Source organism: Azolla caroliniana, unplaced genomic scaffold (assembly GCF_043228905.1).
Source record: "Azolla caroliniana isolate FFs.n. ecotype wild unplaced genomic scaffold, voAzoCaro1.0.p SCAF_14, whole genome shotgun sequence".
NCBI lineage: Eukaryota > Viridiplantae > Streptophyta > Polypodiopsida > Salviniales > Salviniaceae > Azolla > Azolla caroliniana.
Window position 1 is genome coordinate 16,984,070 of NW_028230449.1, and position 144,179 is coordinate 17,128,248.

At 45.5% G+C, this 144,179-nt stretch overlaps 5 protein-coding genes across 9 annotated transcripts in view; 4 read left to right on the plus strand and 1 right to left on the minus strand.

The window, feature by feature from the left end:
- LOC147855650 (uncharacterized) overlaps positions 1-3,214 on the plus strand; it is a 9,047-nt gene extending 5,833 nt beyond the window's left edge. Inside the window, exon 5 of the mRNA XM_087330368.1 lies at positions 58-3,214. Coding sequence (XP_087186494.1) covers positions 58-2,534 — 2,477 coding nt within the window. The 3' untranslated portion in view covers positions 2,535-3,214. The remainder of the gene's footprint in view (positions 1-57) is intronic.
- Positions 3,215-13,424: 10,210 nt separating this feature from the next.
- GMI1 (gamma-irradiation and mitomycin c induced 1) lies at positions 13,425-71,634 on the plus strand. Its single transcript, XM_087330693.1, has 38 exons — positions 13,425-13,529; positions 14,592-14,923; positions 23,590-23,622; positions 23,710-23,796; positions 24,367-24,422; positions 24,506-24,589; positions 24,766-24,838; positions 24,924-24,979; positions 25,303-25,408; positions 26,154-26,222; positions 27,141-27,227; positions 27,356-27,406; positions 27,664-27,787; positions 30,724-30,788; positions 30,875-31,003; positions 31,749-31,839; positions 31,924-31,958; positions 32,313-32,385; positions 32,550-32,729; positions 49,428-49,583; positions 49,667-49,688; positions 49,773-49,881; positions 50,677-50,793; positions 53,922-54,275; positions 55,159-55,295; positions 55,660-55,834; positions 55,919-56,021; positions 56,555-56,652; positions 56,723-56,821; positions 56,950-57,016; positions 57,097-57,185; positions 57,271-57,525; positions 69,109-69,270; positions 69,352-69,466; positions 69,846-70,089; positions 70,171-70,365; positions 70,469-70,789; positions 71,124-71,634. The coding sequence occupies exons 2-38, from the start codon at positions 14,594-14,596 to the stop codon at positions 71,407-71,409; spliced, it is 4,833 nt and encodes a 1,610-aa protein (XP_087186819.1). The 5' UTR covers positions 13,425-13,529; positions 14,592-14,593; the 3' UTR covers positions 71,410-71,634.
- LOC147855652 (uncharacterized) lies at positions 58,633-61,918 on the plus strand. Its single transcript, XM_087330571.1, has 4 exons — positions 58,633-58,748; positions 58,949-58,971; positions 60,939-60,978; positions 61,024-61,918. Exons 1-4 carry the CDS (start codon positions 58,633-58,635, stop codon positions 61,733-61,735), a joined length of 891 nt encoding a protein of 296 aa, XP_087186697.1. The 3' UTR covers positions 61,736-61,918.
- On the plus strand, positions 64,120-68,230 carry LOC147855653 (uncharacterized). The gene is made up of 3 exons (XM_087330572.1): positions 64,120-64,196; positions 64,238-65,318; positions 68,121-68,230. The coding sequence occupies exons 2-3, from the start codon at positions 64,301-64,303 to the stop codon at positions 68,228-68,230; spliced, it is 1,128 nt and encodes a 375-aa protein (XP_087186698.1). The 5' UTR covers positions 64,120-64,196; positions 64,238-64,300.
- A 1,162-nt stretch (positions 71,635-72,796) lies between the features above and the next one.
- On the minus strand, positions 72,797-75,990 carry LOC147855654 (uncharacterized). 5 transcript variants are annotated; one of them, XM_087330434.1, is made up of 2 exons: positions 73,570-75,990; positions 72,797-73,533 (listed from the first exon to the last, which is right to left on the minus strand). In XM_087330434.1, exons 1-2 carry the CDS (start codon positions 75,448-75,450, stop codon positions 73,183-73,185), a joined length of 2,232 nt encoding a protein of 743 aa, XP_087186560.1. In that variant the 5' UTR covers positions 75,451-75,990; the 3' UTR covers positions 72,797-73,182. The 5 variants fall into 5 exon arrangements, with proteins under 5 accessions (XP_087186560.1, XP_087186558.1, XP_087186559.1 ...); XM_087330432.1 differs by having other exon boundaries at positions 72,797-75,533; positions 75,631-75,989; XM_087330433.1 differs by having other exon boundaries at positions 72,797-74,429; positions 74,466-75,989.
- Positions 75,991-144,179: the final 68,189 nt, after the last annotated feature.

Consider the following 144,179-nt stretch of genomic DNA (forward strand, 5'->3'; position numbering starts at 1 on the left):
CAATCTCATTTTTACTTCTTGCATTTAAATTTTTACTCAAAAGTTTTTTGTTTACAGATTCTCTACAAGTGAGGATTTCTATGGAAACTGCAGAATCTTGTGATATATCAGAAGCTAAGTGGTTTGTTGAACAAGCTGCATGCATGATCAAATCTATCTCAACAAGGGGAGTATTTATTAAATGTCTTTGGTATGAAGGCCCAGTTCAAATACATTCTGGGGATGGAGCACCTTCTGTTCCTTCAATTGTAAAGAAGATAAAAGGAGATGATGGGAAAAATCTAGAGAAGATTCAAGATGTGACTGGTGTAATGATTGGAGTTGTATTAAGGAAGAATAGTATCTCTACTTCATCTGAGGTAGAACCTATGTCTTCTCAACCTCGTTTCATAGGCTTACGTCTCAAATGTGTGAGAAGAAAGGGGTTAGTGGAAGCATCGAAGGAAGTTGAAGCCCTTTTAGAAAGTGTTGCTGATCATTTCTCCAAAGAACTTGCAACTTATATTTCAACCCACATTGCTGATTTGCAAGAATCAGGTCTCCATCATGGTGAATCATTGTCAAATCATGATCCTTTTTCAACCCATGCTATATTAAACACAAAAGAACTCCCAAATTCACCATTAAAATCTGGTGAACAAATTGTTCAGGAATCTTCGGATTCTCCCAAATTAGATGGATTGACACTTGTTGGATTACATGAAGGTGATGTGGACAAAACAATCCAAGTCTTCAAGGAAGAATCCAATGGAAATTTTCCTATAGAGACAAAGGAGAGAGCTTCTAAGCAATTATGTGTGATAAATGTACCAGAACATATTACCCCAATCAAAATTCAAAATATATTTGAATCTGTCTTGCAAGAGAAGCTCAAAGCTACTGCTGATTTTGACAAGACACTTGAGATTGTTGCCAATGTAAGATACATACCCGACAAATTTTGTGCCTATGTTGATTTTGCAAATGATGAACTCCTTGATGCATCAATGAAGCTTTATGCTGAAGATAAGAATGTATTTCATGGTTTACGTGTTGAGGTAGACCAGCAGAGTTTCTTTTCCAGAGATGGAGTTAGGGATAGATCAAACAACAGTGTAGAGTATTCCCGAGAACCTTTGTTGTCAAGGAGTAAATCTGATAATTATGGGAGGAAGCAGGATTTAGATGATGATAGTGATTCCGATTATTTTCATAATTTATGGTATGGTGACAACTTAGCCTCCAAGACTGATCATTTTCTTGATAAGCCAAGGCCACTTTTCTTGAGTGAGTTGATGAGGAATGCCTCAGCACAAACCATTAAGCAACTTTTCGAGGATATTATTACAACTTATATAGGACCGTCTCTGGTGAGTTCAAGTGGAAAGCAATTAGTTTTGGATGTAAGATATGTTCCATCAAGAGGATGTGCATTCGTGGATTTAGCCACACCTGAATTAGTGGAATTTATGCTCGATTTACACTCTCGAAGACCAGAAGTCTTCTTAAACATGAAGATGGAACTTGGTAGGAGACCAGTTCCTTATTCAGTTGAGGATGAGGCAGATCGGAGGTTAATTATGCGAAATCAAGATGCAAATCATGGCAAATCTCAATATGGTTCCCAACCATATGTATATCGACTTACTTCTGCCACGGGGTCTCGAAAGAACATAGAGAAGAGACCTAGTGGGAGTTACAATGATTACCTAGAGGATTCTGATAATGCTGATGATTTCTTGAGACAAGGCGTTCGAGTGAAAAAGCTAAGATCAGATCCGGAGAAAACTATATACGCTGATCGGCTTCCAGAGAGTGCCACTGAAGGCAAAATCAAGAAAATCTTTGAACGTGTTCTTGTACACAATATGAGCCGAGAAGAATTGGGTGTTTTTGGTGATGAATTGATCACTGAAGTGAGGCATGTTCCCTCAAAGTATTGTGCTTTTGTTGTGTTTGCCACCGAAGAACTAACGAGAATGGTTCTTCATCTTTATAATCAAGATGAAGATGCATTTGAGAGCATGCGACTTAAACCACATTTCCATTCTCGGTTGGAGGATTTATATAAAGAAGATCTACAAGATGTGGACGAGATTGTTCATCATCCATCCTCCTCCCTCAAGGAGAGGATGTCGACAAGCATCGATGTTGATGATTTTTCTTCAAGACCTCGACAAAGCGATCTCTATGATTCTCGAAGTAATACTAATAGTAATAGCCGATCAGCTGTTCATCGTGCTATTACAGCCTCAGCATTCAAGGAAGTAGATCGGAGGAGGTCAGTATATGTTGATAGGATACCCGAGGACTTATCTGAATATACAATGACTGTAATGTTTGAGAAGGCATTCCGACATAGAAAACATGCTCATGATGGTCACATGGTATCACAAGTTGCTTATTTTAGAGACAAATTTGATTCCACCAAGCTTTGTGCTTTTGTGGAGGTAAAGACTGAAGATGGGACACAAGACCTCGTGGACTTTTATAATGCAAATCCCGATGCATTTGATGGGGTGCGTGTGAGACCTGGTTTCAAGTATAACACTTGAAACCAGGTCTCTATCTCTCCTTTATAATCTTGAGATTCTTGAAAATATGGAGATTCTCCTTATATGCTTAAGATTCTCCAACTGTGGACATTCTTCTTTTATATGCTTGAGATTCTTGAAATGTCAACGTTCTCCTTCTATATGCTTCAGATTCTCGAAATCTCTTATCTATGGTTGAGATCCTTAAAAATGTGGAGATACCGACAATTATGCTTGCTGTTCATGGAATGTGGAGTTTCTTCACATGTTTGAGATTTCATGAAAGTGGAGTCTTTGCTACCCATGCGCAATTCCTGAAACATGAAGGTTCTTGTATTCTTGCGATCGCAAAAAATGGAGAATCAAGTGCAAGACTTTTCTATATTCTTGAGAAATTTAAAATGGAGAAGATTAGTCAACCAAGAGAAGATTCTGACACGAGAAGATTCCTCTATCAAATGCAAAGTTTCTCATAATGGAAAGAAGGGAGGGGAGGAGAGAGAGAGAGATTCCATACATATAAATATCTGCTTGCCAAAAATCAGTATCTTAAAAGTTTTCATCTTTGTCGTATTAGCTATGAAGAGCTGCATCCCAAAGGCAATATAATGCCTAAAGCTCTGTTGTCTATTACTCCTTAAAGTGTACAAAAGTCTTACTCAAGTTCTGTTATGTATAGAGAATATTTCTTTTTTATGTGAGCACAGATTGTAAATCAAAGTATAAATGCATCATCACTCAAGGCAATGTATAAGATCTTCATCCGAAATATCATGAGGCAATGCATAAGAGCATCATCATAAATATGAGAATGCAATGTATTGGAATTATCAGAAATATCGTAAGGCTACATACAGAAACTGTTACAAATATCATGAAAAGTTGCTGTGAAGCTCTATGTACAAGAAGCTGCTATGTATGTTATTCTGCTGAACATTTGTGTGATTGGTAAAGAACATGGGACAATGTTCCCATTACTCGAAGAAATGTCATTGGTGTACTTGAGCAGTACGAGGAACCACCAGTAGTAGACTATATCGGATGTGAAGTGAAAACTTGGAGCGCTTGGATCGAGTCGGTTCAAATAAGAGTCAAGATTGTTGGAGTAGAGAAACCTTGGGAACCAAGAAGTTCGGAGCAATGGAACTTCCATATGTGAAAATTGTGATAGAAACAACTACAAAAAACACATCATGTCTCTTTGGTTGATCTTGCATCATCTTCCCACATCAAGGCAACATGTCTAAGTATGCTCAAGGATAATGTTATGAGGCAAGCTAGAAAATGAGGTTGAATTTAACCCCGTAGAGGCAAAATGAATATGAGGATATAAATAGTTTCTCTCACATTGGATAATGGAAGAACATGGCTCCGTCCCATTGGTAGTAACCTGGCTCACTCACTATAAGGGACTGTTTTTACATAGGAGGATGGGTTCATCATTATGTCCATTTGACCATTTTAAGTCGTAGTTTTGGAGAAATAATACATTTGAAGGGGACAATATATTTGTCCATGTACTTAATTAAAATATGCATAGGTAGGATACGTGGAACAAAGGACAATGATTGTAGAATGCATGGACATGTTTTATGTGTGGAGCAAACTCCCATGAATAAGACTAATCACATAGATGGATCACTCAAAAGTTGTATTCAATTATGTCAACATTATGCTCAAACGATAATAGTAGACTCAATGCAATCTTCCTACAATTATATGTTACAAATAAATAGGTGGTTGGAAATTTTGATTTGTCACTTACAACCAAATATTGACATTGAATGCGAAGGCTTGTCAAGTGCAGCTCATTATGTGGATTTATTAATATGTTGCGTTTCGAATTGTAAAGGTTAGTTCATGCATGAAGGTTCAACGCCTATGTGTTGGAAAAATCAAGGATTTACATAATAGTTTCCCTCGTTTGATGAGATTGTAGCTAGCTATTTTAGTTATACCGTTGTTGTAGTGTGAATCAGACACTATGTGAAACATACCAAAGCCTTGGTGGTTCCCACCCGATTCACACAACGATTCGGAGCCGAAAGGCATGACACCGGTGAGAACCATATAAAGAGACAAATTTGTAAATAGAAGAAAATATTGTTACATGCATAGGGCAGGATTCAAACCCTGTACCTCCATGTTAACGATTTTTAAGCCTTACCATTATACTAGCGTATTATGAATTTTAAAGTTATACTAAACTTTATCCCATGTAAATATTCTAGACATGCATGGTACAAAAAGTTATTCATGCATAGACACTCGAGTTAAAAAGAAAAGATGAGATAGAAAGCTAATCATGCACATGCAATGTGCATGAAAACTAAAGATAGGAAAAGCATGATGCTTGCATGTGATAAACTTAGACTCTTCCAACACTATATAAGGAAGAGAGAAAGATGTATAGAGGTTGTTGATTATTTTATAAGGGTTGATTAATATAATATAATCGTGAATCCACGAGTTTGCTAACTAATTTTCTCTCTTAATTTGAGTACTCACTAATACACTATACTCGTGGGATTCACGAGTTTTTCATATCTTTCTTTCTTACAATATATTTCATATTCTTAATTGCCTTAGAATTTTCTTTCCTCCTAGTCCAAAACCCCAACGATTCCCACCTGACTCACACAACGATCTGGAGCCGTAAGGCACGACACAAGTGGTGAACCCGACGTGAACACGGGTGGCAAGGAGATGGAAAATCAACCGGAGGCTAACAACATGATGATGATGTTCGAGCGGATTCTTCAAGAACAACGTGCGATGTTAGAGATAGCGGCAGCAGTAGAGCGGCTTGTGCAACGGATCGGGCAATTCAACGGGAAGGACGTATCGTGCTATCTTCGGGACTACAAGGCGGAAATGATACGATGCGGGATTTTGGAAGGACTGCAAGTGACATCCTTCAACCGGGTTGCTACCGATGGGCTTCAAGCAAGTATCCACGTGCTACGACAACAAAATCCGAAGTGGGAAGCATTTGAAGAGGCGTTAAAGACCACGTTCGCTATCAAGGACTCCTCCAAGGCAACACGGAGAGGATTCAAGGATTGGGTAGAAACATCGGACAAGGGGATGAAGGTCCTTGATGTGTTTTCGGCATTCGAAAGTCGGTTCGGGAGGTTGTCTGCGAGAGATCAAGCTATCCTCGCACCGGACAAAGTTATCATGTTCTTACGAGCCGTAGATGTCCGGGACCGGAAGGATCTTGGAGTGCTTCTAGAGGACACGACTACCGAGAGTGGCCTCACTGAAACATGGGAAAGCGTGTGGGATATCGTCACGCGATACACAAAGAGGGGGCAATGGCTTGCCAACGAAGAAAAGAGGGTTTCAGAACCGATTCCGAAACCGAGATCCGGATCGAAAGACCATCAACCGCGGGCTCGAGAAGCTACGACTAAGAAGGGAATCGATGCAACTACGGGGGAGCAGTTGTGGAAGGAGATGGAGAATCTAAAAATCGCGATGGTAAAGAAGTCGGATGACCGTCCCACAAGTTCCAAGTATATGGACCGTCGATGCATATGGTGCGATAGCACCGAACATGATCGGAGGGATTGTGACGAGCACAAGAAAGCGCTACGACAGGATCTTATCTACTACGAGGGAAATCGGATTCATTCGATGGACTCTCGGAAGCCGCTCTGCCCGAACTTCCGAAAAGGCGGCATGAAGAAGGTCCTAGAGGAAATAGCGGCGAAGAGCAATTACGCAACAACCGCGGGAATACGTGTCGGGGAGTCATCGGGAGCAAAGGTGTCTTTTTGGCCGGAAGTGCTAGAAAACACCGAGAAAACCGACTCTAACGAGGTCCGAAGCACTGCGGAAGGCATCCGGGAAGCTACGGGATGGGAGTGCCCCGTCAATAAGAATAGCGTATACGCCCTATGTCAATTACATGAGGTATATGTGGATGAGAAGCGGCGACGCACGGAGGATGCGGCTGGACCATCGAAGACACCGGAGAGCTGGAACTCCGATGGAAGAGGGAAAGGAAAAACGATTTCGGCATTCAAGCTCGCCTCGGACATCGAACAACAAACGAACTTGAAAAAGGTGTTCGAGGAGAGAATCCTTGACAACCGGGTAGATTTTTCGCTTCGGGAACTACTCGGAATAGCAAAAAAAGAGTTCCATGATCTTCTTGTGGATCTCGTAAAAAGAAAAAGACAAACTACGGAGGAAAATGCATTGATGGTGAATGCAAATACCGTTCTGATGAACGACACCGAAGTGGAGGACGAGATTCCGAATTCCCACTATACAAAGCCACACTGGCCGCGTGCAACTACGGAGACTCCGGTCCGAATCGGCAACATCAAAGAGCCCGTGCTAGCATTGATTGATCACGGATCGAAGATCAATTTTATGTCCAAAGAGTTCTACAGGAAGGGGAAGTGGTCTATTAACACCAATCATGGATGGAAGATCCGGGCGGCCACTAAAGCAACGGAAGATCTATTTGCGGCTTGTCCGGATGTGACGGTGAAGATCGGGGATGTCGAGATCGACCAAAATTTCTTCGTACAAGATGAGGTCTCACACTCCGTGATCCTCGGGCAACCCTTTATCACGGCATCACGGATGGAGACGAAGGTGCTCGATAGCGGTGCGGCTTTTGCACGAATTCGGAGCCAAAACGGAGGGAAATCCGTCCAATTCCTAACGGTGTCGGCAAATCATGAAAGGAACAAGAGAGAGCTCTTGTCCCAAATAAGAATGGATTTTTAGAGCAGACTGTTGCGGAGTGGGGAAGTGATAGTCCGAGAAGCCCTGATACCCCACACAGGAAGAAACCTCTCGGTGCAAAACAAGTACAAATCGGTCCGGATGGGGCATCCACGTACACGGCCGTAATCGGAGGAATGAAGAAAGAATACCGAAAAGTGGAGGATAAGTTACGGTCGGCATCAATAATAAAAGAAGACGAAGAAATCGTGGGAATAGTCGAAGAAGTGTTCTATGGGAGCACACTACAACGGCTTGAAGAGCTCGCGAAAGATACAAGCCAGGGAAACCGGGTAATTCCAGTGGAGTCGGTCGAGATGTACGAGATCATTGTGAAAATGGGGCCGGATGCGCTCCGCAAAGAAGAAGCAATGGTAAGTACGAAATACAAGACCGTGGAGAAGAAAGTGAAACCGATTGCGGGACTGTTAACCGCAGATAGCGAACAAAAGAGGAAAGAAGTCTCGGGGGATCCGACACTTCGGAAGTCCATGGATATTGGACATGCCTTCACGGATGAGACCCGGAAGAAACTTCAGATCGGTGGAGGTGGGTTCCTATTAAAGAATGAAGAAGAACAATCCCGTGGGATGCTAGAGCGACATGGGAGAGCATTTGCATTTACATCGAAAGAAATAGGATGCACTGACCCGAAGATAGTGGAGCCGATGGTGATCTTCACAATTGACCATGTGTCGTGGAACCTGAAGCCGATTCCGGTGCCATGGGCGCATATTCCGAAAATCATCGACTTGCTCAAGGAGAAGGTGGTGATGGGGATTCTAGAGCCATCAAATGCTCCGTACTCAAATCGATGGTTTACGGTTCCGAAGAGGAATGGGTCACTCCGATTTATTCAAGATTTGCAACCGGTGAACAAGGTCACGATCCGGAACTCCGGAGTCGGTCCGATAGTGGACGAATTTGCGGAAGCATTTGCCGGTCGCGCGATATACTCCATCGGAGACCTATACTCCGGATATGACCAATTCCAACTAGTTGTGAAGAGCCGAGACATCACTACCATGCGGACACCAATAGGATTAGTCCGGATGTGTACGCTACCACAAGGCGCGACGAACTCGGTCGCACATATGATGAATGCGATGAACAAGGTGCTTCGAGACTGCATTCCGGAGATAACGATGCCATTCCTAGATGACATTCCAATGAAAGGATGCGCGGTAGAAGAAAAAGATGAAACTATGGATGATCGGGGATGCCAAAAGTTCGTAGTCGACCATATTCGCGATTGCGAGAAAGTGCTTCGAAAGTTAGAAGATGTGCATCCAACACTTTTCGGTGAGAAATTAGCATTCGGGCAAGAAGAAATATTGGTAGTCGGACATCTATGTGGGCCATATGGCTGAAGACCGTCACCAACCAAGATCGACGCGATTCAAGCTATGAAAGAAGTATGCGAGTCACAATCCGAAGTTCGAAGGTTTCTTGGAGCATGTGCATTCTACCACATATGGATTCCGCACTATGCACATATAGCGGACCCACTCTATCACTTGTTGCGGAAGGGTAAGAAGTTTGAATGGAAATCGGAGCATACCAAAGTCATGAAGAAGCTCAAGAAATCACTACGGAGGGCAAAAGCACTAAAGAAGCTGAACTATGACCAACCGATCATAGTAACGGTTGACACAAGTCCAACGGGAATCGGATGGGTCCTCAATCAAGCCGATCCGGAAGGTTCGCGATATCCGATCCGATTCGGAGCAAACGTTCTAAACGAAAGGCAACGCGGATATGCACAAGTTAAAAGAGAATTATGGGGAGTCGTGTCGGCAATAAAATCGTATCGAGATTATTTGATCGGAGCCGAAGTAGTGATCGAAACGGATTGTCTTCCGATACTCGGGATGATGCGATGTTGCACGATACCAGATGTGGCTATGCTAAGATGGATTGCATATGTTAAGTCGCTTAATCCGGAGGTACAACACATCAAGGGCGGACGCGGTAGCGGATATGTTATCAAGGGCGCGGTTCGGAGATAACATAACCGAATCCAATAATGAAGAAGTTTCCGAAGACTACTTTGCTTCGGAGCACATATGCCGGGTGAACGTAATCCGAGAATTCCGGGAAGAAGAATACGAGGGAGAAAGCTTGCTGACCGGGAAAGTGCTACAAGAAATCGAGGAATCATCGGACAATAAAGAGAAGAGAGCCGAGATCCGAAGTAAGAAGCGGCAAGTCCGAAAGTTCTTCTTGAAAAGTGGATTACTATGGAGGGAGCCGAAAAGACCGGATGGCATACCACTTCGAGTAGTCGGGACGAAAAGGCAACGAAACCGGATAATGTCCAAATTTCACGAATCCGATTGGGCTGGACATCGAGGAACATGGGCAACTTTTGTGAAAATCAAACAAAAATATTGGTGGAAGAACATGTACAAAGATATAGCGAAGTTCACGGAAAGCTGCGAGAAGTGTCAAATCTACTCTGGAGTTCGACACTAAGATGAGTTACATCCGACATTCTCACCATCAACTTCAAATGGATCGTCGATATTGTAGCCATGCCAACCGGGATCGGACAAAAGAAGTACTTGGTGTTAGCTCGGGAAGATCTCACAAACCAAGTAGAAGGTCGGGCGCTACGGAGGAAAACGTGTTCTACGGTATGCCAAATCCTTTTGGAAGAAGTGTTTTGCAGGTACGGGTGCGTAGGACAAGTGATTGCGGATCGGGGAGAACTCGACTCTGATAAAGCTAAGGAATTCTTCACTAAACATGTAGTTCGGTTAACACTGACAACGACATACAATCTGGAAGCCAATGGGAAGATCAAACGAGGACATAGTTCGATTGTCAAAGCACTTGCGAAGGCATGCGATGGAAGGGTGAAGGATTGGCCGCAGATGCTTCCGTATGCACTATGGGCGGATCGGACGACGCATAGCTCCATAACCGGTTACATGCCGGCAGAACTCATGACCGGACAAGCACTAGTAATGCCAACGGAAACCGCAATCGCGACATGGACAGTGCTACCGTGGAAGGAAGAGATGAGCCAAGAAGAACTACTAGCGGTCCGAATACGACAACTAGAGGGAAGACCGGAAGACATAGCGGAAGCAATACACCGACGACAAGAAGCGTGATTCCGGAATAAAAGCTGGTTTGACAGAAAGCACCGACTACGATCGCGAAAGATTGAAGAAGGAGATTGGGTGATTGTCTACAACAGTAGTTTGGATCATCAACATACAACAATGCGGAAGTTCGCGAAAAGGTGGTTCGGGCCATACAAGGTTCGGAAAGTTTTCGACAATGGAACTTACCGACTATGCGAGTTGGATGGAACGTTGCTACGAGTGCCTATAGCCGGGAAATGGGTGAAGATTTTCAAGAAGCGGACTGATAAAGAACCCTATGTGATCCTAGACAAGACCAACAAGAAGGAGCAATCAGACGAAGATCGTGGTGATGCGGAAAGCGAAGAAAGTGGATTACAACTCATAGTCGACTTAAGGGGAGAATCGGAGGAAGCTTCAGATGAAGGTGAATAGCAAGCATCGGGGACTTCGGCACATACCGGAGGATGTGCGGGTTCGGAGGGGGCGAGTGGTAGTGTGAATCAGACACTACGTGAAACATACCAAAGCCTCGGTGGTTCCCACCCGATTCGCACAACGATCCGGAGCCGAAAGGCATGACACCGGTGAGAACCGGTAAGGAAGACCCTGTGAGAACCGGATGAAGGATGGAATCGGCAAGGAGGAACCAGTGAGAAACGGATGAAGGATGTAATCGGTAAGGAGGAACCGGTGTGAACCGGATGAAGAGACAAATTTGTAAATAGAAAAAAATATTGTTACATGCATAGGGCAGGATTCAAACCCTGTACCTCCATGTTAACGATTTTTAAGCCTTACCATTATACTAGCGTATTATGAATTTTAAAGTTATATTAAACTTTATCCCATGTAAATATTCTAGACATGCATGGTACAAAAAGTTATTCATGCATAGACACTCGAGTTAAAAAGAAAAGATGAGATAGAAAGCTAATCATGCACATGCAATGTGCATGAAAACTAAAGATAGGAAAAGCATGATGCTTGCATGTGATAAACTTAGACTCTTCCAACACTATATAAGGAAGAGAGAAAGATGTATAGAGGTTGTTGATTATTTTATAAGGGTTGATTAATATAATATAATCGTGGGATCCACGAGTTTGCTAACTAATTTTCTCTCTTAATTTGAGTACTCACTAATACACTATACTCGTGGGATTCACGAGTTTTTCATATCTTTCTTTCTTACAATATATTTCATATTCTTAATTGCCTTAGAATTTTCTTTCCTCCTAGTCCAAAACCCCAACGATTCCCACCCGACTCACGCAACGATTCGGAGCTGTAAGGCACGACACCGTATCGTATTGTTGCTTGTGAGAGATGCTTTTCTAGGCAAGATGCAGTAAGGAGTTTAAAAACGCATGTAATTGTTGCTTGTGAGAGCAATGAGTGTGTCTTATGAGATACTCAACAAGTAAACATTTTGGCAAACTATCAAATGGGGTGAAATGAAAGGACACGTTTTCAAAAATGATCTTGATAGCTTTGCTTTGGAAGCAATATAGACTCTAGTCTCTAACAAAACAACACATTGTGTAACCGCGCGTGCACACACACACACACACACACACACACACACACACACACACATTGTCTAACTAAATTTATAGGAGTTCCCTATAACGAGTTGAGTGGATACTTTATCAGAGTGATATCCTACTTTCTCTCATGATATTTAATACATTTTGGTCGAAATTACCATTTGTAAGTTGAGTTTCTAAACTAATTCCCTCGCTCTTATATGGTTGTTGATTTGCTATTGAGTTGTTTTCTTTATGAGTAGGTTTATCGCCACATAATCATCCCTATTTTGATGGTATACCTTGTCCTATTATAATCTCGGGCATTCTCTCTCCCTCCATCATGACATACATAATCTAATTAATTCCATAATGTAAAACTACGTTCTACATTTCATCAAGCTATGTGTGATAAATGTTCCACAATCATGAGCACATGCCAAGGCAAGGCAGTAGCAATCATCTTCATTTATTCAATGAGTTGTAAATTAGAAGCTAATGTTTACAAGCTTCTACCGATGAGAGGTTTCTACAATGATAATTGGTAATGCATTATGACAATTCGATATCTACATATTCTAGAATGATAGGTACTCAACCCTAAGCGTGGAAAAGCACTCGTCACTCCCTAAATTCCACCAAGGAAAACCAATATCCATTTTTCTACATGGCAAAGCCATAATCTAAGACATTACCTCTGCAATCTTTTCCTATAACATTCTTCACGTTCTCGGTGCTGGGTGGGAGCAATCGGTCCGAGTTTGGAAGAATGTACAAGCAAGGGCTGATCGTCATGTACATATGTCAAAGGAGCATCGAACTGTTTCGTGACCATGTCGGTTGGACGGGGTTACTTGTACTCCATACGAACAATCTGCCGTATTCAATAACGTTGTCTCCACGTGCATGCGTGCACACACACATACACACTTGCACTCACTCCCGGAGACCATTGGGGGGTGATTGGGCACACACGAATACACACACACACACACTCACACACACTCATGGAGACCATTGGGGGGTGATTGGGCACACACGAACACACACACACACACACACACTCGTACTCACTTCCCGGAGACCATTGGGGGATGATTGGGCACACACGAATACACACACACACACACACTCCGGAGACCATTGGGGGGGGGGGGTGACTTGGCACGCTTATCTAGCAAAGGACACAAGACACCACACCACGTCTGCTCGGATTCGGTAACGTTTGTCGTTTATCTCGGACACTCTCCGAGACCATTGGACAGGTGTCCGGAAGCTCTCTCCGGAATCTGATGAAAACTTTTGATTCCTCTTCTGCCCATCCCCATGGATCAATCAATCCAAATTCCAATCCAATCCAATCCAAATTCCAATCCATCATCATCTGTACATACATACTACATACACACATGGGATGGGGGTGGGAGGAGTGGTGGCTTTAGTAATTAAATGAGGAACAAAATAGCAATCAATTTTGCATGGTACCTTCCTTAACCCCACTGTCAGGGAATCTCCATGCTTTTCTGTTGTTCTCCCCTGCTCTTTCTTCCCCTTCTGTCCTTCCATTCCTGCTTTCCTTCTTTGTTTCATCAACCACCCAGTACCCTAAAGCAGAGTATATCATCTTTTTCTACCTGCTGGATCTTCTTCAGGTAATTACAATTCCTTTGCAAATTTCATTGCCCCTCTCCATCTGCTGCATTTCTCTTATTCAAGTGTTTTTAAAGTAAAATTCCTGCATTTTTTTTTTAATATTTATATTTGTCTGCCTTTATTTTCTTCTTTGATCCAGCTGCATGCTTCCCCTTTTGTGTAGTGGAAGGTCTATATATATTCGGTTTGTGAATGATTTTCTTGTGGGTTTAGGGTTCTCTATGATCTGCATGTTTATTCCGCCTCCTAATTATGTACCTTCATGTTTGCATTTGTTTTTCTATCATTCTTTGTACGCATCTTTTCAGTTCCTCGTATTAGTTTTAGGGTCTTTTAAATTCGCTACTGCACCACAGATGCCTCTTTTCAGTTTTAGAGTGTTTCTGCTTCATGTAGTTCTTGATATCGAATTTCAGTTTTTCTATTGTTGTATAAAGCTTTTCCTCTCATAGGTTTATTCTACATATTTTGGAGGTTAAAGGGCTAAACTTTGCTACTACGTAGCTCGTTCTTTTTCCAGGTTTAGCTTTTTATTTGCATCTTCTAGGTATTTTTTTTCAGATTTTAGTTTTTTTCTTTCCATTAAGCGGTTAATATTTTTCCAATTAGAGTTGTGATTTTTTTCTTGTTTCAAGCGTTTGTTTTCAGGTTCAGGGTTCTTTTCATCTTCTAACCCATGTGTTAGTTATGATGTTTTGGATTTTCTCGACTCATCTGAGTATTTTTATTAATCAGGCGCGAGGCTTCTTTTATGTATCATTCAGGCGGTTTTCCAGGGTTAGGTTTATCTTTTGCATTTTGCAAGTGTTTGTTTCAGTTGTAGGGTTTTCTTTCCTCAGTAAATAAGGTGTTATATTTCAGTTTTTGGGTTATATTTGACACTATTCAGATGTTGGTGTTCTAGTTAGGTTTTTGTTGTTATTATTGGTATATTCAGGTTTTTTTGTAGCAGCATAGGGTTTTCTTATTTTTCAGGTTCAGGGTTTTGTTTTTGTTCTGCTTTTATTCTCGAAAATTAATGTCTAATTCAGCTCTTCTTCTTTGTCTCATCATTCGTTCAGCTATGGCATCACCATTTCGTAAAAGGGCTTTCGAACCTTCGCTAGCTATTGGGTCGTCTTCGTCATCAGGGTTGAAAGCTCTGAAGTTAGCATTTGATCCCATAGACCTTGACATTCTGCTGCCCAATGGTGGGAGAGTTATTATCTCGGTGGCTGAGAGTGAAAAGCTTGTTGTTGCTTCTTTGATCAAACAAATACAAAAAAGAATACCAAAGGACATATTGGAATCGCTTAACTGGCAAAAAGTGTTCCTTGAAGATCCTGCTGGAAACAAACTCTTAGATGGAGAGTTTGTTTTCTCTCGTAATGATTTGCGGACGCTCTTCCTCCAGGCTTGTTTCATTGCTTTTGTGAAAAAACTAAGAAAGAAAAGAACCGTATTAATTTCTGTAAAGAGGTCATAATGGTGTATGAGATTGAACCAGAATGTTGTCTCATCTTGGAGAATAACGAGCCAAAAGAAATGAAATAAATGCTCTAAGAAAGGAAGAAAGGTTTAATGTCGTTTTAAGAGGCCAAGATGGCCCACAAGTCCAAACAAGAGATTACATCTTAAAATGTCATCTCCTCTTTGAGAACAAATAAAACAAACGTAACTTAGTAGAAAAGTAAATAAAGTAAAACGTGATTAAAGAATCTCATTCACGATACATGTAAGATTGTCTAGTCAGATAGCCTGTTTTTTTTTGTCTTCAAAAGATCTCTAGTATAGGTCCATCCAAAATGGAGAGGTCTCTCTGTAGTGAAAGAAGCACCTACAATGGTGAAGATAATGGCTTTTATCTGTTCATGACAAGGGTGATGAGATCATGGTCCATTAGGCCGGGCCTATTTTGTGACAAATTACTCTTACCTGATCAAGTGTAACCCCTTGCAATTTCTTGGTCTGGAGCACACTTATATTGTCCTTGATTGACCTGTAGAGTAGTAGTGATGGGGCTGCAACCCTCATACTAATATAAGGGTCAATTTCCTATACTTTTGAAGCTTTAGCAAGATTTGGCCAACATGTTGTGAATCGGCCGTCTCATCCTTTTATGAATGGTGGAGTCTACATCGAGGGTGGCATACTTCTCTTTGATGTGCTTGTGAAAATGCTCCTCACTTTCTATCTCTCCATCACATAACTTGTGAAATGTTCCAGCTTTAGGTATGCGACACACTCTTCTTGCTTCAATCTTTAGTTGGTGGGGGGCAACTTGGCCTATTGCTTTGTGAGCACTATGTGACATTTAGAGATTCTTTGTACCTCTATCTTTATTTGAATTCATCCTTTGATAAGTTCATAGAATGATTTTTGTAAGGCCATATTTGGAGGAAGAAGCTCCCTTGGTGTGATCTAAGTCCTGTATATAGATAGAACTTCCATAGATCTTGCTGCAATACCTTGTTTATTTTGTTACTTTGAAAATGTGTAGAATATCAAAACAGTGGCAAGTTCTCGACAATGAGGCTATTGTTGTTTAACCACTTCATCACTTGTATGTACCATGATCTTTATATGAATTGTGTTGTTGGCATTTGCTTTGATGCTTTAAACTCCTTGTGCATAATTCCATGAAGTGGCATGGTTTGAATCCATGAGGTTCATTGTCTAGAATAATGCTTCTATTGTCACGGGGCTGTGGCTACTTCAACATGGCTGGTTTCATGCGGTGACATGGTTTGCTTCCTGTTAACGAGGCTCATTGTTTGCAATAATGCATGTACCATCGTGGTGGTGTGTCCAATTCAATGGATGGTTTCATGTTTGGTAGATGCTTGCTACTTATCATCCATGACAACATGACTAGTGAATGTTGTATTTGTGTCCACATGTACATGTGGAGGCTTGGAGCATATATGGCTGCACTGTACATGAGAGTAGTGGTGAGTGTGGTTTTGGGTGACTATGATTTGCCATGAGGCTATAAAGTGTGCCCAGTGGCACTACAGTTCTAGCACAGCAATGGCTAGCGCTGCACATCCTTGAGTGAGTCAATCCTTGGTGGTCTGGGTCATAGAGAAGCTCCCCTTTGTGCTTGTCTATGCCTCCTTTATATACATAGGAATTCAGTACTTCAACTTGCTCTTGTAACAAAGTCAAGCCAGCTTGTCTGTGAGTTGGCCTAGATGTGTAGAAGAACATGTCTTTAGTCCTTCCTTGGTTTACTGTGAGCCCTTTTTGGTGGCAGAAACTATCTAGGCATGGAGATGATGTTGTAGAACTGCATGAGATTCAAACACCAAGATTATGTCATCAGCATAAAGAAGAATGTGGAACCTGATATATATAATATGTTTATTCCCTCACAGCTTGCACATGATGTACAATCCAATGAGGGTAGGGGAGAGTAGACATCCTTGCATCATACCAAGTGTGTTTGTGATTTCCTCTAATAGCCCCTATGGTCACCTAAGTTGTCCCAGCATTTGTTCATATATTACATATATGACCCACATCATGTCAAAACATCGCAAATCATGATGATCTGCTAGTAACACGTGCTAATGCATTCCTAGACAGAGAGGGATGTACCTGAAGTGGTGCTACATGTATCACAAGTCAATATACTCCAAGAGTAGTGGAATACCTGGTTTGGTAACACATGCCACATTTCAATGTAATCCGTGCATCAGAAAAAAAAAACATAAATAAAAGACTTTTTAGTGTGGTACAAAAATGTTATGGGGTGTTGCATGTTCTATAAAGGAATGGCTATGCGCTGAGACTAGTTTCATTTCCATCCTAGTTTCTCAAAAAGGAGAGGCCAAGTGTGTGTCCACATTCATCATCCCCCTTGTCCCTGAAAAAAGTCAGTGGTTATGTGTTGGTGAATGTTAACATTTTGTAACAAATGGGCTCCCGACCAGGACATAACAAAGGGGTTACAATAGATCAGGCAATAACAATGTCATGCCCTGGCCCCATGGACCAGGACCTCATCACCCTTTTCATTGACAGATAGAGGCGATTCTCTCCCGCCATTGCAGGTGCTTCCCTTGCTTTGGAGACCTTTGTTGACACCGGCGGTGCACAGTCACCATCAGTAGTCGACCAGGCACCACCTATTAGAAATATTGAGAATCGAGTAGATAGGTATATAGAGTTACAACTGCAGAGATGGATATATGAAAACAGAATTTCTATTACATATGAGAGTAGTTCAAAATGGTAGTTTTCCCATGCGCTCACACCTTAGAGCTTAGATAGGATATGGACCGGCTCACTACAAAATTAGTGGGGACTAATGATCGATCTGACCACTGTGTGAGAAAAGTGACTTATAATCTATGTTTGGTCTTAATATAAATGTGCAAGTCAGTTGACAGTAGTGGAGATATTCCTTTTCTGTCAATTGACTTGTCATTTAATATGACCCAACTCCCTAGGTACAGGCTAGTGCTAGATAATACTTATCTTGAAGTCAATGACGCATACTTCAAGACTAAGTACATCGTAACTTGCCCACAAAATATTCTAGCTGACTTGATTAGCCAATCCTTTTATCTATTTCTCTCTTTCCTAAATATATTGTGTCCTACGCATCTACGGTTTCCTAGATTAACACCTTATCGACCCATATGGTCGAGTTGCACACTAGCCGCTCCTCATTTGGGGCGCTATCACAAAATGTGCACTCTAAGAGCACATATGGGGATAGATTTACAACTTGGGGCTGATCATTGATTATATCTAACACGCCCCCTCAATGATCAACCCATTGAGTTCACTTGGAATTGGGCCAACACCTAGTCGTCGAAGGTGTTGTTGCAACTGTTCTGCTCCAAGCGCCTTTGTGAAGATATCTGCAGCATTTTCTGATGTTGGACAGTACTCAAGCTCCACAATCTCATCATTTATTAGCTCCCGCACATAGTGATACTGAATCTCTATGTGTTTAGTACGTGCATGAAATACGGGGTTCTTGGCAATGGCCATGCAACTCTGATTGTCACACCTCAATACCGTTGCCGTCCTTATTGGGACTGCCACATCCATAAGGATTCTTCTTAGCCAAACTACCTCGCATGCCGCTATGCATGCTGCTTTGTATTCTGCCTCCGTTGAAGATAGTGCCACTGTTGGTTGTTTTTTTACTACTCCATGAAACAGCTCCAGATCCTATTGAAAAACAATATCCAGAAACTGATTTTCTGGAATCACTATCTCCAGCCCAATCGGAGTCGCAATATCCACTAAGTTGGTCAATTGTTGGCTTGTAGAAGATTCCATAATTTAAAGTACCCACAATGTACTTTAATACACGTAGAGCAGCTTTCCAATGAGTCTCCTTCGGCTTGTTGCTGAATCGACTCACCACATTGACTGCAAAACAAATATCCAGCCTAGTGTTGCATAGGAAAATTAGACTTCCTACTAGTTGTCTATACTTCCTTATGTCAACCATTGGTGATGAGTCTTCTTGGGATAGCTTGCAGTTTGACTCCATTGGAGTCGACTTCGACTTGCTGTCCATCATCCCGAAGGTCTTCAAGATCTCTGTTGCATACTTTCTTTGTGACATGAAGATGCCGACCGAGGTTTGCCAAACCTCAATTCCAAGGAAGTAGTGTAGAATCCCCAAGTCTGTCATTTCAAACTCAGTTTTCAAACACTCTTGTGTTTGGCCAATGCACTCTTCATGGTCACCAGTAAGTACTAGATCATCCACGTAAATGATAATGATGACTTGTTTCCCGTCCTTCATTTTGACATACATACTTGCATCCGAAGCACATTGCTTAAAGTCGATTGATCGTAAGAAGCTGTCTATCCTCTTGTTCCAAGCTCTTGGTGCTTGCTTTAGACCATATGGTGCCTTCTTCAGCTTGCAAACTTTGTTTTCTGAATTCGGTATCTCAAACCCCGGTGGTTGTGTCACATATACCTCCTCCTTGAGATGCCCATTCAGAAATGCTGATTTGACATCCATTTGATAAATCGGCCATCCTCTTGAAGCAGCCAACGCTATGACCATTCGAATTGTTGTCATGCGAGCTGTCGGGGCAAATGTTTCTTGTACATCGAACCCTTCAATTTGGGAGTATCCTTGCGCTACTAGCCTGGCCTTGAATTTCTCCAAAGAGCCATCAGCTTTATACTTCACTTTCCATACCCACTTCGTGCCTATCACCTTCTTCTTTGTTGGCCTCTCTACCAACTCCCATGTGTCATTTTTCATGATGCTATCATATTCTGATATCATCGCCTCTTTCCACTTCGGGTCGGCCATAGCTTCCTCCACCGAGGTCGGCTCACTCACTGAGCCTATGATGTCCACCATCAGAGCCATGTTGACAATGTGGTCAGAGGTTCTTCCTTGCTCCTGTATTCTTCTTGATCTTCGTAATCCATCAGTTGAAGTTTCAGGAAACTCAACTTTAGGAGTATGATCATTGAAGAGTTGTTGAGCCCACTTAGGTATTTTCTTTACATGTGGGACTGGCATAGGCTGAACTAGTGAACCATTACCATCAGATGGTTCAGCTTCCTTTTTTGGATAATGGGTCGGGATTGGGTAAAATACTTCTTCAGTTGATGAGATAACTTGAGAATCGTTGTTCTCAGCTAGCTGTGGTTGTTCCTCATCGAACACCACATCGCGGCTTGTCAATATCTTTCTTGCCTCTGGATCGTAGAGTCGATAGGCCTTTGACTCTTCACTATATCCGAGAAAGATACACTTTTTGCTTTTAGCATCCAACTTCTTTCTGCTCACATCTGGAATATGTGCGTAGCACATACACCCAAAGGTTCTGAAGTGCAGCACTGAAGGTTTCTTGCCTGAATAAGCTTCTTGGGGTGTTTTCCCTTGAAGTGCCTTCGTGTAGCTCCGATTGAGGATATAAACTGCTGTGTTCACTGCTTCAGCCCAGAATGGGTCGGGCAGCGCTTGTGCCTTCAACATACACCTAGCCATCTCGACAACTGTTCGATTTCGACGTTCGACAACGCCATTTTGTTGTGGGGTGTAGGCAGTTGTAAGTTGGCGCTTAATTCCATGCTCTTTGCAATACTCACAGAATTCTATTGATAAGAATTCTCCACCTCGATCAGAGCGTAGCTCCTTCACTAACTTTCCAGACTCTCGCTCGACAAACTTATGCCATCTTTTGAAGATTTTAAAAGCTTCAGCCTTCTCCCAAAGGAAGTAAACCCACATCTTTCTGCTGAAGTCGTCGACTATTAGCATATAGTAGAGAGATCCACCCATTGCAGGAGTCACCATTTTTCTAGAGAGGTCAATGTGTATTAGCTGTAGAGGAGTCTTTGCCCGATTTTGACTCTCTTTTGGAATGGCTGATCTTTGATGCTTGCCCATCATACAAGCATCACAAACATGACTTAAGTCAGATAGGGTTGGCAACCCAACTACCATATTCGACTTCTTCATCTCCTTCAACACAGCAACGTTGAGATGCCCAAATCTCTCATGCCATTGCTTTGTGTTGGTACTTGTGCTGTGGTCAGTAGAAATGGTAAACGCGCTCAGCTCATAGAGATTGTTGCGCCTCACCCCTATTCCTACAACCTTGCCAGCAGAATCTGTTATTTCTGCACCCGACTTCTTGAATCGAACATCAAGACCCTTGTCAGTCAGTGCAGAAATGGACAGTAGATTCTTCTTCAGATCTGGCACGTATAACACTTGAGAGAGATGCTTTGTCCCACCGGTCGTTGCTTTGAGGGAGACGGTTCCGGTTCCTTTGGCCGGACATCGAGCATTGTTCCCGACCACAACATTGATGGGCTCTTGTAGAGGTGTCCAAGAACTGTACCAGTCACGATTACTGGTCATATGTCGGGATGCTCCACTATCGAGAATCCAAGACTCATCAACAACTTGAGTGTCAACTGAAGAACACACTTCTTCAGTTGCGACCCATAACTCAAGTTCATATACGACATTGTTAGCGGACTCGGGCTCTCTCCAAGAAGTCTTATTAGAACCATTCTTCTCATCCGCCATCTTCTTTCGACAATCCTTGATTGTGTGACCCTTCTTGTCACAGTAGAAACACGATCCATTGAACTTCTTCTTCTTCGGTATCCTATTCGCATTGTTTGAATTGGATGCCCCTTCACCCTTAGTCCTAGAGACAAATGCTGAATCTTCCCTTTCTTCTCTTGTCTTCAGCCGAAGCTCCTCTTCAAGCAGCATTGCACTTAGTTCATCAAATTTTAAAGGAGTGGGTCGAACCTGAGTGTTCAATGCTGTCACAATGCCATCATACTTGAAAGGAAGTACTCGAATGCACCGACGAGCCATATCCTCTTGAGAGACGACTACTCCAACAGCCGCCAACTGATCTTGAAGATCCTTAATCCTTTTTACAAAGGATTCTACTTTCTCTCCATCAGCGAGCTTCTCTGCAGCAAGCTGATTTTCGAGGTTTTGTATCCTTGTATAGTTTCTGGTCTCATACTGGCTGGCCAATATGCTCCAAGCTTCATGTGCCCTAGTTGTATGTTGCACTAGTGTTAGTACGGAGTCACATACACCAGTGACTATGGTACATAGTGCATCAGCATTCCTTCTCTTCCAGGCTCGAAGTAGATCAGCATTTGGAGGAATTGATGTGGTAGGGTGTGCAGGGTCAAAGGTTGCCATGGGCTCAGGGTCTCCCCCTGTGGGTCCCATGATTGTTTCCAACAACTCGTAGGAATCCAAAATGGCAGACATTTTGAACTTCCATAGAGTGTAGTTGGTTCCATCTAGCTTTCCATCAGACAATGGAGGTGGGCGAATGCGCAATGGAGCAGCTGCAACATTCGTGGACAAGGCCATTGATACTCTGTCTCTCTCTCTCTCTCTCTCTATTTCTCTCTGTTGCTAGACAGCAACTACCCGTATATACCTAATCTAGATCAACCTCTTCGCTCTGATACCATATTAGAAATATTGAGAATCGAGTAGATAGGTATATAGAGTTACAACTGCAGAGATGGATATATGAAAACAGAATTTCTATTACATATGAGAGTAGTTCAAAATGGTAGTTTTCCCATGCGCTCACACCTTAGAGCTTAGATAGGATATGGACCGGCTCACTACAAAATTAGTGGGGACTAATGATCGATCTGACCACTGTGTGAGAAAAGTGACTTATAATCTATGTTTGGTCTTAGTATAAATGTGCAAGTCAGTTGACAGTAGTGGAGATATTCCTTTTCTGTCAATTGACTTGTCATTTAATATGACCCAACTCCCTAGGTACAGGCTAGTGCTAGATAATACTTATCTTGAAGTCAATGACGCATACTTCAAGACTAAGTACATCGTAACTTGCCCACAAAATATTCTAGCTGACTTGATTAGCCAATCCTTTTATCTATTTCTCTCTTTCCTAAATATATTGTGTCCTACGCATCTACGGTTTCCTAGATTAACACCTTATCGACCCATATGGTCGAGTTGCACACTAGCCGCTCCTCATTTGGGGCGCTATCACAAAATGTGCACTCTAAGAGCACATATGGGGATAGATTTACAACTTGGGGCTGATCATTGATTATATCTAACACCACCGCCCCTCCATTTTGGATCAATCTATGTTAGAGATCTTTCAAATACAAAAGTTATAATATATCTAACTTAAGAATCTCACATGTGCCGAAAACCAGATTCTTTCGTCTCTTTTTATCTTATGTACTTTTATATTTACTGAGTAATATTTATTTTATTTTGGTTTGTTGTTCTCAAAGACGAGACAACACTTCAGATGTAATCTCTTATTTGGTCTTATAGTCCATTTCGTCCTCTTAAAAGACGTTAATATATCTTTCATTTCATTTCTTTCTCTCTTGATTTGTTGTTCTCAAAGACGAGACAACACTTAAGATGTAATCTCTTGTTTGGTCTTATAGGCCATTTTGGCCTCTTAAAGATATACCATACCTAGTGTCTTTATGTTTGAGGTATCCAATAATTGGGAGAGGGTGGGAGATGGTCCAATAGTTGGGAGAGAAACCTGGTTTAAGTGTTCATATTTGTTATACATTTCTGTTTCTCAGGATGGGAGACCAAATGCTATACATGGTCTTGAGGTTCGTAGTTGGATTTTGCAAATTGTTACTTTTGTTTTACTTTTTTTTCATAGTTCTCTTAGCTTGTCTTTGTTTGCTGATGAGCAGGATATGTGGAATGTAACTCCGGTTCCCGAGCTCTTAGGTGCTCTGCCTCAAGAATATACTCTGGAAACAGCATTGGCAGATCTTTTGGTGAATATTCCTTGTTTATGGACCATTTACTCTTTAAGTGTACTACACAATGTATGCACATAAATATATGTCTTAAAAAATATATTTTATTACATGCATATACGCATTCTTATTATACCTAGAGTGTTGATCGCAACCATCTGACAGAGTTGTTCTTGATAGTGTCAGATCTGGGCTCTTTATTAGGGATTATACCTGGTTCGGAACTCTACTCAGTTACATTGCAACATACCCTGCACATCATCTGTTGCAGCATTTGACACCTTTTAGGCATTTTTCTTTTCAAGTTATCTACGAAGAATAGACCTACACATATGTTATGTTCGATTATACGCGAATTCCAAAGTTATGCTTGAAGATTAACATTCACATCTCCTCCTAATTTCATAGCAACTTGTATGGTACCAGGCTTCATAGCACTCTATGGGAATAACTCCAATGCATCTTGATAGCAACTCACAAAACATAAAGCTCATTGCATATACATGTTCTGGCCATCCTCACTAAATTTTAATTGTTTGTGATGTATTATGGAGTTTCTCTTACATGATCAAAATTGTTCTTCTTCAGGATAACTCCCTTCAAGCAGTTTGGGCAAATGCCACTAGTGAACAACGTTTAATAAGGTTTCACATTATTTTTTGGTCCAGTGTTATCTCATGTTTTTCTCTCTCCAAGTTGATCTAATGGAATGTCCCGATGTTTACAGTATAACAGTAAATACTGATAAAATTACGATTTTTGATAATGGCCAAGGAATGGACAGTTCTAGAGAAAACTCAATTGCGAAATGGTACATAATAATTATCATATACACATTTCTTTAAAATTGAGACAGTGTTTTTCATAATATCAATGATAATTGCTTTAAAGTTCAGAATGCTGTAGATATGAGATTTCAGAATAATCAAAAGATAAACTTACCTCAAAACAATCTCGATTGACACTTGTGTACTTTCATGTTTACAGGGGGACAATGGGATCCTCTAGCCACCGGGGTGTTAGATCATTGGCTGTAGGAGGAGACCCTCCTTTTCTTAAGGTCTGAAATAGTTCGTATTAGAAACTCAATAGATGGTTATGTTTGCAGGCATGTATTCATGAAATACTTGTACAATTGTTTGCAGCCCTATTTTGGAATGTATGGATTCGGTGGTCTTATTGCCGCAATGCACCTAGGAGAGTATGTTGTAACCATGGGATTTGTTAAATAGTAATTTTCTTCATGATAGGAATGATTGTCTGTCTGTCATATACAGTTCTTAGAGCATTACATTTGTATGTTTATATTCAATCATTCATGATCATGTATTTCTTTTTGCCCTGAAGTTTTCATGGGTTTCTGAAAATGTTTTTAATGATCACGAGAGTAAGCTTTTATCACATCATTTCACTTGGTGAGAAAGCTGGATTCTCCAGGGTGGTTCTAGAACCTGGAAAAGAAATATTATATTTTAAATATTGAAGTCATATGTTGCACATGTTGATTATGTTTTAACTTAATAGTGTTGCAGCTGTTTCATCGAAGACAAAGTCATCAAAGAAGGTTGTTACCTTGATGTTAGAGAAGGATAAGTTAATGGAGCGATGCAAAACTGATCGTGTGTGGAAGGTAGAACTAGGATGTCTATTATAAATGGGGTTATGCTTTGAATCTGGTTCTTTGTCTATTGCACAAAATAATAATTCAGAAAATTTTAAAGAAGAGTATTTCAAAGAAGGTGGCACGTTTGTATCTGTTAAAAGGTGAATAACGTCTTAATTGAGAGAAGAATTAAACTTCGGGGACAGGTGGTTATTCACAGCTAAACTCTTCTCAACATTATTTCTTACATTTTAAATACTGAAGATCTTGCTATTGTTATCGAAGACTAAATCATAGCGTTTTCATTCAACACAGTTGCCCCACTGAACTGAATTAGTGGAAACATAAATCAAAAGACAAGAAACAGGGAAAATAATTATTTTCTTTTGTGTCAATTGTCTATTTGTTTCTTTTCAATGATTTCCTCCTCACATGATTCTATTTCCTCCTAGTAAAATAAATCTCTCAGGCATAAATGAGGTGGTCGGCAGAGAAAAAACTGGAGTTTCCCCAATATAGCCACTTATCTAACAATTGGCAAGGAAAATCTTGTAAGAAATGAATATCCAAAAATAGGCATCTCTGTAAGAAAATATGGTCTATTAGAGGCCTATGACTTTCTATATTTTTCTCCCAACCAAAGGTTTTTTTTCCCACTGCAAACATTATTGAGCAATGTATGAAGTGCATGCACTAACAATTATGTCATTAAGTTTATGTTATTTATTACATGTCATACTTTATTTTGGGAATTAATTTTTATGATTTACAGACACGAGGAGAGTATCGGGATCCCACAACCGAAGAACTTAAAAAATCGACACATGGCTCCTTCACAAAGGTTAGTCCTCATTTTTCTTTCAAATAATATGATTGATGAGGTATTGCTGCAATATGATATATGGACAATAACTTGTTCCATTATATCCCACCTCTGTATCAAAGATAACACAATCTATTAGATGCTTATCAGTGATCATGTCTTGTGTTCAAAATGGATGGAATGATGTCATCTTTGCAGAAACTGACTAAGCAAACATGCCTATTACTGCTCATCAAAATGAATTTGAGGGTGATGGTATCTTTGCGATCAGCAATATGTAACATGTGACCGTATCTCTCTACACGTCTAAAAAAGGGAGGTCTCCATATGAGCTGTGTATTTGTAGAGGAACATATGGCATAAACATTGCTGATTAATTTTTTTGCCAATCCCAAGCTACAGCAAAGAGAGCTTGTTTGTAGCCAATAGTCTGAGCCCTCCCTGAGCTCATGGATAATCCTGTAAGATACCACTCTGTAAAATATTGGTGGAGTGGATGAGGGTTCACCTGATTTACCCTTCCTTTCCTGGCCGTTCCCTGGAATAGAATCAATATTAGTTAGGCCTTTAAATTGTGCACCCAGGTAATATAGCCCAACAATCCAATGCCTTGTTTTCTAGGACAGTGTTATGCGATTTATCATATTACCATCAAAGAGAAACGTGTCTAATGTAACCATTATTTATTGGATGTTGCTCACATATTTCTTCTGATTTAGTCTGCCAGACTTTAGTGCACAGCAGGATCTTGTGTTAGAATTTTTTGTTTATCTGCATGCACCTTTTTTCTGCCTATAATTAGAACTCCAAGACTTGATATTAAGTGGAAAAACTGGATTTCTGGGTTCTATATAAAGCTATATATTCACTTTATTCTATTGCTATGATAAAACATATTAAGCAGGTACTGATTTTGGGGAATCATTATTTCTGCAGGTTGAGTTGTCAAAACTTAAGCGGAAATTGTGGGATGAAAACCGTTTAAAGTGTATGCTGAAGGATATCTATTTTCCATATATTCAGGTTGATTATGTCGAAGGTTGATTATGTCGACCACCTCATTTATGTCTGAGAGATTTATTTTTTGACGTTTTTGTTTCTTAATATGCTTGAGAGATTTATTTGAATGTTTTCTTCTTTATTATGAACAGTGTGATATAAGCGACACTTCGGAAAGAACCACAACACCAGTTCGTTTTGAGGTTCGCTTGCACAATCTCATAACTTCTTTTGTTCAAAGGATTTTTCTTTCAGAAGAAGGTTCGCAACTATTGGATAATTGTGTAATATTTAAGTGTACTGGAGGTTGTAGAGCAGTCAGAGGATGTGATGAAAGTAATGAATTTCTTTATATAACCATAAGGTAGAATCTGATGCTTCCGTAAGAATAAATCCCTGTAGCTAGCGTAGTTTTTACAAGTTTTGTGCACTTCTGACATCCATCCATTGACTACTTTAGGTGAACGAAACCGATCTGGCAGAAGTGGAAGGTGGAGAGGTTGCTCTCACCAACATGCACTCTGGAAATGGTTATCCATTTGTTATTGATTTGCATTTGCAGAAACAAACTCAGAACTATGAAGGTAATAGTTGCGTGTCTTTCTTGCTTCAGGACATATAATATCAATTTTTATCTGGATCAGTTTGAGCTAATCTTTTGATTAATCAGTGCGCCATGCTAAACAAAGTATGTAATCTTGATATCAATTCCCGTGAGCAACAAAATTATATATCACCTTGTAATCTTATGAACTTAAATGAAATCAAGGGAATATGTTTACTGTGGATTTCTATCAGATGTCATCTAATCTCATGGGTAAGAACTCTTTGATGCTTGAGATTTCATTTGTCTATAGTCCAGAGCAGAAAACATTCTGTTAGAGGACTGCTTTCACCTATAACAGGACCTCGATGTCTTTCTGAAACACGTCTCTAATTGAGGAATTCCTTGTGTTGACATGTCTATATTGCAGACAATGAATGTAGCCATTTTTTCAGATACATTGCCTCCTATTTTGATACAAATGATGTTGATAGTACTTGGTATGAGTTCTTCTCATCTTTTGACTACAAATAACAGAAGATACTTTTTTATAAGTATACCATAAGCTTCACATATTGCAAGGAAGAGAGTCGTAGATCGAGAAGTAAATCAAGAACCCTTAGAGATGAGGAAATGATGCCCTCGGTTTCAAGTGAGTGGGAACCATAACAATTTATACCCTTAATTTTGTGAAGCTCTATATTATCAGTTTTGATGAGAAAATGTTCTTCACAATTCTCATTAGAAGCATAAAACCACAATATATCTTACCTAACAATTAAAGAGAACAGTTTGCTTTGCAATTTCTTGAATTTCAGAGCTTTTAATGCTGCATAAGATTAATGAAGGAAATAAAGATAAAAGAAATGAACTATATTAACGAAGGCCTAACATGGATTACATGTTACTTCTTCATTTTGCCTAAATGATACATTATTGCCAAAGAGTTTTCGTTTAGGTCTCCAGGCACAATACTATTGACTATAATATGACATCGAGAAGAAAATTTAGGCATGGATGCTATTTGAAGGGTTTGACATGGTTTCCCATTCTTCTTGGGTGAGTAAACAGTGGAATACACACGCTCCTACACATACCTATGAGTAACATTTACAGGACCTAGGTTCCAGCTCGTGCCCGACTTTCCAGTTGGCGCTCTCGAGAGACAATGTGCACATTTGCAGTTCCAAGAGCCACAGAACTAAGTTGTGGTTATTTGATACACTTGTCGCACCAACTCTTCTCTATGGAGTAGAAACGTGGGGACTGAGTCTTAACAAGGCGAACTAGTGTCAATGATTGCTTGCATTAGAAGGAGCAAAGCATCGGTGCCCCATGATATAATCCGGGCAGAGATGGGAGCAACATCTATAATCACCGAGGCATTGTTCGATCAATGACATGTATCCAACGTCTTTGGGAGCTCTCGAAATGAAGGTACAATTGGTTGAAAATGGAGACATTCATTGTTGGTATGCTGAAATGCAGCAATGGTTCGAGTCACATGGCATGAGTATAAATGCACTACCCCCATTCCAAAATAGCTTGGACCCTTCCCATCTAAATATGACCAGAGTGGAAAAGAATAGAGTGATTCGAACTGATATTATTAACTTGGAAAACAAGATAACATGAATCAGCCCCAAAATTTCACTTGGTACGAAGATGGCCCACTACAAGACACTTCTTACACACATCAGAGGATGTATTGATCATTAGGCCACCTTATATGGACATACATCTATCCTATGCACTGTGCTGTGTGATAGGGCAGCTGCGAACTTCATCACATCAACTAGAGATTGAGGTAGGAAGTTATATACAAATACCTCTAGAAACAAGAATTTGCCAATATTATCATCACGGAGTGGAATACGAAGAACACTATGTTTGTCACTTTAGTGTCTTTTATGAAATCAGAGGGAGATACCATTGCCTCTATAAACAAGGCTTTGGCCCGTTACACAAGGTAATGGAATATGAGGACAAACATTGCTAGAACTCAAGAGACATAGGGAAAAGTTGTTGAAGGACAATTATACAGCCACAAAGCTCATCCACAAAGGACAATCACAACTTTCTTTAGCCCCATCACTCCTACTAATGTTACGAGGCAATCAGAGGATACACAAATGGGCTCCCGACCAAGACAGAACAAAGGGGTTACAATAGATCAGGCAATAGCAATTTGTTGTGCATGTAGGCCCCGGCCCCATGGATCACGACCACTGCACACTTGTCATCGACAGATAAAGGCCATTATCTCCCACCATTGTTGATGCTTCCTCCGCATCAAAGACCTCTCCATTCTGGATCGACCTATGCTAGAGATCTTTCGAAGACAAAAGTTACAATATGTCTAACATGTGCCGAAAACCAGATTCCCTCGTCTGTTTTTATCTTATTCACTTTAATATTTACTGAGTACTACTTAATTCTATTTTGATTTGTGGTTCTCAAAGATGAGACAACACTTAAGATCTTGTTTGGTCTTATAGGTTATTTTGGCCTCTTAAAAAACGTTAATATATCTTTCTTTCTTTCTTTCTGAAGTGTGTTGCAATATTCAAATATGAGTTTTGGCTCTTTGAGTTTCAACTGTTCTTTGCTGATTGCTGGCAAGAGAATTAGTTTCATACTAGGATCCAAGCAAGCTTGAAAACAATTTTTTTTATAGCTGGAATAATGTTATGAAAGATGGGTCTTGCTGCCATAAGTGTGAAGAAAGCTTCATCTCATCTGTTATCCTATAAGGTATCCTGTTTGAAGGTCCTTGACAGTCTTTTGTCTCCCTTTCAATTTGTGTTTGTCCATATGAACTTCACTAAACTGCCTTTGTACAATTTATAACACGGACCAATAGTTTTCATATTTATTCTGAAATGTACATAGGCTTGTAGTTATTTTGAAATTCTTCTAGCAGCTCAGCTTTTTATGACAATTACTACTGGATAAATCTGAATGCAGGCTATGCAGATTCAGAGAATGAAATCATGGAAGCAAATGCTAGTATCAAATGTTTATATTTTCCTATACGGCAAGTATGTGATGATGCTTACTTCTACACTGTAAACTAAATTCCACATTTATAGCCTATATTTCTCACATTCTTTCTGGTTTGTTTAAGGGAAAGGAAAGCATAGACGTTATTCTTGAAGAACTTGAAGAAAAGCAAGGTCGAAATATTCAGACATTTGAAAACTTCCCAAGAGTTTCTATACGGAGACTTGGAAGATTACTTCCTAATGCAAGATGGGTATGTTTATATGGTGTATCTTTAAAGAGTGATTGCTTGGTTATTTACGTATCTCTATAGGGAATTTGGGTCCATGAACAAATATAGTGTCTGCCCACTGGGTATGATTCCAAAAATGCTGGTGGCAGATATGTAATGTAGGTAGGTCTTCTGATGAAACAATAATGAATAACAAAGGCCCATTTGAGATATATTTTCGTGCTTATTAATAAATTAATCACTAAGTATTTGCCTGGCCAAGGATATTGTATGACCATTATTTTCCCGATAAAGTAGGTATTGCCAAGTTATCATTTAGAATATATGATCTTGAATCATATCTGTAATACATGTAAGCTCAGAATTATAATCCTTTTGATACCACTCATAATTTTGTACGCATTTAGAAACTCTGTTGCTCAGTAATCTAGTGGGTGAAAGCAACATCTCATTTCGTGTTAGGAACCTGAAGAATACAGACTAATCTAATTCCTACATCAAGAAATCATGAACTTATTCATGATAAGAAATCCGTGTCTTTTACACTGATCTTGAGTCATATCAATCAAAAGACACGGTTTTAGTTTCTATGTGTTAACTTGATGCACACTTTTGAAAAGTATTGGGTCTGGCAAATTGATTTGTGCTTTTTTATGATGTCTTGGAAAGAATTATTTTATACGCTGTTGAGAAAATATGGAGTATACTAAAAAAATGTTGGTATTTTTCTCTATTTGACTTTCTTTTTATCATTTTACCATTATAGCAAAAACTTCCATTTATGGAGGCAAAGAGAAAGAAAGCAGACAAGGCAACTGTGCCAAAAATATGCTTTGATCGGGTGAAAGCTTTTATTGGTAAGTATTTAAATGCACTATCCATTTTCTTTTTTAGCTAGGTCTGCTGTATGTATTGCTGAAAGCTTACTTTCTTGATTGCAGACACAGATGCTGGGTTTGTGCCAACAGCATCAAAGGTGATCTGATGCTGGATTTCCAGTAAAATAAATTTTGTACTGTTTAGCTAGTTATTTCAAAGGACCTAGACAATAGTTTCAGCTATTAGACTGCTGAGAGGGCCATAATGGTAGGCTATTTGAGTGATGTTTTGAATGGAGTCTATAATACTGTATTATACCCCAGGAAGAAAGACATGGTACATGTGTGCTTAATGGTAGGTAGAGAAAACAATGCATGCTTGTATGATAAATAAAGGAACTCATCACAACTTAATTTCTTTTAATTTCAGCGGGGCAATCAGAATTGAAATGCAAGATTTTTTGTTGGTGGTTTTGAGAAAAGAAATTGATTCTTTATTTTCTTGAAAACAGTTGGATCTCTTGAATGGGGACGTATTCACTACTGCACTTCAGAATTTGTGCTCACGTCGTATGAAACCTGATTGTAATATATTTCATCAGTCCTTCTATTTAATTCTCTGCATACCATTATGAGCTCCAATATTGTTTAGTCTTGCAAGAGATTCAATATTCATTTCTTCTCTCTTGTTTCTTAGCATTCTAGATATACATTATATGTAGGTCTATCTTTCATTTTTTCACGTGCAGGTGTGAGCATTGATATTGTTCGATGTCGCAAATCTGTTAAGATACATGATGTTGAAAGAGAATATGAAGACTGGATCAAAGAAATGCACGACTTGTTTGATGAAGAAGTAAATTCTGTAAATGACACTGAAGGAACATTCTTAACTCTTACGTTGAAAGAGCTTGGTTTCTCACATGAAGGTCAGTTTTCAGTACAGAAACTAAATTGAAATTGTTAATATACTTTTCTGCAATTCTTATATTTCTTTCTCTGATGTAATCTCTTGTTTGGTCTTATAGGCCATTTTGGCCTCTTAAAAGACGTTAATATATCTTTCTTTCTTTTTTTCTTTCTGAAAATTCCATTTTATATCTCTGAATCCATGTGTTAATGGCTCTTTTTGTAAATTCTTTTGTAGCTGAGAACAGCAGAAAGTAATTTTATACTCAATTCTCTTAAGAGTAACTGAATGATGAGTACGAGGTGTGAATCTCATGTCGGGTTCTGTATAGTGACATTGAAACTGACTCATCTGTCAACTATTCCACAACTACCCGAAAAACCTCACTCTGCCCTACGTGAAGTTGCCACCCTGTGTTAATATCTGCTGAATCCCGGCATTAATGTCTGTGGAATCTCTATGTCCATCTTTGCATAATGAATATTAGTCTTTGTGTTACTCTTCATTGAATCTGTGTCTTATTCTCTGTCGAATCTCTTCTTAATCTGTATATTAATATTTGCTGAATCTCTATTAAAGTTAAATCTCCTTTTAGACAGACTTATTCTGGAAAGATTGTAATTGGAATTATTCTGGGAAGAGGAAAAATTGGCATGCACACAGACCAACGCATATCTAGGAGTAACATTCAGAGGGCCTTATCCACCTGTCAGAAGGCTTCGTATGATATTCAACCCTTAGTCTCTAAACTAGTTTAGTATCAATAGTAAGGTAGGGAAAAATCAAGATATCTTTCTTCCTGACCAAGACATTGCAAAGGGGATCCAGTGTTACCCGTTCCTTTGGGTGAACACCTTCGATAGATCTGCGTCTATCGGTCTTCAAGGGCGTGGTACGTGAAGGCTCGTAACAGAGGCGTCGAGAGAGATACAGGGCTCAGAGAGAAAACACTAGCGAGGTCTTGATAGACGTGGCAGCGTAGAACTCATAGGTATGGATCAAAGCACAGACTCATGCAGCAAAAATAGGCACAAATCAGATATATTACTATGACAGAAAAGATTACAGAACACGGCCTATGGCCGGTGACCTTACGAGTTTATCTAATTACGAATGACTAAGCTAGTGCTTCCGCCTATAGTTTTCTTCTCTCCCTCTCTGAGGTATTGCTCCTCGTTTAAATAACTTTTCCCCTAATACACAGCCGAGCCGTCGGTGGCCCGTGATACTCGGACTCGGTGTTTGCTAATTTCTTAATTTTACATTTCTGTCCTCTGGACAACACCTGGCACGCCCATGGGACAGGACCTTGTCCGTCGGACCCACGACTTACAAAATACTAACAATATTTCAAAATTGCCTTTTAGGCGTGATCCTCGTTTCATTCCTCCTTTAAGATGTCGAGGATGCTTTCGGGGTCCGGGGTGGTGGCAGGGTGGTCTGGTTGGATTGTCGGTGCGGGGGTTCGAGTTTGGTCCGGGGGTGGCATATCTTCTGGTGGGGGTGTGGGTTCGTGGGCGCTGACCTCTACTTCGACAGGATTTGGTACCGTGTGGGCGTCTATGGAATGTCTGTTGGCCGGGGCAAGTTCCTCCTGTGTCGTGTCCGTGATCTCCTTGCTGGGAGATTCTTCTTTCTGCTTTGTGGCCGTTGGAGGGCTGGTGGGGATGGCTGCGAGTCGTTCTCGTTCGAAGGCTTCTGCTTCTAGGCGAAACATCTGACCGTCATTGAAGTCCTCCATTATTTGCTCGATTGCCGCGGTGTGAGATTTTGCCAAGGACTGGTAATCCTCGGTTAAATCTGCGCGCAGGTTTTGAATGCTGGCTTCATCCATTTTGTAGAAGCCGCGGCCCTCCTTCCGTCGGTTCTCGGCATCGGCGCGTAAAATATGCAATTCGGAAGCTTGGGCTGCCCATTCGTCTCTTGCGTGACTTAATGTTTCCTCGACCTTTTTGGTAAGGTGCTGGCGCTGTTTCTCGATCAATATTCGGATGCGTGTCTCATCCATGCCGGGCTGTGCTCGGATGGCTGCTAATTCCTGTTTTAAGCCGTCGACCTCAGCCTGAATGTTCTGTGTTCTGAGCTCATAGATGGCTTGAGTGTTCTTTGCATCCGCGGTTACGAGCTTGAGAGCTTGCTCGTAACGCTTGGTGAGTTCTTCGGTGGCCTGCTCCCGTTCTCTCTGACACGTGGCCCGGATTTGTTCCCGTTTGACGATTCTCTCTTCTTGTAGGGCGAAGTAGGAATCCGATAAGGCGTCTTTTTGCTCCGAAAGTAGCTTGCATTTAATGAAAAACTCGTCAGCCATCTCTTTAAGGGTCGTACGTTGACTCTGCAGCTCGGCATTCTCCGCGTTCATCCTCTCCTCCCGTTGGCGATTTCTTTCCTCCTGCCGCTGGTTCTAGTCTTTTGCATTGTGGAGCGCGGCCTGTAGGTCTAGAACCTCCTTCTCTTTCTTCACCATTGTGGCTGCGTATTCCTCCAGCTTGCTTTTGAGTTCGGCTTCCTTGCCCGCGGCTTGCGCTTGTACCCGGCCCAGTGCTTCGTTCAGCTCGTGTATCCTTTGGTCGGCCTGGGCTCTTATCTCGGCCATCTGTTTGGAAGCTTCTTCTTTTAGGCGAGCCATCGCCTCTTGATGCCGTTGTTCGTGTCTCTCGGTTCGCCGTTGTTCTTCTTTAAGCTCCGCACGGTAATCCCGGAGCGGGGGTTTTGTCTGGGTTGCCACCTCCTTGGGTGCACGAGGTGGGGGTATCTCGGTCTTCTCCATGGGCGTGGGCGCCTCGGTTGTTGTGCAGGCATCGACCATTTGTAATGAGTCCATTTGTGTACTGGCCTGCACCTTCAGGATTGAGTCGGTGATGGTGCTTTCATCCATCATTGTTATGCGTGGAGGCGCTGGGAGGGCCTCGGTGGTCGTTACCGGAAGGCTCGGGAGTTGTTCCGACCGGTTTTGCTCCCAGGCTGCCAGCTTCTGGTTCGCAGCGTGCCATAGTTTTGTAGCCATCTTAGCCTGTTTTTGGGCTATTTTTATCTTCCGGGCCATGTCTTTGGCTGCCCGCGTAGTGCGATCTAGGTCCCGATATGCCTCGATAAGGGCTGTGTTCAACTCGGGGACCTCCATGAGGAGAGCGGCCTGTTTTGCCTGCTTCTTCCTACCAATTTTTTGTAAAGCCCTGTCCTCCTGGGGCTCAATTTCACCTATTAGTGCGCGTTGAATCATTTTTGTTTCGGCGTGCTCCTCCGGCATTCGAGCAGCTGCCGCGACTTGGGCTCTGGCGAGGAAGTCGACCAGCTCGAATGACGTACCGAGGCGTAGGAGCGCACTAAATTCGTAAGCCTCCGCGGGGAGGTCCTTATACCCGAGGACTTCATCCTCCGAGATCTGCGTTGTCTGCCCATGCTCGATCGTTCCCTGGTTCAGCGATGCCTCCTCAGGGGTGATGGCCAGGTTGCTCCTGTTGTGGCTCTTTCTGTTCTTCCGAGGACTCGCGGTTGAGTCGTCTTCTCTTGCTTGGCTGTGTTTGGGGTTCCGGGGCCGGTAGTGTCGTTTCCTCCGCCTGCTTCCTTTTTTGGGGTCGTGGTGGTGCAGCCTGCTGTGTGTTGGGGCGTGGGCTAGGTCCTGGGGACGTTACCGAGGGGCGCAACGTTGGCTGTCGAATGGTGACGTCATTGGCCATGTTGTCTTCCGTGGCTACCTCCTTCCATTCTTGGCAGGTCTCGGAAACTACCCTTTTTTGTTGGGGTTGGCCGGGTGGTGGTGCAGATGCTGTTTTTTGGTCGGCGGCAGGGGGTGAAGGCGATTTGGGCTCCTCCCATGCTTCGTGGCTGATGGCCACGAATTTCTCTCTCTGCCTTCGTGGTGGTGGTGGGGACGTGAGTGTGCGAGGGGAAGAAAGCGAAGAGGGTGGGTATAGAACCATCAAAAAGTGGGTAAGAACAGACAACATCTTCTTACCAGACTGAAATGAAGCTAAGGCGGCGCGGAGTCCCTCGCCTGTGATGATTCCCCAATCGATTCTGTTTCCTTCATACGCGCTGATGATGATGGCTGCCTTGTTCTGCGGCATGCTCGTTGGGTTCGTATGCACGAACGCATACTCCATTAATATACGAGCAATCTCCCCGAAAGCTTTGTTGGGACCGCCATATGTGCGATATGCCTTCCCTGAGGCTGAGTACTCACCGAAATACGCCTTCATCTTTGATGCCGGGGGTATGTCGACCTCATTGTCCCCTCCCCGTTGCAAGTCCAAAACAACCCGAAGCACGTTGTTGGTGATGGCTTCGGGACTTATACGTTTAGCCACAGTTTGGGCATTTGGGTGTGCGGGGGCATCGATGATCTTCAGGTAACCGCCCATTCCTCGTTCCTAGAGCTAGGCGCGGGTTTCTGTTGAGGCGGTAAGAGGCATGGTGGAGATGGAGGCTGGGTTCGACTGTGTGGAAGCGTGAAGCAAAGTGATGAGGCGAGGGCGAGCCACAGGAGGAACAGGAAGGGGAAGTCAAGCAGAGAGGTTATGAGAGCGAAAGAGGGCTTGAGAGCAAGAGCGCTTAGCGTGATGAGGGCGAGACGGGGTTTCTGAGCTTGAGAGCGATGGAGATGGGGAGCGATAATGGTCTGTGCGTTTTGGAAACGGTTTTAGTAACTTGCTCCTAGGGTTTTGTGCCTGAAGCGAATCCTGAAGATTCTGAGTCGTGGGTGCCATAATAAGTGACTAGCACCACGTGTCTTGAAGGTGAGTGGGGTGCTTCTAGTGATTTGCATGTGCTTTGCATGTGTGAATAGCTTAAATAGGTACTAACTGAGTGGTGGCGAGGGGTGCTCCTAAAATTGTGGGTGCCTAGGTGGGTGGTGTAGGTGTAGCTAATCAGTGGCTAAACTATGGTTAATCCTACCTACTACTACTTTTATTAATTTCAAGAAGGTGGGTGAGTCCTTATTTAGGGGGACACGTGGCGTCCTCCGTGGTGATCTCCCGAGTCTTGGTTGTGCCGTGTGGCTCGGTAAACGGGTTGGGTGGTGTAGTCCCTTGATATGGTCGAAGTTGAAAACCATTGGCCCAGCTTTTGACCGTGTCGTCGGCGAGTGTGCCGAGCTGGAACGTCCCGTTGAACTCGTCGATAATCCAGAATGGACCGGTCCACCGAAATCTTAATTTTCCCGGCATTGACCCGAGTCGTGTTTGAAAAAGAAGAACTGGTTTGCCGATGGTGAGCTCCTTCTCCAGCCCATGTCGATGTCGATCCACGAAAGCCTTGCGTTGCCATTGGCGTTGTTCGAGCTGGGCCATACTCTCTATCCTATCTTCCCCGAGTTCGAGGAGTTGTTCCAGCTGGTATTGCTCGGATTCGGCCTCGGGGAGCCGTGCTTTGACTTGAACTCGGAGGCTCGGGACTTGGAACTCGACAGGCATTCCGGCTTCTAACCCGAACGCCATTCGAAAGGGGGTCAATTGGATGCTTGTTTTGAAAGTCGTACGATACGCCCATAAAGAAATATGAGAAAGCACATCTGTTCTGTAATATACATTCGTTGGAGGGAGAAAAATACAGAGATCTCTTATATTTACATGAGGAGAAGTCCCTCTTTATAAAGGCCAAGATCTGGCCGTTGGGCTAACTAGCTGTTGGAACTAACTAGCCGTTGGGCTAGCCGTTACAACTTTTAAACATTCTCAACACTCCCCCTCAAGATGGGTGAAAAATATCCACTAAGCCCATCTTGTCACACAATCTAGTAAGACTTACTGGCCCAAGTCCCTTTGTAAGACAATCTGCTACTTGATGTTCAGTAGAAACATGACTCAATTTTAATATTCCATTATCAAGCTTTTCTTTGATAAAGAACCTGTCGATTTCGATGTGTTTGGTCCTATCGTGCTGTACCGGATTGTTGGCAATGCTGATTGCTGACTTATTGTCACACCACAACATCATCTGATTTTCTTGATTCACCTTTAGTTCTACTAGGAGAGTTCGCAGCCATAACATCTCCGCAACTCCTATAGCAATAGCTCTATACTCTGCTTCAGCTGTTGACCTTGCTACTACTGACTGTTTCTTACTCTTCCAAGAGACTAGATTGCCTCCAACAAACATGCAGTATCCTGATGTGGATTTTCTGTCATCAGCACAACTGGCCCAATCAGAATCACAATAGCCCTCAATATTAAAATGACCATGTTTTCTGAAGATTAATCCCTTCCCTGGGGCACCTTTGAGATATCTCAGAATATGGTACACTGCATCCATATGATCTTTCCTCGGATCATGCATGTAGCGACTTACCACACTTACTGCAAATGAGATATCTGGACGGGTGTGGGTCAAATAAATCAGCCGACCTACCAATCTTTGATACCTTTCACGATCAACTTTCTCTCCCGCAAGTTCAGTTAGCTTGATCTTTTGGTCGATTGGAGAAGCTACAGGCCTACAACCCAACATTCCAGTTTCTTTGAGAAGATCAAGTACATATTTTCGCTGAGATAGAACAACTCCTTCTGCTCCACGAGCTACCTCAATTCCAAGAAAGTAGCGTAGCAATCCTAGATCCTTCACCTCAAACTCTTTACCCAATTGCATCTTCAGTTGGGCAATTTCTCCTTCATCGTTACCTGTGATAATTATATCATCCACATACACAGCAAGCAATGTAGTATGGTCCTTGTGTTGTCGAAAGAACACTGTATGGTCTGCATTCGTCTGTTGGTATCCCATACCCACCATAGCCCTTCTTAACCTGTCAAACCAGGCTCGAGGAGATTGCTTTAGTCCATAAAGCGACTTCCTAAGTTTGCAAACCTTACCTACTGTTTGAATTGTACCGAAACCTGGGGGAACATCCATGTACACTTCCTCCATCAACTCTCCATGAAGGAATGCATTTTTTACATCTAATTGATGTAATTTCCAATCCTTATTCACTGCTAAGGAAATAAGTGTTCTAACAGTGCTCATCTTCGCCACAGGTGCAAAAGTCTCATCATAGTCAATGCCATATGTCTGACTATATCCTTTAGCCACCAATCGTGCCTTGTATCGATCTATTTTTCCCTCTGGGGTCTGTTTTATTGTAAACACCCATTTGCACCCAACCGCCTTCTTTCCCGGTGGTAGTGACACAATCTCCCAAGTTTTGTTCTTCTCAAGAGCTCCGAGTTCTTCTTGCATGGCTGCTTTCCATTTTGGATCTTCTTTAGCAACCTGCCAACACTTGGGTAAAGTGACAGAGTCTAATGATGCAATGAATGCTCTATGTGTAGCTGATATGTTAGAATAAGAGATAAACTGAGCAATATCATGAGGAAAACCATAACGATCAGGAGGGACCCCTGCATTACTGCGAGAGGTCCTCCTAATCTCGATAGGAGAAGGAGAGGAAATCATATCACCTGTGATTTCTAGGTTCGGGAGTTCTGTAGGTATTTCAGAAGTCGAGGCAGGTCGGGACATGGAACTTGATGGCACATGTGGTGCTGAAGACGTGTTCACATTTCCGTCTTTCTGCCTCCTCTTCCTTGTATACACCTTTAGCTCCCCCTCAACTTGAGTCCCAACACATATAGGCTCCTCGTCTTCGTTTCCTTCTTCTTCCGTACCTCCTACGCTCACTTCTTTCTCAGCTGATGTAGGGATCAGCAAAGGAATTGATCCTATTTTTAGCAACCTCTCACAATTATCTCCTTCCCTCATATTTTCAGTCTGAATTAAGTCATCAAAGGGTGAAGTTACCCCTTGTTTATAATATGGCTCTGACTCTCTGAAATGCACATCCATGCTCACAAATAATCTCTTCTCTACTGGACTCCAGCAAACATAGCCTTTTTGTGTGGCAGAGTATCCCACAAATACACATTTTATAGCTTTAGGATCAAGTTTTCCTACTGATGGTCTACTGTCCTTTACAAAACACACACATCCAAACACCTTCAAAGGAAGGATTCCAGAGTTATTGCCTTGCAACAACTCACATGGAGACTTCCACTCCAATACTCTAGAGGGCATTCTATTGATCAATGTGGCAGCCGTCAAAACTGCCTGTCCCCACAACTGCTTTGGGACATTCATAGAAATCATCATGCTTCTCGTTACCTCTAGAAGATGTCTATTCTTCCTCTCTGCTACTCCATTTTGTTCTGGTGTATATGGGCATGTAGTTTGATGTTGTATTCCTTGATCTGAGAGGTATGCCCTAAATGTCATGTTAGCATACTCTGTTCCATTATCAGACCTCAACACTTTTACTACTGCACCATATTGAGTTTGAACTGCTCTATGAAAATCTTTAAAACAAGCAAATACTTCATTCTTTTTCCTCATCAAATATAACCAAGTCACACGAGAGAAGCAGTCAATGAAAGAGACAAAATATCGATATCCATTAATAGAACTTGTGGGACATGGTCCCCAAACATCGGAGTGTATTACATCAAATGCATGGGAACTCCTATGACCCGAACTAGCATATGAACTTTTAGTAAGCTTACCAAATTCACATGCATCACAAACAAGTTTTGTTTTATCCGCCTTTTCAAAAAGGTGTGGATACACCCGACTCAAAATGCCATAAGAGGCATGTCCCATGCGTTGGTGATGAAGTATTAACAAGTCCTCATAACTCATTCTAGATCCCCTTACATCTATTCCCTCTACCATAGATGCTAATGCTGAATCCAGCCCTTCACGATCCAAATACCATAGTCCACTATGCCATGTGCCAGTCCCAAGTCTCCGACCTGTCCCTTTCTCCTGGAATATCACCTTGGGAATATCAAAAGAAACAACACATTTTAGTTGGTGTATGATAGAACTTATAGATAATAAGTTTACTGGGAAAGAAGGAGCATGCAACACATTAGACAATGTCACAGAGTCGGTACATTTTACTGTACCTATACCCACTACAGGTTGTATAGTACCGTCAGCAATTTGAATGCTTTCTGGCATTGATAAGTGAGTATATGAGGAGAATTCACTAGCATTACCCGTCACATGCCTAGATGCACCAGAATCAATTATCCATTCTGGTGTAGAGGCAAGAGTATTTGTGTTGCTAGTACTTGTGGCCGAATAAGCATAGGTGGCAGTGTTACCTCTTGACATGAATGAAGTATCATCTGCGGCTCTTTGCTTCCTCCTAAGTATTTCTAAGAGAGCTTGATCCTCTTCGGTGAACACCACCTTAGTTCCTTCCTCTTCTTTTGCTACCATCAAGTTTGCTTGGTAACCTCCTCGTGCACCTCTTCGGCCCCCTCGACCACGACCTCTAGTTTGTCCACGTCCTCCATATTCTCTCTCCTTAGATGGTTTAGGGCAAGCATTCTTGAAATGACCAGCTTCACCACAATTGTAGCATTTTCGATTTTCACTTCCGCTTGTATTGGACACCATTAGTGCCGATCGTACCCCTGGAAGTCCGGTAGTGTCAGAGAGCAGCTTCATTCTACTCTCCTCTTGTATCATAGTCGCGATTGCCTCATCAAGTGTAGGAATTTCTGCCTTAGCTAGAAGAACTGCCCTTCTTTGATCAAATGACGGGTTGAGATGTTTCAAAAATTGCATAGTTCTTCTTTGAGCAGAAATTTCCTTGCTCTTACACTGAGGATCATTGCACACTGTCACAGGCGAGAAATGATCGTATTCTGCCCATAGACGCTCCAACTCTATGGCATATTCCTGGACCATCCTATCTCCCTGGCAAACAGCATCAATCTCCTGCTCGATTTGAAATACTCTCATGTTGTTTCCCCTCCCTGCATACGTCTTTTGCAATTTCTCCCATATCTCCTTTACACTTAAAATTCCATCAACTGTTGTGGCGATTGATGGAATCATGGAGTTTAGGAGCCACGTGTACAATGACATGTGGGTAGCTCTCCATGCTTTCCATTCATTGCTCGTTTTCATAGGAGGCTCTTTCTCTTCTCCCGTAAGGTAGCCGTCAAGGCTTCTTCCTGCCAAGGCACCTATAATCCGACGCGACCAGCTCAAGTATGTGGCTGGTCCATCGAGTTTGAACTCAACTGGGAGGAGTTCAAGTCGGGGTGGTGGTTGCATTCCTGTCACACCTCCAGATGCTACTATCTCAGCCTGTTTCATGTATTTCACCAATGTTTTCACCTCATCTTCATTCAATTTTGAGAACACATCATCCATCTTGTCAACTTGGCCTATCTCTGCTTTCCTCTTCTGACTTTTTTCCCAAGTCACCTCTCAATCACATAGCAATGTCATCCCAAATGAAACAAAAATCCCCCTTTCCTCTCTTGAATGCTAGGACAGTGCTGTTCCAATCACTGTCATTTCAGCAGAAGGGTAGATCTAGGGTTCTGCAGAGGACAGATCTAGGGTTTTGCAGAGGGGCGGATCTATGCTCTGATACCATAAAGAAATATGAGAAAGCACATCTGTTCTGTAATATACATTCGTTGGAGGGAGAAAAATACAGAGATCTCTTATATTTACATGAGGAGAAGTCCCTCTTTATAAAGGCCAAGATCTGGCCGTTGGGCTAACTAGCTGTTGGAACTAACTAGCCGTTGGGCTAGCCGTTACAACTTTTAAACATTCTCAACAGCCCACAACGCGCTCTGGAGTTTGTCATCCCAATCGGTCCTGTTTTCATTGACGATCTTCTTCAGTATGGTTTGGAGGATTTTATTGGTTGATTCCGCCAAGCCGTTCGCTTGTGGGTAGTATGGTGTGCTTTTCTTGTGCACCACCGCGTAGTGGTGTGTAAGCTCACGTATTATATGATTGATGAAGTGCCCACCTTGGTTACTAACGAGCTCGATTGGACATCCGTAACGGCACCAGAGGTGCTCGTACACAAATTTAGCCATGGATGCCGCCGTGTTATATCGGAGTGCCTTAGCCTCGACCCATTTGGTGCAGTAATCCGTGGCAACGATAATATACCTATTCCCTGTTCGGGCCGCGGGTGGTTTGAAAGGGCCTACAAAATCCAAACCCCATTTTTGAAATGGGTCCAACGGAAGAATCGGTTGGTGTGACATTCGTGACTGTTCCATTGGTTGCCCCAGACGTTGGCACAAATCGCACTGCCGGCAAAACTCGTGAGCGTCTTTCTTCGTTGTCGGCCACCATAATCCACTTTGCCAAACTTTCCTCGCCGTGGAATCCCCGGCGTAGTGTCCCCCAGCTACTCCATGGTGGGCTTCCTGAAGAACGGCGTTCTTCTCGAATTGCCGAATCGCTCGGCGCCATATGCCGTCCGAGCCTTTGTGGTAGAGAATGTCCGAGACGAGGCAAAAATTCCGGCTACGCACTGCTAGGCGTTTTTTCGTGTCAAGGGTCATGTGCTCGGGAGGTACACCGGTAGTGAGAAAATGGGTCATCTCCGTGATCCATTCATCTCCGTTATCGTCTGGTACCGTGGTCAGGTTAAATAGGTTGGCGTCCGGTAGCTCGTCGTACATTGTTTTCGCCGGTTCTCCTGGCTCAAGACGGCTCAAGTAGTCGGCGACGGCATGTTGTACCCCAGGTCGATGCTTAATCTGAAAATCAAACTCTTGTAGTAGGAGCATCCACCGAGCTAACCGTTCGGTGAGGGCTTGTTTATTGACCAAATAAAGAAGGGCCGAGTGATCCATGTGAAAGGTAAATTTTCGGCCCAAGAGGTAATGCCGAAATTTATTGATGCTATAAATCATACCGAGGGCCTCCCACTCGGTGGTGGAGTAATTCTTTTCTGCGGTCGAGAGCCGTCGGCTGGCGTAGTACACGGGCCTATACCAATTCGGGGGTGTGCATTGCATCAGGGCACTTTCGATGGCGATGTCCGAAGAATCTACGAAGACATGAAACGGTTCGGACCAAACCGGAGACTGGACCACTGGGGCATGTGACAACATTCGTTTCAGGGTCTGATAGGCCGTGTCCTCGATTGACGTCCATTGGAAAGGAAGGCGATGGATTGTCGCGTGTAAGGGTGTCGCGAAATTGGCCACGTGTCGTATCATTCGGCTGTGCCACCGGATCTGTCCCAAAAAACGGCTTAGTGCCTTAGCGTTCGAGGGTGCGGTGGCATTCAGGATTGCCTTTACTTTATCTGGGTCCATAGCGATGCCTTCTTGACTGACAATGTGGCCGAGAAGGTTGCCGCTGGTGACTAAGAACGCGCATTTCGCCGGTTTTAAACTCAATCGAGCTTGGCGACATCGGTCCAGGCAGAGTCGTAACTGGGTCATGTGTTCCCGTCGATGGCCATACACGGCGAAATCGTCGAGAAAGACTTGCATGAACGTCGGGATGTAGTCATGAAAGATTTCGGTGATGATGCGTTGGAACGTAGCCGGCGCCGTTTTTAGACCGAACATCATAACTTCTGCTACAAAAACACCCCATTCTGTGACGAAAGCGGTTTTCTCCTGATCCTTCGGGTGCATTCTTATCTGGTTATAGCCGCTGAACCTGTCGAGGAAACTGTAGCATTCGTGGCCGGCTACCGTGTCGAGGACGCTATCCGTGAATGGGAGAGGGAAACCGTCGGTGACTGTTGCCGCGTTAAGCTTCCGATAGTCGACGCAGACGCGGATTTTTCCGTTCTTCTTTGGGACCACTACGATCGGGCTCAACCATGTAGCCCGTTTAACAGGGCGAATGAAGCCCACTCGGAGTAGTTTGTCAATTTCCTCTTTGACTTTAGCGGCGTAGTTGGGGTTCATCCTGTAGCGCCTCTGCTGAACCGGCCGAGTGTCGGGTAAGATGTGAATTTGATGTTGGTAGTATTGAGGATCCAGCCCCTTCATATCGGTGTAAGACCAAGCGAAAAATCCTGGTAGTCGGTCAGTAATTTTACGAGGCATGCCCGTTCGTCGGTTGGTAGATTATTGGCAATTTGTACCGTACGGGGATTCTCGTCCGAACCGAGGTTTATTGTTTCCAGGGTTGATGCTTTCACTCGTTGTGAAATGGCGAGTTCGTGTTCGAAAGCCTCCCGAGCATGACGTAGCTCGGCAACTGTGGTTGCATCTGGTTCATCCTGGGGTGGTGACTCTTCCGTGACTTCCTCGTCTTTAGATGGCTCGATGGTTGGTAAGGCATTGATTTCGAAGAGAGGGATGATCGTGGGATGATCATCTAGGAAGTCATTGACCTCCTCATCGGCCAACCCGTCAAGCATATGGACCCCTTCCGCGTATAACGGCGAAGTGTTGAGGGTGACGGGGACTCGTTCTTCAGTGATGATTCGGACTTTTGTCTTCCCTCTTCGGAACGAGATCATGTTGCGTTGCCAATGTTGCTTGATATTTGCTGTACGCAACCATGGTCGACCTAGTAACATTGGGTAGGTGCCTTGTGTCTCCAGTCGTAGCACTACGGCCGAGATCGTGAACATGTGGCCTCCGAGTCTGAAGTCGAGATGGCGGATTAACCCAATGGGGTGAACAGAGCGGGTGTCGGCCATCCGAAGCCAAAAGGGGCATGGTTCCCATTGATTCAGGCCGAGGTTGAGACACGTTGACTCGCTAATAACGTTTACGCCGGATCCGCCGTCGATGATGCATCCGTGCAGGTCTTGTCCCTTAATGATGATTCGCATGGCTGGGTTCTGAGAATCCATGAGTGGTGGACCAGTTCCTGCTTCGGTGAGGTGTACCGGTGGCGTCACGGGCTTAGTATTGGCCTGGAGTGCTGCCAGGGTGTCCCGAAATCTCGGCATGAGTGGTAGCAGTTTATGTAGGGGCAGCGAGATTCGGGAGTTGGTAAGAACATCCCATAGCTGGTCGTCCTCCGACGACATGGAAGGTGCCGAGGTTTGTGGTATTTCACTGGGCCTGTCCCTCATGTCAGTTTGCATGCGTATGGCATTATTTTTATTGGCCGTGTCGACCCATTCTTTTGCTGCCTGTCGTACGTCATCCTGGATTTGCCACTGCGTAGTCTGTGCTTTACTCCGGGTAGTGACCGTTTGAACATCGGCCATGATACTGTTCACCGCGGGTGCCTTGCCACGGTTGGTTGTCGGACATTGCGTGGCGTAGTGGCCTGGTTGATTACATTTAAAACATGTCACGTTGGCCGAGTTGCTGGTGTCCGCTCGGTCTGTGTGTGGAAGTTGTTGTTGATCCTCGGTCTCGTTTGGTGGTGGGTTGTTCCGAGGTGCGTTGGAGTTGCGCTGGGCATGTTGAGGAGCGTCCCGTCGGCGGTTGTGATTAGGTCTTCTATCGTTGCGTGTGTTGCGGTTGCCGTTTCGCCGATCAATGCATGAGTTCCTTCGGTCATACCGATCATCGCGATCGTCATCGTATCGAGCATAATCGTCGTGCCGGTCATCGCGATAATAATCACGACGGTTATCACGTTGGTAGTCGTCGTCTCGGCGCCATCGATCCGGGGATCGCGGTTGGTTGTTATCTTGGTCTCGGTAGATATATCGCTCGTCCTGCCGAGAGTATGTATTTCGTGGCTCGATCTGGCGGACCGGTGCTGCCGTTGTGCGGTTCAACATATTATATTCGCACTGCTCGACCGTGTGAGCTCGAGACTGACAGATCGGACACTATGGTCGGTGGGGACATTCGAGGGCCAGGTGCCCTGATCCTGAACACGCAGTGCATTGGAGGGCTTGGCGAAAGCGATTGTCCTCTTGGGGAAGAGCGTTTTGCAAGGATGTCATCGAGAAAGCCGTGCCGTGCTGGTTCCGATCGAGAGCGAGAATGTGCGCTATGACTTGTTTGATAGTATGGTTGGCGAAATTTGAAAAGTGCGAGAGTTGTTCGTAGAGGCTCTCTTAAACTGCATAGGAAAGTGTCCGGTATATGTTGTGCCGAGACATCATCGACCACTTGTCTGTAGAGATCCTGGAACCGGATCATGAACTGCGTGATTGTTTCGTGTGGTTCCTGGCATATAGCAGTTCCCGTTTAGGCACCTCGCAATGAAAAAGTTCAAGGAACTTTGTGCGCACGATTTGGAAAGTGGTGGCCTCTCCTATTTCGAGGCGAGAGTACCATCGTGCGGCCGGTCCACCGAGGGAGAGTGTGAACTCGGCAATCTTCGAGGCATCGATTTTGGCCGGCGTGAGGCGGTGCGTGGAGTGGTTAGCCTGCCACGTGGATATGAAGGCACAGACGTGTGACTCCGCGTCTGGTCCGTCGGTATATCGTGGGTATGGGTACGGCATGATGTCGTACTGTGGGTCTTCTGGTAGCACCGGAAAAGGGTTTAGTTCCGGTTGATTGACCTCCGGAGGGCTCGACGGGGGTTTTGGTGGTGAATCAACTCGCGATCGAGTGTCCGGTGGCGAGGATTGCACTGGACAAGCCCCCGATTGATTGGGAAAGGATTGGTTAGTGACCGCCGAGTCGGAAGTTCCTTCGACTGGCTCAGGGCGTCGGGCGGGTGGCCGAGACCTCGTGGTGCGAGAGGGCGCCGTAACAGCGTCTGGTGGTTACCTTCAGCGAAGTTCGCTGTGCACTCACAGCTGTCACCGGGCGTGCCAAATTGTGTTACCCGTTCCTTTGGGTGAACACCTTCGATAGATCTGCGTGTATCGGTCTTCAAGGGCGTGGTACGTGAAGGCTCGTAACAGAGGTGTCAAGAGAGATACAGGGCTCAGAGAGAAGACACTAGCGAGGTCTTGATAGACGTGGCAGTGTAAAACTCATAGGTAAGGATCAAAGCACAGACTCATGCAGCAAAAATAGGCACAAATCAGATATATTACTATGACAGAAAAGATTACAGAACACGGCCTATGGCCGGTGACCTTACGAGTTTATCTAATTACGAATGACTAAGCTAGTGCTTCCGCCTATAGTTTTCTTCTCTCCCTCTCTGAGGTACTGCTCCTCGTTTAAATAACTTTTCCCCTAATACACAGCCGAGCCGTCGGTGGCCCGTGATACTCGGACTCGGCGTTTGCTAATTTCCTAATTTTACATTTCTGTCCTCTGGACAACATCCAAGAGATAAGGAAATTGAAATTTGTCGTGCACACAGGCCCTGGCCTTGTGGACCACGATATCACCACCCTGTCATGGGTGGCATTATCTCCTGCCATTGCAGGTGCTTTTCTCACTTCAGAGATCTCTTCATTTGGATTGACGTATACCAGTGATCTTTTGAAGACAAAAATTACAATTTATCTGACTTGAGAATCTTACATATATCCATAACGAGATTCTTTAGTCATGTTCGATTTTTACTTGTTTCCTTAGTGAAATTTATTTTGGTTTGTTGTCAAAGACAAGAATAAACTTCTGTTTGGTCTTGTAGGCCTTAAAAAGACGTTGATATAAATAGCTTTCTGAAAGCTTTATTGTAGAGAAAGGAGTAGTATAATCCAAGATACTTTGTGCCATCTCTCCTGAGCGTTAATCAGGAATACCCAGATTTTTAAAATAGTAGAGCTCCAGTGCCAGACGACCATTGCATCATGTATACATGTTGACAAACTGCAGACTATTTGGGCAATGTGTAGAGAGGCATAGAGATGTACAGATAACATGCGATATTTTTTTACATATCATGTACTGAATGAGAGGCTTTTAGTTTACCCTCCATCTTGTTGAAGGAAATGTAGTTGAAACACACTCAATATTAAATAGATATGACATTTTTAAGCTGTATGTACCAGCTCTTTGATTAAAGGTTACTACAAAGGGTAGTCTTGTGATAAGCTTAAGGAACTAAATTAAATTTGCTAATTATGAGTGGGTGGTTGCTGATTCTTAGACTTTTGTTGCAGTTGCTTGTCTGCTTATGGAAATAAGAAGGAAGGGAATACTCTGGAAATCCGGTATGTTGTTAAAATTTTGCAAAGGTTCTCTGCCACAAATGAAAAACAGAGATTTCTATGCAATCTTGGAGTATATCTTAGCAGATGGTTTTCCAGATTATAGAGGTACTTTTTGTCCTATTTTGAGCAAAATATTGGTAGTTAAAATTCAATATCTAAACTCTGGTTGGTCTGATGCTGTTTTGCAGGAAATACGAAAGTAATATGCAGGTATGCAACTGTGAAATTAGAAGTTCCTATATCAAGGAACCATTTTAGATGACAATTTCATGTTTTATCTGATGAGGTATCCAGGCCAATGGAGATTGCTAAAGGTGATGGTTGCCATGTGTCCCTAAATCTGAATATGTTCTCTTTGCGCAAGTCAGTGGCTCTCTCAGTTGATCTTCTGAGTCCAGATAAAGTAAATTGGCCTACTTGAGCATTTTGCTTTTCCATTGGAATGATTATTGTACTTTTATAATGGAGGATGTTTAATATATTGTAACCCTTGATAGGACATTATTGGCTGTATTGCAACTGGGTTTTGACTATTGAATAGACAAATGTGAGAGGATGGTCCGCATACTTGAAGGTTGGTTTGGTGGGAGGATCCAGGTAGACTTGCACATATGGGGTGATAGACTAGTTGGAATCAAATGAGTTTATGATTGAGGTCATTGGGTGTGACCTATGTTTTGCGACAAGCATTGCTTCTAAGACTTCTGGAAAGAAAAAAGGTGCAAAAGCTGTAGGAAATGTTGTCTCGATCTAATGTTCAGGTTGAGACAATTTGGTGTTAGCTTGTGTTTATCCTCGTCTTAGAGTTACTCTTTGTATCAGTGTGTTGAGGGGGTATCTCAAAGGTGGTTATGTTAGTGATAAACTTTTCTGCCGACAAGTTCAGATTTCGAAGGCCAGAGTTAGTGGATGAGTGGCCAGTCTAGACAAGCAACGTTTTGCTGAGATCAGGGTTACTAAGGGTGAGATATATCTGGAGTAATTATGTGCCCAGTGTACAAATGCATGAGGTCAGGATTTCGAAAGATGCAACATGGTTGTGTGTTCATTTTAATACTGATCTCTGGCTATCTTCCCCTGTAGCCGGAATGTAGCATGTTCCTGACTTGACACGTTTCCCTTTTAATTCGCATTGTCTGGTTTCTTGAAATTTGTGTTATCTTTTTGTACACTAATTCCCTCTCCTTTCTCTTTCTAGTGTGAAATCCTTCACGAGGCAGAATGGAACCGTGTCAAAGAAAATAAGATGCTTCATACACCTGGCCGAATTGACATTCTTGATTCACAGAGGCTTAAAGGTTTCGGTTTGGATGGGGTAACAAAATAACAACCTACATTAATGAATAAGTATTGTCTGGAATTTAAATGCTCACATGCTCACATTTATACATCCATTTTGTTTGTGCGATGTCTGTTGTCACCCTCACATTCTGAATAAACTGTGCAACTTGAGCTATTCCTTGATGGTTATAATCTTTGCTTGTTCTTGACCTCGTTAAAAGGCTCAATTGTAAACAATGATCACAATAGTGATATTCTTCTTTAATAAATAAAACAGAACTTCTGCAGAAACAGAATTTTGTCCAGTAACACATTTCATTTAGTGATTACAAATCTCTATTTGTGTTGGAACCATCAAAAAAATCATTTGATAAAAATGACTAGGCAGTTACTCTACCTGGATTCACACTAGAGACATTCTACAAAATCAAAATAGATAATCCTTCATACCTTATGAAACATAGCAAGCATGTAAGATTACCCAACTGAAAACTAGGTATTGAATATGGGCTGGATTTAGAAAAGTGAGGTGAGGTTGGGGATTTATGGTATAGACTTAATAAGAGTAATAAGATTGTGAGGATTTTTAGCAGGTGTTAGCTAATTACCTTGTTTTGTTTTTTCCAAGAAAGATACTACATTATTAGTAAAAAATGAGGCTGTACTTGAAGTATGTACATATAGGTAATGACCTCCATGCTAAATTCTAACTGGCAGCTTAAATAACCACTTCGGTGTACAGTAGAACCACTCAACCTTGTCCGAAGTGACTATCAAGTATTCCTTTGTCCCATATGGCATGAAACTCCCAATTGTTGTAATTCTGCCCGCCATGTATTACCATTCTGTTATCCAAAGAACCTTTGAGATTATGCACAATCTCTGTCCAAATCCCAGAAATTATATGGCCAGGTCTTTCAGTAACATTTTTGAATGCCTCCAAATATACCAAATTGCGATACTACTTACCAATGCCATATATCAGGTTTACCAGTCTCTATTTGTGGATTCAGAGGTATAATTGTTTTTTGCATCAGACCATGTCTCATAACAAGAGCATTTGCCACACCATCTTGTTCATATACCATTGGCTGATCTTGTACCACCGTCCATAATACTGCCTGCCATGTATATACTGCTTGAGGATATAGTGGTATCAACAACGTTACGATATTTCCATCGCAAACTCACAACTGCACAAACAATGCTTAGCAGTCTCCACTAGATTCGTACAAAAAGGGCCTTTTTTGCCATCCATTAACTAAGAATCAACAACTATTGAAAACAGACAATTTTCCTACTCATTTTTATGCCCCACAACCATGTCCAAAATTGCTTGAGATGTTGTGGAGAAAGTCTATTCCGTGTCTAGAAAACATGTGGCTGTTTCCTTCCATAACCTAGCGCCTAATATTTTCCTGCAAATCTTCACAGAATACTAAAAAAAGAACCGACACTTTCCAATAAACTTCTCCAAGATCCCAAGTCAAATCGAGACACTGAAGTTGTAATCACTTGTTGGTATTATAGGCCATTTTGGCCTCTGAAAAGATGTTAATATATCTTTCTTTCTCTCCATAATCTAGAACCTCCAAATAATATTCACCTTTTGTGGATCCGGATCTAAACCCATTTTGATCCATCATTACCACCCTCACTGCAAACAAAAACTAATAAAATTAGTTTCCGTATGTGTGAAAGTTTACCTACCATCATCATGTATATTGAAAGTCCTAAAAATGTTTTGTCCAGTATAATCTCTTATTCCAATCAAAACATCCAATGAAGTAAATAAAGCTAACCACTTCTATGTAGAAGGTCCAAAATGCATCTGAATATTAGAAAGGGTGGCTTGTATTGCAGAACACATTGTCTTTCCGCACCTTATGTTATTAAGAGTTAGCATTCTTTGATCTTGTATAGCAATCTTTGATGTTATTACTTTGTTTTCCTCTATTAAGATTAGTATTTTTTTCCAAAAAAAGATTAGTATTATTACTATGCTTATTGTTATTATTATGTGTAGTATGCAAGCAAAACTAGTATAGGTTATAAGATTAATACATTGCTTTTTGTGTCAAGCCATGTGTCTCTCTGAACTCTAACTCTAACTTTTTGTGTCAAAGTATTATAATGATCTCTAATCTTATCTCTTCCTTAAATCCCATTGCTATCTTATTTCTTTTTTAATCCTATTGGTAATCTTAACCTTAATCTCACCATCTTAATCTTAATTTCACCATTAATCTTCCATCATCTCTCTACGAACAAGAACATCAATACCAATAATAAAAGACACTGAAAAGAGAGGCGTGTTAAAGTGTTTTATTTCATTGTCCCTTAATCGCATTTTGCAAAGACACATGAAACCCTAAACTTTCATTCAATTTAATGGTCATTGGAAGATTTCCGAACCCTACCTAATAAATCCATAATTGATACACTATAGGTGATCAATCATTATCTATACATCTGATAACATTTGTGCAGGACCTTCAAATGCACATAGTAACACTCAAAGATGTAAATGATCTAAATGGACTTGCATCACTAGCGATCGACAAGCCACCAATGATCTGAATCTGAACATCTTTTCGAACTTCCAGTTTCTTTCAACAATAACATCCCATGCCAACTAAACGACTAGCAAGCTAAAACTTTCTTGGTTTTCAAGCATCATTTCTCCTTCTTTAAATGAGCATATCCATGCTCAGTCTGATGAAACAACTTTAAAGTCAATGCCATTACTCCAAATAGTCTTCAATGTGCTACCCTTAAAGTGAAACAATACACCAAAACTACTAATCACCCACAAGCTGTTGAAGTTCTTACGACTTGATATATCACTCGATGCTGCATTGAGCTGACCAACCTAGAGGTTATAAGTTGTAATTATTATCCGAGAGATTGTATCAGTATGAGTATAGGTATTGTCTTGTAAAGGTTAAAAATCCTCTCCCATATGGTTTGTAACCCTCTTTTCTACCAGACTCATTATGAATATGTCAAAATTTGTCAGCTCAGAGAATGGGTTATGAGCCAGGCATTATGTTTCTGTGATAGGACTTAAATCCTAATTATATGAGATAAGCATATATTCTGGTAGTATCACTTCTGTAAGTAAATATTTTCAAGTGTTTTCAGTATGTTTGTACTGTGCAGGGTCTTAAATGCCAAGTAAAAGCAGGAACAAAACCATTCAATCAGATATACGCTGTCGTGAGATCTAAGCAATTCGTAAAGCAACAGAGAGATGGAAAGTGCTTTAGCACAATAGAGCAAAAGACCATAGTGAAAGTATCAATGCAAATGAAATTGAATATCAAAACAAAAATTTCATCAATCACTTGTAGTATAGGAGATGGTGCTTCTGAACAAAGGGATCTTGACATCACTGTAATTGTAGAAGAGCGGGCTGTCAAAGGCATTCATGGATTTTATTCTTTCAATATAGACTCTGCAGATTTTAAGAAGTTTTACACAAAGGCTGGGCGCTATATATTCACCTTCTCCTTGGTAAGTTCAGGAATGCTGACATTTGCTACAAAGTGTAACATAAAATGTACAGGTAAACTGAAACTCAGTTGCTGCTATAAATTCCAGAATTAATTTTCACCCATATTGGAAATGCTGGTATTTAATTTTCATGTAGATTGAACGATCCTGATGTTGTGAAATCTTTGGAATCTGCTTGATTTGTAAAATTATAAATGTTGTGATGGATTCATTCATAGGTATGGATGGATGCTTCCTTCTGAACAGTCATAATTAACCTATCCTATGGACAAGTTTTAAAAACCTTCAAGTGTTCAGGAGGTTATCATTCTTTTCAGTTTGTTCACTCTCCTTGTCCTCATAGTTCTCAAATATGGTACAACACTTTGATGTAATCTCTGGTTTGGACTTACATGTTGGCCTCTTAAAAGACGTTAATATGTATCTTTCTTTCTTTCTTTCTTCTTCTTTCTCTCTCCTTGTGCTCATAGTTCCTGTAATCGTTTTATTTTGGATGCAAACAATTTTCTTATTTATTTTTATTTTTATAATTGGTTCATATTTTTTGTGCCCTTTCAGAAAATAGGAATATTATGGCTGTCTTTATATAGAATATTTTACTGTTTGCTTTAGTTATGCGCATTATCTATGATCACCTTGTGCATGTACATTATATAAATTCCCCATTCTAACTGGATAGAAAATTCTTGTCATCCATTCTTATTGATGAACAGTAAATCACTAGTGGCTTGTGATTGGAAACCACACCATTTGAATTGGATGTCTACAATATAGAATAGCTATTGATTCTGTGTTACTATATACTGGGTCTGATTCTTCTAGTTGTCTGTAGCTAAATAGACAACAATTCTATATATATATTTTGCTTTGTACATATTTGCAGATAGACGATGATGGGGGGGTGGTATTAGGAGAAATACTTGAAGTGCTTGTTCTGCCATCTGATACTATTGGAAAATGGATGCTATTGCTTGAGACCTTCCACTCATTAGAAAATTATGCGAACATTCCAACTGTAAGGTATAATATAGAGGTGTTACATGAAGATATATTAAGGTTGAAATTGTTGCATTCGAGTCTTGTGATGCCACCTGTTAAAACCAGCATTCTACCATGTTCAAGAACTGAACTATAATTTTCAATGTACCGAAATCTAACTAATGTATTTGAAACTATGTATGAAAGAAAGATAGAAAGATATATTTACATAGAAACCAAAATGGCCTTTTAAAGAATAAGAGATTGTCTTAAAATGTTGTATTGTTTTTTAGAGAAACCAACCAAAATAACAAGTTATCTAAGAACTTAAGTATCATATATGAAAACAAATATACAGGTTCCTGATTCTTGGATTTGAGGTTGCTATGGAACTTCTCAAGTGCAGGTTAGGATCTCAAATCGGTCCACTTTCAGTTCGATGCTTTGATGAGTATGGGAATCTGAAAGAGATGGATGATCCTGTGGATATTAAATTTGAAATCTGGCGCAATAGGAGACAACTTCACATTGACTTGGTGGTGGTTGGTGTCTCATACGAAGGGGATTTAGTCACCATAAAGGTTGGTAGGGTTCATGTATGCATGCATCTTTGTAGAGTAACAAATATCAACAAATGTGCTACATAGTAATTTGTGGTAAAACAGGCTCTGAAGCTGACCAGAGGGAATCTAAGTTGGACTGATACCACTCTCTCATCCTTAAGACTGGTCATTGGAGATGAATATGTTTCATCAATGGATATAAATGGTAAGTTAATTTTGTTTTGTGCTACTCATGAACCACAAGAACGCTGGTTTGAAATCAGGAGATCCCAAGGTTCATTAGGCTTTTTTAACATGGAATCTCTCTGCTTTATGAGGCAAAAGATTGTCCCACATAACACCAAACAGGTATCTCAATCATAGCATTACAAATTTTAAACAATTAGAGGCAGAAATTAAATGCACACACACTGGATCCAAATGTTTCACTTTCTTAGATCTGATTTAACCTCCAGCGATGATAATAAAAGCTATCTATCTGCTATAGTGCCATCTCATGTAGAATGCAGCATTGGGCATCCTCATATTTGACCATTATAGGAATTTCTTATGCTGTTCATTAGCTTGAATGTTTGGTGGTATAGCCTTACAAAACCTCAAAGAAATCTGAACCATGATAAATAGAAAATTTGATGTCAAATTTCTGCAAATACCCTAAAGTCTCTTAACGTCTGGATTTCTGATATTCCATCATTTTGCTAAACTAACGTGTTGTGATTTCAACACATCTTTATCTAGTTTTACCGGGGGAAATGAGTTCCATTGAAGAAGTGAAATGTCAAGAACTTGAAGACTGCCTTAAGACAGATGACATAATCAATATTTATACCTTACAGGTATGTTTGCTTATGTGAGGTCAGATCTGTAAGGGAAAGTAAATTACTTACATTTCACTGTGGCTTCAAGGTCATTGATTGCTACGGTAATCATGTGGAGAAAGGATGCAAAGTTCTTTTTGAGTTTAAAGGCTTACAATTACAAGATGGACAAGAGCTGGAACGAATGGTACATTCTCATTATTTTCAAATTTATGAATGGACGAATAGAAATAAATGAAGAAGGTTTACAGTTTCACTTCATATTTTGGTCTCTAGTCAATAATATAACCTGACTCTTTTACCAAACAATTTCAGGTAGACGAATGTGGACAACTTAAACTTGGAGGTCTTTTAAAGGTTACAGGATCCTTCAATTCTAGTGGTATTGCCCTCTTAACTAGTCTCGTGATTTATTGGAACCTTACACAGACATAAGTGGTATTGCTCTCTGAACTGTTTCAGCTGAAATTCGTGTGTATTCGGATGGATGCAAACTATTGTATGAAAGATCATTCTCTTTGCTGAAGAGGTCACTTAAGTTAGCCTCAATGGTTAGCACGTGCTCAACACTTGTACAACTAATCGAGTTACACTGGAAGTTGGAATCTTATTGACTGCTGTGTTTAACTTTATCAGATACCAACTGAATGTCTTGTTGGTGACGTTCTACATGATATTGAAGTTCAGATAACCGATGAAAATGGCAATGTGGACAGGGAAATGAGTGGTATACCTCATATAATGACCTTGCTGTCTACAACTGAAGATTCATATCATCCTGTATATAATGGAACTTGCACAATTAGCACAATAAAGCTACCTAATGAAGCTGGTCCTTGGTGCTGTGATATCCGTCACATTGCATATGAAGAACTTCAGCTTCAATTCAAGGTATTATTTCTACTGCTTTCTGAGATTAGTGACATTCCTTTAGTATCTCTACAAACTTATGATTTCACTTTATGGTTGCTGGTACATCATATGTTGTCTTTAGTAGTAGTTTCTAGTTCTAGATATACTTACTTGTGAGTAAATGAAATTTTCTGTATGGAAATCATCTAGGATATCTCCCATAAAGCTGTTCAGGCTTGAATATAATGCAGACTCTGTTCATGATCTCGATCTTCAATGCCATGTATGTAGTTGCTATCCTAAATGGCAATTGGAGTGTATCCCTTACAATGACGTAGAGCATCATGAAAAGCAAGTACAGTGATGGTCATTGAATATAATCTACAATAATGCATGTGTATGTGTCAATGGAATAATAAATTCTTGATAATAACTTGCATCCCTATATGAGTTGCTTCTGCATTAGAAATATCATTTTTCCATTCATTTCCTTGCCGGAGGCCCTGGCACCACGAACCACGACCTCACCACCCTTGTCATTATCTCCCACCATTGTAGGTGCTTCCCTCACTTCGGGGACCTCTCCATTCTGGATCGACCTATGCTAGAGATCTTTTGAAGACAAAAGTTATAATATATATAACTTGAGAATCTCACATGTGCTGAAAACCAGATTCTTTCATCTCTTTTTATCTTATTTACCTTTATATTTACTGAGGAATATTTATTTTATTTTGATTTGTTCTTCTGGAAGAGAAGACAACACTTAAGATGTAATCTCTTGTTTGGTCTTATAGGCCATTTTGGCCTCTTGAAAGACGTTAATATATCTTTGTTTCTTTCTTTGGTCTCAATACATTACCTAGAGAGATTTGGGGATCTGAGAGCATGCCTAGAGGGTATAGTCATACAAATATAACTATATGCTAATATCTGATTCTCTGGAGGATACTACGAGACATCTAAATATAGACAAAGATTTGTCAAGTAACATAGATAAAACTAAAGTGGCAATGTTTAACCGCATGAAAGCATGGGTTGCAAGAACAGAACCAGAATTCTTTTTGAGAGAGGAAAAGGTGGCATACACAGTCTCCTACACATGCCTAGGAGTAACATTCACTGGACATAAGTTCTCCTTATGGCATGCTGCTTGTGCTTGACTTTCTCTTGGATATGCAACTCTTGATGCTATTGGAAGACGATGTGTGCATTTTCAGTTCCAAGAGACAAGATCTAAACTATGGCTATTTGATACACTTGTAAGGACGAGAAAATGTGGGGACCGAATCTTGACAAGGCAAATAATGGGAAAGATTTAGAGAGACCTTTAGTCTCAATGATTACCCGCATGATAAGGAGCAAAGCATCGGGGCCCCATGATATAATCCGGGCAGAGATGGGAACAGCCCTTTACCAAGCATTGTTCCGATCAATGACCTGTATCCAACATATTTGGGAGCTTCCTAAACGAAGGTACCCAAAGTTGGCACTTAAGATACGCTTTTTACACACATCGGAGGATGGATTCATCATTACACCATCTTATATGGTCATACATCTATCGTATGCGTTTTGCAGTGTGGTAGGGTAGCTGCAAATTTCATCACATCAGTTAGAGATTGAGCTAGTTGGATATGCACAAATACCTCCAGAAGAATTTTTTTGCCTATTGTGTCATCAAGGAGTGGAGTCCGAAGAACATTATGTTTGTCATTGTAGTGTCTTTTATGAAATAAGAGTGAGATACCATTGTCTCTTTAAACAAGGGTTTGGCCCTCTACACAAGGTAATGGAATATGAGGACCAATGGTACCTAGAACTTTTCTTGCTATAACTCGAGGTACAGGGAAAAGTTGTCGAAGGTCATGAGTACAACCGCACAAGCTTATCAACAAAGAACAATCACAACTCTCTTTAGCCCCATCACTTCTACTAATACAACATGTCAGTCAAGGGCTACACAAATGTGCTTTGATGCTTGACTAGGACATAACAAAGGGGTTACAATTGATTGGACTATAGCAATTTGTCGTGCACTTAGGCCTTGGTCCCATGGACCATGATCTCACCACCCATGTCATGGACAAATAAAGACCATTATCTCCCGCCATCATAAGTGCCTCCATCGTTCCAAAGACCTTTTCATTCTGGATCGACCTATGCTAGAGATTTTTCGATATATGATGATCTCACGATATCTATCAACATGTCATGTTATCATAACTTGACTGAACGCTGAAACCCTTGATCATAAGTGCTTCCATCGTTCCAAAGCCCTTTTCGTTCTGGATCGACCTATGCTAGAGATTTTTCGATATATGATGATCTCACGATATCTATCAACATGTCATGTTATCATAACTTGACTGAACGCTGAAACCCTTGATCATAAGTGCTTCCATCGTTCCAAAGCCCTTTTCGTTCTGGATCGACCTATGCTAGAGATTTTTCGATATATGATGATCTCACGATATCTATCAACATGTCATGTTATCATAACTTGATTGAACGCAGAAACCCTTGAACTGGCAGGTGACTATGCTTTCACATGATTTCTCGTTACCCATGTTAGCATTCTCACTTCTGGTACCTCCAAGTGCTGTCACCAACAACCTTAATCGATTGACAGAACGTTCCGCTATTGACACTTCAGAAAGCTTCTTTCAAGGTCTTGTCACTTTGGTGAACACTTGAGCCACGTGACATTTTCAGTGCCATGAAGCTAGACCAATGAGCCATTACGCTTTCTTTGAAGGATTGCTACTTCAAAGCCCACCCCCTGGTTGTCATCTCTCAATCACTTCCTTTTTTACTAAGTGATTGCTTAAGGACCTTAGCGTACGATCTGGGTTGTTCCATCACGACTTTGGATCTTAGCACCTGAAGTTTGTCTGTACAACCCATGGCCCGTATTCCTCCCTCTCCCTCCCTCTCTCTCTCTCTCTCTCTCTCTCTTGAGTGTAGGGTCCCGAGTGTAGGGTTTATGCTCTGCGTTTAGGGTTTTGGCTTTGTCTGTCTTTTCTGAAATGTCTGTCCTCTTTGTTTTCTGCAATGCCTGATCCTGTGCGTTCTCTTCCAAAGCTGATTTCCTGTGTCTTCTACCAACTCTGTTCCTGTATTCTTTCTGCCCCGTAGTAATTTCTATTCTTTCTGCCCTCAACACACCATGGAGTCCGAAGGGACAGACACTGAAAAGATGGATCTTAACACGCATGACGAGGGTCCAGATCTATTGAAGACCACAAGAAGATATCATAGACGAAAAGGACGGGACCTGAATAGCGTTAGAAGGGCGCATAAGGAACCTAGAACGCAGGTTCCATCTGACATTCCATTCGATGTCGAAGATGGGAAACATGATCTTTTACGCCATTTGATTGCGCAAGAGATCAACCGTATTAGAGAAGATATCGAAATAGCACTAAAGGAAGAAATGAAAAAGGAGATAGAGAAACAGAAATCAGAATTGTACGCCTCTATCAAGGCTGAGTTATTAGAAGAGATGCGGAAAGATATTATAGGCTGAGTTATTAGAAGAGATGTGGAGAAATCACACTTAGAGCTCAAGGATGACATGACACAATACCTTAAGGATGAAATATCCTCAAGTAAGGTTGAGCTAGGAGCTATAAAAGTGGATTTCGAAAAAGGACAAGAAGCAGTGGAAAGATGCATCTCTACAGTGAAAGCCAATGTCATGAAGGAAATGCAAACATGGGCAGACATCGCCAAAGATGCCAAAGCTCAAGCCGAGCACGCCCAAAACGAAATTGAAGCAAATGCTCCTTGGATAGAGGTAGTAAAAAAGCAAAAAGGAACATCCATGGATAGGATGGCAATGATGAATGCTACTTTAGAAGAAGAAACCAAGAGGAAAGCTCGTACATTGCATTTCAGAGTGGTTGGTTGGGCCGAAAAGGGAAGTCCTCAAGAAGATGCCAAGAATCTCGCAACAAAGATTGGAGCATCGGATATTCCATTTGCTTCGGCGTGGAGAGTGGGAAGAGATGAGTCTAGAGCTAAAGCCCTTATCATCCGCTTCATGGATATTGACAAGAAAAAAGGTTTCCTCTCTAAACGAAAGGCACTCAAGGGTGAAAAGATATACTTAGATGACGATCTCACTCCAAGCCAACTGGCACACCGCAAAGAAAACATGCCACGAGTGCTTGATGCAAGAAAGGTAGGTAAATGGGCCGTATATAGAGACGGCAAGGTCATTATTACAGAGAAGAGAACCGCATGACGATATATGGCCTATGAGACCCTACGCATGACCATATGGAATTGCAACGGCTCTCTACGGACAGATGTCGGATATTTTGAAGATACATTGAAAAACACAGATATTGCTATGTATACAGAGACTCACCAATGTATGGCTAGCAAACTCCCCGAGGTCCAAGGATACAGATGGGAGTCAATATGTCGCCCCCAACCTCGGACACAAGGAAGCACTAGAGGTTCTGGAGGAGTGGCTATGCTATACAAAGAGCTCCATGGTAGAGTGCATGTTGTACATAAGGATGTGGATGCACGCTACATGTGGATATGCATAAAAAGAGGGGATCTTAGGGAGCTTTATATTGCAATTTGCTACTTTCCACCTGCCTATTCAAGGTTTGCACCTCTAGGTGAATCACCATATCTACCACTATATGATGATATCATAAGATTTGCTACTATGGGGGATATAATACTATTAGGAGATTTTAATGCACGAACCAAGGATGAACAAACAACTATATTTAACACCGACGAGGCTGTCTATGGAGAAGTTATGGTGGAAGAGGTTGGTCTAAAGAGAAAAGCTCAAGATATGAGTGCTATAACTGAATATGGAAAACACTTTCTAGCCTTGGGAAGCGCGCATGGACTTGTGATATACAATGGCTTGTCACAATGGCCTGGATCAAATGCTTTGAGATGTTGATTATCTAATGGGATCTCCATCTCTTATACCTGAAATAAAAGTGTTCACTATATCGGGAAGACCTATTGGCTTGGCAGCTGATCATGCATATCTACGCTTTGAGGTAAAGGATGGATGCACAAAGGATGTATATGCTAAGGAGAGTGGGCTGGCTAGGTATCTATTCACTCGCGAGACAATTGATGTCTATAGTTGTGGTGTATACAATGGCATGCTAGATTTGGATCCTTTCGCACCCCTTGAAGAACTTACCCAAGGTTTATCCAAATCATTGCATAAAGCAGCCACAAAAGCCTTCCCTCACACAACGGCTAATCCCCCCAAACTCGGTAGAGTAATACAAAATAGTTGGTATGATGATGAATGTCGTGATACAAGGAGATGCTTGCAACGTGATATAACTCGGGGCATTTATACACACAACCACGCGAGAGCAACCTTCCAACGCCTCGTAAGGAGGAAGAAGAGATTGTATTTGGCTAAATTTGAAGATCATTTGTATCGCTTGTTTCTAGGACGAGAGAGTAAAAGAGCATGGAAAATGGTTAATGAGAGGCAACCCACCACACAACTGACCTCACCTCAGGTGTGGCACGAATATGCAAAGGTCCTATATGATACCCCGGGGCAACCTCCTCTTCCCCACCCGAATGCCTCACGCCCACATGAATCAACCTTCTTTACACCACAAAATCTAAGAAATGCCATTGATAGGCAACAATTCGGGAAGGCCCAAGATCATGATGGATTGGTGGGTGAACACTTTATCTATGCCCGTGACACCTTGCTCCCATTGCTAGCACACATCTTTAATAGAGCCATGTGCGAAGGTTTTCCTACTAGATGGACTCAGCATACCATTGTGCCAATCCTTAAGAGTGGAGACCCCATGATGCCAAGCAACTATAGGACAATCATGATTGGCCATTACTTGGCTAAACTATACGGCTCGATTCTTGAATCAGAATTGAGTATATTGGGCAGAGCAAAATGGCTGCCGTTCAATTGGACAGGCAGGCTTTCGGAAGGGTTTCACAACTTTGGATCACATATTCACCCTCCGGACCCTTATTGAGGAGGGCAGAGCCCACAATAAGAGGATTTATTGCTGCTTTGTGGATTTTCGAAAAGCCTTTGACACTGTGCCACGTGCTCGGCTTATGCAGTGGCTAGAGGCCATTGGTGTTCCTATAGATATGCAATGGGCAATCTATGCACTCTATGAATCTGTTTCAGGAAAAGTTCGGTCTCCTAAGGGCTTGTCAGAGGCGGTGGCTAGCACAATTGGCGTGAAGCAAGGATGCCCACTATCCCCCACACTCTTCGGTCTCTATATAGATGAGGTATCACAGTACATAGAGAGATTTGGTGGTTCCGGAGCACACCTAGCAGGTATAGCTATACAGATATTACTATATGCTGATGATATTGTGCTGATCTCTGACTCTCCGGAGGGACTACAAAGACATCTAAATGCCTTAAAACTATTTTGTACGGACAAAGGTTTGTCAATCAACATGAATAAAACTAAAGTGATGGTGTTTAACACCACCCAAGCATGGGTAACAAGATCAGAACCAGAATTCTTTTTGAGAGAGGAAAAGGTGGAATACACACGCTCCTACACATACCTAGGAGTAACATTTACAGGACCTAGGTTCTCCTTACAGGAGGCCACTTGTGCTCGACTTTCTCGTGGATATGCAGCCCTGGGTGCTCTCGAAAGACAATGTGCACATTTGCAATTCCAAGAGCCACGGACTAAGCTGTGGTTGTTTGATACACTTGTCACATCAACTCCTCTATGGAGTAGAGACATGGGGACCGAGTCTTAACAAGGCAAATCATTGGAAAGATTTAGAGAGACCTTTAGGGTCAATGATTGCTCGCATGATAAGGAGCAAAGCATCGGTGCCCCACGATATAATCCGGGCAGAGATGGGAGCAACACCTATAATAACTGAGGCATTGTTCCGATCAGTGACATTTATCCAACGTCTTTGGGAGCTCCCTAAACAAAGGTACCCAAGGTTGGCACTTATGTCATCAAGACAATTGGCTGAAAATGGAGACAGTCATTGTTGGTATGCTGAAATGCAGCAATGGTTCGAGTCACATGGCATGAGTATAAATGCACTACCCCCGTTCCAATATAGCTTGGACTGTCCCCATCTCAATATGACCAAAGTGGAAAAGAATAGAGTGATCCGAACTGATATTATTAACTTGGAAAACAAGATAACATGGATCAGCCCCAAAATAGCACTTGGTACAAAGATGGCCCACTATAAGACACACTTCTTACATACATCGGAGAATGGATTTGTCATAAGGCCACCTTATATGGACATACATCTATCCTATGCGCTGCGTAGTGTGATAGGGCAGCTGCGAACCTCATCACATCAGCTACAGATTGAGGTGGGCAGATATACACGACTACCTCTAGAAGAGAGAATTTGCCAATTGTGTCATCAAGGAGTGGAATCTGAAGAACACTATATTTATCATTGTAGTGTCTTTTATGAAATCAGAGGGAGATACCATTGGCTCTTTAAACAAGGCTTTGGCCCACTACGCAAGGTAATGGAATATGAGGACCAAAGATGCCTAGGACTTTTCTTGCTCGAGCTCAAGAGACATTGGGAAAAGTTGTTGAAGACTACAGCCACACAAGCTCATCCACAAAGAACAATCACAAGTTTCTTTAGCTCCATCACTCCTAATGCTAGAAGTCAACCCCAGGATACAGAAATGGGATCTAGACCAGGATATAACAAAGGGGTTATGATTGATCGGGCAATGGCAATTTGCCGTGCACGTAGGCCCCAGCCCCATGGACCACGACCTCGACACCCTTGTCATCGACAAATAAAAGCCATTATCTCCCGCCATCGTAGGTGCTTCCCTCGCTTCGGAGACATTTCCATTCTGGATCGACCTATAATAGAGATCTTTCGGAGACAAAAGCTACAATACACCTAACTTGAGAATCTCGCATGTGCCAAAAACCAGATTCTCTCGTCTCTTTTCTTTTCATCCTATTTACTTTTATATTTACTGTGTAATATTTACTTTATTTTGATTTGTTCTCGAAGACGAGAAAACATTTAAGATGTAATCTCTTATTTGGTCTTATAGGCCATTTTGGCCTCTTAAAAGACGTTAATATATCTTTCTTTCTTTCTTTATCCCCATCACTCCTACTAATGCTACATGTCAATCAAGGGCTACACAAATTGGCTCTCGACCAGGACATAATAAAGGGGTTACAATAGATTGGGCAATAGTAATTTATCGTGCACATAGGCCCTAGCCCCATTGACCACGATCTCAACAGCCTTGTCATGGACAGATAAAGCCCATTATCTCCCACCATCGCAGGTGCTTCCTCGGTTTGGAGACCTCTCCATTCTAAATCAACCTATGCTAGAGATCTTTCGAAGACAAAAGCTACAATATACCTAACTTGAGGATCTCACATGTGCCAAAAACCAGATTCCCTCATTAATTTTCTTTTCATGTTATTTACTTTTATATTTACTGTGTAATATTTATTTTATTTTGATTTGTTCTCAAAGCCGAGACAACACTTAAGATGTAATCTCTTATTTGGTCTTATAGGCCATTTTGGCCTCTTAAAAGACGTTAATATATCTTTCTTTCTTTCTTTCTTTCTCTTTATTTGTACAAGTCAGACAGTAATTGCACAGGTGGGGTCACTACTAAGACACTAAAAAAGGATTACAATAGCCGAGGCAATATCGATATGCCATACACATTATTCATGACCATGAGAATAGTTTGGATGCATGAGAATTCTGGACCATGTTCCATCACCCTCGTCATTGACAAATGGAGGTCAGTTTTCACTTGGTCCTGAAGGTGCTTCCATTGCTTGGAGATCTTTGCATCTTGGAGTGACCCATGTAAGAGATTTTCTGAAGACAAGTTTGTCTATCTACATTTGAAATCTTAATTCTGGTGATATGTAGATAGATTCTTTAGTACCCTTTGTTTAGTTACATTGTTGAGTTTTTTTCAATGGTGACAAAATATTGTAAAATGTAGTATCTATTTTTGTCTTATAGGTCATTTTGGGCTCTTAAAAGATGTTAATATAGCATTGTTTTTTTCTCGAAAAAAAAGGAAGAATTAGAACTGATAGGCTTTTCAGTGTTATTTCGTAAGAATGCAAGACCTAAGATGTTATATGTTGTGAATGACCTAATTTTCATTAGATGACTAATTGGTAAGAATGCAAGACCTAAGATGTTGTATGTTGTGAATGAACTAATTTTCATTAGATGACTAATTGAACATTAACATTATCATTTTCTTCAACATTGGTAACTGGAATCATAGTTTGTAATATTCGCATGTCCAGTTTAGTAGACGTATGCGAACGTTTGCATACGTTCACGTATGATACGTGATATTCGTTTCCCTTTTTGGGTTTTTTTTTTGTGATATACGTGTGTCGCAAGTCTGAGAAGGACCAAACGAACAAGGAGTGCGACCTCCACCCGCGGCTCTCCTCCTACTATCTTTGCAGCTGGACCAACCGATCATGTTCATCTTCTGCGCCATCTCCCTTTCTGCAGAAGATGAACATGATGAAGAAGGATGGTGGAGCAACAACCATGATGATGATGATGGCGGAGCTAGCAATGGGCGTGGTTCGGTTTCGGTTCGGTTCGGTTTCTTGGCCTTGAAACCAAACCATTTATTTATACTGAACCGTTTAAACCAAACCGTCTATGAAAAATTTAGAACCAAACCAAATCAGTTTAGGGTTTGAAATTCAAAACCGAACTGCTAAACCATGAAATTCACAACCGAACCGAACCGAAACCGATAAACCATGAAATTCAAAACCAAACCGAACTGGATCATAATATTTGAAACCAAACAAAATGGTTTATTTATCTTTCAACCAATAAACCGTTAAGCCATGGCTTAACGGTTCGGTTCAGTTTGAGGCGAAACCGTGCCCATTGCTAGGTGCAGCAACAACTATGGCTCCTTCTGGCGACCCCCAAACTGAACCCCCCCCCCCTATTCCTCTACCCAATCATCATCCCATCTGTGTGCCTGAGAAACTTTGTGATAGCTCCACTTATACCCCCAAATCTAGAGGTCCCTTCTGATTGATTTGAGGGAGAGAGAGAGATGGATGGATGTGGTTGCCTTTCAATGTGCTCCAGATGGGGAGGAGCCATGGCATGGAAGGCAGAGAAGAGGGTCTGAAGAACAGAGTGAATGGAAAACCAGAGCAGGGGGGATTGGGTAAACAGAAAAAACAGAACAAAACAAAGAAACAAAGTAGTAAAAGGAAGCAAACAAATAAATCCCCCATCAGTGTCCAACCACCCCCTAACAAGGGTAGGTCCATGTACATTACACATTGCAAACATCTGATTTGGCAACGGGCATCTTTTGGTGGGTTTAACAAAAGGCCCAAGGATGATTAACTTTATTCAATTATCCATGAATATTGAACTTCCCAAATTGACAAGGGTTAGAAAATCCCAAATTTTCAAATGTAAAGACACATATCTATAGATGATATCACCCTTCCGACATAAGAAATAATAAATATAAACATAAATAAAAATAAAGACGAATGGATTTCAATCATACTTGGAGCCATTTCACGTATGAGTATGATACGAATATTCACGTATGAGTATGACAGGAATGGAAAGTATGGGTCGAACTATGACTGGAATGAGAAGTAACTCATATATTTCTGCATTGATGCACAACTGTGCTATATCAGTCGTCTTTGATATTTTGGTAGCCTAGATTGTCACCCAATAAAATAAGATTCTATTTTATGAACTGTCTGCAATGGAATGTCCCTTATCACCAGTTGGTGATGTACAATTTTAGATCCACTTGGTTGAATGGTTCCAATATTCCACTTGTTCCCTTACTATAGTGTATGTTGTCTCTATGATTGTCATAAGTGGTTCTATGAACCGTTTATCTGCCTTCAATTGCACCTGCACCCCTTACCTCTTTGGTGAATTTATAAATCCAGCACAATCATGTTTTTGTATAAATCATAGAACGTCAAAGTTGTGGTCCCTTGGTTTTGTGGGTGTATTGGAATACCTAAAGGGCAGAGATGATGAAAGTTAAGATCATCATAAGATTGCCCCATGATGGATATTTTCAGAGGGCATCAATTCAAGTTTCAATGGATCAACTACCAGAATCTGATTGTTGGTTATTTCATTATCACCTTTAGTGCCATCTAGTTTTAGGATACCAGAGTAGAAACATGTTTTTCATTCATTCCTCCTTTTATTACTCTTACTAATGTGTCAACCAAAACAGGTGTAATCTTTTTTAGGGTTCATATATTATTGTGATCTTTTAGATACATCAATATATCTTTCTTTCTTTTTTCTTTTCTTTTTTCTTCATCTTACGGATACATGAGAATTTGGTAGGAAATTCATGCTGTAAATATAAAGCCAGGTTTTCAGATTAAGAAAAGTGAAAAAATAAATATGTGAACATATTTGTGCTAGTTTTCTAAACTGGAAATTTTAGTCATGAGAATATAAAATCATAGAATGTAGCCTTCTTAATACTCCATGTGGGTTAAAAACAAGCAGCTGAATGAATATTTCTTATTGAGAACTCAAGTTCACTAATGCTCAATATGGTTTCAGATAAACATGCTACCACGTTTTGAGGGCGAAATGGATTTGATGGAGTATAATATTGATCATGATGAGAACACAGAAAACTATATGCCTCTTATGATTCGTGATTGTGTTTTCTCACAAAACAATGTTGATAGCGAACTAGATGACATCGTGTTACACGTTGAGGTGAATGCATAATGATGCCACTACACTTCAATTTCTTTGATGACATCAATTATATTACCATCATCACTTTGTTTTGATCAGAAAATCAATAAAGAAATGAAAGAATGTACATCGAAAATTCAGCGTTATGAGAGAGAGCTGGACAAGCTGAACAAAATGAAAAATAAAGAAGCATCTACTATTTCACAGCTTCAAGGTTAGTTATGTAGTTAAATATATTGATCTCTTCCATCATGTAGCTTGTACTTGGAAAATGTGTGGAACACTTTAGGCTTGTTATTGTTCTCGACATCTTATTATGTTGTATGTGTATGCACTAGGCTTGTTATTCTTCATGTCTTACTATAGGATATGTGATACCATTTTGTAGAAATGTCAAGTTTATCGTTGTTAGGTCTTGTGGAATTCATATAATGCATAATCAATATTGAGGATGATGATAAAATTAATTAATTACATATGTCTAGATGTTTTGTGGAATTTGAATGAAATATGAACTATAGAGGATGACTAGAACATAATCTGTGTTGTGCTGCCAATAACAGTATATTTTTGTTGTAAATAAAAATACTCAGAATCAATAAAGATATTGGAGAATCAAGCTCAGATGCTCCCAAAGAGTAAGGCAGATTTTAGCTATGAGAAATGTGACTTTGATGAGAAGGATGTCACAGCTGAATATGTAGCTGAACAGTTGTCAAAAGTGACTAGTCCTGCGAGTTTTATCTTAGAGTCGTTATCAGAAGGGATTTTCCCTTCATCAGAGATACTAGGAACGGTTTCTTTGGTGGCATCGACTAAGAATAGACAATTAAGCAAGTATATCTCTGGAACATCTAGCTCAGTTTTTGCAGAGTTGATGTCTTCTCTGATAAATAACTGGTAATCTTGACTGTATAGGGCACTAGCTTACTTTATTGGACAAGATAATATGCTTGCCATTGTTTGCAAAACAACTGAAGCTGCAGACCTGCTTATTAGTTTTGGTGGAAGAGAGGGGGCTGATGATGATTCATTGGGACTACAAAGGTTTACAAAAAGAAAAAACAAGCCAGTGCATGGTAAACTGCGAATATATATGCTCGAGGAAATGCGGTATGAATAAGATCATGGCAAGATGATACGATGTTATGTTGGATAGCATCGAAGGTTGTGTAAATAATGCTTGAGATTTGTTTTATTATTAATTTATATATAGGTGCTATTGCCATAAGGTAGATGAAAGGCATCCACAAAGGTTGTTGAAGATGGAAGAACCAAGGTTAAGGAATGGTGCCATTCCGGAGGGTTTCATAGGTTATGCTGTCAACATGCTTGTCTTAAATGATGACCTTGTGAAGCTGAAGACGAGCAAAGGTGGACTACGGGAAACCTTATTCTATCATTTGTTTAAGAATCTTCAGGTGTATGAAACATCAAAGCATCTTAGCCGGGCAAGAGAAGCTTTAACCTCGGGTGGCATATCTCTGGATGGCACCTTCATTCATCAAAAACGAGGAAGCAAATATTTTGGAAAATGGTGAGTACACAATTCTTGATGTGAATGTTAGTTTATACAAATTGAGTTTTGCCTAATCTTAGGGTAATAAATAGGAAGTCTTGTGGAAAATATTGTTTTGGAACTGATGATGAAACGTTGGGCTAAATCTTTAGAATGTGTACGCTATTTTTAGCGCAACATCTTGTTGAAATATTATGTTTCTTATATTATATTTGGGGTAACTTTTGTGTTATACAAATATATAGTCAAATTACTTCATGAAATATTTTTGAAAATTATAGCCTTAGTGCCCTGCTGTTATCCTTGTTGATACCTATTTGACCTTTGTTGGTGGGGATTTGTTATGTTGTAGGGAAGATGTAGATATAATATTCCCTGTTTATTCAGGGAGATGCAAGGTACCTTCAATTCATTCCTTGTATGAAAGCTTACAGAGAAAACAAGTTGAAGACAAATTATGCAAGAAGAAAGAAGACCTCAATAGGTTCACCGAGAGTACTAATTTGTTCATGGATAGAATTGAATATGTCAAAACAAATATCAGAGTTTATCACGAAAGGCTTTCGGAATGCAAGGAAAGAAAGGCAGCAATAGAAGGTGAACGCAAGAAATACAATGAATTAATGCAAAAAACCTAGTGGTTATTCAGGGCGAGCATTAATGAAGTTTTCATATCAACACTAATTTTTCCATGTAAAGGTGTAAACAATGTAGAGCGGCACTGCATCTTTTATTAACCTCTTTTATCTCACAACTAGCAGGATGTATGGGGTAATGACATCAAGGAAAAGGAAGAACATTACTTTGTATACAGTTTTCCATGAATGTATTATGAATACATGTACATTTTGTTGAAATGATAATGTAGTTTGTAGCTTCTAGCTTGCAGGAAACCATATGGGAAGGGTATTCTGGATTTTTCCTACAGAAATGCCAAATGCCTTTATAACATTGCATTCTTACATCCACGCCCGTCCAAGGAACCATGCATGGGGACTAATTTATTAAGGCAGGCCCCATTTTGGTGAGGATAAGCTTTGACAATCACCCACTTCACACCTGTATTGTTCATTATAACACCTTATTCTTCACAACATCTCTTCATGTTGGAACAAGGTGTTCCCACTCAGTGCATGGTTCTATAGTAATGGGTTTATACATCCATGTTGATCATTCATCGAGGGGTCTGGACCAATGTATATACTAGAGAGTTGGGTGAGAGTGGTTGATTTTCTTTGGATCTCATAGTTGGTCTTTGGTACCAATGGCAATGTCTTCATGAGCCAGGCTACGTATGATAGGTACTTAACACACTTTTCTTACGTATGTGTGTGAACCCAAAATTGTCAATTAGAGGCCAAATTTGGGGTGGTTGATGCAATGAAATGACTTTAACACTACAACGAAGTTTAATAAATGCATGTTGGTGTGTTTGTGTAGATCAAACATGTAATATAGCAATTATCTCTATCTAATGGTGCTTGTGATTACCTTGGAAGTTCCCCATGGACATCTAACCTATCCCAACACTTGCTCATATAATAAACATATGGTACACATCGTTTCAGAGGGGGGTTTTTGTTGATCTGGCAGAGATATGTATATGCCTGCTTGTTATTCCATTCAGGACTCACATTGCTATAACAATTACAGTAGAGCTTGTTATTCCTCAACAACTGGATAATTACAATTACACAACTCAGTCTATATTAACAAATTATTACTGACACCATACATAGCCTCAATGCCTAAATTTTGCATCACACGATCCAATAGTTTTTTTGTTAATAGTCTCAATTTCTTAGCTTTGGATAGTGCAATCTAATAGCTTAAAATTTTTGCATAACACAATCCAATAGTTTTTTAGTTATAGTCTCAATTTCAATGTTTTGGATAGTGCAGTCCAATAAATAATGAAACAGTCAATAGAATGCATCTTCTTCTTGTATGAAAGAATCCCAATCCAAACACATTTGAATGAAATGTTACTCTAAAAGAATGCAAAAAGAAACAATGAAAAATAAGAGAAAAGAACCTGACTAACTGATACATTAGAGACCATTTAGCAACACATCACCAGAATCAATTCAAATGAAATTAATCAACAAATGGATGGTCTAATGTATCCCTATATGTTTAAGACAAGCAATAAATTCTCTCTCATTGCATCAATTGAATATGATGATCATGACAACAATTAATTATGATGATGAAGACGACTAATGATGTTGATAATGCTGATTAACGATGATAATTTCACGATGGACACAACAATTGGAGATTCTTCCATCAAGGAATCTGTCTTCTGCATCCTATGGAATCTCTGAATGGTAAAATCCATTGAATTTCCTCGTAAGATCCAAAGGAACATCTTTTAAAAACATAGAATATCTTGATAAATCCATGGAACCTTAGGCCTCCTCTGATATCCGATGCTCTTCTTGCGCTGATTTCAATGGAGTGGATGATGATTCCTTGATGGGTTCTTCCACATCCCTTGATTCCGTTGTTGTACTTACATCTGGTGCTACTAGTGAGTCTTTGTTATGTCCTTCCACTGATGGAGAGAAAGATTCTGTTGGAGATTCTGGTGAATCCTTTGTGATAGATTCCTTGATGGGCTCTTCCACTACAGGTAATCCATTCATGGAAGCTTCTATTGCATTTAATTGCTTGATGGGCTCCTCCAATTCAGTTGATTCCTTGGTGAAATCTTCCACAGTACTTGAATCCTTGATGGAATCTTCAATTATATTTGAATTCTCAGTGGAATCTTCAATAGTATTTGAATGAGTGACCGAATCTTTCTCTAAATTTGAATCTTTGATGGAATCCTCCACTGTACTTGATTCCTTGATGTGTTCTTCGGATTCTGTTTTAGATTCAACTGCTAAAGGTGCATCATGGATAGATTCCTTGATGCCAGTTGATTCTGCAATGGATTCTGTTGCACTCTCTGGTACAGTTGATGAATCTACTTTTATGTATTCTTCTACCACTGTAGCTGAATATTCTTCCACTCTCTCAGATTCTGCTACAGATTCTTCTAAACTAGAATCTTTAGTAGAGTCTTTGATACGTTGATCCACTTCCGCAGTGTAATTAGGTTCCTCTCCAGATTCTAGAATCTTCTCTGCAACTGTATCAACAGAATAAGATTCCTCCCCAGATTCCTGAATCTTCTCTACAACTGTAACAACAGAATAAGATTCCTTTGCCGATTCCAAAATTTGGGGTTTATCTTGCGTTTCTGCAAAACCCTCTTTTGGGCCAGATGATTCAGGTTCTTCTGCAGTAGATTCTAATGTCTTCTGAGGCACTTCGACAAATTCCAAATCTTCAAGAATCTTCACTTCGGAGCTAGAAGATTCTTCTACACTAGATTCCAGAATCTTCTTAGATACCGCACTCACTTCAGATTCTTCTAGAACCTTCTCTTCGGAAGGAAGTTCTACAATCTTCTTTGATTCTTCCAGAGTTGCAGGATCTTCCAGAATCTTCTTAGATACCTCATTCACTTCAGATTCTTCTAGAACCTTCTCTTCGGAAGGAGGTTCTGCAATCTTCTTCGATTCTTCCAGAGTTGCAGGAACTTCCAGAATCTTCTTAGATACCTCATTCACTTCAGATTCTTCTAGAACCTTCTCTTCGGGATGAGGTTCTGCAATCTTCTTTGATTCTTCCAGAGTTGCAGGATCTTCCAGAATCTTCTTAGATACCTCATTCACTTCAGATTCTTCTAGAACCTTCTCTTCGGAAGGAGGTTCTGCAATCTTCTTCGATTCTTCCAGAGTTGCAGGAACTTCCAGAATCTTCTTAGATACCTCACTCACTTCAGATTCTTCTAGAACCTTCTCTTCGGGATGAGGTTCTATGATCTTCGTTGATTCTTCCGCAGTTGCAGGATCTTCCAGAATCTTTAATCCATCGCCAGAAGTTTTTAGAGTAATAGATTCCGGAATCTTTGTGGGTTCATCCACAACTACAAATTGGTCAAGGCCATTTTCTTTTGAAGCAAAGCCTTCATGATCTTCTCTTGCGATATATTCAGGAATCTTCTCTTCTTGGATGGAGGATTCCAGGATCGTCTTGAGATCCTCCGCAGGCTCAGATTCTTCCAGAATCTGCTTCTTCTCAGGGAGGGTAACGAAATTCCCTGTTCTAATATCTGTTTCATTGACAGCTACAGTTTCTGCTGCTTCTTCTTCAATGCCATGAAATTGCTTCTCTGAAGAAATGCAGGATTCATTCTCTTCGTCTCTGATTACTTCTTCTTTTTCTTCTTGCGAATCTTTAGCTTTCTCTGCCTTTCCTTCTTCTTCTTCTTGTTCTTCTTGAAATTCTTTCTGTTTCTCAACCTTCTCTTCTTCTTCTGGAATCTTTTTCTCTGATTCCTCTTCTTCTTCTTCTTGAATCTTTTTTTCTGCTTCTTCTCCTTCTGATTTCTGAGTTTCTTTCTTTGTTGCTTCTTCTTCTGATTTCTTTGTTTCTTTCTCTTCTTCTTCTTCTTCTTCAATTATAACTTGTTTTTCATCAATTTCCTCAGATTTTGTGATCTTCTGCTGGGATTGTGGATCATTCGCTACCTTCTGGTCTTGGAGCTCTAACTTTACTTTCTCTGTAGGTTCCATGGAACCTTCATATTCCAGAGTTTTGGGCTTACTAGAGCAAGCTCCCATCTTCGTTTCAGAGGAAAGATTGGAGTAAATAAATAAAAATTTTAAACACTACGCGGGTCACTCTGTGTTTCTCTGCAGTTTGGCTATGGAAATTAAGCAAAATCTAAAAATTCAGCACAAAGAAAAAAGAAAACAAGAAAAGAAATTTAAAAGGGTAAGAAAGAAGACAAAAAATTAAACATCAATTTTCGGCAAAGCTAATTTCCCTGCAGGTAGTAGGCTATGGACTAAAGATGAATGCAAGGATTTGAGGTCTTTTTGTGCTGTTTTTTTCTCTGCAGTTAGGGCTATGGAAAACGATTACAAAAGATGGAATTTCCGCGCCTTTGTTTTTCCTATTATTTATGAGCAGGAAAGAGAAAAGAAATTAAAGGGGGAGGAAGGGGGGATACTCTGTTTTTTTCTGCAGGCTGGCTATGGCGAACAAAAAAAATCAATGCAGAGATTTGAGTGATGTTTGTTTTCTGAGATTACTAGCTTTTGCAGGAAAAGAAGATGATGAAGAAGAGACTCTGTTTTTTTCTGCAGTTTGGCTATGGAAAAAAAAACAATATGCTCTGTTTTTCCTCTGAAGTTTTTTGGATATGGGAGAAAAAAAAAATTAAAACAATTGAAGCAGAAACAAAAAAAACGAAAAAAATCAGTTTTTGTTGGAAAAAAAAACAATAAAAACATTTTTTTGGGAAAAAAAAACAATTTAAAAAACAATTAATGACCCAAAAAGAATGTGATTACATTTTATTTTTATTTATATACCTATGTATATTTTGTTTTTTTATTTTTTTACTTTATTTTATATACTTTATTTATTATTTAATTTTTCTTTGTTTATATAAATCTGTTCAATTTACTGTTTCTGTTTTTTATTTTTATTTTTATTTTCAACCATCATGTTTTTCTTGGATTTTTTTTTAAAGGCAATTTTAGTTGATTATGGAGTTATATATATATTCAAGAAATTATTATGGACTAATCAAAAAATTCAAGAACTCTCTAGATATTATTAATTTCATATCCTTTTTCCTTTTATTTTATTTTATATTTTATTTTAGAATTTAGAATTTATATTTTTCTTTTACTTTGTTTTCATATTTTTATCTTGTTTTCAATAATTTACTTATTAAAAAAAAAACAAAAATCTCATTCTTAATAACATTTATGTATATACAAAACTAAAAAGCTTTGGATATTTGTTTAAGAGAAGTAGAAAAAGGCTTGTATAATGAATTAAAAAAGACATGAGAAATTTGTTTTCTTGACTCACCAAGAAACACATATAACACACACAAAAAGCTTCCTCTCTTTTCATTTACTTACAAAGTTACATACATACATACATACATACATACATCCCCTTGTCTTCATCTTCCCCTCCACATCATTTACCAACACATGTTCGTACCTCGTTTATTATGTTTACGGTTTACGGTTTACGGTTTACAGTTTACAAACCCCCCCCCCCCCCCCCCCTGCATTGGAGCTTCCTTTCCCAATCACACTCAAAAAGAAGAAGAAGAACACAGAGCACAGGCACATCCGCCTGCCCGCCTGCTCTCAAGCAACCTAAGACTCGCTACATTCTGACATGATGGCATGATTCTAACCCTAAACCCTAAACCCTTCTCGAATAAAACCTACGAAAGAAACTGTGTACCCAATGTACAGTATCTATCCCCAACGAGCGAGTGAGCAAGCGAACATATATATTAGTATCCTCCTCTCGATAAGTTCTTAAAGATGTATGATCCTGAACATCACAAGATGTTCATACAGTAGGTTTTCGTAACAAACATCACGTCCACAGTAAAATGCAGACCCCATAAATGTGGTGGTTTTAAGATTGTTGTGTTGGAATCAAAGTGTTTGGGGGCAATCAGAGACAAAAAACACTAGATGTTAATTAATGCTCTAGCTCCCCTCCATGCAGTACTAGAAAAGAAAAAAGTGAAGCCAACTCACCTGTGCATGACTCTACCAACCAGCTTACCCCTCGAATCTAACCAACCAGTGGCACAAACAATTCATGACATTTGTATGTAGGTGCATTAACATCCAAAGCGGTCATCAAAAGGATTCATACTTTTTGGTTTTCTATACCCCCCCCCCCCCCCCTCCCCCACACACACACACACACACACATGGTATGAACTGTAGAGATGAAAGGATGGTGATATGTATCGTTGACTCGTTTACACTTGCATAGTGAACATTGCTTCATTCAATTTCTTATGCACTTATTGTCTTTATGTTCATTTCATTCTTCATATCAATTTGTTTCTAGTCATCTTCCAAAAGAATCATTTGTGCCTTTTCTCTAAATAAAAGTTAAGAATAACATCATCATGCTTAAGTTGTCTTCTTTTGCAACTGGCTTCTTGTTTGTATACTTAGTAAGTAGGCAATTCATGGCAAATAAATCATTTTAATGACCAAGGATATAAGTATTTCATATGCATGACAATGCCCATCTTAGACCAAGTCATGCTAAATTCTCCTAGATTTAGTGCTACCTTAGTTAAATATGAAATATTCCCATGTTGGGACAATATAGTTAAAAGGCAAAAGTTATTCACTAGCATTTGTAAGTAACTTTTTTATGGTTCAACGGATTCGTGCAAAAGTGCATGCTTGGAAAAAGGTTGACTAGCTTGAGTGGTTTAACGTGTCTCATGGAACTTTAGGATGGAACAACATGACCACTTTGGAGGGAATTTTTCTCATTAAACTACATCTTTCTCAATAACATGGTTCATCATTTTTCTCATTAAAATACATTGATTACATTATTAATCGTTGGAATTGATATATTCAAACTTTATACGGTAATCTTGATACTAACCTAACCCTAAGATGAAGTATAGTTTTTTGTGAGATCTCCCAAGTTTTATTTTTAGGGCAAAGACAAGCGAGTGACTAGTCACATTGAGTATGTGTGGGCATGACTCTTCATAAAATTTTGTGTTGGGAATATCTAGAGAGGCTTGTTCTTCAAAAACCAATATTGTGAGATATCTTGGCCCTTGGGTTAGTTCATTAGTCATGTCTCATTAAGATCTTTTCATGGTTAAATGAAACTAGATTGCATGGAGATAGGTATATGTTGTCAATAAATATCGATGCATTTTTGCCATGTGAACGTATTTCTTTCAATGCACTAACCTCGAACATTTACACTTTTATTATGTATTTGAATGAGGTGTTATTGTATTTCCCAATGCCATATGGCATTGAATTGTTCCGAACTTCTCTGGATGCTTCTATCATGATTCATGACATTTAAAACCACTCATCGATGCAAAAGCATAGCACCACATAGAGAATCGTATTGAAACCTAAAAGTTGTAGACGTTAAAAATGTTTGGGATTATCAAATGCATATGTTGATGCTTATTTAGCGATTCATGCATACGTTGTGTAAACTTTTGTGGTTAGACATGAGAATATTACATGACTTGTAATGCACAACTATTTTAACTACGTGTGATTCTTTTCACATATCATCCATTAATGTTACAAATGTAATTGGTAGGGAACTTGTATAACTCACGACACATTGATTGAACTAAAGTGTCATAGTTGGAGCTAGAAGTGGTGCTCTAGAGAAACGTTAAGTTCAAGCCTCAGGAATCCGACATATTATAGTCTAAAGAGAAATATGGTTTGCATGCCTTGCTAGGTAGAATGTGAACATTAGAGCTACATGTGCTGTTTTGGGAAAGCAATAACTAGAATGTCATCAATGTTTTGATAATAAAAAAATTGGTAAGGCTCAAGACTTGTTCGTGCATGAGGCATCTAATTGTTTAAAAATACACATGTTTCACGTTCTTTGTTCAATAAAATGCAAGTGCCTTAGTTGTTTGACAATTTGGGCATATACAAAATTTGGACTAATTTAGGTTTAATTTAGTTGAAATTTAGGTTTACTTTGGAATATGTATTTTTGCCATGAATTTGTAGACGTGCTTCTGTGTTGTGCATATTCCATTAGAAATTGATGGCATTTTCATGGAAAACTTTTGAAGGATTTTTCACTCATCTCGATATAATCTTAGTGAAAGATCCCTTTCCAACTCTCAACCCCTTGCCAAACCTCCTTACCATAAAATAAAATATTTAGGAAAAGTTGTCGAGCTAGCAATCAATAGGCTTGTAGCTCTTGTTTCTTCTTCTTATTTTAGCCACACTAACTATGCAAGGATTAATAAACTCGTAACAAAAATGTATTTGTTATAGTTTGTGCTCAATAATTAGGTGATGTTTGACAACTCCATAAAAAATTCATGGTAGCTATCATAAAATCAATTCATTTCTCCCAATTGATGTTGAGATTTATTCATCACCTTACTTCAGTATACTATACTACTTTGTCCCTGTCATCTCTATGTTTTTAAATGGAAAGAGCTGATCTGTGTTATTCACTTATATTGAGCATCTTACCTAACAATAATAAGCTCGTTCCATTTAAATACATGGAGATGACAAGGACAAAAACTGTTATAATGTTTACAATATTTGTGGAAGAATTCTTCTCGCCTCAAACTTTTACAACCATTTTCTTAATCCCTTCTTATTGTTGCCATTCAAGACATCTAAATAAGCCTCAATGCCCTTAACAACTTAGTATTTTGGCATTACCTAAAGCTTGGTTTAGACTTAACTGATGGAGTTTACCTCCAGATATAAGCAAGAAAAAAGAGAGACAGAAACAGAAACTTAAAATACACAGTACACGAGATTTACGTGGAAACTCTAAAATAGGGAAAAACCATGAGGCAACAAGATTTCACTATGAGACAAAAATATAACAAAGAGAGACAGGTTACAAAGCTCTCAAAATTTCTATCTACCAAACTCAGATCTCATAGGATCCCTTTCTAAGTGAGACATATATATATATATGTGTGTGTGTGTGTGTGAATAAGATATTATTATAATATAATAATAATTAATCGTCCGACTTGTTGACTCAACTGTCTGACCCACAAGTCGTTAGTCTGGTCGGTCCGGCTAGCTAATTCCTATTGTCGACTAGTTGGTCTCAACTTCGACTACCGGGTCGGCCCGACTTGTCGACACAACTATTCGGCCAAGTCATCTGATCCTCAAGTCTTCACATTTGTTGATCCTGATTCCTCAATAAAGTCGACTCGTTGATTGATCTAGTTGATTCTCCATTGCCTTCAATCCGATCAAATCAGTCGAACACCAAGTCGACTCGTTGGTCGATCCGGTTGACCGACTAGAATCCGGCTGCCAATTTCTCCCATTAGGAGGGACAAAGTCCTAACAAAACTCCCCCTTCACAAATTGGCAAATCAAACCTCTTGGCATAGACAAGTTGCGGCAATTTTTGAGTATGCTTGGCTTGCAACACCCTGACTTGCCAAACTTGAGGGGGAGTGTCACAACATAGTGACATAAAATATATAGTTGATGAGGATTGAGCCTACAACCTCACGTCATCAAGATATCGTGCTCAACCATTTTGATACGAGCATGTATTCGTATATAATTCTGGGTATTCATATACCAGAATTCTTATTAATAATTCATACATTTCATTGCCATTTTCAAATTGATTCTAATTTTGTTCAGTTGGTAGAAAATTTAAATTGGATAAACTCTATTAATTTCCATTGGAGTTCAGGTATCGACAAGCTTTCCATGGGTCTCATTCTATCAACGGGTTTTGTTACAACTTTGACAACTTCAGCAGCTTGGCCAATAACACGCAATAGAAGACTATTCTATTTCCTAATGTTAGCCATGTATAGTGGCCAAATCGGATTATTTGCCTCTCGGGATATTTTGCTTTTCTTCCTCATGTGGGACCTCAAACTTATTCCAATCTATTTGCTTTTGTGTTTGTGGGGCAGGAAGAGATGTTCATATTTAGCTACCAAATTTGTTCTATATACGACTAGTGGTTCCATTTTCCTTTTAATAGTTGCGTTTACTATGGGTTTCTATGGAACAGAGACACCCCCTTTTGACATTCAAGATTTGACTTATAAATCATATCCTATAACATCCGAAGTCCTTATCTATTTAGGTTTTCTAATAGCTTATGCGGTAAAACTACCACTCTTTCCTTTTCATACTTGGTTACTTGACACTCATGGTGAGGCTCATTACAGTACATGTATGTTACTCGCTAGGATATTACTCAAAATGTGAGGGTACGGATTGGTCCGAATAAACCTAAGGATACTGACCCACGCACACTCCATCTACAACTCATGGTTAGTTTTGTTGGAAGTGGCCCAGATCGTATACACCTCTATTATTTCCATCAATCAACGTAATCTCAAGAGGACAATACCATTTTCTTCAATCTCCCACATGGGCTTTGTAACAATCGGAATAGGCTCTTCAACAAACATGGGTATTAATGGAGCAATGTAACAAATGATTTCCCATGGTTTGATAGGTGCAACCCTTTTCTTTCTCGCAGGGACTCTATACGATCAAACTCGTACTCTTTTTTTGGATCAACTAGGAGGAACGGAAATTCAAATGCCTAGACTATTTATAATGTTTTCTATCTTTTCGTTTGCATCTTTAGCATTACCAGGAATGAGTGGGTTCGCATAAGAATCATTAGTATTCTCGGGAGTTGTCACTAACAAGCAATATTCATTCTTATTCAAAGTCGGAATAACTGTAGTAGAAGTTGTTGGTACAACATTAACCCCCATCTATCCATTATCTATGGTACATCGAACCTTTTATGGGTACAAACTGTCAGGAACGCATGCTCCCTTTCCACACTCTCGGCCACAACCGAGTCTAAAATCGAACACAGAAAATGGATAATGAAACGCACGACACAAAGGAGAGAAGAGTACACAGGATGTTTAACGTGGAAAACCCTGAGAGGGAAAAACCACGGGAGTCCACAGACTCCAAACTATCACTATATCACAATGATTACAACAGTGAGCTCACGGAGGCAACGACCTCATGCTCACGATCTTCGCCACAGGCGGCGGTTACAACAGAGGCAACAACCTCTTCCTCTCTCTCTCTCTCTCTCTCTCTCTCTCTCTCTCTGTACACTGTTACACGTTCTCTAGTCTTGCACCAACAAGAATGACCACTACATAATCAGTTTACCCTAAGTCATATTTATACTAATATGACTTCTCGGCTATTTACAAATATAGTCCCGATGGACTCTCAGAAACATATTTACAAATATGTCCCTTCATCTAGTGAGCACTTCTCACCGGGTCTTCACCATCCGGCTCTTGCCGGGTACTCGTCATCCGGTTCTCACCGGGTCCTCTGTAGCCGGGTACTCGTCATCCGGCGCTTGCCGGGTACACCACATCCGGTTCTCATCGGGTCTTCCGTTGCCGGGTGCTTGTCATCCGGTTCTCACCGGGTCTTCCGTAACCAGGTACTCGTCATCCGGCACTTGCCAAGTACACCACATCCGGTTTTGGCCTCGACCTATCGGCCTCGGCCGAGTTTGCTCATAAGTATTGTTCTTCTCATTTCCCATCTGGAGGGACTTGTTTCCTAACACAAACAATCCGACAAATTAGATCCGTATCTAACCGATTCTGGACCTAGAGAACTATTTACTTCAGTTTGTCTTTTCCTACCTATACTAGGTATCGGTCTATACCCAAACATGGTTCTGAGTTTATGGAACAATGACGTACTTTAAAATTTGTCTTTACATTCCTTTTCATTGTGAAATGATGGATGTATAGGTGCACAAAAAGGAATATATATATATATATATATATATATATATATTTCCTTTTTTCATTTAGATCTTATAAATGATATTTTTTTGTCTAAAACTCTTGTTGATTGGTTAATGCCAAAGTTTTGCAGATTTTCTGGTATTTGGGGAACACTCAAAAGGTAACCCCCCTACTTACCTCCTGATAGATGATATTATCAACTGTACTCATAATTCCAGAGAAGGATGGAGGAAAGTAAAAGAAATTGACCAAATAAGGAAAAAGATGAGATAATAAGAATCATACTATCTGTTCGTTTCTACCGGTGTCTTGAAGAAAACCGGCCTTAGGTGGAATCGATGAAAAAGGCGCGTGAACCGGCCCTTACGCGCGGGCACAAGTATTGATAAGGAGTACATAATTAGGAATAGGTGTTGGGAGACAGGTCCCTCCGGATGGGATAGGAGAAGAACAGACCCGGTGAGGATCAGATGAGGAGTACCCGGCTACGGAGAGCCGGATGGTGCAGACCCGGTGAGGAATGCTCACCGGATGAAGGGACATATTCGTAAATATGTTTCTGAGAGGCCATCGAGGCTATATTTGTAAATAGCCGAAAAGTCATATTAATATAAATATGACTTAGGGCAAACTTTTAGTAACTACTGTTGTTGTCATATTCTTGTTGGTGCAAGAAAAGAGAGAGCGTGTAACAGTGTACAGAGAGAGAGAGAGAGAGAGAGAGAAAGAGGTCGTTGCCTTGGTTGTAACCGCCGCCTGTGGCGAGGATCGTGAGCATGAGGTCGTTGCCTCCGTGAACTCATTGTTGTACATTCTAACATAGTGATAGTTTGCAGCATGTGGGCTGCCGTGGTTTTTTCCCTTAGTTTGGGTTTTTCCACGTAAACATCCTGCGTACTCGTCTCTTCTTCGTGTCGTACATTTATTTCCCGTTTTCTGTGTATGATTCTAAGCTCGGTTGTGGCCGAGCGTTGCACATAAGGAGCGTTGCGGTTCCCGTCAAGTGGTATTAGGGCGAAACAACACAGAAAATGGACGAATCGTTTGGCGGCATGTTCAAGCTCACCAGCTCCAACTATTCGGTATGGAAGTCGAAGATGAGGGACATGCTCGTGGTTAAAGATCTTTGGTTGCCGGTTCAGTTTGGGAACAAGAGACCGGACAAAATCGATGCCACGATATGGGAGGTGATGCACATGAAGACAACGGCTTATATACGATGCTTCATCGACATGAGCCTATACAACAACTTCAATGAAGAGAGCAAGGCTCATGAGCTCTGGGAGAAGATCGACATTATGTTTCAAAACAAAAATGCTGTTAATCAGGTTTCGGTGTTCCGGAAGCTAGTAAGACTCCGGTACCAAGATGGCTCCAGCATGGCGGAGCACATGAATGCCTTCCAGGGGCTGATCCACTAGGCAACTTCATTGGAAGTACCTCTCGCCGATGAGGTACTTGCGCTACTCTTGCTCGGTTCCCTCCCGGATAGCTGGGAGACGTTGGTTGTCACTTTGGGCAACGCCGGGCCGGAAGGAAAGTGGTTATCCCTAGCAAGAGTAAAGTCGAGCTTGCTAGATGAGGAGGCGTGTCGGAAAGACAAAGATACGAGCTCCGACTCCAAAGCACTCCTTACCGAATCGGAACGCGGAAGACATAGAAACCGTAGTCCCCAGAACCGGGAGAAGTCGGGGACACGGTCAAAGTCAAGGGGGAGACCTACTTGCTTCTATTGCGGCAAGCTGGGACACTTCCAGAAGAACTGTCGGCATTTCCGGAAAGACAAGGAAACCAACGGTACCGATTCGAAGCGGACACCGGAACGGACCGGTAAAGACCGGAGGGGGCCGGACCGGAAGGGGACGACGACAATCGCGGCAAGTGAAGAAGAGTTGATGCTCATCACCGAGGAGAGTGAGATAAACCTTGCCGGCGACGAGATGACCTGGGTGGTAGACTCCGGAGCGTCGTTCCACCTTACCCCGGACCGGAAATGCTTCTCATTCTACGCAGCCGGTGATCACGGCTGTGTCCGGATGGGGAATGAAGGTACATGCCAAATTGTCGGCATGGGAGACCTGTGGCTGTCAACACCAACCGGATGCAAGTTGCTGCTGAAGGATGTCCGACACGTTCCGGAGGTTCGTCTGAACCTGATATCAGCCGGTCGGCTAGATGATGAAGGCTACACGGGTAGCATCCGGAACGGTGTCATGAAGTTCAGCAAAGGGAGCCTGATTGTGGCTCGGGCCCGGAAGGTCAACACACTGTACCTGATGAATGCCCGATTATGTCCGGAAGAAGTGAACGTGGCATCTGACACTCCCGGTGAGCTGTGGCACAAGAGGCTGTGTCATATGAGCGAGAAGGGGATGAAGAGGCTTGCAGACGACAACCTCATTCCAGTGAAGAACGTGCACTTGGAGAAGTGCACTGATTGTCTGGCCGGTAAGCAAAACCGGACCTCCTTCCGACCAAGGTCACCGATGAGACGCAATGCACCACTGGAGTTGGTGCATACTGATGTGTGTCAAGTAGACACGAAGTCACATGCCGGAGCGCAGTACTTCGTGACGTTCATAGATGACCACAACCGGAAGCTGTGGGCCACACCGTTGAAGACGAAGGATCAGGTGCTATCCGTCTTCAAAGAGCTCCACGTGAGAGTGGAAAGAGAAACTGGCCGGAAGCTGAAGGCGGTTCGAGCAGATAATGGAGGAGAATACCGGGGGCAGTTCGAGGAGTACTGCCGCTCGAAGGGAATCCGGCTCGAATTTACCGTGCCGAAGACGCCGAAACTAAACGGACTGGCCGAGAGGATGAACCAAACCATAATGGAGAGGGTCCGGAGTATGCTGGCGCATGCAAAACTACCCAAGAAGTTTTGGGCTGAGGCATTTTCGACGGCGACATATGTGATAAATAGATCACCCTCAGTACCCTTGGACGGAGACACGCCACAGAGAGTGTGGATTGGTAAGGAAGTATCCTACCGGCATCTGAAGGTGTTTGGGTGTCTCGCGTACGTGCATGCAGCTAAGGACCGGAGAGGAAAGTTAGATCCAAAGACCCGACCATGCATATTCCTCGGTTATGGTGACGATGAGTTCGACTACCGAGTGTGGGACTTGGTCGACAAGAAGGTATTCCGGAGTAGAGATATTATCTTCATGGAGGATAAGATGCTCGCCGACTGGGAGTCAGAGAAGAAGATAATGAACTCCGAGTCGACCGGTAAGGATAAACTCTACAATGAACAGACCCAAATGGCAAGAGACCGGTTAGCACTCGAGGAGCCAGCCGGTTACGGTGAGGATATCGAACCGGCAGAAGAAGAAGTAGAGGAAGCTGAAACCGGAACCGGCCAAGACCCCGAAACATATTCGGATGAAGAGCAAATGGAGGAGCCGGTTACCGAAGCCCGAAGACGGAGATATCCTCTCAGAGAGAGAAGGGCGCCCCAGAGATTTCCGGATGCAGAGCATGTTCTGCTGACCGATGAGGGGGAGCCAGAAAGCTTCGAAGAAGCGAAGGATGACACCCACAGCCGCAAATGGTTAAGTGCCATGTAGGATGAGATGGATTCCCTGCATGAGAACCATACGTACGAATTGGTGGAGTTGCCGAAAGGAAAGCGGGCACTCCGAAACAAGTGGGTGTACAAGTTGAAACCGGGAGATGCCGGCAACCCCTAGAGATACAAAGCCAGGATCGTGGTGAAGGGGTTCCAGCAGAAAAAGGGCGTGGACTTTGACGAGATATTTGCCCCGGTAGTAAAGATGACCTCCATCCGGACGGTGCTGAGTATAGTGGCAAGCATGGACCTCGAGGTAGAATAGCTGGACGTGAAGACGACATTCCTTCACGGCGACCTTGAAGAGGAGATCTACATGCAGCAACCAGAGGGATTTGTGGAGAAAGGGAAGGAGCACCTGGTATGCCGGTTGAAGAAGAGCCTCTACGGGTTGAAGCAGGCCCCCCGGCAATGGTACCGGAAGTTCGACTCCTTCATGACCGATCAAGGGTACCACAAGACGCAGGCCGATCACTGCGTGTTTGTGAAGAACTTCGAAGGAGGTGATTTCCTGATACTCCTTCTGTACGTGGACGACATGTTGATCGTCGGACGGGACCAAGCCAAAATACGGATGCTGAAGAAGGCTCTCAACCGGACCTTCTCAATGAAAGACTTGTGTCCGGCAAGACAGATGCTGGGGATGCATATTATTCGAAACCGGTCAGCGAAGCAATTATGGTTGTCACAGGAGAAGTACGTGACAAAGGTGCTTCACCGGTTCAACATGTCAGATGTGAAACCGGTCGGATAGACACTTCCGGCAAACTGCAGGTTATCTGGTAAGCAAAGCCCGAAGACGAAAGCAGAGAAGGCGGATATGATGAAGATTCCATATGCCTCTGCCGTCGGGAGCTTAATGTACGCAATGGTTTGTACCCGACCGGATATAGGATACGCAGTCGGAGTGGTGAGCCGGTTCAGGAGCAATCTCAGCAAGGAGCACTAGAACGCGGTCAAATGGATACTCCGGTATTTGAAGGGCACTTCAAATATGTGTCTCCGATTCGGCTCCGAAAAACCTCAACTGGACGGTTTCACCGATTCGGACATGTCGGCTGATGTGGATACCAACCGGTCTACATCCGGGTATGTAATGACATATGCAGGGGGAGTTGTTTCGTGGCAGTCGAGGCTGCAGAAGATGGTTGCATTGTCAACCACGGAGGCGGAGTACATGGCAGCTGTGGAAGCCGGCAAGGAAATATTATGGATGAAGGACTTCATCGGAGAGCTCGGTATCCGGCAAGAGGAATACCGGCTCTATTGTGACAGTCAAAGTGCGATCCACCTTGCTAAGAATGCGGCCTATCATTCCCGGACGAAGCATATCCAGCGAAGATATCACTGGATCCGGGAAAGAGTAGATGACCAAGAGTTCGCACTGACGAAGATCCACACGGCCGAGAACGGGTCAGACATGCTGACCAAAGTGCTGATACCCGACAAGCTGGATGCATGCTGGAAGAGGATCGGACTAGTAAGACACCCCATGCCGGAGTGAAGGGGGAGTTTGTTGGGAGACAGGTCCCTCCGGATGGGATAGGAGAAGAACAGACCTAGTGAGGACCGGATGAGGAGTACTCGGCTACGGAGAGCCAGATGGTGCAGACCCGGTGAAGACCGGATGAGGAATACCCGACTACGGAGAGCCGGATGGTGCAGACCCGGTGAGGACCGGATGAGGAGTACCCGGCTACGGAGAGCTGGATGGTGCAGACCCGGTGAGGAATGCTCATCGGATGAAGGGACATATTCGTAAATATGTTTTTGAGAGGCCATCGAGGCTATATTTGTAAATAGCCGAAAAGTCATATTAGTATAAATATGACTTAGGGCAAACTTTTAGTAACTACTGTTGTTGTCATATTCTTGTTGGTGCAAGAAAAGAGAGAGCGTGTAACAGTGTACAGAGAGAGAGAGAGAGAGAAAGAGGTCGTTGCCTCAGTTGTAACCGCCGCCTGTGGCGAGGATCGTGAGCACGAGGTCGTTGCCTCCGTGAACTCATTGTTGTACATTCTAACATAGTGATAGTTTGCAGCATGTGGGCTGCCGTGATTTTTTCCCTTAGTATGGGTTTTTCCACGTAAACATCCTGCGTACTCGTCTCTTCTTCGTGTCGTACATTTATTTCCCGTTTTCTGTGTATGATTCTAAGCTCAGTTGTGGCCGAGCGTTGCGCATAAGGAGCGTTGCGGTTCCCGTCAATAGGTAGGCTGATGAAAATATCCTAGGAAGATTATATTAATAGGCTAGTGAATCGACGCGGATCTCTGTCCGAAGGGACAGAGAATAAAAGCGATGTGACCAGGGTGTAACGGTTCCTCCCCGGCGGCCTATAAAAGGGAAGGGGAGAAGACTGAGAGAATATCGTGTTTTGGCTAGGACGAGGTGCTGTCGGACTGGGAACCGAGCTCTCTCCTCCTCTATCCTTGTTCTCTGCAGGATTTCTGAGTTGGTCGCCTCTGCTTCGAGGAAAGCCCGTGTGGCTTCTGGCAAAGGCTCTATTGTGTGTGTGTGCGCATGGAGGCGTGATTGTCTGGGTTGGGTCTGTCGCCGGCTATCCGGCTGTAACCTTACAAACAGTGTAACCTTTACTGTTATCGTAATCAAATCTCTTGTCTTCTCTTTCTCTCTGCGTTTCTGCGAGTCTTTCTTTTACGCGAATGTGCATCTTGTTCCGATACACATAGTGGTTCATTTAGCCAGCAAGCGTTGTTAGTTGCAAACGGTGTTGCGGTGTCGTGTTGTTGCGCTCTCGCGTGTGAAATGAGGCGGGACCGCAGGGGCCTTGAACCAAGGAGCGTGAGATAGAAGAGGGAGAGCGATTCACAGAAACACAGGGAGAGAGACGATTCAATTACAATGTCAACAACGATTACAACCGGTAAACCGGCAACAGACCCAAAACGAAGGTCCCACGCACACACACGAACGACACAGAGGATGCACGGTGGAGCCTCTGCTAGAAGCATACGGGCTTACACGCAGCAGAGGCAACCGACACAGAAACGTAGTGGAGAGCAAAGGTTGAGGAGGAGAGAGCTCGGACCCCAGTTCCACAACACTTCGTCCTCACCAAAACGCGCTCCCTTCTTCTTCTTCTCCCCTCCCTTTTATAGGTCGCCGAGGAGACCGTTACATCAAAACACATCAACTTTATTCTCTGTCCTTTCAGACAGGGATACACATCGATTCCCTAGACCATTAATACCCTTCCTAGTACATATGTACATAAGCCGATCTATTCCTAGCTATGTACAATTCATAAACACACACACACACGAAAAGGATTGGGTCACGCCTCCTCTTGATTCCTCCTAGGGGTGGTTTTCTCCATGACATCCACCCCCAGCAAACCGCACGTCCACCGGTACATGCCAGGTAGGAACAACCTTGGTGGAAACCGGCCCTAGTTCACTCGTCGTTTTCCGAACCCTCGCCTTCCCCGATTCGGGCATCGCTAACGCCATCGCTCACCAGGTCCGGTTCGTCCTCGTGTTGCTTCTTGAACATCTTGACCCTCTTTCCGGCCACCGGTACCGCTATCCACGTCCCATCGAGCTCCGCGAGATGATACGTGCCGTTGTTCGCGCTTGTCACCGTGTAGGGCCCGAACCATCTCCTCGCAAACTTACGCACCGCCTTGTGTTGATTATCAAGGCTGTTGTCGTACACCAACACCCAGTCACCTTCCTCGATCTTCTTCGGTCTCAACTGGTGTGTTCGGTCGAATCGGCCTTTGTTCCTTTCGCACATCGTACGCAGCTTCGCCATCGCCTTCCCCACGTCCTTCGGTCGTCGCTCGAGTTGTCAAATCCACGCCGCCAGCAACTCTTCTCGGCTCATCTCATTCTTCCAATCCACCGCGACCCATGAAGCGATCGCCTGTTCTACCGACATAATCGGTTTTTGCCCATACAACAACTCCGCCGGCATGAACCTGTCACCGAACTGTGCGTAGTCCGGTCCGCCCACAACACATAGGGTAGAAGCCGCGACCAATTCCCGACCTGCCCTTCACACGCTCGTACCAAAGCCTTCACGATCGGTCCGTGTCCGCGTTCTACCTTCCCGTTTGCCTCCGGGTTGTACGCCGTAGTGAGGGAGAGCTTGACCCCTAACCGGTCGAACAACTCCTCAGCTTCCTGCGTGTCCGGCTCTCCCGATCCGCCACGATTCTCCCTACGCATCCGTACCGGCACACTACCTCTTTGATTAGGAACCGGCTTGAAGAAGTCTACGCCGACTTCCTCGTCCTCCGAAACCATGCTGTCCTCGTCATCGAACCGTGCTCTCGAAAGCATGTCGGCCATGGCGTTGTCCTTCCTGGAGATGTGCCATATCTCCGGGTTTAGGGACTTGATGTACGCGATCCACCTGAGCATTGCCAGGTCCGGAGTCGTGCATCCAGAAATCATACTTTGAATCGGTAGGCAGTCCGTCTCGATTATTAACTCCGTCCCTATAAGATAATCTTTGTCGGCCTTAACCGCCAAAACGATACCCCATAGTTCGCGCTTAACTTGGGCATACCCTCGTTGTCGCTCCCTGAGGACCTTCGTCCCGAACCAGATCGGGAACTACGCGCCGCTCTCGTCCTCCTGATTGATCACCCATCCGATCCCGGTCGGGCTTGTGTCAACGGTTACGTAGATGGGGATCGCCTTGCCATAAACCACCTTCCTAAGAACCGGTGTTGCGGTAAGCGCCTCCTTCAGTCTCCGGACCGACTCCGTATGCTCCTTGCCCCATTCAAATTTGCGCCCCTTCTTCAGCAACCTGTAAAGTGGTTCCGTGACGTGTGCGTAGTGCGGAATCCAGATGTGGTAGAATGCGCATGCACCCAGGAACCTCCACACCTCCGTAACCGACTTGCACTCTTCCTTCATTGCGGAGATGGCTTCTATCTTTGACAAAGATGGTTTCCGGCCGTAGGGCCCACACAGGTGACCGACCACTAGGATCTCCGATTGGCCGAACGCCGATTTCTCTCCGGAGAAGGTGAGCTGCGCGTCCTCCAACCTTTGTAGCACCTTCTCGCAGTCATTAATGTGGTCTGCGATGAACCTCCGGCATCCGTCCGGCCCAACCACCTCGTCCTTATCCTCCACCGGACATCCTTTGATCGGGATGTTGTCCAGGAATGACATGGTGATGTCCGGGATGTAGTTCCTTAGCACCTTGTTCATCGCATTCACCATGTGCGCCACCGAGTTTGTCCCTCCTTGCGGGAGGGTACACATCCGCACTAAGTCGAGAGGGGTCCGCATCGTCGTGATATCCCTGCTTTCCACGACTAGTTGGAACTGATCGTACCCCGAGTATAGATCACTGACCAAATAGATTGACCTTCCGGCGAAGGCTTCCGCGAACTCGTCTATCGTCGGTCTGATACTTGCATTACGAATGGTCACCCTGTTGACCGGTTGCAGGTCCTGAATGAAGCGCAATGTGCCGTTCTTTTTCAGCACGGTAAACCACCGATTCGAATATGGGGTGCTCGACGGTTCGAGGATGCCCATCTCCACTTTCTGCTTCAGTAGCTCCATCAACTTCAGGATGTGAGCTCTGGGTACCAGAATCGGCTTGAGATTCCACGGCACATTCGGCACTGTGAATATCACCATCGGCTCCTCGATCATCGGGTCTGCGCACCCGATCTCCTCCGGTGAGAATGTGAAGGCTTTCCCGTGCCTTCCGAGCATCCTCCGAAACTGGTCCTCCTCTGCCGGCAGTAGAAACCCACCCCCACCGACCTTGAGCTCCCGTAGCGTCATGTCGGTGAATCGGTGCCCTATGCCGACCGGTTGGTGTAAACTTGGGTCCGATGCAACCCCCTTTACCCGCTCTCTGTTGCCCTCCGGCAAGGGTGCTGCGACCGGCCTCACCTTCCGGTCCATAGTCTTGTACCTGGTATCCACGCGGGCCGTCCAACCGGACCCGACCCTTTCCCCGAAGTCAGTGATGACTTCGTACATCTCCACTGAACTAATCAGAATGTCCCGGTCTTCACTAAGGCCTCCTTCGACAACCTCGCGTAATTCCCCCAGGGTGTCATCGAAGGAGACCGCCTCCATGGCACTGCCAATCTCTTCGCCGGGGCCAAGGACCCCGAGTGCCCTGAGTCTTTCTTCCGCCCGCTTCTTTTCCCGGCCGCTGATGCCGGCTATGGTACAACCTCCGTTATCGGAGAACCAAAATTTTCTACCTGTGGTACACGTGTGGGGTTCTTCCGGGGTGTCCGGACTATCGTGGCCCCACGCCTTGGTAGCCCTCTCTAAAAATCCCCTCGGCTCTCGCCGCGGAGGGTCTCCCGATTACGCTCATGGTTCGGCCTCACCGTCAAGAATTGAACGGAGCGCTATTCGTCCTGGCTCTTCACGCGCGCGTACGCCGATCCGTTGTCAAGCACCTTCGTTTCCATCCGTACCGCCGTAATGTATGGCTCGCCGAGTATCACCAGGTGCAAGGAGGTCTCTTGCACAAAGAAGTGTTGATCTATCTCAACGTTGCCGATCTTTACACGTACATTCGGGCACGCACCATGCAGCTCCTCGGTAGCGCGTGTCGTCGCGCGTATCTTCCACCTGTGTTTGGTGTTGATCGACCACTTCCCCTTTTTGTAGAAGTCCATGCACATCAGGTTGAGCTCCGAGCCGTGGTATATCAATGCCACCACCTGCTCCTGCACGTCCCCAACCTTGACAGGGGTCTCCGTGGTGGCCCTGGCCCAATGTGGCTTCGCGTAGTAGTTGTCCGTTAACTCATCCTCTAGGGCCGTGTCTTTTAGGTGTGTCGTCCGCACCTCCACGGGCTTCTTTGGCTCTGGCTCCGTCGAGAGCTGCTTCTGCTTCACCAAGTCCACAATGGAGTCATGGAACTCCTTCTTGGCGATTCCGAGCACCTCCCTCAACGACAACTCCACCTTGCTGTCGAAAATCCGCTCCTCGAGGACCTTCCGCAGGTCCGTTGACCTCTCAATCTCCGTGCTCAGCCGGTAACCGGCCCTTTTCGTTTTATCTAGCACCCCGATGTTGCCAACATCGTTCTGCTTTGGTCTGAACCGGGTCTCATACCGTTGTGAGGGACTGACGCCCCCAACCCTTCCCGCGCGCTTGTCTTCTACCAGAACCTCGTAGTTCTGGCATGCGGCTTCCATGAAGCCAGTCTTTTCTTCAACCGGATCGTCCCATCCGGTGACCTCCCAGATAGTTGTTCTGCACGGTCTGCCTCCTCCTTCTTTAGCCGTACCCCGGAGAGGCCTTCCAACACCAATGGTCAGAATCCGGAGTCTTTCGCCTTCCGGCCCTCGTCGCCCTTGACCCGGATACCCGTTGATGCGGAGTAGTAGGCGACCTCTGCATGTCACTGCGGCTTCTTCCATCAAGCGCTTCATCCCGCCACGCCCGGTGTTCAACTCTAGGGCTTTCCACGTGTCGTCGGTATGCACCCACCCATTCCAGAGGTACACCACGTTGGCCCGGAGTGCCTCTACGAAATCTGCACATTGTTTCCAGATGTGACCAACCGCGTCACACCACATGCATCGCTGCCCCGTCAGCGGCCTCCGGTCACGAGGTTGATCGCCGTTGTCCCTCCGTGCTTGTGCGATCTGGAGGTCGTGCACCATTTGCGTAAGCTCTTCTAGAGCCGCTCCTCTGGAAGAGCCTTGGACCACTCCACTCGAGGCTAGGCCCGTCTCGAGCCAATTCCGAGTCTCTTCCTTCCCAGCCGACACCGATATTGGCTCCTCGAGCTTCCTCGCCGGGACCGGCCCCGACGTTGTCGAGCCCTCATCGCTCCACTCGTGCCGCTTGTCAAAGCGGGCGCAGACCCCTTTGACCACTACCCAATTGGCCGTGAGGCCGTCATCCGTCTCCAATAGGAGAGCCACCTTCTCCCAATCGAGTGCGTGCACCGACTTGACCAACAGCAAGACCCTACTCGTGTCGAGCACGGTCCCATCCAGCGCCGATAGCCTAGCGAATCTTTGTTCAAATTCCTGAGGAGCACCGATGCGTTCCTCCCCTTTCCAGGGCTCTCAACCCAAGCCATGAAGTCCCGCTTTGATAGCCGAAGCGAATGGTCGTACCCGTACTTGTCGAGGAGCCACCCCTCGAGCTCCACCCAAGCCTGGGCAGCACCTCGAGCACCTCCGCGTGGATGCTCAGCGTCACCACTCGAGGGAATCCGGACAACCGTCCGTCCTCCGAGATGTCCCTCATGATCATTTCGGCCCGATAGGCCTCTAAATAGCTCGTGGCATTCTTCCCACCGAATCGGCCTATGGTGCCGACAATCAATTCTACGGCTCTATCAAGGGCACCCGTTACCTCACCAACACTCACTAGCCGGTTGACGGCTACTGCCATAGCTTCAACAAGCTCGGATTCCCTCATCTTCAACTCCTTTGCCGCCTTCTTTCACGTTCGGTTCACCAAATTATGTCGTGTTACGCTCTCGCGTGTGAAATGAGGTGAGACCGCGGGGGCCCTGAACCAAGGAGCATGAGATAGAAGAGGGAGAGCGATTCACAGAAACACAGGGAGAGAGACGATTCAATTACAATGTCAACAACGATTACAATCGGTAAACCGGCAACAGACCCAAAACAGAGGTCCCACGCAGACACACGAACGACACAGAGGACGCACGGTGGAACCTTTGCTGGAAGCACACGGGCTTACACACAGCAGAGGCAACCGACACAGAAACGTAGTGGAGAGCAAAGGTTGAGGAGGAGAGAGCTTGGTCCCCAGTCCAACAACACTTTGTCCTCGCCAAAACGCGCTCCCTTCTTCTTCTTCTCCCCTCCCTTTTATAGGTCGCCGAGGAGACCGTTACATCAAAACACATCAACTTTATTCTTTTTCCTTTCAGACAGGGATACACATCGATTCCCTAGACAATTAATACCCTTTCTAGTATATATGTACATCAACCGATCTATTCCTAGCTATGTACAATTCATAGATAAACACGCGCGCGAAAAGGATTGGGTCACGCCTCCTCCTCTTGATTTCTCCTAGGGGCAATTTTCTCCACGACATTGCTATTCCGCGGGTACGTGTAGGAAGCGGCGGGACTAGGGGGGTCTCGGACGAGGAAGAGATGGGTGTCGAGAGGCCGACTTCACTAGTTGTGGCGCAAACCGGAGCAACTCCGGATGTGTACCGGCGGCTACCGAACAAGAGAGAGGAAGAGAGAGAGAGAGAGAGACCATGCGCGCAACACCGACTAAACACACGCCTCTTATGTACAAGAAACAAAGGGAAAGAAGCACACCCGACACCAACAGAGACACAAATGTGCACAACCTTTTATGTATATAAATACAGGAGCAAGATACAACTCCGGCTTCGAGCCGGAGTGCCGCTGTCTGTCACCAAGCCGTTGATTAGGGAGCTCTCGGGCTCGTCGCGCCGAGCGGGGTCTTGCACAGGAGATAGGGCAGAAGCCTAAACCCCTTTAGTAATACGAGCTCCTAACCGGACTAAACCCTAAACAACATGAAGAATCAACCCACATGACGACGAAGGAGAAGACCTCCAAGAAACCCTAATAGAAATTAAGAAAATGAAGAAGAAGAAGAAGGCCACCAAAATGAAACCCTAAAATGATAAGAATAAGAGGAAACCGTCTAGCCCTAAATCTAACGGTTTACCCTCCTAACTCAAAATGGGAGGGCGCTCCCTTCCATTTATAGAACAAGGAGAGGGATGCGTAACAATGTGGGATAAATCCCTTATTACGAGGGATCCTCTGTCTCGAATTAACTACTGTCCGGTGCCAAAATGACGGCCCTATCATTTACACAATTTGCACAAGGGTGAATGCACATGCTCCACCCCGCTGATTCTTTCGATATTCCACGAAAGACAAGACAAGATAAAACAGTAGTGCACAGAGATTTACGTGAAAACCCTAAAACGGGGAAAACCACGGGTGAACAGATTTCTTCACTATACAAAGTGGATATACAACACTGAGAGGAATACAACACTCTGTCGAGTGTATCAGCCGCACAAGGCTCTTCGCGTTTGTTGTTTACAAGTATAGTCTCCCGAGTTTGCTATTTACACGATTCCGGTTTCGGCCTCGGCCGAGTTCCTCATCAACTTGGCTCTTGTTTTCCGACTCTTCGACTGTCGGCTTTCCGAACATTCGGATCATCCTCCCACTAGAGGGACATATTCCCAACAATTTGTTGCGATCCTGTAGTGTGCGTGCTTCCCCATTGGCCGTTCCGTCGACCGCATGCACGCTTCTCGTTCCTTCGGATACGCGGTGTCCTCTGTCTGAGGAGCACCCGTGATGGCATGCTTGGTCTCCATTGGCCTTCACGTCATCCCGATTCTCATTCCACGCTGATCTCGACCGCCTTCGTCCCCTCGCCACCACCTACCTTCTCCTTGGTCTTACGTTGCCACGACAGTCGAACTGCCAAGGTCTCTGGAACCAGTGTGGAGGATCCCTCTTCGGCCTTCTATGCGAGATCACTTGGACTGGCAACCCATCTTCGCGCCTGTATTCCCGCTCTGGCACCTCCGTGTGCCGCGCATCCCCTTCTCGTGTTTGGCACCACCTGTTCCAAACTCCGATTACTCCCCATGCACGCGTTGTCGGCCCTCACCTAGCCAGATCGTGCATCTCCACTTCTCCGCATAGTGGTGTCTCTAGGTCTCACGTCGGCTCTCGGGCCGACCACTAGAGTCTCCGAATCAGTGTGAGGATCGCCATAGGATCGCCCATCCACTGCCTTTGCCCTCGTCCCCTCGCCACCACCGTCAGTCTCTTGGTCTTACTTTGGCTCCGCTGCCGACTGCCGAAGTCTCTAGATCCGGTGTGAAGGATCCTCCTTGGGCCTCCTATCTTTCTTGGCTGTTCCCCGGGCCTTCTCCGCAAGTCGAGAGGGTGGCTTGCTCCACACCCTCTCCTGTGGTACCATCGTACAATGTTCGTGGCCTCTCCGTAGGCCTGCTTCCTCCTTCCGGATCGGTCATCCGGAAGTCCGCTTCCCAAGTTCTCGTCCGGGTCCGTCTGTCACTCTCTGGATTGCCGGGTCCCGTTCTCCTGCCGCCACCATCAGTATCTTGGTCCTACGTCAGATCCAATGCCGACCGCCGAAGTCTCTAGCCCAGTGTGAGGTGACCTATAGGACCGGTCTTTGTTCCACCGCTTTCGGATCGGTTGTATTGGTCGTGATCTCCGTGTCCTCGCCGCTATCAAGAACAGTACTAAGATTGAGAAGGAATTAGTACTAAAAGAAGTATTAGTACTAAGAGAGGTGAAGAACTCTCAAGAGAAGGAAAGAGTGAGTGAGAGGGAAGGAGAGAGAGATCGAGAGAGAGAGAGAGAGTGATGATAAGAAAAGATATATATTATGTGAAGAGAATGTACAGTAGTAGCTAGGAGGCTTAAGACTGGCGTTGAACCGATTTGGTTCGAAATAATGCCTTGTGCCTCCTTTTATAGTGTTCTAAGGAATACTCCTGAAGTTTCTAGAATGTTCCAGAGAAATATAGAATATACATCAATTTTCTATAATAAAAAATAAATGAAAATAATATTTTACGTATTACAATGTATAGTCTAATGGTCAAGAGCTCGACCCATGTAGCATAAGGTCATGGGTTTGAGTCTTGTCATATCATGACACTATCCCCCTTTTAAAACGTTACGAGTGTAACGAGTCGTTTTGGATTGAGGACCCGGTTTGTCTGGATATTGACGATGGAAGTCTTCAAGAAGAGCACGAGCATTGGTGACATTCTCTATCTGTTCCCAAGTACACTCGCTGGGACTATATCCTAGCCAATCGACTAGATAGTAGAGCTTGTTGCGAACAATCTTGGAATCAAGGATGGCGGCAACTTCGTACTCAGGTCCATCTTCAAGCTCGATTGGGGGTGGAGGCTGTGTAATACGTCCTGGGATGGTGCTCTCTTGATAGGGCTCGAGGAGAGAACTATGAAACACCGGATGTATCCAAAGTTGCGGAGGTAGATCGAGACGAAAAGTGACATCATTAATCTTTCCTATAATACGGAAAGGACCTAATCGCCGATAATCCAACTTCTCGCATGGGCGAGTAGTCTTGATGTGTCGTCGTAGTAGCCATACCCGATCTCCAATGTTAAAACTGGATGGGAGTCGATGGCGATCCGCATAAACCTTGTGTGTTTGTTGAGCTTGTTGGAGATGAGTAGATAAATCCGCTTGTATCTTGCGTAACCGCTCCAAACGATCCTCCGCGCAAGGATTTGTGGACACCTCTAGGGTTTCAAGTACACACCACCGGGGGTGACATCCCGTATAAGCATAAAATGGCATAACTTTAGTCGATGCGTGGATAGAGTTATTATAGGCAAATTCGGCAAAGTGGAGAATATCTGCCTAGTCATCCTGATGATAGCTGAGAAAACACCGCAGATACTGCTCCAATGTTTGGTTTGTTCGTTCGGCTTGGCTGTCGGTTTGTGGGTGGTAGCCGGAGGAGAGGTTACAAGTGACCTTGAGCATTTTAAAAAGGTGCTTCCAGAATTTTGACATGACCTGGGGTCCACGGTCGCTGATGATACTATCGAGAAGTCCATGATGCCGACATACTTCACGCATGACAATTTCGGCGGTGTCTTCACTGGAGATTTCCTTAGTACATGGCAAGAAATGAGCCATCTTCGTATATCGATCTACCACTGTTAGAATTGCATTGAACCCCTTAGAGACTGGAAGATCTGTGATGAAGTCTAGAGCAATGGATTGCCACGACTTGCTTCGAATTGGTAATGGTTCTAATAAACCATATGGATGATACCTTGGCATTTTCGCTTTGCAGCATGTATCACAAGTCCGAACAAAATCTTCGACAAATTGTCGCATATGGGGCCACCAAAATGATCGTTGTACTAAATCTAATGTTTTAGTACTACCAAAATGCCCAACTGTATATGTGTCATGACAGTTTTGTACTACTTGAAGGCGGCAAGAACCATTAGGAACATACTAAAGTTCTTTAAAGAAGAGTAATCCATCATGGTATTTGAATTGCCAATAGTCCGTACCTGGTGGTTGCGACTGTGAACATGACGCTCGAGAGGGATCAATTTGTGCTAGTATAGCTTGGGCGAAAGCATCTGTCTTCAGGTCCGCACGTATGATATTGATAACATGGGAATCCATGGGCATGCCAAAGACATGTGTTGATTGCAGTCGTGCCGGTCCCAAGATTACTTGCTTTTGGTTATCGAAAGTTTGCTCGCCGGGACACGGTGTCGTGAAGAAAACCGTCCCTTAGCGTAATCGGTGTATAGCGCGCGTGAACCGGCTTTTCACACGTGCGCGCCCTTTAATGTATATAATAGAGAATTAGGTACAAAGGTATATCCTAGGTGGTTAGATTCGGTAGGTAGGAAGTTAATGAGGGAAACGTCTCCCTTCTTGAAGCTATAAAAGAGAGGGAGACGCGGGGAGAAAAGGGATGAAATTTATTGAGGAGGACGAAGTGTTGTCGGACCGAAGCCAGACGCTTCTCCTCTGTTCGTTCTCCATCGCTCTTCTCTGCAGGTTTTCGGGAGGCTCACGCTGCTTTGAGGAACGCCCGTGTGCTTCCGGCAGCACCTCCATCCTATCCCCTTTCGTGCGCAGACGAGCAAGCATCGACATCTGTCTGCCGGCCTGTTCGGTTGTAACCGCTCGCGTGCTCTGTTGTTTATTTGTCATTCATTAATATACAAACATTCGTGTCTCTCTATCTATGTGTCCGTTCGTGTCTTCTGCGTTGACAGGGCTGTGTCCCTGAGTCTCTTTGCTCATACGTAACCGAGCGTCTCTCTCTTTCTCTTTCCCGTTCTATCACCTGCTCTTTGGTTCAAGACCCCGATGGTCCTGCCTCGTTCTCCACGCACGCGCGTAGTAACGCGACATCTTTGGTGAACCCGACGTGAACAAGGCGTTAGAGGAGCAGAAGATGAGGGGGTCGGATCTTGCAGAGGCCATGGCTTCGGCTGTGGACCGGATAGTGAGCGCGCGCGAGGGCATCGGCGCCCTTGACAGGGCTATTCAGGCGATGGTCGGTACGATCGGCCAGTTCAGTGGAAAGGATGCCACGAGTTATTTGGCGTCCTACCGGGCGGAGATGTTGATGAGGGATATTCCGGAAGAGAGGCGTGTTGCCGGATTCCCTCGAGTGGCGATGCCGGGCATCCATGCGGAGGTGCTCGAGGTCCGGGCGGAGAGCCGGACCTGGGAGGAGTTCGAAGTACGGCTCCTGGAAAAATACGGGCTGGATGACGCGCTTCGGCTTTCGAAGCGGGGCTTCATGGAGTGGGTAGAGTCCCCCAACAAAGGAAGAAATGCGTCGGTACTCCTCCGGGAGTTTGAGGAACGCTTTGCGCGCCTTTCGGCACTCGATCAGACCGTTCTGGACACAAGTCGTGTCCTATTGTTTGTCAAATCGGTTGACGCACGGGATCGGGAGCAAGTGGGCTCCTTATTGGAAACCGAAGACGGGCTGACGGTCGACTGGGCCGCGGTAAAAAGAGTTTGCGGCCGTTTTGACAAACGGTGGGAATGGGCTGATACAGGGGCGACCGGGGCGGGTCCTGTCGCGGCAAGGAAGCTCAAACCGATACCACAGGCGCGAAGGGAAGAGACCCGGGAGTGGCTCGAAACTGGTTCGGCTTCGACCGGCGTGGTCAGAGGCTCGTCCGGGGGAACAACTTTGGAGGAGTTGTCACGGGCGGTAAAGGATCTCCAGATTGCCCAGGCTCGGAGGGAAGGCGGCGAACAGGCTCGTGACCGACGGCCTCCGGCAGGAAATAGGTGCATGTGGTGCGACGAGGTCGGCCACATCCGGAAAGACTGCGGGGACTTTACGGAGGCTTTGAGAAGCCGGGTAGTGTACCTGTGGGAAGGTTGGGTGCACGCCAGCGATACCCGGAGGGCCCTGAACCGAAACGACGGGCGAGGAGGAATGAAAAGGCTGATGGAAGAGGCGGCGGCCCAGCATGCGGAGACCATCCACTACTCGGCGTCAACCGGTATTCGGATCGGAGGCATCGAGGCCTGGAAGTAGAGCAAAGCCGGGTTCTGGCCGACGATGTTGGAAGGCCTCGCCGGTGCCCGACTAAGGAAAGACGAGGCGGACCGCGCGGAGAAGAGGGTCCAGGAGGTAACCGGGTGGAGTGACCCGGTCGAAGAAAAGAAGGGTTTTGTCGAAGCAGCTTGCCAAAACTACGAGGCTCTGGTTGAAGACAAACGGGTAGGTAAAACCGGAGGGGCCGGACCCTCATAGAGACACGAAACCCGATTCGGGCCGAAACGGAACGAGGCCGGTGAGACCAGTGCTTGGGATAACCACAAGAAGGGCGGATACCGGTTGGGCACGGAGATCGAAAGGACCACGGACCTACGAAAGGTCCTGGAAGAACGAATCCTCGACAGCAAGGTGGAACTGTCGTTGCGGGAGGTCCTCAGAATCGCCAAGAAGGAGTTCCACGACTCCATCGTAGACTTGGTGAAGAGGAAGAGGCTGTCGACGGAGACAGAACCGGAAAGGCCGGTGGAGGTGCGGACGACGCACATAGAGGACATGGCGTTGGAAGACGAGTGGGCGGAGAGCCACTATTCGAGGCCACACTGGGCCCGAGCGACCACGGAAACACCGGTGAAGATCGGAGATGTTCAAGAACCGGTGGTGGCGCTGGTGGACCACGGTTCGGAAATAAACCTGATGTCCATGGACTTCTACAAGAAGGGGAAATGGCCGGTCAACACCAAGCACGGGTGGAAGATACGGGCGGTGACGTGCGCCACCGAGGAACTACACGGGGCCTGCCCAAACGTGTGAGTCAAGATCGGCGACGTCGAGATAGACCAACACTTCTTTGTGCAGGAGACGTCCTCGCACCCGGTCATACTGGGAGAACCATACATTACGGCAGCACAGATGGAGACCAAGGTGCTGGACAACGGGTTGGCTTACGCGAGGGTCAAGAGTCAGGACGAGCGTCATTCGTTCCAGTTCCTAACGGTGCGACCGAACCACGAGCGAAACCGCGAGTCCCTCGGTGGCGAGAACCAAGAGGATTTTTAGAGAGGGTTGTCAAGGCGTGGGGCCGCGATAGTCCGGACACTCCGGGAAAACCCCACAAATGTACGATAGAGGCGAAACCGAAGAAACCTTGTACCATAAGTAGGAAGTTTTGTTTCTCCGACAACGGAGGGTGTATGATAGTTGGCATCGTTGGCCGAGAAAAGACAAGGGCGGAAGAGCGACTTCGGGCGTGCGGAGTTCTCGGGCCCAGCGAGGAAATCAACGGAGTCGTGGAGGCGGTCTCCTTCGACGATACCTTGGGAATACTACGAGAGGTGGTCGGAGAGGGCCTTAAAGAGGACCGGACGATACCGGTTTGTTCAGAAGAGATGTATGAAGTCATCGCGGACTTCAGTCGAGGGCTCGAGTCGGATCGGATGGCCCGGGTTAATACGAAGTACAAGATTGTAGACCGGAAGGTAAGGCCAGTCGCGGCACCCTTACCGGAGGGCAGCGAGTTGCGAATAAAGGGGGTCACGTCGGACCCCAGTTTGCGAGATCCGGCCTGCATAGGACACACCTTCACTGACAGAACGCTACGGGAGCTCAAAATCGGTGGGGGCGGGTTCCTACTGCCGGCGGAAGAAGACCAGTTTCGGAGAATGCTCGGAAGGCACAGGAAAGCCTTCGCATTCTCACCGGAAGAGATCGGGTGCGTAGACCCGACAGTCGTGAAGTCGATGGTGATATTCACGGTACCGCATGTGCCGTGGAATCTCAAACCAATTCCGGTACCGAGAGCTGACATCCCGGAGCTGATGGAGCTATTGAGGCAGAAAGTCGATATAGGCATCCTCGAACCGTCGAGTGCCCCGTACTCGAACCGGTGGTTTACCGTACCGAAGAAGAACGGGACGTTGCGCTTCATTCAAGACTTGCAACCGGTCAACAAAGTGACCATTCGAAACGTAGGAATCGGACCAACGATAGACGAGTTCACGGAGGCCTTCACCGGAAGGTCGATCTACTCGGTCCGTGATCTGTACTTGGGGTACGATAAGTTCCAACTAGCCTTGGAGATCAGAGACATTACGACGATGCAGACTCCTCTCGGCCTAGTGCTGATGTGTACCCTACCACAAGGAGGGACGAACTCGGTGGCCCACATGGTGAATGTGATTAACAAGGTGCTGAGGGATTGTATCCCGGACATCACCATGCCATTCTTGGACGACATCCCGATCAAGGGATGTCCGCTGGAGGAAAAGGATGAAACGATCGGACCGGATGGATGCCAGAAATTCGTGGCGACACACATTGACGACTGCGAGAGGGTGCTGCAGAGGCTAGAGGACGCGAGGCTCACCTTCTCCGGGGAGAAATCGGCCTTCGGGCAATCAAAGATCATGGTCGTCGGACATCTATGCAGACCGTATGGCCGGAAACCGTCTCCGGCTAAGGTGGAAGCCATCTCCGCAATGAAGCCCGACTGTAACTCGGTCACGGAGGTGCGGAGGTTCTTGGGAGCATGTGCGTTCTACCACATATGGATCCCGCATTACGCCCACGTTGCCGAGCCGCTGTACGGGTTGCTGAAAAAGGGGCGAAAATTCGAGTGGCGAGACGAGCATACGGAGTCAGTCCAAAAGATGAAGGAGGCTCTTGCTGCAGCTCCGACACTCCGAAAGGCTGTCTAGGAGAAAGGCACTCCTATCTACATAACGGTAGATACAAGTCCAACCGGGATCGGATGGGTCGTCAACCAAGAAGATGAGGACAGCATTCGGTTCCCAATCCGGTTCGGCACGAAGGTCCTCAACGAGCGACAGCGAGGATACGCCCAGGTTAAACGCGAACACTAGGGTATCGTTTCGGTGGTGAAGGCCGATAAAGACTATCTGATCGGGACAGAGGTGATTATCGAGACGGACTACCTGCCGATTCTCGGCATGGTTTTCGGATGCGCAACCCCGGACCTGGCAATGCTCAGGTGGATAGCGTACATCAAGTCCCTGGATCCGGAAATACGACACATTTCCGGGAGAGACAATACCATGGACGACATGCTTTCGAGGGCGCGATTCGACGACGAGGGCGGCATGGTTTCGGAGGACGAGGAAGTCGGCGTGGACTTCTTCGAGGCGGCTTACGTAACAACCGAGGGAGGGAGCACTCCGGTGCTTAACGATTTCAACGAGAGCAAGTACGACGGGGAGTGGCTGCAGATTGGGGGATTCTTGAGGACGATGACGCCGGACGCGTCATGGACAAAGAACGAGGCCAACCGGATCCGGAGGAAAGCATACCGATTCTTTCTCCGGGACGGATACTTGTGGAAGCACCCGAAGAAGAGAAACGGCATCCCGCTCCGAGTAGTGGCGATGGAGGAGGAACAGGAGGAGTTGCTGAAGGCCTACCACGACAGCCCCTGGGCTGGACACCGTGGGACGTGGGCCACGTTCGAGAAACTAAAGGGGAAGTACTAGTGGTCGGGACTGTACCGGGACGTGCATCGGTTCGTGACAACTTGTGAGAGCTGTCAGATACACTCCATAGTCCGACATCGGGACGAGCTTCACCCTACATACCCTCCGGCCATCCACTTCAAATGGATGGTAGATTTGGTGACGATGCCGATGAGCGTAGGGTAGATGCGATATCTGGTGCTGGCCCGGGAAGACCTGACGAACCAGGTGGAAGGCCGAGCCCTGCAGAACAAAACGACCACGGTCGTGTGTCGGTTCCTGATCGAGGACGTGATATGCCGGTACGGGTGCGTCGGGAAGATCGTGGCTGACAGCGGGGAGTTGGACGCCGAAGAGGCCGAGGAGTTGTTCGACCGGTTAGGGGTCAAGCTCTCGCTCACCACAGTGTACAATCCGGAGGCGAACGGGAAGGTGGAGCGCGGACACGGACCGATCGTCAAAGCGCTAGTCCGGGCGTGCGGAGGACAGGTCGGGAACTGGCCACGACTGTTACCTTATGCCTTGTGGGCGGACCGGACAACGCACAGTTCGGTAACCGGGTTCATGCCGTCAGAGCTCATGTTCGGACTGAAGCTGATCATGCCGATGGAACGGACGATCTCCTCTTGGGCGACAGTGGACTGGAGAGATGAGATGAGCCGGGAAGAACTGCTAGCGGTGCGTATATGGCAGCTCGAGCGGAGGCCAGAGGACGTGGAACGAGCGGCGGAGAGACTTCGAACGGCGAGGATGAGGAACAAAGCCCGGTTCGACCGAACGCACCGGCTCCGACCAAAGAAAATCGAGGAAGGCGACTGGGTGCTAGTCTACGACAGCAGCCTCGACAAGCAGCACCGGGCAACACGGAAGTTTGCCAAGCGGTGGTTCGGGCCTTACGTGGTAACAAGCGCCAACGACAACAGGACATATCACCTGGCGGAACTCGACGGTACGAGGATGGCGATACCGGTAGCAGGGAAGCGGATCAAAGCGTTCAAGAAGCGCCACGACGGCGAACCGGATCTAAGAGGCCTGGACAACGACGATGAACAGTCCGAAACGGAGGACAAACCGATGGACGAGGAACCGGAACCCGGACCGGTTTTCTCCAACCAGAACCCAATTTTGGCGCATACCGGTGGATGCGCGGTTAGGTGGGGGCGGATGTCGTGAAGAAAACCGTCCCTTAGCGTAATCGGTGCATAGCGCGCGTGAATCGGCTCTTCACGTGTGCGCGCCCTTTAATGTATATAATAGAGAATTAGGTACAAAGGTATATTCTAGGTGGTTAGATTCGGTAGGTAGGAAGTTAATGAGGGAAAGGACTCCCTTCTTGAAGCTATAAAAGAGAGGGAAACGCGGGGAGAAAAGGGATGAAATTTATTGAGGAGGACGAAGTGCTGTCGGACCAAAACCGAACGCTTCTCCTCTGTTCGTTCTCCATCGCTCTTCTCTGCAGGTTTTCGGGAGGCTCGCGTTGCTTCGAGGAACGCCCGTGTGCTTCCGGCAGCACCTCCATCCTATCCCCTTTCGTGCGCAGACGAGCAGGCATCGGCATTTGTCCGCCGGCCTGTTCAGTTGTAACCGCTCGCGTGCTCTGTTGTTTATTTGTCATTCATTAATATACAAACATTCGTGTCTCTCTATCTATGTGTCCGTTCGTGTCTTCTGCGTTGACAGGGCTGTGTCCCTGAGTCTCTTTGCTCATACGTAACCGAGCGTCTCTCTCTTTCTCTTTCCCCTTCTATCACCTGCTCTTTGGTTCAAGACCCCGGTGGTCCCGCCTCGTTCTTCATGCACGCGCGTAGTAACGCGACAACGGTGCTAGGTACGAACGCCGTGATAATGCATCTGCTTTCCCTTGATGCTTCCCAAGTCGATATGTAACCTTGAAGTTGAAACGCGTTGTCGTGAAGAAAACCGTCCACGAGCGGAATCGGTGCACCGGAGCGTAGAAACCGACTCTTCATGCACGTGCGCCTTAAGTTGTACATAGGAGATCCTAGGTAGATTCGGTAGGTAGGAAGTAAAGGGGAAACGACTCCTTCCTTACCTATAAAAGGAGGGAGACGAGGAGGGGCGAAGGATCACGGAGAGTCGAGGACGAAGTGCTGTCGGTTTGCGTGCGAAGGCTTCTCTCTCTCTCTTTCTGGTTTGCAAACGCCATAGCTTCCTTTTGTGCAGGTTTCGGGAGGCTCGCGCTGCTTTGAGGAATGCCCGAGTGCTTCCGGCAGCACCTCCAACCTACTCCTTCCTCTCTGTGTGTTTACGAGCAGGTATCGACATCTGTTCGCCGGCCTGTTCGGTTGTAACCGACTTCGTGTTTTGTTGTCTTCGTGTTCTTGTTGTTTGTCTTTGTCAATACATACATACATTCGTGTCTTTCTGTGTCGCTGTCCCTCTTGCGTCTTTGCGTCGAAGGGCCGTGTCCCTGTGGATCTACGCTCGCACGTAGAGGGATTCTTCCCCTTCCTCTCTTGCTCTTTGGTACAGGACCCCCGAGGTTCCGCCTCATTCCACGCATCCGCGAGGAATACCTCGACATCTTGGTGAACCCGACATGAAAGAGGCGGCAGAAGAGAAGAAGATGAAAGGGTCGGATCTTTCAGAGGCCATGGCTTCGACCGTGAATCGGATACTGAGCGCACGCGAGGGCTCCGGCGCCCTTGACAGAGCCATTGAGGCGGTCGTCGGTACGATCGGCCGGTTCAGCGGAAAGGATGCCACGAAGTATTTGGCGTCCTACGGGGCAGAAATGCTGATGCGGGATATTCCGGAAGAGAGGCGTCTTGCCGGGTTTCCTCGAGTGGCGATGCCGAGCATCCAGGCGGAGGTGCTCGAGGTGTGGGCGGAGAGTCGTACCTGGGAGGAGTTCGAAGGCCGACTCCTGGAAAAATACGGGTTGGACGACGCGCTCCGGCTTTCGAAACGAGACTTCATGGAATGGGTGGAGTCCACTGGCAAGGGAAGAAACGCGTCGGCACTCCTCCGGGAGTTCGAAGAACGCTTTGCGCGCCTTTCAGCGCTTGACCGAACCGTTCTGGATACGAGTCGGGTCCTACTGTTCGTCAAGTCGGTGGACGAGCGGGACCGGGATCAAGTCGGCTCCTTGCTGGAAACCGAAGACGGGTTGACAACCAACTGGGCTGCGGTTAAGAGAGTCTGTGGCCGTTTCGACAAACGGCAAGAATGGGCTGACAACCGGGCGGCCGGTGCGGGCTCTGTTACAGCAAGGAGGCTTGAACCGGCACCGCAAGTGCGAAGGGAAGAAACCCGGGAATGGCTCGAAACCGGTCCGGCTTCGACCGGCATGGTCAGTGGCTCGTCCGGAGGAGCAGCGCTGGAGGAGTTGACGCGGGCGATAAAGGATCTCCAGATCACCCAGACTCGAAGGGAAGGCGGCGAACCGGCTCGTGACCGACGGCCGGCAGTAGGGAACAGGTGCATGTGGTGCGACGAGGTCGGCCACATCCGGAAGGACTGCGGCGATTTCGCAGAAGCGTTGAGGAACCGGGTGGTGTACCTGTGGGAAGGTCGGGTGCATGCCGGCGATACCAGAAGGGCCCTAAACCGAAACGACGGGCGAGGAGGTATGAAGAGACTGATGGAAGAGGCAGCGGCCCGACACGTGGAGGCCATCCACTACTCGGCGTCGGCCGGCATTCGGGTCGGGGGCATCGAGGCCCGAAAGGAGGGCAAAGACGGATTCTGGTCGGCAATGCTGGAAGGTCCTGCCGGCGCACGACTGAAGAAAGATGAAACAGACCGTGCTGAGAGACGGGTTCGGGAAATAACCGGGTGGAGCGATCCGGTCGAGGAGAAGACGGGCTTCGTAGAAACCGCCTACCGGAACTACGAGGCTCTGGTAGAAGACAAGCGAGTGGGGAAAGCCGGAGCGGCCGGGCCTTCACAACGGTACGAGACCCGATTCGGGCAATGACGGAATGATGCCGGCGGGTCCAGCTCGCAAGATAACCCCAGGAAGGGCGGATACCGACTGGGGACGGAAATAGAAAGGACTACGGACCTACAGAAGGTCCTAGAGGAACAGATCCTCGACAGCAAAGTGGAGCTATCATTGCGAGAGGTGTTAGGGATCGCCAAGAAGGAATTCCACGACTCCATTGTGAACCTGGTGAAACGGAAGAGGCTGTCGACGGAGACGGAACCGGAAAGACCGGTGGAGGTGTGGACGACGCACATCGACGACATGGCGATGGAAGACGAGTGGGCGGAGAGCCACTATTCGAGGCTGCACTGGGCCCGAGCGACCACGGAGACCCCGGTAAAGATCGGAGAGGTTCAGGAACCGGTGGTGGCACTGGTGGACCACGGTTCTGAAATAAACCTGATGTCCATGGACTTCTATAAGAAGGGAAAGTGGCCGATCAACACCAAGCACGGGTGGAAGATACAAGCGGCGACGCGCGCCACAGAGGAACTGCACGGGGCCTGCCCGAACGTGCGAGTCAAGATCGGCGGCGTTGAGATTGACCAGCACTTCTTCGTACAGGAGACGTCCTCGCACCCGGTCATATTAGGAGAACCATACATCACGGCGGCGCGAATGGAGACCAAGGTGCTGGACAACGGTTCGGCCTATGCGAGGGTCAAAAGCTAGGACGGGCGCCATTCGGTCCAATTTCTGACGGTGCGACCGAACCACGAGCGAAACCGCGAATCCCTCGGTGGCGAGAACCGGGAGGATTTTTAGAGAGGGCTGCCAAGGCGTGGGGCCGAGACAGTCCGGACACTCGGGAAAGACCCCACGACTGTACGATAGGTAGGAGATTTTGCTTCTCCGACAACGGAGGGTGTATGATAGTCGGCATCGTTGGCCGAGAAAAGACAAGGGCGGAAGTGCGACTTCGAGCGTGCGGAGTTCTCGGCCCGGACGAGGAAATCAGCGGGGCCGTGGAGGCGGTCTCCTTCGACGACACCTTGGGGATGCTGAGGAAGGTTGCCGGAGAAGACCTTAACGAAGACCGGGCAATACCGGTATGTTCCGAAGAGATGTATGAAGTCATCGCGAACTTCAGTCGGGGGCTCGGGTCGGATCGGACGGCCCGAGTTAGCACGAAGTACAAGACTGTGGACCGGAAGGTAAGGCCTGTCGCGGCACCCTTGCCGGAGGGCAGCGAGTCCCGAATCAGAGGGGTGGCGTTGGACCCCAGTTTACGAGATCCGGCCTGCATAGGACACACTTTCACCGACGGGATGCTCCGGGAGCTCAAGATCGGTGGGGGCGAGTTCCTACTGTCGGCGGAGGAAGACCGGTTTCGGAGAATGCTTGGAAGGCATGGGAAAGCCTTCGCATTCTCGCCGGAAGAGATCGGGTGCGTAGACCCGACAATCGTGGAGCCGATGGTGATATTCACGGTACCGCATGTGCCGTGGAATCTCAAGCCGATTCCGGTACCAAGAGCTCACATCCCGGAGTTGATGGAGCTACTGAGGTAGAAAGTCGATATGGGTATTCTCGAACCGTTGAGCGCGCCATACTCGAACCGATGGTTTACCGTACCAAAGAAAAACGGAACATTGCGCTTCATTCAGGACCTGCAGCCGGACAACAGAGTGACCATTCGGAACGCAGGAATCGGACCGACCATAGACGAGTTCACGGAGGCCTTCGCCGGAAGGTCGATTTACTCGGTCGGTGATCTGTACTCGGGGTACGACCAGTTCCAGCTAGCCGTAGAGAGCAGAGACATTACGACGATGCGAACTCCCCTCGGCCTAGTGCGAATGTGTACCCTGCCGCAAGGACGGAACAACTCGGTGGCCCACATGGTGAATGCAATGAACAAGGTACTGAGGGATTGCATCCCGGACATCACCATGCCGTTTCTAGACGACATCCCGATCAAGGGGTGCCCGGTGGAAGAGAAGGACGAGACAGTCGGGTCGGACGGATGCCGGCAATTCGTGGCAACACACATCGGCGACTGCGAGAAGGTGCTACAAAGGCTAGAGGATGCGAGGCTCACCTTCTCCGGGGAGAAATCGGCCTTCGGGCAATCGGAAATCCTGGTGGTCGGACACCTATGTGGTCCGTATGGCCGGAAGCCGTCTCCGGCAAAGGTAGAAGCCATTTCCGCGATGAAGACCGACTGTAGCTTGGTTACGGAAGTTCGAAGGTTCCTGGGGGCATGCGCATTCTACCATATATGGATCCCGCATTACGCCCACGTTGCGGAGCCGCTATACGGGTTGCTGAAGAAAGGGCGAAAATTCGAGTGGCGAGACAAGCACACGGAGTCGGTCCGGAAGCTGAGGAAGCTCTTGCGGCAGCACCGGCGCTCCGAAAGGCTGTCTACGAGAAGGATACCCCGGTATACATAACGGTGGATATGAGTCCGACCGGGATCGGATGGGTCGTCAACCAAGAAGACGAGGACGGCATTCGGTTCCCGATCTGATTCTGCGCGAAGGTCCTTAGTGAACGATAGCGAGGGTACGCCCAGGTTAAACGCGAACTCTGGGGTATCATTTCGGCAGTAAAGGCCGACAAAGACTGCCTGATCGGGACAGAAGTGGTTATCGAAACGGATTGCCTGCCGATTCTTGGCATGGTTTCCGGATGCGCGACACCGGACCTGGCGATGCTCCGGTGGATAGCGTACATCAAGTCCTTGGACCCGGAAATACGGCACATTTCCGGAAAGGACAACGCCATGGCCGACATGCTTTCGAGGGCAAGGTTTGATGACAAGGGCGGCATGGTTTCGGAGGACGAAGAAGTCGGCGTGGACTTCTTCGAGGCAGCGTACGTAACGACCGATGGGACGAGCAAGTACGACGACGAGTGGCTCCAGATCGGTGGATTTTTGAGGACAATGACGCCGGATGGGTCATGGACGAAGGACGAGACCAACCGGATCCGGAAGAAAGCATACCGATTCTTTCTCCGGGACGGATACTTATGGAAGCACCCGAAGAAGAGGAATGGATTCCCACTCCAGGTGGTGGCGATGAAGGAAGAACAGGAGGAGCTACTGACGGGCTACCACGACAGCCCTTGGGCCGGACACCGTGGAACGTGGGCCACGTTCGAGAAGATAAAGGGGAAGTACTGGTGGCCGGGACTGTACCGGGATGTGCATCGGTTCGTGAGCACTTGCGAGAGCTGTCAGATGAACTCCATAGTCCGGCATCGGGACGAGCTTCACCCTACGTACCCTCCGACCATCCACTTCAAATGGATGGTAGATCTGGTGACGATGTCGATGGGCGTAGGACAGATGCGGTATCTGGTCTTGGCTCGGGAAGATCTGACGAACCAGGTGGAAGGCCGGGCCCTTCAGAACAAAACGACCGCGGCCGTATGTCGGTTCCTGATTGAGGACGTGATATGCCGGTACGGGTGCGTCGGGAAGATCGTGGCTAATCGCGGGGAGTTGGACGCCGAAGAGGCCGAGGAGCTGTTCGACCGGCTAGGAGTCAAGCTCTCGCTTACCACTGCATACAATCCGGAGGCGAATGGGAAGGTGGAGCGCGGACACGGACCGATCGTCAAGGCGTTAGTTCGGGCATGCGGAGGTCAAGTCGGGAACTGGCCGCGGCTGCTTCCTTACGCATTGTGGGCGGACCGAACTACGCACAGTTCGGTAACCGGATTCATGCCGGCAGAGCTCATGTTTGGGCAAAAGCCGATCATGCTGATGGAACGTACGATCTCCTCATGGGCAACCGTGGACTGGAGAGACGAGATGAGCCGGGAGGAACTGCTGGCGGCGCGTATACGGCAGCTCGAGTGAAGACCGGAGGACGTGGAGCAGGCTGCGGAAAGGCTTCGGGTGGCTAGGACGAGGAACAAAGCCCGGTTCGATCGGACGCACCAGCTCCGACCGAAGAAGATCGAGGAAGGCGACTGGGTGCTAGTCTACGACAACATCCTCGACAACCAGCACCGAGCGACACGGAAGTTCGCAAGAAGGTGGTTCGGGTCCTACGTGGTACAAAAGCGCCAACGACAATGGGACGTACCATCTGGCAGAACTCGACGGCACGAGAATGGCGATACCGGTAGCTGGGAAGCGGGTCAAAGCATTCAAGAACCGTCACGACGACGAGTCGGATCCGGTTGACTTGGCCCGTGACGACGAGCGATCCGAAACCGAGGGAGAACCGACGGGCGGAGAATGAAGGCTGGACTGGTTTTCTCCGTCCCAGCACAATTTGGCGCATGCCAGTGGATGCGCGGTTAGGTGGGGGCAGATGTCGTGAAGAAAACCGTCCACGAGCGGAATCGGTGCACCGGAGCGTAGAAACCGACTCTTCATGCACGTGCGCCTTAAGTTGTACATAGGAGATCCTAGGTAGATTCGGTAGGTAGGAAGTAAAGGGGAAACGGCTCCTTCCTTACCTATAAAAGGAGGGAGACGAGGAGGGGCGAAGGATCGCGGAGAGTCGAGGACGAAGTGCTGTCGGTTTGCGTGCGAAGGCTTCTCTCTCTCTCTTTCGGGTTTGCAAACGCCGTAGCTTCCTTCTGTGCAGGTTTCGGGAGGCTCGCGCTGCTCTGAGGAATGCCCGAGTGCTTCCGGCAGCACCTCCAACCTACTCCTTCCTCTCTGTGTGTTTACGAGCAGGTATCGGCATTTGTTCACCGGCCTGTTCGGTTGTAACCGACTTCGTGTTTTGTTGTCTTCGTGTTCTTGTTGTTTGTCTTTGTCAATACATACATACATTCGTGTCTTTCTGTGTCGCTGTCCCTCTTGCGTCTTTGCGTCGAAGGGCCGTGTCCCTGTGGATCTACGCTCGCACGTAGAGGGATTCTTCCCCTTCCTCTCTTGCTCTTTGGTACAGGACCCCCGAGGTTCCGCCTCATTCCACGCATCCGCGAGGAATACCTCGACAGCGTGAGAAAATCGGCCCACCGAGCTTGATGTCGATTTTACACACGAGCGTCTTGAAAATAGGCGAGGTTTTTGTGGTCACTGAATACAGTGACTTGATGAGAAGATCCCTCTAGAAAATGCCTCCATTGCATAAAAGAGTCCACTATATCCAATAGCTCTTTATCAAGAATTTCATAGTTGATTTCGGCGGCGTCAAACTTGCGTGAGTGAAAAGCCACAGGATGTAGCTTTTCATCATTACCTCGTTGTGATAGAATGCTCCCCAATGCAAAATCCGATGCGTCTGCTTCGATGATGAATGGTTTTTCTGGATCAACGTGAGCTAGAATTGGAGCCGATGTAAATGCATGTTTAAGATTCTCAAAAGCCATGTCCACTTCTTCAGACCAAACGAACGATTGTCCCTTCCTAGTAAGTTGTGTAAGAGGCAAAACGAGCTTTGAGTAATCCTTTATAAACTTCCGGTATAAATTGGCAAAGCCTAGAAAGCATTGCACATCCCCCACCGAACGTGGAGTCTGCCATTATACCACCGTTTTGACCTTAGTTGGGTCCATGGAGATGCCTTCTGAGGAAATGACATAGCCGAGAAATTCCACTTGGTTGCACCTGAAACTACATTTTTCCAGCTTTGCATAAAGACTATGTTCTCGAAGTCGTTTTAGTACTAACAGTACATGAGAATCATGCTCTTCTTAGGTCTTTGAGTAAACCAGTAGATCATCCAAATAGATGATTAGACACACATCCAAGAGATCTCAGAAAATATCATTTGCCATGTGCTGGAAGACTGTTGGCGCATTAGTGAGGCTGAACGGCATGACCGTATACTCGAAGTGACCATATCTGGTGCGGAACGCGGTCTTCCATTCATCTCCTGGTCGGATCCGTACGAGGTTATAGGCTCCCCTCCCCGTAAGTCAATCTTCGTGAAGAACCTGGCACCATTGATCCGTTCTAAAAGACTTGAGATAAGGGGGAGTGCATACCTATTTCGGATTGTAACCTTATTCAAGCCACGGTAATCTACAACGAGACGAAGTGAGCCATCCTTTTTCTTGACGAAGAAAATGGGTGCGCCGGTCAGAGATTTCGAATGTCGTATGAAACCATTCTCCAAATTCTCCTCTATATAGGCTCGAAGGACTTCCAGTTCGGTTGGTGACAGATTGTAGATCGGTTCCCATGGTGGCTCTTTCCCCAGTTGTAAATCGATGGGGCAATCATATGGTCGATGGTGAGGAAGCGTATTGGCTTGTACTTTATCAAACACATCGGCATAATGACGATACTTCTCTGGAAGTTGAACCATGGATTCTTCTTGGTTTTACTGATATTGCGAAGAGCAACATTTCTTCCTTGCGTCCTTCCTTACGCAACTGATGTAGTGAAATTGTTGCAATCTCATGCCTTCATTGCACCATGGTGAGTCTTCGCTGATGCAACCCACTGGTCGAAGTCGCTTCGTCCCCGTCCTCCATATGCCTGCAAGAGCGCCTCTTCAAAGGCCTCCCACGAACTATGAGCTTCTCGGAGCTCCTTCACTTCCACGTGCATACAGGCGGCAACGACCCGATAGAAGAACTCTAGCCTCAACGCATCGTCCACGTCTCGCTCCTCCATTTTTGCATTGTAGGCTTCCAAGTAGAATGGGACTTTGTCCACGTTGAAACAGCTGACTCTTTCGACCACTCACTCAATAGCTTGTTGTGTCGCTTCCCATCTCACCACCACTCGTCTGAACTCCAACACCACTTCGGCCACTATCTCCGCGAAGTCACCGTCTTTCGACTCCATCCTCCCTTGCCGCCCTTTCACGTCTGGTTCACCAATGATGTTGCAGTATTTTGCGGGTACATGTAGGAAGGGGTGGGACCATGAGGGTCTCAGACGAGGAAGAGATGGGTGTCGAGAAGCCTATTTCTCTCCAGTCCTGGCTGTAGTGGTTGTGGCACAAACCGGAGCAACTCCGGATGCGTACCGGAACAAGAGAGAGGAAGAGAGAGAGAGAGACCATGTGCGCAACACCGACTCAACACACGCTTCTTATGTATAGGAAACAAAGGGAGAGAAACACACATGACACCAACAGAGACACAAATGTGCACAACCTTTTATGTATATAAATACAGGAGCAAGATACAACTCCGGCATCGAGCCGGAGTGAGGTAGGTTAGGTCACAACTGCAGTCTGCCGCCAAGCCACCGATCAGGGAGTTCTCGGGCTCGTCACGCCGAGCGGGGTCTTGCACAAGAGACAAGGCAGAAGCCTAAACCCCTTTAGTAATATGAGCTCCTAACCGGACTAAACCCTAAACAACACGAAGACTCAGTCCACACGACGACGAAGGAGAAGACCTCCAAGAAACCCTAACAGAAATTAAGAAAATGAAGAAGAAGAAGAAGGCCACCAAAATGAAACCCTAAAACGATAAGAATAAGAGGAAACTGTCTAGCCCTAAATCTAACGGTATACCCTCCTAACTCAAAATGGGCAACCCCTTTACAAAGGGTGCTCCCTTCCTTTTATAGAACAAGGAGAGGGATGCGTAAAAATGTGGGATAAATCCCTTATTACATGGGATCCTCTGTCCCGAATTAACTACTGTCCGGCGCCATAATGGCGCCCCTATCATTTACACAATTTGTACAAGGGTGAGTGCATATGCTCCACCCCGCCGATTCTTCCGATATTCCCCGGTTTCTCACCATGGCCCCGAATCTTCACGACAATGGGCCTAACTGGCCTACGTTTGCGCTCTTCTCCCACTCCTTCTCCTTCTCTCTCTCTTGCTCCTCGGTTTAGGGCCCCCGCGGTCCCACCTTATTTCCTACGCGAAAGCGGGAAAACATGACATTATTTGGTGAACCTGACATGAAACGAGGTGGCAGAGGAGTCGCAGATGAGGGGATCAGAGCTCGCTGAAGGCATGGAGGCAGCAGTCGATCGGATAGTTAGTGCTCGTGATGGCATGGGCGCCCTCGACAGGGCCATTGAAGGAATTGTCGGCACAATAGGCCGGTTCGGTGGGAAGAACGCCACAAGCTATTTGGTTTCCTACCAAGCCGAGATGGTGATGAGGGACATTCCGGTAGACAGGCGGCAACACCGGGCATTCACACGGAAGTGCTCAAGGTGCAGGCTAGATGTCGGATCTGGGAAGAGTTCAAGGGGCGGCTCCTCGAAAGGTACAGCCTCGATGACGCGGTTCAGCTATCGAAGCAAGATTTCATGGATTGGGTGGAGACCCCCAGAAAGGGGAGGAATGCATCGACGCTTCTCCGGAAGTTTGAAGAACGCTTCACCCGGCTCTCAGCACTGGATAGAGCTGTGCTGGACTCGAGTTGTGTCTAGTTGTTTGTCAAAACCATGGATGCGCAGGATTGGGACCAGGTGGGTGTCTTGCTGGAGACGGATGATGGGTTGATGGCCGATTGAACTGTGGTAAAGAGAGTTTGTGGCCGTTTTGAAAAACGGCGTGAATGGGGTGATGAAGGATTGTCGACGGCGAGACCCATCCCGGCAAGGAAGTTCAATGAGCCTTTGACGGCACAAAAGGAGGAAGGAAACCTGGGATTGGCTCGAGACGGGCTTGACCTCGACCGGCGTGGTCAAGGGTTCATCCGGAGGAGCGACTCTTGAGTTGCTAACACAAATGGTGCGCGATCTATAGATTGCGTAGGCCCGGAGGGACAGTGGAGGGCAGCCACACGACCGAAGGCCACCGGTTGGACAACGATGTATGTGGTGCTACACAGTCAGACACAGCTGATGAGACTACGTGGAGTTTGCCGAGGCCCTCAGGGGTAATGTGGTGTACCTGTGGAATGGTCGGGTGCACGCTGGTGATACCCGGAGTGTCGTGGAGACAAATTTCGGGCGCGACGGGATGAAGCGGTTAATGGAAGAAGCAGAGTCGCCCCATGCAGAGGTCGTCCATTATTTGGCATCGGCCGGAATCCGGGTAGGAGGTAACGAAGACCGGAAAAAAAAAGACTTTGGCTTCTAGCCCTTTGTGCTAGAAGGCTTCTCTGACGCACGACTGAAGAGGGAAGAAGCGGACCGCGCAGAGCAGCGGGTCCGGGAGGTCACCGGGTGGGACGACCCGGTAGAGGAGAAGATCGGTTTCGTGGAACCTGCGTGGATGATAAGAGGGCAGGGAAGGCCGGTGGGACCACGGCGCTGAATCGGTACGAGACCCAGTTCGGGCCGAAGAGGAATGAAGCCGGCAATTCTGGCATGACAGACAAAGCAAAGCCAACCGACTACCGCATGGGCACCGAAATCGAAAGGACGACGGACCTGCGGAAGGTCCTCGAGGAGCGGATTCTCGACAGCAAGGTGGAGTTGTCACTGAGGGAGGTGCTTGGGATCACCAAGAAGGAGTTCCACGATTCCATCGTGGACTTGGTGAAGCGTAAATGGCTCTCGACGGAGCCGGAGCCGGAGAAGCCAGTGGAGGTGCGAACAACACACCTGGAGGATGTGGCCCTGGAAGATGAGTTGGCGGAGAGCCACTATTCGAAGTTGCATTGGGCAAGGGTTACTACGGAAACCCCTGTTCGAGTTGTGGACGTCCAGGAGCCGCTAGTGGTGTTGATCGACCACGGGTCGGAGATAAATCTGATGTCTATGGACTTCTATAAGAAAGGCAATTGGCCGATCAAGACCAAGCACGGGTGGAAGATACGCGCGGCGACACGTGCCACGGAGGAGCTGCATGGGGCTTGCCCGAATGTACATGTGAAAATCGGAGATGTCGAGGTTGATCAACACTTCTTCGTGCAGGAGACATCCTTGTACCTGGTGATACTCGGCGAACCGTACATTATGGCGGCACGTATGGAGACAAAGGTGTTGGATAATTGTTCAACGTACGCACGTGTGGAAAGGCAAGATGGGTGGCACTCCATCCAATTTTTGACAGTGCGACCGAACCATGAGCGTAACCAAGGGGAGTTTTAGAGAGGGTTGTCAAGGCGTGGGGTCGTGATAGTCCGGACACTTTGGCAGAACCCCACAAGTGTACTATAGGTAGGAAGTTTTGGGTCTCCGACAACGGAGGATGTACGATAGCCGGCGTCGGTGGCCGGGAGAAGAAGAGGGCCGAGAAACGCTTCAGAGAGTGTGGAGTCCTCCACCCTGACGAAGAAATCAACAACACCGTGGAGGAGGTCTCTTTCGACGACACCTTGGGGGAAATGGGAAAGGTGATCGATGAAGGCCTCAGTGAAGACCAAGTGATTCCGGTCAACTCGGTGGAGATGTACAAAGTCATTGACAACTTCGGGGAAAGATTCAGGTCGGATCGGACGGCCTACATAGATACAAAATACAAGACTGTGGACCGGAAGGTGAGGCCAGTCGCAGCTCCCTTGCCGGAGGGCAACGGGGAGCTGAGAAAGGGGGTCGCGTCGGACCCAAGTTTACGAAATCCGGCCGACATAGGACACCGGTTCACCGACATAATGCTACGGGAGCTCAAGGTCGGTGGGGGTGGCTTCCTACTGCCAGCGGAGGAGGAGAGGTCTCGGAGAATCCTCGAAAGGCACGTGAAGGCCTTCGCATTCGCGCCGGGGGAGATTGGGTGCGTAGACCCGACAATTGTGGAACCAATGATGATCTTCACGGTACCGCATGTGTCATGGAATCTCAAGCCGATTCCGGTACCCAGAGCTCACATCCCGAGGTTGATGGAGCTGTTGAAGCAAAAGGTGGAGATGGGCATCCTTGAGCCGTCGAGTGCCCCATATTCGAATCGGTGGTTTACCGTGCCGAAGAAGAACGACACGCTACGCTTCATTCAGGACCTGCTGCCAGTCAACAAGGTGACCATCCGGAACGCGGGTATCGGACCGACCATTGACAAATTCGCGGAGGCCTTTGTCGGAAGGTCGATCTATTCGGTCGAGGATCTGTACATAGGGTACAATCAGTTTCAACTAGCCGCAAAAAGCAGGGACATTACGACAATGCGAACACCACTCGGCTTAGTGCGGATGTGTACCCTGCCGCAAGGAGGGACGAACTCGGTGGGACACATTGTGAATGCAATGAATAAGGTGTTGAGGGATTGCATCCCGGACATCACCATGCCATTCTTGAATGATATCCTGATAAAAGGGTGCGCGGTGGAAGAGAAGGATGAGTTGGTCGGGCTGGACGATTGCCGAAGATTCGTAGTGGACCACATCGGCGACTACGAGAAGGTGCTTCAGAGACTTGAGGACGTGCGGCTCATCTTCTCCGAAGAGAAATCGGCTTTCGGGCAGTTGGAGATCGTAGTGGTCGGGCACTTGTGTGGGCCTTACGGCCGGAAGCTATCTCCGGCAAAGGTAGAAGCCATCTCCGCGATGAAGGAAGAATGCAAGTCGGTTACGGAGGTGTGGAGGTTCCTAGGCGCGTGCGCATTCTACCATATTTGGATTCCGCATTACGCACACATCGTGGGGCCGCTCTATGGGTTGCTAAAGAAGGGGCATAAATTTGAGTGGGGCGAGGAGCATGCGGAGTTGGTTCGTAGACTAAAGGAGGCGCTAACCGCGGCACCGGCACTTCGAAAAGCGGTTTACGGCAAGGACGTCCCAGTTTACATTACAGTGGACACGAGCCCGACCGGAATAGGATGGGTGGTCAACCAAAAGGAAGAAATTGGCACCAGGTTCCCCATCCGGTTTGGAGCGAAGGTGCTGAGTGAGCGATAGTGAGGATACGCCCAAGTTAAACACGAACTCTGGGGTATCGTTTTGATAGTAAATGTCGAAAAAGACAACTTGATCGAAACGGAGGTGATAATCGAGACGGACTGCCTACCGATCCTTGGTATGGTTTCCAGACGTGCAACGCTAGATCTAGCAATGCTCAGGTGGATCGTGTACATTAAGTCTTTGAACCCGAAGATACGGCACATCTCCGGTAAAGACAACGTCATGGCCGACATGCTTTCTAGAACACGATTCAACGACGAGGACAACATTGTTTCAGAGGACGAAGAAGTCGGCGTAGACTTCTTCGAGTCGGCTTACGTGACAACAAGGGCGGGGAGCACTCCGGCGCTTAACGAGTTCAACGAAGGGGAGTACGACGGGGAGTGGCTCCAGATCGGCAGGTTCCTGAAAACAATGGCGCCGGACAAGACATGTACAAGGGAAGAGGCTAACCAGATGCAGAAGAAGGCGTACCGTTTCTTCCTGAGGGATGGGAGCATATGGAGGCACCCAAAGAAGTGAGGTGGTGTCCCACTCCGCATAGTGGCAGGAAAGGCAGAGCGAGAGGGGTTGCTAGCGGTGTACCATGAGAGTCCCTGGGCCGGACACCGCGGGACATGGGCCACATTCAAAAAGCCAAAGGAGAAGTATTGGTGGTCGGGGCTGTTGTGGATTGACGCTTTTCAAACCTTCACCTCTCGGCCACAACCGAGGAAACACGGATCAATGCAGCAGTAAATAGAAAACACAGAGAGAGACTCGAATGCACAGGGTTTATCGTGGAAAACCCTAGACGGGAAAAACCACGGGAGTGCAAGACTCCAACTATTAGTATACGCAGTGAATGTACAATGGCGAGCTGCAAGGCGACGACCTTGAGCTCGCTGTCCTCGCCACAGGCGGCGGTATTACACAGAGGCGTCGACCTCTTCCTTTCTCTCTCTCTCTCTCTTTCTCGGCTGTTCTCACTTCGCTCCCTCTAAGTGGAAAACAGAAAAATGAGCAACAACAAAACAACTGTTTGCCCTAAGTCATATTTATACACATATGACTTTCAGGCTATTTACAAATATAGCCTCAAGGGCCCTTGGCAAACATATTCACAAATATGTCCCCGCATCCGGATCTCTCTCCGGGTACATTCGTCATCCGGCTCCGTAGCCGGGGTCTTCATCATCCGGCTTCATGCCGGGTACTCTTCATCCTCCGGTTCCGTAACCGCAACCGGGCTTGCCGTCATTTATCTCCGGACATCCCATCCGGAGGGACTGAAATCCCAACAAACTCCCCCTTCACTTCGGCATGGGATGTCTCTCCAATCCGATCCTCTTTCGGCATGCTTCCAGCTTGTCGGGTGTGAGCACCTTGGTCAGCATATCTGACCCGTTCTCGTCCGTGTGGATCTTCGTCAGCACGAACTCCTGGTCTTCTATCCTTTCCCAGATCCAGTGGTATCTACGCTGGATGTGTTTCGTCCGGGAATGGTAGGCAGCGTTCTTTGCAAGGTGGATGGCACTCTGACTGTCGCAGTAGAGTCGGTACTCCTCCTGCCGGATACCGAGCTCTCTAATGAAGTCCTTCATCCATATCATTTCCTTGCCGGCTTCAACAGCCGCCATGTACTCCGCCTCCGTGGTTGACAGTGCAACCGTCTTCTGCAGCCTCGCCTGCCACGAAACAGCTCCCCCTGCATACGTCATCACATACCCTGATGTGGACCGGCTGGTATCTGCATCAGCCGACATATCCGAATCGGTAAAGCCGTCGAGTTCGGGCTTACCGGAGCCGAATCGGAGGCACACGTTTGCCGTGCCCTTCAGGTATCGGAGTATCCACTTGACCGCGTTCCAGTGCTCCTTGCCGGGATTGCTCATGTACCGGCTCACCACTCCGACTGCATATCCTATGTCCGGTCTGGTACACACCATTGCGTACATCAAGCTTCCGACGGCAGAGGCATATGGTACTTTCATCATGTCCTCCTTCTCAGCCTTTGTCTTGGGGCTTTGCTTGCTGGACATCTTGCAGTTTGCCGGGAGGGTTGACCCGACCGGTCTTGCTTCCGACATGTTGAACCGGTGAAGCACCTTTGTCACGTACTTCTCCTGTGACAGCCACAACTGCTTCTTCTTCCGGTCCCGGATGATGTGCATCCCTAGTATTTGCCTCGCTGGACCCAGGTTCTTCATTGAGAAGGTTCGGTGAAGCGCTTTCTTCAGCATCCGTATCTTGACCTGGTCCCGTCCGACGATCAACATGTCGTCCACGTACAGGAGGAGTATTAGAAAGTCTCCTCCTTCGAACTTCTTCACAAACACGCAGTGATCGGACTGCGTTTTGTGGTACCCTTCGTCGGTCATAAAAGAGTCGAACTTCCGATACCATTGCCGGGGAGCCTGCTTCAGTCCGTAAAGGCTCTTCTTCAACCGGCATACCAGGTGCTCCTTCCCTTTCTTCTCGAATCCTTCCGGTTGCTGCATGTAGATCTCTTCTTCGAGGTCACCGTGAAGGAATGCCGTCTTCACGTCCATCTGTTCTACCTCAAGGTCCATGCTTGCCGCTATGCTCAGCACCGTCCGGATGGAGGTCATCTTCACTACCGGGGCAAATATCTCGTCGAAGTCGACGCCCTTCTTCTGCAGGAACCCCTTCACCACGATCCTGGCTTTGTATCTCGGGGGGTTTCCGGCATCTCCCGGTTTCAGCTTGAACACCCACTTGTTTCGAAGTGCCCGCTTTCCTTTCGGCAACTCCACAAGTTCATATGTGTGGTTCTCATGCAGGGAATCCATTTCCTCTTGCATGGCACTTAACCACCTGCGGCTATGGGTGTCAAGCTTTGCTTCTTCAAAACTCTCCGGCTCCCCTTCGTCGGTTAGCAGCACGTGCTCTGGTTCCGGAAATCTCCGGGGGGCCCTTCTCTCTCTTAGAGGATATCTCCGTTCCGGAGCTTCGGTAACCGGCTCCTCCGTTTCCTCTTCATCTGAATCCATTTCGGGATCGGTGCCGGTTCCGGTATCAGTTTCATCTTCCTCGGCCGGTTCTGTTTCTTCACCGTCTTCGGCCGGATCCTCGAGTGCTAACCGGTCCCTTGCCGGTCGGGACTGCTCCTCGTAGAGTTGATCCTCACCGGTCGACTTGGAGCTCTTCATCTTCTTCTCCGACTCCCAGTCGGCGAGTGTCTTGTCCTCCATGAAGATGATATCATGACTCCGGAATATCTTTTTGTCGACCGGGTCCCATACTCGGTAGCCGAACTCGTCATCGCCGTAACCGAGGAATATGCATGGCCGGGTCTTTGGATCTAGCTTTCCTCTCCGGTCCTTTGCCACATGCACATATGCGAGACACCCGAACACCTTCAGATGCCGGTAGGATACTTCCCTACCGGTCCACACTCTCTGCGGCGTGTCTCCGTCCAAAGGTACTGAGGGTGATCTGTTTATCACGTATGTCGCCGTCGACATTGCCTCAGCCCAAAACCCCTTGGGTAATTTCGCATGCGCCAGCATACTCCGGACCCTCTCCATTATGGTCCGGTTCATCCTCTCGGCCAGCCCGTTCAGTTCTGGCGTCTTCGGCACAGTAAACTCGAGCCGGATTCCCTTCGAGCGACAGTACTCCTCGAACTGCCCCCGGTATTCCCCTCCGTTATCCGCTCGTATCGCTTTCAGCTTCTTGCCGGATTCCCTTTCCACTCTCGCGTGGAGTTCTTTGAAGACGCGCAACACTTGGTCCTTTGTCTTCAACGGTGCCGTCCACAGCTTCCGGCTATGGTCATCAATGAATGTCACGAAGTACTGGGCTCCGCCATGTGACTTCGTTTCTACTTGACACACGTCAGTGTGCACCAACTCCAGTGGTGCGCTACGTCTCGTCGGTGGCCTTGAGTGGAAGGAGGTTCGGTTCTGCTTACCGGCCAGGCAATCGATGCACTTCTCCAGGTGCACATGCTTCACTGGAATAAGGTTGTCTTCTGCAAGCCTCTTCGTCCCCTTCTCACTCATGTGGCACAGTCTCTTGTGCCACAGCTCACCGGCAGTGTCGGCTGCCACGTTCAACTCCTCCGGACACAACCAGGCACTCATAAGGTACAGTGTGTTGACTTTCCGGGCCCGAGCCACTATCAGGCTCCCCTTGCTGAACTTCATTTCGCCGTTCCGGATGCTACCTGTGTAGCCTTCATCGTCTAGCCTCCCGGCCGAAATCAAGTTCAATCGAACCTCCGGAACGTGTTGGACATCCTTCAGCAACATTTTGCATCCGGTCAAGGTTGTCAACCACACGTCTCCTATGCCGGCAATCCGGCACGTACCTTCATTTCCCATCCGAACACAGCCATGCTCACCGGCTGTGTAGGATGAGAAGTATCTTCTTTCCAGGGTCAGGTGGAACGACGCTCCGGAATCCACCACCCAGGTAGTCTCATCGCCGGCAATGTTCAGTTCACCTTCTTCGGTGATGAGCATGATCTCCTCTTCACTTGCCGCGAGTGCCGTCGTTCCTTTCCGGTCCTGCCCTCGCCGATCCGAACCATTCCGGTCCGTGGCTCCCCGGTAAGCACCGTTCCGTTCCGAAGACCTCTTCGAATCGGTGTCGTCGGCTCCGTTGTCTTTTCGGTAATGCCGACAGTTCTTTCGAAAGTGCCCCGGCTTCCCACAGTGGAAGCATGTGGGCCTTCCTCTTGACTGCGACCGGGTCCCCGACTTCTCCCGTCTTTGCGGACTCCGGTTCCGTTGTCTTCCCCGATCCGATTCGGTAAGCAGCATCTTCGGATCGGAGGCCGGTTCTTTATCTCTCCGACGCGCTTCTTCGTTCAAAATGCTTGTCTTTACCGTTTGTAAGGACAAGTTATCTTCGGTGCAGGAGGTGCTGAGAGTCACCACCAAGTTCTCCCAGCTTTCCGGCAATGTACACATCAGGATGATGGCTTGCATTGCATCCTCCAACGGGAACTTGATCGCCGCAAGCTGGTTCACGAATCCCATGAACGTGCTTATGTGTTCCACCATACTCTCACCGTCCCGGTACTTGAGGTTCACTATCTTCCTCATCAGGGAGGTCCGGTTCAACGCATTCTTCCTCTCGTAGAGGCCCGACAGCTTCCGCCACATCTCATATGCGTTGGTGTCGTTCGCCACATGTTGTAGAACGCTCACGTCGACGTATTGCCGAATGGTTGCAACGGCTTTCCGGTTCAGAAGCCTCCATTCCGTCTCAAGTACCCCCTTGGGTATTTCCGACCTGTCGATCGGTTCATACAGGTCCCGAACAATGAGCAGATCCTCCATCTTTATCTTCCAGTCGGCGTAGTTCTGCGCATTCAGCACCATCATCCCCGGCTGCCCGCTGCTGCCGCCTTCCATTTTCTGCACTGCAGTCGCTCTGATACCAGATTGTTGTGTATTGACGCTTTTCAAACCTTCACCTCTCGGCCACAACCGAGGAAACACGGATCAATGCAGCAGTAAATAGAAAACACAGAGAGAGACTCGAATGCACAGGGTTTATCGTGGAAAACCCTAGACGGGAAAAACCACAGGAGTGCAAGACTCCAACTATTAGTATACGTAGTGAATGTACAATGGCGAGTTGCAAGGAGACGACCTTGAGCTCGCTGTCCTCGCCACAGGAGGCGGTATTACACAGAGGCGTCGACCTCTTCCTTTCTCTCTCTCTCTCTTTCTCGGCTGTTCTCACTTCGCTCCCTCTAAGTGGAAAACAGAAAAATGAGCAACAACAAAACAACTGTTTGCCCTAAGTCATATTTATACACATATGACTTTCGGGCTATTTACAAATATAGCCTCAAGGGCCCTTGGCAAACATATTCACAAATATGTCCCCGCATCCGGATCTCTCTCCGGGTACATTCGTCATCCGGCTCCGTAGCCGGGGTCTTCATCATCCGGCTTCATGCCGGGTACTCTTCATCCTCCGGTTCCGTAACCGCAACCGGGCTTGCCGTCATTTATCTCCGGACATCCCATCCGGAGGGACCGTGGCAGGAAAGGCAGAGCGAGAGGGGTTGCTAGCGGTGTACCATGAGAGTCCCTGGGCCGGACACCGCGGGACATGGGCCACATTCAAAAAGCCAAAGGAGAAGTATTGGTGGTCAGGGCTATACCGGGACGTGTATCAGTTCGTAACAACGTGCGAGAGTTGCCAAATGCACTCCGTGATCCGACATCGAAACAAGTTGCATCCGACCTACCCGCAAACCGTCCATTTCAAGTGGATGGTGGACTTAGTGACGATGCCGATGGGGGTAGGGCAAATGCGGTACCTGGTGCTTGCATGGGAGGACTTGACGAATCAGGTGGAGGGTCGTGCATTGCCGAACAAGATGATTGCAACTTTGTGCCGGTTCTTGATCGAAGAGGTGGTATGCCAATATGGGTGTGTAGGGAAGGTCGTGGCTGACTGGGGAGAGTTGGATGCGCAAGAAGCAGAAGAGTTGTTTGGACGACTAGGGGTTAATCTCTCCCTCACTACGATGTACAAACCGGAGGCTAACGGGAAGGTGGAGTGCGGGCATGGGCCGATCGTAAAAGTGTTGGTGTGGGCATGTGGAGGACAAGTCGGGAACTGGCCGCGGCTTTTGCCTTACACGTTATGGGCAGACCGAACTACACATAGTTCGGTAACCGAGTTCATGCCAGCGGAGCTGATGTACAGGCAGAAGTCGATCATGCCGATTGAACGGACGATCTCCTCATGGGCCGCGGTGGACTGGAGAGACGAGATGAGCCGGGAAGAGCTACTGGCGGCACGGATTCAACAGCTCGAGCGAAGACCGGAGGACGTGGAGCAGGCAAAGGCGAAGCTGCATGCGGCAAGGGAAAGGAACAAAGGCTGGTTCGACCGAACGCACCAGCTACGGCCGAAGAAGATCAAGGAAGGCAACTGGGTGCTGGTTTACGACAGCAGCCTTGACAATTAGCACAAGGCGACGCGGAAGTTTGCGAGGAGGTGGTTCGGGCCCTACACCGTAACGAGCGAAAAAGACAACGGTACTTACCACCTTGCGGAGCTCGACGGGACGCGGATAGCAGTGCCGGTAGCCGAGAAGAGGATCAAGGCCTTCAAGAAGCAGCATGAAGACGAGCCAGACCCGGGAAGTGAGGGCGACGATGACAACCGACTCAGAGTGGATGAAGTCTCGGAGTATGACGGGTAAACGCGAGCCGGTTTTCTCTAGCATTTGTCCCTCTCTGGCGCATGCCGGTGGATGTGCGGTTTGGTGGGGGTGGATGTCGTGAAGAAAACCGGCCTTAGGCGGAATCGATGAAAAAGGCGCGTGAACCAGCCCTTACGCGTGGGCACAAGTATTGATAAGGAGTACATAATTAGGAATAGGTAGGCTGATGAAAATATCCTAAGAAATTATATTAATAGGCTAGTGAATCGAAGCGGATCTCTGTCTGAAGGGACAGAGAATAGAAGTGATGTGATCAGGGTGTAATGGTCCGATACGCAGAGTGGTTCATTCAGTCGGCAAGTGTTGTCAATTGCAAACGGGCCTTACCAGCCTACGCTTGCGCTCTTCTCACGCTCCTCCTCCTTCTCTCTCTCTTGCTCCTCGATTCAAGGACCCCACGGTCCCGCCTTATTTCCTACGCGAAAGCGGAAAAACATGACACCGATTCTCGTTGTTGGGTATGTGAGGAAGAGTGGGAAACACACAAGAAGCTCAAAGAAAGAAGCACTCACACAAGGAAGGCAATGGCTGGAATAGCTCTCTATTGATGAATGTTCCAAAAAAAATAGGAGCTGAAATATATATCCCTAAGTACTAAGTACCACCACATATGAGTGACTCATGTATGTGGTAACATGGGGAAAAAACCTCTAGCCAGCACTAGAGTAAAAAGTGCCCATGTATAGCTCAAAGAAAGAAGCACTCACACAAGGAAGGCAATGGCTGGAATAGCTCTCTATTGATGAATGTTCCAAAAAAAAATAGGAGCTGAAATATATATCCCTAAGTACTAAGTACCACCACATATGAGTGACTCATGTATGTGGTAACATGGGGAAAAAACCTCTAGCCAGCACTAGAGTAAAAAGTGCCCATGTATAGGGAAAATGGTTCACATCAAAGCTACTAGAGGAACACGCAAGTGTAACAAACCCCCCTGGAGCGAATGATATGAACATGTACAAGGAGTGACAGATCAGCCCCCACAAGGCAATAAGCCTAAAGCTTTGCGAAAAGCTTCAAACTTTTCTCGTGGAAGAGCTTTGGTGAATATGTCTGCCACGTTATCTTGTGTAGGCACATATACCAAATCAATATCTCCTGCATGAAAGCGCTCTCTCACATAGTGATAATGCACCTCAATGTGTTTGGTCCGTGCATGAAATACAGGATTTCGTGCAACAGCCAATGCACTCTGACTATCTGTGAGAATACGTGTAGCAACTTCAATCTCCATGCAAAGATCCATCAAAAGGCGTCTTAGCCATATACACTCCACTGTAGCTGTGAAAACTGCCCTGTACTCAGCTTCACAACTTGATGTCGCCATTGTAGGTTGCTTTTTACTCAACCAAGATATACATGAGTTTCCAAAGAAAAAGCAATTACCACTAGTGGACACGCGAGTATCATAACAACCAGCCCAATCACTATCTGTAAAAGCATGCAAGCATGGCTGAGTATCTCTGCCATAAAAGAGACCCAAGCTCAAAGTGCCTCTAAGATATCTGAACACACGTTTCACTGCTTGCCAATGCTTAGTGCCAGGGCTATGCATGAATCGACTCAATTGGGAGACTGCATACTGTATATCCGGCCTTGTATTGCATGCATATATAAGACATCCCACAGCTTGTTGATAAAGAGAAGTATCAAACGCATCACTAGAATCCTCAACAGAGAACCTAAATCCTGTCTCCACAGGTGTATAAACCGGCTTGCAATCCTCAAAGTCAAAACGCTGAAGTAGTTTTTCAACATACTTTCCTTGATGCATAAACATTCCCCCCTCAACGGATACAAAATGGATGCCAAGATAGTAGCTCAAAAGACCAAGATAAGTGACTTCAAAAGTATGCTGCAAATCAGCCATAAGAAAATCGAGTTTTGCATCACATGACCCAGTCAAGAGTATGTCATCAACATAAAGAACGAGCACTAGAAGATCAGCCCCATCTTTGCGTACATAAAGTGTGCTTTCAATCGGACTACATGTGAAGCCAAGAGAAATCAAGTGCTTATGGATTTTTTCATACCATGCACGCGGAGCTTGCTTGAGACCATACAAGGCCTTATGCAAGCGACAAACCATATGCTCTTTCTCTTTCGTAGCAAATCCAGGAGGTTGCTTCACATAAACCTCTTCTTGCAAATCACCATTTAAAAAGGCTGTTTTTATGTCCAATTGATGCATTTTCTAACCTCTTTGGGCAGCCAATGCAACCACGGTACGAATGGTAGTCATGCGTGAAGTAGGTGCAAAAGTTTCCTCATAATCAATGCCATATTGTTGGGCATATCCTTTGGCAACCAATCTAGCTTTGTAGCGATCAATACTACCATCGGGCTTTCGTTTAATCTTGTAAACCCACCTAGTACCAATCACATTCTTTCCTTTTGGCAATTCACATAACTCCCAAGTACCATTTTTATGAATGGAATCCATTTCTGATTGCATAGCACTCATCCAATGTGGATCATCACATGCATCTTCAAAAGTAAGTGGCTCCTCATTACATGCTATTGCAACAATAGAATAATCCACAAAATTACCTGATGCATGGCGAGAGCTTGATCTTGTTTTACCAAGTAAAGGTGCACTCAATTTGCTATCTTGCAAAGTTTGTTTCAGCCACCTCGGCATAGTTTGTGACCTCTCGATAGCCATACGTTCATTATGTAATACATCTTCAATATGTACATCATGCGTGGGCTGAATTTCATGCTCATTTTCAGCCACATTTGGTTGGACATTTCGTGCATTTTCAACACTTAGTTGCTGGAAATTTTTATCCCTTTGAGACTCACTTGGCTGGTCTACATGTCCATGGTCAAGCGCAGCACTTTGGAACAAAGGCATGAGTGTATCAAACACATCTTGTGAGCTAACTGTTGGTTGTTTTTTGCATTCAAGAAAAGGGAAAGCTGAATTTTCAGCAAATACCACATCTCGACTCACAATAATTGTGTCCGTCAATGGATGATACAAACGATATCCCTTACTTTCCGCACTATAACCAACAAATATGCATTTCTTTGCCTTGTCATCAAGTTTGTGACGTTGTTGTGATGGCACAAGAGCATATGCCAAACAACCGAACACACGCATATGACTAACCATAGGTTTATGTCCATTCCAAGCCTCATATGGCGTAATGACTCTCAACGCTTTTGTAGGGCAACGATTCAACACATAATTTGCACACATAACCGCTTCCATCCAAAACTTGTTAGGAAGATGCTTTCCTTTAACCATACATCGTGCCATCTCTAAGAGTGTTCTATTTTTGCGTTCTGCAACACCATTTTGTTGAGGTGTATATGGCACCGTACATTGATGTAAAATACCTCTTTCACAAAGAAAAGCATTAAACTCATGTGACATATATTCGCCACCACGATCCGTGCGTAGAGTCAAGAGCTTATTTGCGGAAAAATTTTCAGCCATAGCTAAAAATGATTTGAAGCAAGAAAAGACTTCATTCTTTGCTTTCATAGGATACACCCATGTATGACGAGTAGCATCATCAATGAAGGTAACAAAATATACATGCTTTCCAAAAGATGGAGTCTTTACAGGACCACACACATCACTATGAACAAGTTGTAATTTTCTTGTAGTGTGTGTATGACTATCTTTTGGAAAAGAAGCACGATGCATTTTTCCAAGAATGCAACCTTCACATGCATGTTTTTCAATGGACTCAAGTGTAGGCAACCCAATAACCATATCCTTCTTTTGCAAGTGAAGCAAACTATTGAAGTTCAAGTGACCAAAACGAGCATGCCAAAGCTCCATTTCAGCCATGGAAGAAGTATGTACAGCCAAGGCATTTAGAGAAGCCCTCTTGTATGTATCTAAACGGTACAAGCCATTGCATAATGTACCGGACATCACGATAACATCACCATTGCTATAATCGTGAACCATGCACTTATCATCAACAAAATGTACATGAAGTCCGGCTTTGGCAATCAAAGGAACCGAAATTAAGTTCTTCTTGATACCGGGCACATACAATACATTCTTTAAGATGACAACACCTCCATTTGCAGCCGAAAGCTCAATTTCTCCTACTCCAATGATAGAATAAGAGGCATTGTTTGCACACACCACATGTCCACCTTTGGGTGCATCTTTCAAGGATGCAAAAAAACTTTTGCATGAAGTAATGTGCTTTGAAGCACCACTATCAAAGAACCAATCCGAATCAATCTCACTTACAACCATACATTTAGAGTGCAATGATGCATCATAATGATATGTAACAACACATGCCCAATAATCTTGAGCCATGTTGGCCTCATCACTCTTTGCACTTGAAACATTTTCAGAAATGGTCATGCCGGATTCCTTCTTCTTCTCATTGCGCTTAACAAGCTTTCTACATTCTTCAATCGTATGGCCAACCTTTCGACAATATTTGCATCTTTTCTTCTTTTGCAAATCACCATCATTAGAGGAATAAGTGAAAGAGGGAGGTTGAGGCTTTGGTTTTGAAGAACCAAAAGCTGAACCATGCTTGCCTTTTCCTTTTTGTGAGATAGCAAGTGCTTGTGTTCCCTCTATCAAACCACTTCTATTCACTCTAGATTGTTCTTCTTGCAAAAGAAGAGACACAACCTCATCAAATGCGTACATATCCGTATTCCCTTTTGCAACCAAACGAATAGTAGTAGCAAAGCTTTGAAAAGATTCGGGTAATCCTTTCAACAACGTAGAGACAAGTGATGTATTCGAAATGATCTCATCAATGTTTGCCAATTGCTCTTTCAAATCTTTAATGCGTGTCACATACACATCTACCAACTCATTTTCAGCCATATATACATCCTCAAGTTGCTTTCTCAAATATGCAACACGTGCTTCGTTACGCACGGCATACAACGAAGCAAGAGTGTCCCATGCTTGTTTGGACGTAGAGCATGACCGAATATGTGGAACTATATGACGCTTCACAGAAAGTGCAATCAATGCATGAGCTTGAGCATCTTTTCCATCCCATCTAAGTTGCTCTTGTGTTGGTGGAGTAGATGAAGTCATTGTGCTCGAAGATGAACTTGTATCTGTGATAGTAGACTGTGAAGTAGTAGGACCGGCGGGGCGTCGATCTACATCTACCACTATGTTCCATAGTTGTTTGGCAACAAGAACGTGTTTCATCATGTAGGACCACATTGGATAGTTTGTCCCATCAAGCTTATCTTCAGCTTGAAGCATGCCAAACAAATCACCATTGTTTGCCATTTTACCAAAGAACAAGAAAGTGGTAAAATATTACCTCAACAAATCGGAAATGAGTGCTGAAAATGCAGCTCACAAACTATCACTCGGATGACGATTTCGACTACACGAACGGCTTCGAAATGGGGGTAAAATAGCAGGGTACCTGCTGAAAATGCGCTCCAAGTGCTGAAATACACTTCTCTATATTCGGAAGTTGATTTGCACAATGAAAAGTGCGCGCGCGCCGCGACACCGCGATGCGGACAACCGAAGATGGAGAGGATGAAGAACTTGGCTCTGATACCACTGTTGGGTATGTGAGGAAGAGTGGGAAACACACAAGAAGCTCAAAGAAAGAAGCACTCACACAAGGAAGGCGATGGCTGGAATAGCTCTCTATTGATGAATGTTCCAAAAAAAAATAGGAGCTGAAATATATATCCCTAAGTACTAAGTACCACCACATATGAGTGACTCATGTATGTGGTAACATGGGGAAAAAACCTCTAGCCAGCACTAGAGTAAAAAGTGCCCATGTATAGGGAAAATGGTTCACATCAAAGCTACTAGAGGAACACGCAAGTGTAACACTCGTCTCCAACGAAACTGATATACCAACTCGATATAGTTATACAAATTTTTTCATTTTTCAATTTGTGAATGAATATAAATTCACTTTTTTTTATAAATTATCTTGTGGTTTAGCGTATTGCTGGGCTAGCCATCCATGATTGTGTAATCTGATTCCCAGTAAGTTTACTCCTAGAAAGCGAATCTGAACCAAAAGAAGTCCAATAGATGCTACTATGGCAGGTCCTTCCTTTCCCCAACATTCAGTCATTTTGGTATGAAGATAAATTGCATGTATTAACCAAGTCACTAACGCCCAAGTCTCTTTAGGATCCCAACTCCGGTAAGATCCCCATGCTTCATTGGCCCATACTGCTCTAGAGAGAATACCAATAGTTGAGAGGGAAAATCCTAAACTTATTATATGATAAGCCCATTGATCCAGTTGATTAACAAGTCGACACTTACGCATATTAGGGGATAGCAAATAGAAAAAAGACCTTTCCACATAAGCTTCTCTTTGATCAGAATAAAAAAAAGTTGTATCTGACACACAAATATACGTTTCCTGAATGAACCCATGATTAGATTCATAAATGAAACTACCGGTTTTTATATCAAAATAGATAATTGGTAAAGCTATTGTCGATAGAGATCCACATGAAGGGGTTGCGTAGCTCGGTAGCGGCATACTTACATGCATCATCAACCAGTGGGATTGTGAAGCGGGTACTAGCTCCGTGGATTGTTGTATTTCCTCAGGTAGACCCGAAGTAGCAAACACATGAGTTGATGTAGCACCCGGTGCCACAACAACACCTGACCATTCATTTTGATTTCCTATTTTTAATAGTATGTACAATAAGGAGAAGCTCCACGATAGAAACATGGACGATTCATACGGATTGCTCAAGGGTAAATGCTTGGTTTTGACCCACCGAATCAACAAAAAACTTGTTATATGAAGAGTTTAGTCAACTACCATACCTTTATTGATCAAATTATTCAATTTATCAGATTTATAGCTTAGAACGATCCAATGGAGTGAAGTAACGACAAGGAGCATAATGAAAGAAATATGCACACATATGTACTCTATATCAATGTATGTTGTAATAAAGAAGGACCAATCGATCGGTTAATCAGGTTGAATCAGTATAAGATTAATAAATATCTAGCAACTCATACCGTTTGTTACCGTATCCTCCATTTCAAAATTGGATTATTTCATTATAGAAATGCAAGGCCAAATCCATCTCGAACCAAAGGTTGGTTCTCCGGCCATACTTGATCTAGAAATACTCTCTAATTACATACCTCTAGAAAGTTCTAGAACTAAACGATTCTAGAGGGTTCTAGAATATTTTCCAAAATATTCTCAAGAATATTCTGATGCATGTACTTCAGCTCACAGTATAAATTACTTGTAACCTCCTTGATCCCTTTCAAGGGATTCAACACCAGTCATTGACGTGCATCAATCGAGTATTCTCGTTTCTCCCCATCTTGTCTCCTTGATCTTTATCTATGTCTTTATGCTCTTCTGTCTTTCGCAACTTCTTAAGTTCCACGCTCTTAGCCCCATCATCCGTGCTTTGTCCGAGTCCGTGGTTGGTGTGTCCATGACAATTTGAATCCCGTCACACTGGAAGCAGCACCCGTCTTCATCATCGCCCTTGCTTCTAGAGTTACCATCGTCAGCATCCTTACTTCCAGAGTTACCGTCATCAACATCCTTGTTTTAGAGACATCATTGTCATAGTCATCGTTTCTTCTAGAGACACCATCATCACCATAGTCACAATCGTTGTTTCCAGAGATGCTTTCTCATGATCATCGTATTCGTTGCCTTGTCGTCAACATCATCATTTTCAACACCACTTGTTGTCTTCATCAAATGCTACTTCGCCCAACCTTCATCGTCATCAACACTACTTTGCATGGTCTTTCATTATCATCATTGTTCCACCCACTTCATTATCATTGTCATCATCTATAGGTATCATTTTGCATCACGATTTTGGCTAGGATTGATTTTGAATATCACCTTCCCAGTTCCGGTGGTACAACCACTCACTTTCCTAGTGGGGATCGAATCATTGCTCTCTTGCACTCCAAAATTTTCATTTTGGTTCAAGTTTTGCTCCACTTTCCTTTAACAAGGATCGATTTCGATCACTCACATTCTAGTCCTGGTGGGGGTCACAACCGCTCACTTTCTTGGTGGGGATTGTGCCGGTTTCTCGTTAGCACTACCGTTTATGCCATGTTTTGGGTCAACCTCGACTATTTACCCTCTCATGATAGAAGAAGTCGAGTCGACCGCTTCGCCTGCACTCCACTCTTTGGTGTTCCAATTCCCGGTGAGGGTCCCACACATGGTCGCTCACATCTGTTCGTGTCCCGATTCTCAGTGAGGGCCACACATGGTCACTCACGTCCGTTGGTGTTCCTATTCTCGGTGATGATTGCACATGGTTGCTCACACTCGATGATGTTCCAATCTCTAGTGAGGACCTCACATGGTCGCTAACATTTGTTCATGTTCCAATGCCTGGTGAGGGTCGCACATGGTCACTCACCCCCGTTGGTGTTCTTGTTCGTGTGAGGATCGGACATGGTTGCTCGCACCCGTTCGTGTTCTTGTTCTCGGTGCGGACCGCACATGATCCCTCATGCCCATTGGTGTTCATGTTCTTGGTGAGGACCGCACATGGTCTCTCATGCCCATTCATGTTCCAGTCCCTGGTAAGGATCCCACATGGTCACGCATGTTAGCATTGTCGCGTTGTTATGCGCGTGCGTGTAGAAGGGGCGGGACCACCGGGGTCTCGGACTAGGGAGTAGAGGAGAAAGAATAGGACATGATATGGAGACTTAGCTCAAGAGGAGAAGAGGAAAGAATAAGACCACGACATAGAAGGAGAGATCGGCGGAGGCAAGATGTTCAACAAGTTATATTAAAACAACGAATGGTTACAACAATGGTGGCCACATGGTCCGCACCAAACGACTATGAGAAAACCCTAACCGAAGATGAATAAGGAAACCCTAAACGAAACCCTAACCCTAAAATGGTAAGAACTCTAGACTAAGTGGTATACCTCTCATACGCAAAATAGGAAACCCCTCATAAGTGACCCCTCCCTTCCTTTTATAGCCCAAGGAGGGAGGGACCTTACAATGTGGGATAGAATTTCCCCTCTTATTTCTGTACACCATTTCCTAGTATACATGTGCACATGGTGCACACCACCGATTTGCCTATTCCACCCCGGTTTCCGCCTATGGACAAAAATCTTCACGACATCCGTCCCCACCAAACCGCACATCCACCGGTATGTGCCAAGAAAGGAGAAGAGGCGAGATTTTTCGGCCATGGTGATAAAACCGAGGTCCACCGTGTCCTCGTTGGCCTTGCTTGGCTTCGTTTTCCATTTCGAGCACGCCCCTCCCTTCCACACGAACCGTCGTAGCATCCCGTTCCACCGTATCCGTCGCACGTCCTCGAGCCGACAGCTCCAACCGATCCACCACGTCCACCATGTGTCCCCGAAACATCGACTCCATCCGAACCGCCATATCCACCGCACACGTCTTCCTCCCCGGTCGGTCCTCCCGAACGTCATTCCCGATCCGGTCACTCTTTCTTTGTCCGCCACGTAGGTCCTCCGATTAGGCCCTCGGTCACCCCGTTTGCTCGCCGGATTGCGCCCCTCGTGTACCGCTTGTGTTCTATCTCCGGCTCGATCCTCTCTTCGTCTCGAACACCTCGTGCCGATTCGCTCCGTTCCGCGCTCACCTTCTGTAGACTCTTTCCGTGTGCCCTTGTTGTCTCCCGAACATGCGCTCGTTCTTCGGTCCCTCGGCAACCTCATTACGCGCTCCTCGCTTCTCCCTCGCTCGTCGTGCTCTCTCTCCGTAGAGTGTACCGTCATCCCGACCACCATGTCAGTGTCCTTCGCGACTCCCGTTACCGCTTCATCCCAACTCTCGTCCTCTTGGCCCGCTTGGCCTCGCATGCCTTCCAGGACGCCACGCTTCCTCTTTCCGGCGCGTAGCCCGTTGCTCTCCACGCACCTCCCCCGGTTCTCAAGACATAGCCTTCCATGCTCGCCGATCATCCGCCGATACCGGCACCTCACTGCTCCGTCTCTCGCCGCATGCATTCCTCGCAAAGGCTCGTATGTCCTCCGGGTGTGCTCCCGATCTCTCCGATCGCACTCCGGATTCCGCCCTTTTCGTGTCGCGTATGTTCCTCCTTTGGTTTTATCGTCTTTGCATGCCGAACACCTCGGTGTGTCGACTCTTCCCGCTCCGCGCTTGCCTTCCGTAGGTTCTTCCCGTGCGCCGATGTTGTCCCCCGAATATGCGCTCATTCTTTGGCCCTTAGGTGACCCCATTACGCGCACCTCGATTCTCCCTTGCTCTTCGTGCTCTCTCGTAGTAAAGCGTATCGTCATCCCAACCTCCGTGTCGGTGTCCCTCGAGGCTCTCGTTACCGCCTCGCCTCGACTTGCGCCCTCTCAGCCCGCCTGGCCCGCTCGGTCGCACACATCCTTTGGGATGCCCCGTTTGCTCTTCACGGTACGTGACCCTCCGTTCTCCACGCATCCCCTCCATTTTCGCAGACACAATCCTTCGTTCATGCCGATCACGCTCGTCTCGTTCCGTCGATCTTGGCGTCTCGTCGCACCGTCCGTCGTCCCGCGCTTGCCTCTCGAAGGCTTCCTCCGACCTCACCGTCGGTCACTTGTTGCGGCTCCTCCGAATGCACGCTTGCTTCTTGGCCCTTCGCCGGCCGTAGTGCATACTTCGTATTATGCGCCTCATCCACCGTAGACCCGACCTTCGCGTTGGTCTCTTCTTCCTCCGTTGTCGTAGCCCATTCCGACTCGGGCTTGCCGACTTGGCCTCGCTCGTCCATTATTTCATACCGGATATCTACACCGATATCCAACTCCGCATCGGCCTCTAACTCCTCGCCGCCACCCGCCATCTCTTCGGTCCTATGTTGATCCGCAACCGCCGAACTCTCAAGAATAGGTGTGGAGGGTTCCCCTTGCTCTCGGTCTTCCGCCAAGCCATAATCACCGTGCCCGGTTAGCCTCCTTCTCGCGCTCACCGGCTCCCACCGTGTGTTGTGGCTCGTACGCCTCGGCCTCCAATCATGCAGACATAGCCTTCACCCGGATTGGTCTCGGCCGATCGAGTTCCGGTTTGGTCGGCTACCTTTCCTAACCGTAACCGGCTGGTACATGTTTGTCCGCACAAATCCGGCCTTGCCGGCTCTTCTTCCGGTCGTGTCGGATTATCGACCGGTTCATCTTCCGGTCGGGTCGGTTCATCCTCCAATCATGCAGACATAGCCTTCACCCGGATTGGTCTCGGCCGATCGAGTTCCGGTTTGGTCAGCTACCTTTCCTAACCGTAACCGGCTGGTACATGTTTGTCCGCACAAATCCGGCCTTGCCGGCTCTTCTTCCGGTCGTGTCGGATTATCGACCGGTTCATCTTCCGGTCGGGTCGGTTCCCGACTCTCTCCTCCTTGCCGCTCCCAACCTCTCCGTCGGTCCTCTTGTATATGCCCGTTCCGAGCCTCGCATCCTCATCTTCACACGTGTTCGCTCCGGGCCATTCCTTCTCACGGCCACCATCCTTCTCTCCGGTCTCCGGCCCCGATGTCGAGGGGTCTCTCCTCCGTCCGCTATGACCTTCCTCGTCTTCGTTTCGATCGTCCGCTTTGCCGCCACCACCGCCCATTGCTCTAGGTCTCACATGGGCTCTTGGGCCGACCGCCGAAGCCTCTAGGGCCGGTGTGGTTAAGGACCTAGCACCCCCACTCGTTGTGTCTGTAGTCGCTTCCGTCTGGACGTCGTTGTCCGCGGCTACCCCGCCTCCAATCGCGCAAGCCTCGATTACACTTGCTGTCGTCTCTTCCATGTCGTCGTCTCGGTTGCCCACCTTGCTGCCGCCACCGCCCGTCGCTCTAGGTCTCACGCCGGCACTCGGGCCGACCTCCGGAGCCTCTAGGACCGGCGTGTGTAAGGTCGCGGCACCGCCACTCGTTATGTTCGTAGCCACCTCTATCCGGATGTCGTTGTCCGTGGCTACCCTATCCCCGATCACGGAAGCCTCAATTACGCTTGCCGCCTCCTCTTCCTCGATCTCCTTGCCGTCGTCTTGGCTGCCTGCCTTGCCGCCGCCACCGTTCATCACTCTAGGTCTCACACCGGCTCTCGGGCCGGATACCAGAGTCTCTAGAATCGGTGTGGGTAAGGACCCGGCACCGCCGCTTGTCTCCTCCCCACTCGATGTTTCGGGCTGCCATGCCCCGAATCCGTAGTTACCGGCCTCCATGGCCGTCCCTTGACCACAAGGCAAGAGGGTCGCTTGCTCCGCACCTTCTCCCATGTCTCCGTCGTACGCTCTTCCGACTTCCGTATAGGCCCCGTCTTCTACGCTTAGGGAGGCTTCTTCCTCCGCATCCTCTGATCGGCTTGGGCCCAACTCCGTAATAAGCCCTTCTTCGGCTTCGAACTTCACCTTCATGCTCTTGCACACCTCCCATACCAACGCCTCGAAGTCGTACTCCTCCGGTTGATCGCGCGTTAAGCTCTTTTCCGGCGGTGGTGTGTAGCCGCCCACCTCCCTCTCTTTTCTGTCACTCGCGGGCCAAGTCGTTGCCGACCGCTCCCCATCATATTGCCGGCATACCCACTTTGGTTTCGCGTATCCGTATGCCTCCATTAGAGCTCCCTCGAAGGACTCCCACGACTCGTGAGCTTCTTGAAGCTCCTTGACCTCTTTATGCACCGATATGGCCGCCACTCGACGAAAATACTCTAGCCGCATCGCTTCGTCCACGCCCCACTCCGTCATCTCGGCATCGTACACTTCCAAGAACCCCGGGACATCGTCCCCGTTGAATCGGCCGACTCGATTGACCACCGTCTCGACGGCTTGTTGAGCCACATCTCGCCTCGCCTTTTTCTGTCGCACATCCATCACGATCTTTGCCATCATCTCCTCGAAGTCGAAGTCTTCTTCCATCTCCATGCTCCCTTGCCGCCCTTCACGTCGGGTTCACCAAAGATGTCGCGTTGTTACGCGCATGCGTGTAGAAGGGGCAGGACCACCGGGGTCTCGGACTAGGGAGTAGAGGAGAAAGAATAGGACATGATATGGAGGCTTAGCTCAAGAGGAGAAGAGGAAAGAATAAGACCACGACATAGAAGGAGAGATCGACGGAGGCAAGATGTTCAACAAGTTATATTAAAACAACGAATGGTTACAACAATGGTGGCCACATGGGCCGCACCAAACGACTATGAGAAAATCCTAACCGAAGATGAATTAGGAAACCCTAAACGAAACCCTAACCCTAAAACGGTAAGAACTCTAGACTAAGTGGTATACCTCTCATACGCAAAATAGGCAACCCCTCATAAGTGACCCCTCCCTTCCTTTTATAGCCCAAGGAGGGAGGGACCTTACAATGTGGGATAGAATTTCCCCTCTTATTTCTATACATCATTTCCTAGTATACATGTGCACATGGTGCACACCACCAATTTGCCTATTCCACCCCGGTTTCCGCCTATGGACGAAAATCTTCACGACAGCGTTCCAATCTACGGTGCGGACAACACACGGTTGCTCTTGCCCGTTGGTGCTCCAATTCCCGGTGAGGACCACACATGGTCGCTCATGTTCACTTGTGTTCCTAATTCTGGTGAGGATTTCTCATGGTCGCTCATTCATCAATCTACTTTGGTTTTCTCTTTCAACTCATCCCTACACCATGCTTTCGAAAAGGCGGTCATAAAGGGGAGGATAATGTCACGACACAGTGACATAAAATATACAGTTGATTTGGATTGAACTTGCAACCTCACGTTCTACAAGATGTCATGCTCAACCATTTTGATATGAGCATGTATTTGTATATAATATACTTGATCTAGAAATACCCTCTAGTTACATACATCTAGAAAATTTTAGAGGGTTCTAGAATATTCTCCCAAATATTCTCAAGAATATTCTAATGCATGTACTTCAACTCACATTATAAATACCTGTAAACTCCTTGAATCCTTTCGAGGGCTTTAACACTAGTCATTGTCACATCAATCGAGTATTCTCATTTCGCCCCATCTTGTCTCCTTGATCTTTATGCTCTTGTCTCTTTCCCAGCTTCTTAAGTTCCACGCTCTTAGCCCCATCATCCACGCTCCATCCGAGTTCGTGGTTGGTGTCTCTATGACACATGGTTGTGTCGGTCCAATATACCATCGCCCGATCCTTCGTGCCGCTTACATATCGCAAGATCCTTTGTGCACACTGAAGGTGTCCAGTCGTCGATTGCGACATAAATTGACTAATCAGTCCGACTGGATAGCTAAGGTCCAGATGGGTGATGGTAAGATATATTAGGCTTCCGACCATCTATCGGAACCCTGTCGGGTCGCATGTCATGCCCGAAGCTTGGCGAAGCTTGACATTTTTGTCCAGAGGAGTTGCGATGGATTTACAATACGTCATCCCAAACTTGAAGAGTATATTCATCACATAATGTCATTGGTTGATCAATATGCCTTCCGGGGTGTGGATCACTTCGATCCCAATGAACTAATGAAGATCCGCCAAATCCTTCATGTCGAATAATGTGGCACGCTGGGACTTGACACGAGCAATTTCCTCTAGGTCGGAGCCGACAATGACTAAATCATCAACATAAAGCAAAATGCTTACTGGCCCATTCCGACCCGGCCGGATGAACAGTGAAGAATCTGATTTCTACATAGCGAACCCCATCTGACGCAGTCACTGCATGATCTTCGCATTCGAATCACGCGGGACTTGCTTTAGTCCGTAGAGGGACTTCTTCAGTCGGTAAACGACCGACATGTTCAATCCGGAGTGAAATCCAGGAGGTTGCACCATGTACACTTGTTCCTCAAGTTGTATTTGCAGGAATGTGTTCTTCACGTCCATTTGATTTAGATGTCATTCCTTCGCAACCGCTACTGCCAACAACATTTGAACGGTTGTCATCTTGGCAATCGGCATAAATGTCTCGTCATAGTTGATGTCGTGTTGTTGTGCGTAGCCTTTGGCCACCAATCGGGCTTTGTATCGGTTGACGGAGTCGTCGGCGTTGTACTTGACCTTGTACACCCACCTGCACCCGATCGGCTTCACACCCTTGGGGGCATCAACCAGGTCAAATGTCTCATTTTCCGTCAATGCGCGCATCTCTTCCTCCATGGCGGCATGCCAATTTGCATCCTTCACTGCCTTTGCGTAGCTCTCCGGATCACGCATGTCTGCCACCTTCACCATAGACGCATAGTGATGCGCCATATACTCATTGTATCCATATCGAACTTCAAGGTTCTTCTGGTGGGTTGATCAACACAATTTATGCTTTGCTGATTAGACCTCAACTCCGAAGGTTGTTCGATGCTCCTAGTCGTGCCGGATTCACTCCGATCCGATGCACTGGCCTCTGCGCCATACTCCGACATCTTCATCTTCCCCTTCTCCTTACGCATAAACCATCTCCTCGCCTTCTAGCGCGGGGACTGCACGACTAAGACTTCACTACTTGTTGGCTCTTCATCAAGTTGGCCATTCCAACTCAGTTCCCCATTCGGCCCGTTGAGTCGGAATGAGATTGGACTCTCTTCTAGAGTGTCGATATCTTGTTCATTCAGAGGATTGTCCTCACTAGCCTCATCTCCAACAATCAGCTCAGAGTCTTTGGGGATCGAAGACGGAAGGGAATACCAAGACAACAATTCGTCAAAGACGACATCACGAATCACTCTCACTTGCTTTGTTCGGGGATGGTAGCACTTGTACCCCTTCTACTCGTGTGAGTAGCCAACCAAGATACATTTCTCTGACTTGGCATCCAACTTCCATCGTCTCTCATTAGGTATATGCACATATGCAATGCTATCGAACACCCTGAGGTCCTTTTGCGAACATTGCGACGCCAACATCATTGGTCTCGAGGATAAAAATCCTCCTGTCTCTACGCCCACGCACGATTAGTCGACCCTCGTCCTCGATGAAGCAGCCAAGGAAATTGAATCGTACCTACATGCCTTGATCGATTATTTGAGCGATGGATACCAAGTTTTTAGCAATCATCGGAACATGCAATATGTTCCACATCACCCCCTTTTGTCCGACATTGTTGAATGGTACATCACCCATGTGCTCGACGGGATGCGTAGTGTTGTTGCTTGTTTCGACAACTCCTGGCTACTTTGGCTTCTCAAGAAAGGAGAACCATTCTGAATGATTCATCATATGGTTGGAAGCTCCGGTGTCAACGTACCAAACCTCCTCG

Excerpts from the sequence above, each read along its gene's own strand:
- GMI1 (XM_087330693.1), top strand. The coding sequence starts at position 14,594 with ATGGCATCACCATTTCGTAAAAGGGCTTTCGAACCTTCGCTAGCTATT. Across the intron at positions 23,797-24,366 it reads CAGCATTGGCAGATCTTTTG|GATAACTCCCTTCAAGCAGT; the intron begins GTGAATATTCCT and ends GTTCTTCTTCAG. Across the intron at positions 56,653-56,722 it reads TCAATATTTATACCTTACAG|GTCATTGATTGCTACGGTAA; the intron begins GTATGTTTGCTT and ends TGTGGCTTCAAG.
- LOC147855652 (XM_087330571.1), top strand. The coding sequence starts at position 58,633 with ATGCTGCTTGTGCTTGACTTTCTCTTGGATATGCAACTCTTGATGCTA. Across the intron at positions 58,749-58,948 it reads TATGGCTATTTGATACACTT|CTTCCTAAACGAAGGTACCC; the intron begins GTAAGGACGAGA and ends CATATTTGGGAG. Across the intron at positions 60,979-61,023 it reads TACGCCTCTATCAAGGCTGA|AAGAGATGTGGAGAAATCAC; the intron begins GTTATTAGAAGA and ends CTGAGTTATTAG.
- LOC147855653 (XM_087330572.1), top strand. The coding sequence starts at position 64,301 with ATGATTGCTCGCATGATAAGGAGCAAAGCATCGGTGCCCCACGATATA. Across the intron at positions 65,319-68,120 it reads AGCCATTATCTCCCGCCATC|GAATGGAAAGTATGGGTCGA; the intron begins GTAGGTGCTTCC and ends TGAGTATGACAG.
- LOC147855654 (XM_087330432.1), bottom strand. The coding sequence starts at position 75,450 with ATGGGAGCTTGCTCTAGTAAGCCCAAAACTCTGGAATATGAAGGTTCC.